The sequence below is a fragment of the Rattus norvegicus genome, chromosome 7 (genome assembly GCF_036323735.1).
Source record: "Rattus norvegicus strain BN/NHsdMcwi chromosome 7, GRCr8, whole genome shotgun sequence".
NCBI lineage: Eukaryota > Metazoa > Chordata > Mammalia > Rodentia > Muridae > Rattus > Rattus norvegicus.
Genome location: NC_086025.1, coordinates 57,527,683 through 57,671,861, shown reverse-complemented (window position 1 = coordinate 57,671,861; position 144,179 = coordinate 57,527,683). Strand labels below are relative to the sequence as shown.

The window sequence follows — 144,179 nt, the reverse complement described above, 5'->3', positions numbered from 1 at the left end:
ACAATTGGTACTCAAGTGTAACGTGCTACAAGTGATATACAAGTCTAACACATTACACTTGATATACAAGGATAACACGTTACAATTGACATACAAGTGTAGCACGCTACAATTGATATACATGCTGTCCAGAAACAAGGCATCAGGATATTGAATGTCAGGATAACATCAGCCCAGCCTGGGCAAGTCAAGGAAAGCTTTGCTAACATGATGTTTGAACCAAGACAAACAGTGCACTGAATGTTTCAGGCAGAGGGAACAGCACACACAAAGACTCTGGGGCAGAAAGGAGTTAAACACTCCATGCCTCCTTGTCTGACTAGAGAGCATAGAGCCACATCTTCCAGACACTGCTGTGTAAACAGAACACTAGAAAACAAAAGAGACCAGGGACACAAGAGGGCTGAGCAGGTAGAGTTGCTTGCCACCAAGCCTGACTACCAGAGTTCTGTCCCTGAGGTCCACCTGGTACAAGGAGAGAACCAGGGGCTGGAGAGATGGCTCAGCGGTTAAGAGCCCCGACTGCTCTTCCAGAGTCCTGAGTTCAATTCCCAGCAACCACATGGTGGCTCACAACCATCTGTAAAGAGATCCGATGCCCTCTTCTGTGTGTCTGAAGACAGCTACAGTGTACTTATATATAATAAATGAATAAATCTTTAAAAAAAAGGAGAGAACCAACTTCTACATATTGTCTTCTGACTTTGATATGAACTCCATGTGTGCCCCCCCCACACACACATACACACGCACACACACACACAAACCATAGGAAAGAGAGGGGGGGAATGAGCAAGGAAAGGAGAAAGGGAGAAGCCAACAAAGAAATTTGGATCCCAAATGACCACACTTTGGGGTGTGCTGTATAAAGACAGAATCATCTGCTTCTAGAAGAATCTCTGAATGTTCTTTTGTATACTTTGAGGAACCCTGCAGCTTCTTTCTGACCCAACCTTTCCCCTTGCTTCTATACAGAACCTAACCCAAGAAGGCCAAAGCAAATGAGGTGTTAAGAGAAGTCAAAGTCAATCTCATCCAGAAAGATCACCTGATAGTTGCAGCCTGGGCTAATTTTCCCCAAACACTTCTATCAGTGCCTACACTCACTTTTACTTAGATTTACTACTCCCAAAACAAACAGTTACCTGGAAAAAAAAAAAGAACAAAGACAGGAAGGAAGGAAGGAAGGAAGGAAGGAAAGAAAAAAGGAAGGAAGGAAAGAAAAAAGGATGGAAGGAAAGAAAAAAGGAAGGAGGGAGAAAGGTAAGAGGGTAGGGGGTAGGAGGGAGGAGGGAGAAAGGGAGGAAGAAAAGGTGGGGAAAGAAGAAACAAATCCCTCAGGACTTCCTGCACTTTGGGATTCATTCCCAAGTGCTCCAATGCCAGCCTAACTCCTATAGCTTTTGAAGGCTCAAACAACCTTATCACCCAGCATAACAAAGCACAACCCCTCTGCTCCCCACCCACTCTCCTCCCCACATCCCACCCCACCACTTATTGCCTTCAAGGTGTGTGGTCCAGAAAATCAATCCATTTAGAGGACAAAGCCCACATGTCTTCTTAGCAAGTTCACTCAGTCCCCTCTCTTATTGTTTTCCCCAGGTAATGTGAGCAACCTAAGTAGCTCTGGAAAACAGGCAGGCCTGACTGAAGTGCAGGAAATCTAACCCGTGAGGGCAGGCAGGCAGAGGAGGCCTAAAGAGGCTGAGATGAAGCCACCCTGCTTTTAAGGTGTTAGGAAACCTCCTGCTGGAGGTCTCTGGTGCACGAAAAAACTTACAAGACATAGGTCACACAGCAGAGCCATGAATTAACTAACTTTGCCCTTAGAAATCACTGTAAAACGTAATCACAGGGGTTTTCCTAATTCCAAATCCCTTAGGAAGAGTCTGAGGCCACAGTCCTCAGAGCTAGGCACAGGAATGGGGTAAATCACCTCCCTTACAGGGGACACTAAGTCCCAGGCGTTTGCACAGGGCCAGGTAGAGTTGGAATCTCACCTGTTGCTCCACACAGAACTACGGTTCTTTCCCGGGTGGCTCTTAGGGGAGGACTCAGAAGAAACGGAACTGGTTGTGCTTATTCCTCCTTTGCAAGTTTTGAAGCAATCTCATTCTTCTAACCATATGCAAACTAACTTCAGCAAACTAAACACAAGCTATAACACAGGTGTGCACACACACACACAGCTATAATAACACATGCACACTCGTGTACGCGCACACACACAGAGACATGAGAGGGAGCCACAGTTCAAGTTCTCTGTCAATTGTCTCTGTCAATAGACCTTACAGCAAGAAGAATCCAGTTGCAAGGGGATGTTCTCATTCTCCTTTGGTCCTCTTATTCTTTTCCAATGAGCCACTGTGCAGCCCGATAGCATCCCTACTTTTTAATGCCAATGGTGCAATATAGAATTTTCACAGAGGTGTAGCAAGGTTAGGAGTCATGGAACATTCTAGAATATCAGCTCCATGTTCACGGGTTTCTACAGTCACATGAAACTTCTCCCAGCCATCCTCTCTTCAAAGTAATAGCTTTGTGTAGTTTATGGCTATACCACCCTGAAGGTGCCCAACCTCCTCCAATGTCTGTCCGAAGGAGGACAAATTTCAGGTAAACAGGAGAAGCACGGGAAACCCATTCAGCCACCTTCTGAACCACGATGGTGCCCTTGAGCCTGAAGTCCGTTCCTTCCTTACGTGTTAAAATGGAAGTGTTTTCCACTGAGTGTCCTTGTCAGCCAGCCTCCTGGTAGACAGAGACTCACACATCTTTGTTCACAGTGAACAGACGTAACTCAGGCTAGACCGGGAAACTTTGCCTCTCCTCAGTAGCATCCTGTCACTTTGCCTGCACAAAGCTTTGGCACTTCTGGGGGAACACCTCTGGGTAAGACTTTCCGGATTAAAAAAAAAAATCTAGTGACACAAGGCAATCTGAATTAACAAGGAATTCAAACTCAGCAGGATAAGGAGGTGCCTGAAAACTAACGGCCTTGCTTTTGAGTGATCTTCTTCCAGGCTTTACGCTGGGGAGTATCAAACTTCCAGGACACCTAATATACAGGGAAAGGGACACTCACAAGGACCGGTCACTAGATAGGGAACAAGAGAAACCCTAGCTTTCCTGGACATGAATTTAAAGGTATAATTCAAAATGATATCTCATGAGGACACAGAAAGGACCTCTATTAATACTATCATTGTTCAAAGGAAACTTTCTTTGGCACCACAAAATTAAACTTTGTCTGTTTTTTCCCCATCTTTCCCAAAGGAGGAAACTGTAAAGGCTGCCCCTTGAAAAATAATATAATGAAATCTAATTTTATTCCCCCAATCTCTTACAAGCACTGCAGCTGGCCATGATCTATTTAGCATAACATGAAAATAATGCACTTGTACCAAACAGATTCAAAGTGCCTTAAAATAGCAAAAAGCTATTTACTTGATTGATTAAGTTAAAGTGTTTACATAAAAGTGTCTTATTTTGACATCGGTCATACAACACCACATCTGGTACTTCTAATTAAATTGTCTGAAGGAAAAAAAAAAGAAAGAAAGAGAAGACTACATTTTTTTTTTTTAATTTGGTCACAATAGAATGGCTAACGAGAAGTACAAACGTATCTGTCATGCCCAGAGCCGGGGATCTGCAGTTGTGGTATGTCCCGCTAAAATCCCCAGATTCTCAGGGCCTCCTACACGTGTTAGCAGGAACAAAGACTGAGAGACAGGCCCCACCTCTGTGAGTCAACCAGTGTTGTTTTTCTTATTTTGATTTAAACCTCTCCAAGCGCTGTGAGTAGGCTACAAAGTAATGAGAGTTAGAGCAAACTTTTCTTACGGAATTGGTGCTTGGGGTCCCAGGTAGGGCGGTTTGTTTCCTTCTGCCTTGTTTTTGCAGATTAGGATATAAACTGCAGGAACTTTAATAAGGAACGAGGGAGTGAAACCCTATTCCTCACTCAGAACAGAAGCTCATCTGTATCTTCCTGGGAGTGCAGAATTCATAACTACTTTACAAAGGGGCTGATTTAAAACACTGCCTTTTTTTTTCCTTCCAAAATTAAGATGAAATATTTTACATAAAGCAAAAGGAAGAATAAAATGGCTGGCTTGTTAAGGCATTCTTACCTCACTTTTAATATAGACAAATAGTCCCTCAAAATCATCTCTTTTATTTTTTCAAGTTAAATTATGTCCACCCCATGTGCAGATTCAATTTACCCACTAAGTACACAGCTCAGCGCCACCCCCACCCCCCCCACCTTTCTCAGAGACCCATTCATTTGCTTAAGGAGGTGGGGGAGACCCTGCTATATTTTCTTAAAGAGATTCCTAACATTTTTTCCCCTCCTCCCTTTTGCCTTAAAGACTACTCTGAGAAACGTTGTCCAGCAGTAAAAGGAAAATGGGTTCAAGCAAGCTTCAGGAAATTTGGGTAGTAAAACATAAGTTATAAAGTCTATGTTGAGGGCAAAATAAATGGGGCTCTTTTAAATGGGTTAAGTGTCAGCCACGAGAAGTAAACAACTTCCTATAGAAATCACCCATTCTCCTCCTCTCCGGGCAAATGCTGCTGCAAAAGGCTCTTAAGCAGTAAAAGGGCTACAGAGGTGCGTGATGGGCTCCACGGCTGAGCATGTGTATGGGATGCACACTTATTTACCAGGTACTACATGCGTGTGGTATGGTGTCCTATGTTCAATTTAAGGAAAATAAATGTGAAGGCAGCAACCATGAAGAGCGGAGGACATGGTTTCTCTGTTTTTGTTTCATGTTTTTCTGTAATTGCAAGGAGACTTAGGTAATGCAGTGTTTGATTTAAAAATGTTAAAATATTAACAGAAGTTTTCTACAGCAGAGTGCTCCTATCACAGCGAAGTGACTCATAAGAATGCTAAATTCAAACCAGATGGGCACAAACATTACTGGGGGGAAAAATCATATATTTGGGAGTCAGCGCGGGTCTTCATAAAAATGAAGACCTTGCCTGAGTCCCTGAAGATTGAACCTCCAGAAGCGAAAAGGAAAACAGGAGGAGAGATATTAGCAACTTCCTTTGCATTAGACAGGCCACCGTCAATTAGAAGAGCTAACATTTACAAAACTTTAGATTGCCGTTTTAATTCATAAAAGATGGCTGTGGGGGCTGGGGATTTAGCTCAGTGGTAGAGCGCTTACCTAGGAAGCGCAAGGCCCTGGGTTCGGTCCCCAGCTCCGGAAAAAAAAGGAACCAAAAAAAAAAAAAGATGGCTGTGAGGATCCAAAGACTTCAGATGCGCCTGGGACGCGGCGGCTGTTCGGCCAGAGCCCGGGATGCATTAGTTCAGCTGCACGCCACCCTAACAGTCCACAAGAATCTTCTTCCTTCCCACCATAAGTACCCCTCATTGAAGATTTGTTTCGTGTAGAAACTTCCAGCCCAGCCTTTACCCCTCTTTCAACAGACCACAGAGGAAAATTCCCATTGCAGGGTCAGAGAAGTAGTTCTTTTTTTTTTTTTTTTTCTGTATGCTCCTCCAAGATATATATATATATATATATATATATATATATATATATATATATATATATATATATATATATCCCATTGTCAGATTATCTGCAGCATGTGCAGTGTTTAAATGTGTATATATACCCTACAAGAAGAAAAATATGTGGTCTCGGAATTAATATTGTTTTTGACTTATAGGGAAATTCCAATTGTGTTTAACTTGGACTGTAGGATCCGGGAGCTTTACAGAGAGAAGAAACGACTGTATTTCGAACAGAAATGTGAATCGGGAGTTCCCTACTGTTTTGTTGCTGGAATTCCTGGACAACACGGGGGAAATGACAAGCACATAATTTAGTCTGGCAACCGTAGCACTCAGCCTGAGAGCTTGTCCGGTTCTTACTAGGGATGAGAGACCTCCCAGGGACAAGAAGGTAGGATGAGAGACCTCCCAGGGACAAGAAGGTACTTCAGGAAACGGTATTTCTAATTCAGTAGGTGGCCTCTTCTCTCTGGGTCCCAGTGAATAGATGCCCGTGTGGTGTTAGGGGGCACTGTGCTAAACTGTACTGTTTACCTTTCCGAAGAAACCCAAAACCGCAGACCTAACCATTTGTGGTCACCAGAGATCTTACGGCAGACTTTCTAAGGCGAGTTGTGTTAACTCCAGAATCCTGGCCCGAGTCCAACTAAAGTAATTACATTCTGCTCCCCTCAAACTCCCCCTGTAGTTTCCACTGAATCTGATAGTCTGGACCCTCCATCTAGCAGCCTGGCCCCCACGGTGGTGGTTAGCATTCCACAGAGAGGCAGCCAGCCTGTAAGTCCAAGCTGGAAGAAATGAGTCCTCCATCCTCACCAAGCTGCGGCAAGTTGGAATTAGCTAGTGTTCATGAAAGCCTGGGGGTGTGGGGGAGACGACCCGTTGTTTTTGAGTGTGCTCTCAATCAAAGCTTCTAGGAAGGCCACAGCCTCCTTTGCCCCACGGAGCCACCTCAGTGGAGGTTGATCGCTTTAACTAAAACAAGTACAAAAACCCTGAGAGGGCAAGGTAGAGTGCTTTGGACCTCTGACCTGGAAATACCCTCTCTGGGGCAGAGCTGTCTGGGGAGTTGAGTTGAAAAGGGACCCGGATTAAGTGGAGCAGAGCTCAGAGGCCAGAGAAATGGAGAAGGGTCTGCGAACGATGTCATATTATGATGGGATGGAGGAATTGGGAGGTTTAGCTAAAAAGAGGGGGGGAGTAGAGAGGAAGACAGGGAAGAAGAGGGATGGGGAGGGAGCAAAGAAAGAAAAAAGAAAGAAGGAAGGAAGGAAGGCTGGAGGTTAAAATAAGTATAAAGGGACAAAGGGTGGAAGCGGGAGGGAGGAAAGAACTGAAGAGTGGGGGCGGACAAAAGGGAAGGAGAGAAAGGAAACCTAGGGCAGGAGAGAGAGATAGAGGCTGGCTAGAGAAGAGAGGGGAGAAGAGGGAAAAGGAAGGAAGCTGACATTTAAAGCACAGATATCCACGGCAGAGCCAGAACCAAAGAGGAGGTAAGAAACCACAGAGACAGAGCAGAGCCCCCTTCCCAGCTTTAGTCTCACTGCCCCCATGCCTCTTAGCCACATACTCAGCTCAAAGCCTATCACCAGATGAAATTCATCCCACCGGGAGCCCACTCAAGACTTACGGGTGGCACTAACCACATCCATTCCACTGGCTGCGGATGGATATCTAATGGATTCTGAATGACATACGCCATCAACCTGTCTCTCGTATTAACCAGTACAGAAACCATTATATTTCTCAATGTATTTGACAGTGTTAAGAAAAACCTATTCAACTCTTCACCCAGGTCCTTTTCAATAGCTACTACTTACTAAGAACCTTGGATACACGTGCTGGGCATACAAAGATGACTGAGAGGGCAGGAGCTGGCAGTGCGAGCCTTTCATCCCAGTGCTCCGGGCAGAGGCAGGCAGAGTTAGAAGCTAGCGAGTTTCAGGAAGAAGACCTCTAAATACATTCAATAAAGTGTAAATCGGTTTCTTGTGATGGTTTATATATTTTTATGTGTACAATGTTTTGCCTGAACACATCTATGCATACCATGTGCATGTAGTACCCATGGAGACCAGAAGGGGGCACTAGATCCCCTGGAGCTGCAGTTAACAGATAATCTGAACAGTGGATGATAGGAATTGAAACCCCATTTCAGCGAGCACAGCAAGTTCTCCTAACTGTTGAGCCATTCCTCCAGCCCAAAATACAGGTTTTTTTTTTTCAATCCAAATGTTTTGGACCAGAGTGTTTCAGTTTTCTTTTCTTTTCTTTCTTTCTTTCTTTCTTTTTTTTTGAAACACTTGTGTATGCATCTGAGATATGTTGGGGATAGTCCCCAAGTCTAAATATAAAATTCTTTTCTTCCATATACACTTTATATGCATAGCTTGAGGGCAACTTTATGTAACATCCTAGTATCCTTGTACATGAAACAGTTTCTGTGCGTTGAACCATTCCATAGAGGGCACATCGGTGATCAGAATGTTTTAGCTTGAGGGAAATACATTTTTAAAAAAAACAGATTAGGGAACAACACAAGAATTCAATCTTTTGGTGTTTCCAATGAAAAGAAAACAGTTCCATGTGTGTGTGTTGGGGCAAGGGAGTAACAGTTTAAAGAGACTGAACATCTCCCTATGAGGACCGTCCCATTTACAATGGCATGAATGGGGTTTTGAAAAGCCAGGGTAAAAGAGGAACTAGATATTTGTGATTAAATTTCCTGTTTGTTGAATCAAACTTTGTTGATACAGTGGGATCCAAAGCCTCTTTAGAAGGAACAACAGTGTGAGAGGAAAGGAAAAAGCCGTCATGTGTGGCTAGTAGCTAGATGTGAGGACTCAGAAAAGAGATACATTTTAGCCCAAGGCTGTATGCTCAGGCGTAAATGACATCACCTGCAATATTCTGGGCAACAGAGAGAGGGCATCCTAGAGATGGGTGAGAAGACAATGGCTTTGTCAACAAGCCAATACCCTACCCAACACGAGACAGCTCTCCACAGCCCTTGGTTAAACAGCTTGGTAAGATTTGGAAATTCTTCCTTACCATGTGCACACGTGAGCATCGGACCTATACAGCCTTCGCTCCATATCCCAACCCCAAGTCAAGACCCAGAGTGACGGAAAGGGTTTGGCATTGTGTATAACACAAGCCAAACAATCTGTTTATCACAGACAGTGATCTTAGAGCGGCTCTTAAGCAGGAGCACTTTGTACAAGGGAAATTTCACGTTACACAAGATAGAGAGGAAGTGGCTTTCTTTGGGGCTGTGTTTCATTAAGATGTACATCAGCCTGAATTTGTCTCCCACTAATTAAAACGATTGTTGAGGGGTTTTTTGCTGTTGTTGTGTTTTGTTTTTTTAAGAAGCTTCAGCTTTTGGAGCATTTCGGATTTCGGATGTACTGATTATTGAATTTTCAACCTGTGTTTGAGTAAAAGAAAGTAACCCACTAAATCGTAAGATTTGGAAGAGATTTCAATCAAGCCAAATGCAGTTTGAGGGTTTTACACGTAAAGGGGCCTCCCGAAGAGCCTGGTGAACCCATGTGGTAACAGGAGAACTTAGTTTCCACAAGTTATCCTCTGACCTCCACATGCTTGCAATGGCTAGAACAGGGTCCCACCACCACACAGCTAAATAAACAAGCAAATAAATAAACAAATAAATGCTACCACCACACACATAAATAAACAAAACCATAAACAAACAGGCAAGTTCGACCACCACATATGCAAACAAACAAACAAATGCAATTTTAATAGGCCACGGTATGTGGGAGAGGGGGCGATTTCAAAAAAAGAAATGAATCCCAAGAATACAGCATTGCAACCGGAAGCCTGGAGGAGTTTCCTACAGGTGAGCATTGATAGTTCTTCAGATACGGATACAGTTGGGGACAACTAGGAGACAAAAGGAAAGTCCCGCTGGAAACAATTCTAGAGGGCCCTGAGACGTTACTGCTGAACTCGGGAAGCTACGGTTAGCTCTTCTGCCCGATCGATCGTTGGTTTCAGGAGAACAGCAATGTGTGGAGGCACAAACTGCCGGACGCAGACACAGTAAGGCTCTACTGAATGGATTGTGGAACCGAAGGCAAGAGTCTCCTGGGTCAGTGAAATGCGGTTTGATATCCTGACACTATAGCTGACGTCGTAAAATGCCACCGCATTTTCTGTGAGTGGCATGGCTCACTGTCACAGCTTTGCCTGTATCCATCTCTACTGTCACCCCAGGCTAACAGTGTGGTACCGCGGGGGTGGACAGTGGGGGGGGGGGGGTCGGGAGGGGAGGCCCGGTGCGATGGGGTGGAGGATGTTAAGGTTAAGTCACAAAGAGGCTGAACAAAGCCCTTCTTCCCAGCTTTGGCCTACAGTGTCCCTTCTGTGGAATACTGTGATACATCAAAGCAACTTCTACCTATTTATCAAGACTCAGCTCAAATCCATTGGCAGATCAAATTTATTCCATCACGAACCTCGCCAATTCCTGAAAACTGTAGCTCCCTATCTCTCCGTCCCTAGAATCTTTAGCGAAAATGCAGAAATTAATAGCTGAGAGCTGCAGCCAAGTTGAAGTGTGACGTGTTCTGAGGGGAGGGGCTCGGTTTCCGTCCTGAGGGAAGGGGCTGATCTCGGCGCATATGCTGGGTAGCTGCAAAGTGGTGGGAATGTTCCTATGCTCTTTCCTGAGTGGGAGACCCCAGGACCATTTCCTGAGGGAATGTGACAAGAAAGGAGTATAATTCACAGGCTCTTCGAGATTACCACAGCCTAAGAACGGAATGATTGCCACATGGTGAAGAATCCCGGTGTCTCCATTTAATGCTGCTCTAGAGCCTTGAAACATTCCCACTGCAGACTGTAGTTTATGCGTCCAGGAGGATACAAATTCCTCTCTGGTGAGAGTAGAGGGACACTGCCTTAGCTGTGAACACTTTACCAGTCTTGTGGTTTTATACTTCATTTCCACCCCAACCCGATGACCACACAGCCAGTTACAAGTAGAAAAAGATTAAACAGATTTTTTTAAATAAAAATCAATGAATAAAATGAACAAATTTTTCTACCTTTTAGGACTAGAGATCATAAACCATGATTTGTTCTCATGGTTTTTCAAATTACCATTTCTAATTTCCAAGGACATACACTACAGCAACCTCCTTTGGTAAGACTGCAGAGAGTTGTAAGACTGTGGTTCCCAACCTCCCTAATGCTGCAAGCCTTTAATCCAGTTCCTCATGTTGTGGTGACCCCAACCCTAAAATTATTTTCCTTGCTACTTCATAACTGTAATTCTGCTGCTGTTACAAATCGTAATGTAAATATCTGTTTTCCGATGGTCTTAGGTGACCCTGTGGAAGGGTCATTCAACCCCAAAAGCAGTTGTCACTGGCAGGTTGAAAACCACTTCTGTAAGTGCTTTATTAAGATAAGAAAGTATAGTGACACAGAGCTAGGATGTTCTCAGGGGAACAGGACCAGGAGTAAAAATAACCCAGGATTATTAAAATAAGGATGTGTCTTATCCCATCCCTCAAATATTCCCAAGATAAGCCCCCTTTATCCAGAATTGGGAGGCACTGGAAGGATCTAACATCTTTACTTTACAACAGAGAAATAAGAAAAGTAATGTTTCCGGAGCTTGGTTAGGATGTTTGAATATAAAGTATCTCCCACAGGCTTGTGCTTTAATGTCTGGTTCCAACTTGTGGCATTGCCCAGTCTTTTAAACATTGTGTCTTTTAAACATTGTATCTAGTTCTGGCCCTGTGCTCTCTGCTTCCTGTTGTAGTGGGCCAGGGTGACAGTCATCGACCACACATGGACTTCCACGTGCGATGTCTTCCTGACTGAGACCTCCCTGAAACAGTGAACCAAAATACACCTTTCGTTTTCCTCAGGGGTTTTGGTCACAGCGAAACAAAAGTAGCTAATAGAGAAATTCAATGGGTTTTGGTCACAGCGAAACAAAAGTAACTAATAGAGAAAATCAATGGGTGGCAGAGAGAAGGGATCATTGCCTCGAGAAACCAGAGCATGTGGTTCTGAGGCCATTAGCAGTGATTTGTGGGAGAAATGTGGAAGAGATTAAAGATGTGGGCTAGAGGGCCCTAAAATGCTATAAACTTAATAGTGGGTTGTGGTAACAATCTGGAAGACCAGAATGTGGTAAAAATGCCACAGTAATGACTGGGGCTCTAGCAGACGCAAGCATGGGAAACATGTCCCCAACAGTTTCTGCCATTTACCCTTCACCCTCATTCCCTTGACCTTCGCCCTCCTTCCCTTGACCTTGCTAAATCATTAAACCACATTCCTAAAGCTAGCCCCCAAAGTCTATTCCCTTATTTGGTCACATGTAGGCTGACTACCAAGGTCCAGCTATCAAAGTATTAAAGTCAGCCATCAAAAGTCCCCTCTTGGCTCACCTAATTAATGTGTCTGATTAAAATTAGCCAACTCATCCTAATATGGGGTTTCCCCTTTTACCTTCATAAACTACCATTTTCCTATGGGCCACATCTGTCTCTTCTCTCTCCTGAGGCAGTCCTCTGTGCCTCAGAGGCAAATATATCTTCCCCCTCTCCCTGTCCCCTTCCCCTTCTCCTTCACTCTCTGTCTCCTGTCTTGGCCTCTTATTCCTAGCCCTTTTCCCCATGAGGACGAATAAATCTCCTTTGTGCTGAGAACTCGAGTCTTGGTGTGTCCTGTGTCAACTTTGAGGTCCTTCACTCCTTAGATCCCAAACGGAACGACAACTCTATTCAGAATTGGGAAGGGCCTTTATGTTACGAAGAAACACACATAGAATACACACAACCAATACAGATCCATTTTTGTCCTTGCCCTAAAATATGGTTGATGCCTGACTCAAAAGTAATGGGTTAGCTTCTCTGGGAGAGGACTGTGCATTCGGGCTGTGGTGTGATCACTGCTGGTCACTTTAAACCAGATTTTCAGTAAGAATTGAGAGCAAGAGGCAGAGCATCAAGATGTAAGAAATTTGTAGTGTAGTGAGAATGTGACTGCAGACATGGTTCACGTTGCTGACTGGAGAAAGATAGCTGAAGCGGCTATCCTTATTGAAGACACTGAGCCCATGATTGTGAGGCTGCACCGTTGGCCCTGGGACAGGAAGTTCCGCCCCCAACCCCCACCCCTGACTCATTGAAGGCACTGGTGTATAAATATCCAGTCACTTAAAAGACTTTCATTCAAAAGCAAAGTGCCTATCATTAAAAAGCTAATAATCGCTGTGTTCTGTTTGATGGGGCCACTTAGCAAAATGTTTCCCCATTGTTTATCTGGGCAAATCCTCAGGGGTCACTGCAGCCATCGGCAACAGAGACTAGCTAGTTTTCCAGCTGACAAGAATACCTGTGCAGAGAGCTGGTTTTACAGGTGTCTGAATGCAAGAGGGATGGAGCTACGAGGGCTCGCAGTAAGTTTGTTTGTTGTTTGTTCAGAAAAACCAGGTCGGGCAGTGTGTAGCCAGATCAAATCCCTTGCAGTGAGCTTATGTTGGCTAGTTTTATGTCAAACGGACCCAAGCTAATGTCATTTTGGAAAAAGGAAACCTCACTTGAGAAAATGTCCCCACCAGGCCAGACTGTGGGCAAACCTGTGGAGCGTTTTCTGGACTGATGATTTGTATGTCAGTGAGTCCAGCACACAGTAGGTCAGTGAGTCCAGCACACAGTAGGCAGTGCCAGCCCTGAGCTGGTGGTCCTGGGTGCCACAGGAAAGCAGGCTGAACATGAAATGGAGAACAAGCCAAAAAAGCATATCACTCCATGGCCTCTGTATCAGCCAGAATCCTGCCCCACTTGAGTTCCTGTCCTGACGTCCCTCTGTGATGGGGCCTTCACATGGATGAGTAAGTGAAAGTAAACTTTTTCTCCCTAAGTTGCTTTTGGCCATGGTGTGTTGTGGTAAATATTAAAAAAAAAAGGAACCTTTTATCCTGCACTTGGGCCACATGGTGGCACTGAGCATTCCAGTGTGGCATCTGCCATGCTGGTCCCTAGAGTTAGTTCCCGCACCCGTGGGGCCATGTGGAACTAACTGTAATTTATCTCTCCTGGTAGCTCTCTCTCTCTACTAGCCATGAACTCTCTGGTTCCAGGTACCCAGTAAAATCAAGACTCAACAAACTTCAACCCAACAATCAGATTTATATGTTAAATTCTCAGTCCTCAATACAGCCACACAATAAACCCATAACCAATTGATAAGGATATAAACCACCCACCTAGATAAGATAAATTTACCTATAGAAATCCATCCCTTAAAATATATACATAACTACCTAGGGCCACTCAAGACCATCTGGACCTGAGTCTCTCTGTTGCCATCTTGATTCTCCTTTTCTTTCCCCTTCTCTCCCACCTTTTGTAAGCTTTGTCCCCGCCTTACTTTTTTACTGTCCAATCGTGGCCTTGATCTAACTTGTGCCAGTCCTCACCTATATATAGGCACCAACCTACAATGGTGTTTTATCACCTCAATGGAAACCCTCACTAAGACAGAGCTTCTGACTGGGCTACCCATGAAACTTGGAGAGCAAAGCCTACATGGTGGTAGAGACGTTAGGATGTTGGATGCGATGTCTGTGAAAGGTTTGGGTAGTGAGTAGAGCTGGCTCAGGAGAGATCATGTATGCTGCAGGGGAATAGCCACACAGACAGCTGTCAAGTTTACTGGAGTTCCCATCATGACACCACACGCCCCAGATACTGAGTATCGAGTTACTGGATTCAATGTTTGCTTTGGGATTTCAGCCTTGCTTGGCTCTAATCTTTTACTATCTCTTACAGCTCCTTTGGGGACAAAATGTTTACTCTCTGCCTTGTGTATTGGCAGCCTGTAACCTCATTTTGTATTTTATAGGGTCCTCACAGTTAAGAAATTGCCTTGAATCTTAGCAGAGACTTTAGACCTTAGCACAATGTTGCTACTGTCTAGAACGCAGGGAACGCCTGATGTTGGATTAAACACATTTTTTCACTGTGAGATGACCATGAACCTTTAGGGGTCAGGGGCAGAGTGTTATGGTTGAACCAGACATGGCCCCTACAGGCTTGCTTCTGAACACTTGGTTTCTGCTTGCCAGGTTACTCTGAAGGCTTTGGAGCTTTTTGGAGGTGGCGCCCAAATTACAGAAGGGAATCGCTAGGATCCAGCTTCTGGAAGATTAAACCTGCCCCTTGCTCTAGCCCTGCAGCCTTTCTCTTGCCTGCCACTGTGATAGCTGATGCCACATCCTCCCACTATTACAGTGCTGTTCCTGCTGTGTTAAGCTGAAACCTATGAAATCATGAGCCAAAATACACTTTCTCCTCACTTGTTTCTTTCACGTGTTTAGGCCATGAATGCAGAAGTAAGTAACATATAGGAACATGTTAGTTACAAGTCCATCGTCTTGAGCATGTGTTTTGCTCATGTGCTAACTATGCATTCAAAGAGGACCACTGTACAAAAAAATCAATACTTTCTAGGGCCCTTGAACAAGCAAAAGTGTTCAATGAGTAAAAAAGGAGGCAAAGATTAGAACCTATTACCAGTCGTTTACCTGACTCCAGTCTGTAAGCCTTCCTTCCCATGAACCTTGCTGAAATGTGAAAGTGGTTTCCAGCTTGTTTTATTAGGCTGAAGTATTTGTGTGTGGGTTGAGGTTTTGTGATGCCCTAATTTGCATATTAATAGTCTGATTTACATATTAATCGTCTGTGGTTTTCATCTGGGAAATAGCTCATACCCGTTAGTGTGTTCAGTCTTCCCATGGAACTTCATCAGCTAGCCTTCCCTGTCCCTTCATCTCATCTCTTCTGATGTCAGTATCTCTAAACCATTCTTCACAAATCATATCCAGGGGAAAGGGAAGGGCGCCCAGAAGGTACTGAATCAAGCTCACCTTGTCCTGTGAATTCAAAGCTTTTCCTTTGACCTATTTGACCATTCCTACAGTATGTTTTCCAGCTTAGCACGGCAGTACACTATCACCCATCGTACCTTCCAGTAGTTGTTAATGAAATTCCATTCAGAAAAGCTTTGCTGAGACTTGGGAACAATAGCTTTGTTGAGCTCACAGGAGCAATAGCAAGAAATGGAGGACTCTTTCCTGATATCTCCAAGGCAGTAGACATTGTAGCTAATGAAAAGATACAGCAATTCACCCTCTCCCCCCTAACACCCACCTATTATGGATTAGATGCTATCAAACTTGCAATTAAGCTGCATAATTGACATTTGAAGTAAACAAAGTTTAGGAGCGCTTACTACGTGAACCAGAAATATGATCCTCCCATTAAGATAATCTCTATTTAAAGGCGGGGGGGGGGGGGCGGCTGAATTTCATTGAGAAGCTCCGTGTTGCAAGTGGGAGCTACAAAAGTTCACGTAAAGTTGAAACAATGGTCAGGATTTTCCTTGCTTCCCCACAGACAAATATGTGAACACAAACATAATGCTTGCCTACCTTCATAGACTTGGCATTATGGTGTAAAACCAACCAACTGATCAAACAAACAAACAAACAAAAACTTCAAGATTTCACTGTGCCCAGCTAACACATGGAACCATTACCAGTTTCTGGCTGACTACGTTGAAAAGTCAATTAGCCCTAAATGGTATACTTGGCAATTTTTTGGTTTCAGTGAGAGACCCTGTCTCAAGGGAATAAGCTATATAGTGACAGAGGAAGACACATGATGTCCTCCTATGGCATGCAAGGATTAGCATACCAGCACATAGACCACAGATTTATTTGTCTCACACACACACACACACACACACACACACACACACACACACGCGCACACGCACATGGCGGGGGGCATGCCCCCATTAACCTACTTTCTTTAAGCTGCCTTCCAATTTCCATCACCTCTCTATGACGCCATCAGTTTATGAACACAGGGTTCAGTCGTTTGCCCATACAGAAGGGGAGGGGGAGGGGTTAGAGGGATGTTGGCCCGGAAACCGAGAAAGGGAATAACAATCGAAATATAAATAAGAAATACCCAAGTTAATAAAGATAGAGAAAAAAAAGACAAATGACTTTAGAACTCATGACTACTGTTGTTCCTTGTAGAAGACTTGGGTGTGGAGGGGCTCAAACCTTCACACAATAAATAGTGCAGCCACTTCCTCCTACTTCCAAGGCTGCTAGCTGAATGTGATTCTGTCCTGACTGCATGGGAGGTGATAGACTGTAGAGAGTGTGGATGGTTAACACGTGCGAGCACACACACACACACACACACACACAGGGAAGGGGACAAAGATCAGACACAGAGACAGAGGAGCACACATATCCGTAAACATAAAACTAAAATACCCTATAAATCAGTTGAGCTAAACATCAATGAGTCTTATGTTTAAATAGAAGGGAGGCTCAAGTGAGAGTGTTGGCCTAGCCTATGCAAGGTCCTGTTACTGTGTGACTAAACTTTTCCTGAGAAGACGCTATATATGTCCACTTGCTCCAGAAAGGGAGTCTACAACAGACCAAAGTGTGAATACCACCAAAGTCCAACCTGGTGACCAATGTGTTCTATTGGGATAACTTTAAAGGTATGGATGAGGGGTTACTTACAGGAGCAGAAACGACTCAAAGACAGCCGCTTCACCAAGGCCCACCCCAGCATGGGTGACAGCTCACCTGGGGCACACCGCACGGCTGCAGGCAGCTCAACCAATTGGAGAATGTTCCTTCCAGGAAGCTAAGCTGATTTCTGGCAGCAAGGGGCCTAGTGAACCTGGTCAGTTTTAGGGACTTCCTGAAGCTATTTTGAGTTGTTTACCTCCCTGCTTAAGGAGCTTCCAACAGGAAGTGAAATGTTTTAATCTACAAGGCAACTGTTAGACAACACCTGGAACTCGCTGAGTAATCAGTACTCGAAACAAACTTACTGAGCGCTTTAAATCTCTTCTAAAATCTTTGAACTGTGGTGATTTAATTGTAGGTACTGTTAACGGAATGACGTCACCAGCCCCACCCAGCCCTTCCCCCAGACTGAGTTCACCAGTGCAGATGGATAAAGCTATATTTTTACTCTTAGAGAAAAAAATGAAGTTTCACATCTTTCATGAAAGCCACCACAGATGACAAAGATTCACATGACTCCTGCGTGGGGGACTTCGACCTGCCCGGAGTCCACCTCCACCTCTGCCTTTGTAACGCGCATGTCTGCGCTGTGCTTGGATGAGAATGAACTCCGCAAGTCCGCTGCTCTTGCGCCACCTGCCCGTCACCTCCGGGCATTTCACGAGGATGGGCTTCAAGGAAACATATTAGTGGGTATTTGTATTACCATTTCATATACATGTAACGCAAGTTTAAAATGAATCAAAACTGCTTAACAACCTTGTAAAACTAGATTTCAAGGGGCCTCCATGAAAGAATTCCAGAAGCCCTCTGAGAAGCCCTGTGTGTAAACCAAACACGTTAAGAATGGCCCTGGATTATTGATTTCCTGTTGATTAGTTGACGCTGTCCTGAGTGGAAGTCTGTGTCTCCCAGACACTTTGGCTCTCTGGCGGGCTCCGTTACACATCGACCTTCAAAGCAACTTTTTATCAAATAAACAAAACGTTCCCCTGTGTGTTTTAAAATCATTTGTCTGCACTAAAAGAACACTATCTTCCCCCAAACTCAGTACGTTTGGCACTTAAAGTTCAAGATTGTACTAACGTAAGATGCTTGAGAGAGATAAGGCACTTACTTCATTGATAACAGTGAAGCCTGTGTCAGCCTGAGGACTGAAGCACTTTGGTGACTGACTTATCTACCGAGCCCTTTATTTTTTTTACTACTGACTACCATACCACCACACAAGAATTATGTGTATTTTGTGGGCATGATTTGATATGTAGATATGTATGTATGTGTGTATATGTATATGTGTATGTATATATATGTATCTTATATAACTTCCTGATTAAATGAGCATAATTAACACTCTCATCTTTTCATTTCTCTGTTTGAAGCCCTAAGCTCTTCCTTATAATTCTTCATAAAATATCGTGTGGCACTATAACAGTCCCAGTATGGTGCGAAACGTCAGTATTTAGTCTCTGCATTTTTATTTTAGGACCTGTCATTCATCTCCCTGTGACCACGCCTCCCACACTCTTCCCAACCTCACTATTAGACGTTCTAATTGAGCTGAGGGGCAGCATCTAATCCTGTTTCCTAGAGCCTCCTTCCTGCAAAGTTATCTCCCTGCAACAGGCCAGTCTTCCTAAGTAGGGACGTCCCCCGATGCTCACAGGGCCTCCATCACAGGAGATAATGCTCAGCTCTCTCTGCAGCTCCAGCCCGTCGCCCCTCCCAAACCACTTCCGGAGACACTTCCCCCAAACCCACTTGGAATCCAAATGGTGAAAATCTGTCCAGACACCCAGCACCAGTTCATCCAACCTGGATATTCCCAGGATTCTTCTTCCTCCCCTTGGGTATCAATTTACCTCAAAGAATGATTATTTTCTGTAAGGTCGGAGCTGGCCACTAAATATACGGACAACAAGTGATTCAAAGCCGATACCAGTGACTTAAAAAAGAGATCACTAACTCTGCCCAAGGCATCAGACTAGAAGAAATAGCCTCACAGTAAGCAAAGGGACTTGTTTGAGACGGGTCTTACATCTTAAACAGACATATCGGCAAGGAGCGTTCTTGATGGGAAGCCGGCCCCCAACTCAGGCGCCATGTGGGTGCAGCTTGAGTCTCAAGCCTTGAACGTTTCCGGTTTCCCTCCCTTTGTATCCCCCTGGGACCCTGGAGTGACTCATTGACACCCTTCTGATCACCAGGCTCTAAGTGTTTCCTTTTTGTCTCAAATACAGCTTGGCGTTTAACCTGGGTCTCTGATTCTCTTGTCTGTCCACCAGTCTTTGATTGCTCTATGCCACATCCTAAGCGTTTACCTGGTAAGGGAATATCCACAATGAGAAAGAAAGGTTGTGTTCGGACTTCCCACCCAGGCAATGGCTTTTTGATTAATGGGAGGCTCCCCGTCTGGAGGCTGCATCTACCCAGGAGTGCAGCTAATAGTCATTCTCTAGGTCTAAAGTCTTTAGTACTGGGGCTGCCATGGAATCGGAGGTAAGACTACCTTCTCACATTGAATTCTATATATTTTCCAACCTTAAATAAATGCTGTACTTCTCGTGTATACTTCTGCATAGAGATGTAAAATTTTAAACCAGAGCATGCCTGGTTTGGAGGCACGTGCCTCTGGTTCTAGCACTTTGGGACACAGAGGTAGGAAGACCACTGTAGATCTGAGACCAGCCTGTTCTACATAGGAAGCTGCAGACCAGCCTAGAGTGTGTATTCTCAAGAAAGCAAAATAAAATTTGCGCCGTCTTTTAAAGATGCACGTGCAATACATTCCGTAATGCCGGCACTCATCTTTGTACGAATGTGCTTCTCTCAGAGGATTGGGAAGTTTGACGAAACTGCGCTCCCGAGTTTTACTTAACGGAGACATGGCTAAATTGTACATGAAGAAAACGTTAGCTTCAATGAGAAATTGAAAATTCTGCCTGCAAATGGTCCTGTAAAAGTTTACAGCCCATCCTCACCATCAAAGATATTTTTTCCTAACTTTAGGGTTTGATAGTAAAAATATGGCTGCACACATCTGCGTGTTTCTAATCACAAAGCATTGAACTAAAATAAACACGCTTGTCCAAATACGGTTGCGTTTCGGTCAATGTTTTGCTTAATATTTTGAGAAGAACTTTGGGAAGATAAATTCTCACAGCCCTAGATGTTATACGGATGCTCACGGTGCCACCTATTGGCCATTTGTCAAATTACTCGACCTCGAGGTCTGGCGTGGAAAGTTTTGGTTTGGGCAGCTCCAGAGGTCCCCGTTTTTTGCCAAGAACATCCTTGTAACGCTCTGGTTTCTTTTCTAACCAGGTTACATCCAAACTGCTGTTTTGGCTGGCCAATAGGCACCTCACCTTTGAACCGGGATAGGTCCCTCGACCCAACTGTGCATTAGCAGCAACAGAGGTACATTTCCCTGCAGTTGGACACCTTCTGCTGGTCTGAACCACAGAATGCGGAAGCCAGTGGGGACCTGGTCTTTGTGAACATCTCATCTAAATACCAGTGTTCCCGGCACAGTGATGTGGACAGAGCTGTCAGGTGCTCGCGACAGAACGGTACCTCTTTACAAAGACCGCAAGGAGAAGTCCAGAAAAACGTCCACGGAGTTTTTTTGCACCAGAGACTCAAAAAGCATTAATCAATCCATGGAAGGGGCAAAGCTTTGCTTATGAAAAGCAAATCATGTTTAAAGATGTTGTAAAAAGAACACGCGCTGAGCTGGGAGAGAGAGACGGTGAAGAGGAAGGCTCTGGACCTGGTGTTTGAGAGTGGTCCTCGAGAAAGAACTTGCTAGAACGACTCTGTGAGGATGCACACATCTCCCTCAGCTGCAGTAACCCCGTGATTCATGGAGGGGAGAGAGACCCCCGCGCCTGCACTCTGCAGTGTAAAAACCTGCAGAGGGCTGGTTTCAGAGCTGCACCAGCTGTTGTTGAAGACAGGACGGAGAGACCATGGTCTATTCACACACGGGGGGCCATCCACAACTCAAGAAGTGTCCTGGAGGTCTCCGAGTGGAGACCACTTGATTGTACTTCTAAAATCTCTTTTTTATTAGAAAAAGAATCTATAGAGAAACCATTTTCCCAGAATTACATTAAATTCCAAACGGGTGTGCATATTGAAGCTAAAATCCAAACTTCTGAGAGAGAAGATGGTCTCTCTTGAACGGAATATCAACTTAGCCCCTTGGAAATACTGTGGTTATCTGGTCTTGAAGGTAAAAATGGCTACTGGGAGGCAGTGGGTACCAACCAAGACCCGTGTGCTTTTCACATCAAATCCATATCCTTAAAATGCCCAAGTGACATACAAACGCTGTAGAATCACACACTGTTCGTTCCAACAGCAAGTTTCTCCCTAGAAGTAAGAAAGTAGACATGGGTATAAGGGCCTGGGCCCTGCCAGAAATCTTAAGCAACAGGTCCTAGGGTCTACAAGACTGTTCAAGCTGTAAGGCACTTCGTGTGCAAACCTGATGACCCAAGTCTGATTCCAAGAGCTCACATACAATTGGAAAGACAGAACTTACTCTGTGAAATTGTCCTCTGACCTTTACACACATGTCCTGTCCTCCAGTCTCCCCACTCTCGTGCGTGTGCGTGTGTGTGCTCGTGCGTTCACAGGTACAACCTACATGTCTTAGTTAGGGTTGTTTTTGCTTTGATAAAACACTATGACCAACGCAAGTTGGGGAGGAAAGGGTTTATTCAGCTTACACTTCCTCAGCACTGTCCATCACTGAAGGAAGTCAGGACAGGAACTCAAACAGGGCAGGAACCTGGAGGCAGGAACCGATGCAGGGGTCTTGAAAGGGTTGCTTACTGCCCTACATCTGCTAACTTGCTCAGCCTGCCTTTTTACAGAACCCAGGGCTGCCAGCCCAGAGATGGCCCCACCCACAATGGTCTGGCTCCCCTGTCAATCACTAATTAAGAAAAAATGGCCCCCAGGTGCCTCTCAGATAACATCAGTTAACATAAAACTATCCAGGACACCACATTGTATGAAATTTTCACAGAATTAATAAGATACTATATTTTTAAAAGGCAAAAACGTTTTTAAAAGGAGAAATAATCAATTCAAATCATAAAAATAATAAAAGTTTTATTACATCATTTTACTTTAAAAAAATAAAACATGTCAGTGGTACAAAAATGATCTAGGAAAAAAAAAGTTTCTGTCCTGGGAGATGGTTGGAGACAGACTATAGATTGTCAAAATTTGTCTGAAGCCCACGAGAATCAGCTGGTAGACGAAGAATCCACCACTCAGATGAAATGGTTTATCTTTCTACCTAAGTTGTCTGAGCTATAAATGTGGCCTGTTAGGAAAAAGTTAAATCCTCAATATCAAACCCCAAACAAAGAAACACGACAGATTTTTTTGAATCACAAATTATAGAGAAGAGAACGCAAGATAAAATGTCTCTGTCTACAGGTACGCAGCGTCAGGGCGCAAACCTAGATGGTAGGATCCGTTTTCAAGCCAATACCTCAACACAACAGAGAGGTGGGTTCAGATGTGCGTCCCTTGAAGATCCTTGCCGTGTCTCTCGCGTCCTGAAGAAACCAAACTATCCTGAGTGTTGCTTTTACAGGAAGGAGCCCATCTTGTCCCACTAGAGCACCACGCTGACCCAGGAGGCCTGCTCCTCCCTTGCCAGGGATCGAATTTGTAGTGGCGGGTCACAGAATGTCTGTAGCAGAGAGAGATCCTGAGTGACTGTTGCTGGCTTTGAAGGAAGTGCCCTAGGTCCTCTGACTTTCCCGTGACCCCTCCTATTACATCCCAGGACTCTGCATCTAAACAGTGAGTCATTTTGAACTCATTGAAGAAATACAGGCAGGAAACCTGAGAGGTCAAGGAGCATCCGAAGAAGAGGGACACAGAAGAGAGGAGATGGGAATAGGAGACCGTAAGGGAGACGCACTGAAGGGGCAGAGAGAGGAAATGAAAGGTTGGAGGGAGGAAAGAAGAGCAAGAGAGAACGCAAAGACAGGAATAGGGAGGCAGACGACAGAAAATGGGAAATGGATGCCCCCAAAAGGAGGCAGGGTTGTGGCGGAGCCAAATCCTGGAGAGGTTGAGGATTGGAAATAATAAAATTATCTAGCTATACAGAAACTCAGTAGATCAAAGATGGAGAGAGGAAAAAAAAAAGCACAGGACGACTCATGTAAACTTTGGAGTGCAGATTCCAACACAGGGGCCTAGGAAAAGTAATAACTGAACAGACGTGAGGAGAAAGTGCACAGAAACAAGACAAACAGACGCTTAAGGGTGGCCTCTTGAAGTAAAATGTTCGGCCAGCAACGCTGTGCCTTAGACTGATGTCCTGCTTTGGTCTTTGTGCTGGGGGTGGACACACAGCGTCAGGAAGTGGTCTGGGTCTAGAAAGAATTCGGAAGCAGTCTCTGTTCAGCATCCTCTGATGTCATGGCTTGGCTTGAAGTGAATTCCCAGTGCAACCGACAGCTTCATAATCAAATACAAGTATTAGAATCAAAAGAGCAGCAATAACAAAACCTAATCCCTCTGGTATTCAGAGGAGAGTAAGAGCTTGAACTCTGGGGTCAGGCTGCCTGGGGTTGGGGGAATCTCTGAACCTCTGGCTGTATGACCTGGCAGAAGCGTTTCTTTCCCCCCAGCTTCTCAGTCCGTAAATTGAAACGGTGAGTATTTCCCTTGAATAGTGTTGTGAGAATTAAACCAAATAGTCTGGGTGGCGTGCTGAGCGCAGCGCCAGGGACCCAAGCATCAACAGAGTTTGTATGGTCCTTGCTGGCTTGTGGGGGCATCAGTGCCACTCAAGCTTGTTTACAATAGTGGCCTGGCTCTCTCCATTTTCCTAAGCTGCTCAATCCTGAGTTACCCTTGGATTGAGTGAAGAGAGGGTTTAGTAGGAGACTGCCTGGCATCAGGCAACTTCAAGCTTCTCTCTGAGACAGTCGGTCACTCAGTGGGGGTTTCTAACATTGCTTACCTATGTTTTTTTTTGTTTTTTTTTTAGACCTAAATATTCAGTTCCTAGTATCAGGAAGGATAAACTTAGCCCCACTAAGTGCTGTTTCTTTCTAAATGAAAATAGAACATTCAACTGCGAGTCCTCCTCCTTAGCTTACTTGTGGGAAAACCGACTTGATGCTTTTCTGATTAAAACAGCTTTGTGTCCATGTGAGTGAGGTACTGCTCCCTCTGCGACCACTCTGGTGGCTTTCATGTCACTTCAGAGTCCTCGTTTATTACAGGAAGTGAAGTGGATCAGTGGGGAGGCTGATTAGAATCCCTGTTAGAGCCAAGTGGATAGAAATCAGATTAGGGAATGTGAGTGTGTCTTTAAATCACTGCCCTTGACCAAACCAATCACACATAAGTATACTCCCTCCTTTGATTCACAGCAGTGAGTAGACAGCCAGAAAAAAGAGGTTCTCAAACAGAGAGTGGTCAGCAATAGATATTGGCATTTTGCACACAGACTTACAGGCAGACACACACACACACATAGAGAAGCAAACACAGGCACAGGCACACAGGCTCACATATACACAGGCACATTCAGGCACCTCTCTCTCTCTCACACATACACACACACACACTCACACACAGTCACCTCTGTCATATACACACACACAAACACAAGCACACATTCTCACATACACACAGACATATACACTCAAACACACTCACTTATACACAAGCATACACAGGCATCTCTCTCTCTCTCTCACACACACACACAGGTACACACTCTACTCTCTCTCACACAGGCACACATAGGCTCTCTTTCTCTCACACACACACACAGAGGCATATACAAACACAGGAGTGCACAGTTTTTCTCTCTTTTCACACACACACACAGACACACATACACACAAACACAGGCATTCACGGGCACCTCTTCTCTCTCTCTCATACACACACATACACACACACACACACACACACACACACACAGGAATGCACAGTTTTTCTCTCTTTTCACCCACACACACACACAAACACACACACAAACACAGGCATTCATGGGCACCTCTCTCTCTCTCTCTCTCTCTCTCTCTCACACACACACACACACACGTACACACACAGAGGCACACACACAGGCTCTCTCTCTTTCACAGAGAGAGACACACACACAAACCCAGGCATCCAATTGCATGCATGATTTTTTTTTCCAGGAAATGTGGTATTTTGCATCCATAAAACTTCTCCAGATGTTCTTGGGTCTGCTTTGCAATGGCAGTGAGCTATTTGTGGTGAGCTTCCTGAATGGCAGGCGCTCGGCTGGCATTTTTGCATATGTAATTTCATTTAACGTTCACAAGAAGTATGCCATACGGACACTGTTGCCTTTTTAAAGATGATAAAACTTTGGGATGGAGACTAATAATGTCAGTTATAATCGTTACATTTGTGGTATTTCCGCGTGCTAAGTGGTTTTACACATGCTACTTCATCTGATCTTTGCAATAGTTTAGCGGAGGATGTTTGTCCTCGTTTTGGGGGTGAGAAGAATATGGCTCATAATTCTGACCAGTTTGCAATAGCTACCACTTCTCCTATGCTAATTATGCACTGGGCACCGCCTCGTGGCTTTTAAATTCGACACATTGTGTTTTGCAATTATTACAGCCTCCTGGATTAAATCTTATCCTATACACTTTACAAGCAAGAAAATGAGAGCACAGTAAGGCTGGCGACCTGGCCAATGTCATTCAAATAAGGATAGACAGGCAAGATTTCACCAAAGAATTCAGTGATCGCTGTGGCAGGAACACGGAGTCTGCCTCAGACACTGAACCTACTTTCAATCCTTTTTCAAATTTTGCTTTTTTTTTTAAAGTAGTCTAAATGATATAATGACAAAACCCCCAAATCTACAAAACACTGATTAAAAAACAATTTGAAAGGGACTTCCAGCTGCTCAAATATCAACAGTGTGGCTACCCAAAGAAATAATAACAGTGCCAAGTTACAACCCATTGGATAAATGGCAATTCCTGAGTCTACACAGATGTGAAGGAATGAGAGGAGAAAGGCTGCTGTCAAGGTGAAAAAACCAGACAATAAATAAAGAAAAACGCTATTAGAGCGCCACCATTTGGCCATCTCTGGAACAACAATCAGCTCCGAAACATCAATGGAAGCCAAACCTATCGGGTGAAATTGGAATAATATTTTATAGACTCAACATACCTACAAAGTATTTATTAATAACAAGAGGGGGAAAGAATTTTATAGCGGAGAGACAAGGCAGGCACCCCCGTCTTAATTCAAGACGTTAAAGTCAGCCTTCTGGTAACAAGACAGACAAACATCGCAGGTCCGTAAGATGTATTATTATGAACACAGCACCCAAACAAGCATGCTGGATTCTAAGCGCACACTAGAGAATCCGGCGGGAAAAGCAAAAACTAAGGGACAGCTCTACAAAATTAAACGTGGAGAGAACGTTTGACATGTCAAGCTGACAGAAAGACGGAGGACCCAATCCAAAAGAAAGAGTGCAGAGACAGTTTATAAAAGAAGTACCTTGGACGGGATTTGTTGCTGGGGAACTGGCAGGGTGTGAGCAGGCTATCTGGGTGAGGTGGATGGCGCCTTTGTAGCCCTCTTACAAGTCCTCATTAAGTTTGAAATTGGGCAAATAGGAATCTGTCTTTGAATAGTCCAATCGCTTTCTTTGTGGTCTTAGGGGTGGGTGTGGGGAATGAATTTCCCAGGGTTTGCCTTTAGTGGTGGAAAAGGGAGCTACTTTAACCATTTGGTGTGGATGGTGAGTGAGATGGTAAGAGAGCTGACATTGATTAGGTGGATCAAGGAACAGGAGTTTCCTTTTTCTTTTCAACCTGCTCATCTATGACTTGGGCTTCTCCTCCTCCTCCTCCTCCTCCTCCTCCTCCTCCTCCTCCTCCTCTTCTTCTTCTCTCTCTCTCTCTCTCTCTCTCTCTCTCTCTCTCTCTCTAAGATTTATTATATATGAGTACACTGTAGCTGTCTTCACCAGAAGAAAGCATCAGATCTCGTTACAGATGTGGTTGCTGGGATTTGAACTCAGGACCTCTGGAAGAACAGACAGTGCTCTTAACCGCTGAGCCATCTCTTCTCAAGATGAACACGTAACAGTGTTAGAAACATCCCAGAAGCTTCTTCTGTGGCGCTTTCCTTGGGTAGCTTGGGAATATGCTTGGGATGGTTATCCTCAAGGTGGGGACTTTCAAACACCAGGCTCTGTAGCAGTATTCATGGGATTCGTTTGACGATCTGGTGCGTTTTCATGTAAGTGAAGGAATCTAGACCTTGGACAGTAGCTCCTTTACTCTGGTAGTTTCTGCTTCAAGTTAAGTGAAGATCACCCTGTCCTGTAGGTTTTGGTGCCATTGTTTCTGAGGTCTGAGACCTCTGGCATCAGGAAGATGGCATTCCCTCCTTAAGACGCAGGGAGAGACAAGAATGGGACCAGGGAGGGGAACTTTACAGATGGAAGATGGACAGTAAAGCTGGTTTCTGTGTCCTTTGTCCTTCCCCAAGTCTTCCCTCTCCTACTGCAGCTTCTACAGAGCACAGAACAGTTCCCCAACCAGGTAGACTATACATTCTACTCTTTGTACAACTCTGCAAGTCCTTTGCGGATTGCAGTGCATTTTAACAAGCATCAACAGACAAGACACACAGCTACTCACACCAGGGAGAAATTATATATATTTTATATATAATAATTTTATTTGTTTGTATGTATGTATGTTTGTATGTATGTATGTATGTATGTATGTATGTATGTATGTATTTTAAATCCAAAGAACTTGAAGTTAGCTGGACCAGACAAAACTTTCCTCCTATCTATGGAGGTTGTAGACTCCATTCTCCGTCAACCTTTCCTCTTCTCTTCTCAAATGTTTTCCTAGTCCTGCTGGATTCTTTTTTTTTTTTTTTTTTTTTTTGGTTCTTTTTTTCCGGAGCTGGGGACCGAACCCAGGGCCTTGCGCTTCCTAGGTAAGCGCTCTACCACTGAGCTAAATCCCCAGCCCCGTCCTGCTGGATTCTTACTGGCCCATCTCACTACATGAAGGAAGGCTGACTGATGTGCAGACTAGGCCACAGGCTGTTTCGCTGTGCACTATTAACTTCTCTGGAACATCCTCAGATTCTGGTACCTGTCTTTTGTAACCTTTGGTTTTAGTTTAATGTGTGGGTGGTGGGGGTAGGGGGTAAGACGTATATTGGAAGTGGCAGTGACTATTTTTAAAGAACAAAACAAAGTTTTTGAAAAATGTACCTGGTAATTAACGTCTCTCTGGGAGGCCATATGTTGACCCAGGTGTGGGGCATTTGTTTATAAAGACGTTTTCTGAAAGCTGGCGACACTTAGAGATAATCTCTGGAAGGCTGGTCTTGCTCACCTAAACGTAAGTTAAACCACTTGATTTCAATTAAATCAAACCATGTTGTGCTCTGTAGAAAGCACTCGCAGGTCCGAAACTGCCGAGGTTACTCAGCTCAGCCTAAGAAACGTTATCAATGGGGTGGAGAGCCCACTCCGGGTTTAAGCACACTAGCTCCTCTTGCAGAGACCCAGATTCAATTCCCAGCACCCACACATCCATCTGTACCTCCAGATGCAGGGATTCTGATGCCCTCTTCTGGCCTCTGCGGGCATTGATGCTTGTACTGCCCAGACATACATGCAGGAAGAACACCAACACAAAACATAAACAACTCTTCAAAACAAACAAACACACACACAAACAAAGGAATCATTATCAACCACTTCCAATTGAAAGGAAAAAAAGAACACCCGTGACATGTTTATCAAGGTACAAAGTATTTCTGGAAGAACACAGGAGGTTGGGAGGCTGTATTGATCGTACGTGAGAAAGCGGTCAGGGTTTGGTATGGAAGGAGGGAAACATACTTGTGATACGTATCCGAGTTTATTATGTATACTTCTGCACATTAAATAGATAGGAACTGTCTCAGCAGGTGAAGTGCCAAGATCAGAACCCAGAGGACTTGGGGTCTGATAACCAGAACCCACATCTAAACCCTGTATGGTGGTGTTTGCCGGTAGCCCCAGCTTCGAGGGAAGGAGCTCCCTCAAGCTCACTGGCCGGCCTAGCCAAATCGAGGGGTCAGGTTCAGTGGCACATCCTGTTTCAAAAAATAAAGGAGAGGAGCTGGAGAGATGGCTCAGCACTAAAGAGCACTGATTGCTCTCCCAGAGGACAAGGGTTCAATTCCCAGCACTCCCATGGCGGCTCACAACTTTGTTAACTCCAGTTCAGGCACCAGGGTACGCCACACCCTCATACGCGCATACATGCGAGCAGAACACCGATGCACATAAAAATAAAAATAAAAAAAATAAAAGAAGTTTTTAAAAAATAAAATGAGTCCCCAGCTCCGAAAAAAAAAAACCAAAAAAAAAAAAAAAATGAAAGTGGGATGTTTTCGTGGGTAAAGGTGCCTGCCGCCACATTCGGTGATCTGAGTTCAATCCCTGGGGTCCATGTGGTAAAAGGAGAGAACCTACTCCTACAAGCCATCTCTGAACTCTCTGCCCTCCACACTATGGCACATGTGATTGTAAAAATAATAAATATACATTTATTGATTTCTTGATGCAATAAATTGAGAGCAATAAAGGATTCTAGATGTCTACCTCTGGTCCACACATATCCACACCCACACACCTACACTAACAAGAACATATACCACACAAACAACACACATACACTGAAGAAACTTAAGGGGAGAAAGGAAAGGAGAAGAAAGAACTCTCCTCTAGTCCCATTTTTAGAAGTGAGTGTGCCTTGCTGACATTAGGTTGCCCACTGGACCATAAAACTTTCGATTCTAAACCATGTGCTAACTGGCAACTTACTTCAGGTCTGTGAGCCCCCCATCACCGGTCATCCCTTTTGTGCAGTGGGGATCACTAAGAGAGTCTGTGATCACCCTGGATATTAACGAGGCTAACCTGACCCTAAGAACTGCTAAAAAGTGAGTGAATGGTCAGCAGACTGTGGTTTTTCCTCTCCTACAACATTCACAGGTTGTAGACAAACCCCGGACATGCAGTGCCTTCCCATGGCAGGCAAGCAGATCTCAACCCAAGGTCTTAACTGGGGCATTGCCTGGGAACAGGGAATGAAAAGGAGGAAGAGGAGGAGAGAGAGGGGGAGGAAGAGGAGGAGGAAGAGAATGAGGAGGAGGAGAGAAAGGGCAGGGGCAGGGAACGGGGAGGGCAGCGGGAGGGGGATGAAGAGAATGAGGAGGAGAAGAAGGAGAAAGAGGAAGAGGAGGAGGAAAATGAAGAGGACAAGGAGGAAGGGGAAGAAGAAAGTTAACTGCCTTACTACTTGAAAGTGTACCATTACATTTCCCTCTTTTATGTCTTGGTGGCTAGGCTGAATATGGATGATATTTACATCATCTGCTAATACTTTGTAGGGAATTAGTTTAAGCAATTAAAATCTTCCCCTTCCCCCTACCGCCCATAAAACAGAGGGCTGTGAAAGAAAAGGCCAACTAGCTGCTTCTTCTAGTCCAAACTGAAACTTGATGCACTTTTAGTAATTGCTTCCTCAAGACCCTTTACTGCCATCTGTGGGTCACTTGCAGGTATTGCCGCACAGACTCCCTGCTGACAGCAAGCCAATAGAGAATCCCGGGAGGAGTGGGGCGGGGTGTGGGTGTGGGGAAGGGTGGGGGAGAGGGGACAGGACGGACCCGTGACCTACAGGACTGTGAGAAATGCCTCCAAGTAGGCTCCTCGGTCGGTCCAAGGGCTGACACTGCTCATGTCTGAACACCACTGATAACCGGCTGAGCCTTTCAGGTGTGTCTTTCCTGTTGTTGCCCTTCCTGCTAACTCCTGTTGCATCCCGGTCTCGAGAATGAAGGTCCCTGCAGACCGTGACAAAGATCCCTTCAGCAGTGCAGGGCCCTCCCTAGGGAAGATGGTTTTTTTTTTTTTTTTTTTTTTTTTTTTTTTTTTTTTTTTTTTGGTTCTTTTTTTCGGAGCTGGGGACCGAACCCAGGGCCTTGCGCTTCCTAGGTAAGCGCTCTACCACTGAGGGGAAGATGGTTTTTAAGGAGTGTGAATTCATCCTCTTCCCATTGCTTCTGGAGGCAGGGCCATAAATTCTGAAAGTCCCGGGCAGGCCTGGTGGAATGCATCATCTCAGACAAGCTCCGGCGATGGGAAACAGATTCAAGTAGGTGCCATCAAAAGAAGGCAACTGGTCATCGGAGACTCAGCTGAGGTTGGGGTACTGGGGTTCAGGGAGAGGAGAGGAGAAGAGAGAAGCCCTGTGGGGTTCAGGCAGTCAGGAAGCCCCTCATCATAAAGACAGAAATAAGGTTTGGCTCCATTTTTTCAGCCCACTGATTGCTTTATTTCAAATTACCCTAACTACTTAGCATGGTGAATTAAGTTGAAACCCCCACAAGTTTGAGGAGGATGCCATCTAATCTGATTAAAAGGAATATTCCTCGTCACAGGCTGGGAAGGAAATGAAAATTACTCCGAGTGCACCGCTATTGGCTAATTTGCATAGACTTGCATGTGCTCGGCATCATGCTCTTTACATTTAATGAAATAATTTCCCCTCTCTAAAGACCCTTGGAGTCTCCGCCCTTCCTATCTGTCTCCCTCTCCTCCCATCTGTCTCTTTTGGAATGTTAAAATTATTTCATGGGAAGGGTATATAAAATATGCTAATAATCTCCCCGCTGCAGGCAGGGCTGGGAGGTCCTGAAACCCCATTGCCAAGCATCCCAAATGTCCCCCTTGCCAATCTCACATAATTAAAGGTTCCCTTTACAGCCCTTAGAAGGTTCAGGTTGATTCATTTGAGGCTTCCATTGATGGAGGCAGGCGGTTTAAAAACCAACCCTTTGGCTTTCCTTCCCAAATAATGACTTCCTGACCCTAAGGAATAGCGTCTAAATCAAAATGAAAATGAAAGGGAGAGAAATCTCTGTCAAGCTCATGTCATCCCCATCAGCAGGGTCTGTGACTTTCCCCTTGCGACTGCACATGCGCTGTGACCACCTCCGAAAGGTGTTTTTGTTTTTGGTTTTTTGGTTTTTTTGGGGGGTGGGGGTTGTGCCTCCTCTGCTCTTCAAGTTTCAAAACCCCTGAACAAACATCGGCTGCTGCTGAAGGGTCGCTCTCCTTTTATCAATGGAAGCAAGAAGGCCCAAAGAGTTGAAATGATGCGTTAGTGGTCAGAGACCGGGGAAAGATAGGAAGGTTGGAATCGATCTGTGTTTTGTAGTCTCTGTGGATATTCACTCACTTTTGGTAATATTTTAGCAGATCTCATGTTTAGTTGTAATGTAGCCAACAGAGGAATTCTAGTGAATTCCCCAACAAAATTACATTAGGATCAAATGTGATCGTTATAAACACTATCCAGATGTCGGGGATGGACTGGATATAACTCTTTAAGCCCCAAATTACAGTATAATAAATGCAAGCATGGGGATCTGCCAATACATCTGAACTTCGTGTCGGAAACCAGGTCTGACCTTAATTTAACTCTATAAGGAACCATGAGTTTCCTCACTTGAAAAGTAAGCCTGCACCCAAAGAGCTCCAAGCTCTGTGGTGTCCCCGGCCTTACCACTCACTTGAAGTGGGATCGTATCAGGTTCTGGAGGCAGGCCAAATCGAATGCAAGCATTTTATTAACACATTTAGAAAAGGAAACAGAATGGCAACTAGAAATAACTATGGAGGCTATAAAACAAACTCGTGAGATGAAGGACAGCATTAAGGTGACATTTGTGCTTTGTAAAGCTCCGGGGAATTAAGATGCTACAATAAGCACACATGAAAACACGTTGCGCCTTAAACCTGAGATGCCAATGAGCACAGGCATCCAGAGAGAGAGAGAGAGAGAGAGAGAGAGAGAGAGAGAGAGAGAGAGAATATTGAGAGAGTAAAACTTCATACTCTGTCCCTGGAGAGTGTTCTTAAAATCAACAGTTGACATAAATTGATACATATGTGTTATAACTTATATCAGCAGTGAGCACGCATAATTATGATCCCCGTGGTTATAAGGGAGATACTATTTCAAATAGTCCAGTATCAAATGTATTTTAAAAATAGCAGGCAGGTTGCAGAGCTGGAAGCAATAGACTAGCCAATTTGTTAGGTCCTAAGCAAAAGCATGGGTATGGTCATATTTTGTTGGATGATGTTGGAAGAGACAGAAAATGGCATATGGATTACCAGATATGCACTGAGTTCTTTAAACCCGTGTATTCGTTCTCTGATTCTAATGTAAGATATACCAAATCGCACAATGCCACCCTTTTTTGAGGAAAATGAAAATCTACTGCCAAAGAAGTTAAATATGCCCACCTTTCAAAAATCCCGGAGTTAAATCATCAAATAGCCAAAGAGATCAGCATAAGAATGGCACCCATCGTCTTTGGACACATTGTATCACCTACCTTCTGAAACACTAATATGTGGCAGTTAAAATCAGAGCTACCCAAACGTTTGAAATCTATGGCACTGTAATCATTCACCAGGAATATTTTTTAAAGGACCAAAAGGGTCAGAACCGTTCCTAGATGGTCTGTGAACACCCTCTTTGTACCTTCCAAACCCCTACTTCCTCTCCACCTCTCATCACTTGGCAAATGACTTTGAGGCTGAAAAGGGAGAATTTCAAAGTGGGAAAGTTGACTCCAAATGGGGCCTTTAGATTACCTGACACAAGGCTTCTCAAGATATGCATAGGGGGGCAATCCAAGCATCCATCAAGGGACAGAGGGACAAACCAAAGGTGGTGGATATGTGCAGGAGAGTTTGGTGTTTGGGTAACACTTGGTGTTAAGAAGCAATGATGCCCTTCTGTGCTACCAGCAGGAGGATGGAATTTCGAAGCATGTGCTAAGTGAGGGAAGGCAGATACAGAAAGACACACACAACACACTCTGATAAGCAGATTCAGAGAGTAAGCAGATGACTTACTAATGGCTGGGGAGTGAAGGGGACAGAGTGTTAATGGGTACAGAGTTTCTCTTTTGGATGAAGAAAAAGTTGTGGAAATCCAAAGTAGTAATGACTATACAACATGGTACACACCTGATGCCACCAGCCGTCACCTTAAGTGGGAAAGTTCATTAGAAACATTTTAACACAAATATATGTGTATATGCATATATGTGTGCATGTATATGTAGGTGTGCATGCATGTATAAGTGTATAGACATATATATGTATTGAATATATGTGCTTATGTGTGTACATGCACCATATAAATATATATGTGTGTGTTTATGTGCGTATATGTAATATGCATGTATGTGTATCTCTCTATATATCTGTATGTATATTTGTGCATGCCTATATATGCATATGTATGTATATATGTGTGTATATGTATGTCTATGTGATTTGTGTATATGTGTGTGGTATATGTGTATATGCACATATATATGTGTGTATGTTTATGTTTGTGTATGCATGTATATGAGTGTATGCTCATGTGTGTATGTGTATGTATAAAGATGAAGTAGCCACTACCCTCAGTACTAGCTGTGGAGTTTGAGTCTGAGAGTTGACCTAGCGTGGATAAAGCAGGTTGACCTATAGCAGAAGACTATTCATGAGAAGAAAAGGAAGTGGGTGAGGCAGGCTAGAAACAAGCACTGAGGCCATAGTTGTTCCTTAGGAAGGGACAGCCCAGGGCCCTCCCAGTGAAAGAAATGTCTGCTCTTTCTCAGTAGGACAAGATGCAACCCTTCCCTCCTGCGGGTAATTCGTGTCAGGAACATCCTGGTAAGACAGACAAGCAAGGTCAGCTTAGATCAGTGCTGGGCACCAGCACAATTATGTATAGTCTGTCCTGGGAGTAACATCTTAGGGAAAAACCTATATCTTCTCATATGTACACATCCCAGAGCGTACGGAAGCTTAATGACATCAACTGCCACAAAACTGTCAGGCTCAAGTTCAGTCAGAGCCAAGGCCCACATCTCAGATATAAATAAATAATCATTCTTCCTCAAGGTCCATGGTTGGTGCGGGACCTTTCTTGCCGTGGATTTTGTGTCTTTAGGTCCTAGGTTCATGAACAACAGCCATCAGTAGCTTTTCCCTTCTCCATGGGCAAAGGCTAGGCAAGAGGCTGAGGAGGAAGGCCCAGTTCCAGAAAGATTCTGCCCCGTAGGACACATGCTATTTCCACTCATGTTACACTTGTCAAAGCCAGTTATGGGGCCATTGCCAAAGGAACGGGGTGGGGATGTAAAATTCAAGCACTGGCATAAAAGGAATCAGAAATCTTTGGTGGACAGCCCTAATAACTACCACACACACTACCCTCCAGAGAAGTCTCAATCATAGCACACCCCCCACATGGTACTCTGCAGATTAAAACCATTTCTTACATCTCTCCTGAGAGCCTCCTACATCAAGGTCTGTTTTACTACTTCCACTTTAAAGCCGGGGAAGCAAGCTCAAAGAAATTGACCCACTCACCCGGGGTCACATACTAGTAGTGTCAGGGCTGGGATTTGAACCCTCGTTTCCTGACACTTGATCCCACGGAGGGTTATGTCTTTGATGCCTCCAGGCAGGCGGATGGGGGCAGATGCCAGATTACAGCGGTTAGGATATCAATGGGAAAGGGAGGGAGAAAAGTAGGAAGCAGATATATTAGGAAGCTTAGATCTGATCCTGCAGCTACGGGACGTTAACTCTCAGGGCGGTGGCATGAGGAAAGGAATGTTTGACAAGGCGTGAATGACAGCACCCCAAGCGTGCCCTGATGGACACTCACGCTCCTGAAGGGGCTTCTACTTCAGCCTTTTAGGAAACCAGTTTGGCAAAAACAGATGCAAGGTGAATACACTTCTAGAACTCTCTCCCAAGAACATAAATAAAGGTTACACGTTTACAGCTGTTATCTGTGTTACAAAGAAATTAATTTAATAGCAAAAAAAAAAAAATCAAACACCAATTTAGGAGAAGAAACAGAAATGTTCAATAATAGGTGAATAAAAGGTAGTCTCAAGTCAAAATATGATGTAATTTTCAAACAACACATTGGGTGTTGAGTGTGTGTGTGTGTGTGTGTGTGTGTGTGTGTGTGTGTGTGTGCGCATGTGAAAGCCAACAGACAATCTCAAGTATTGTTCCATAGGAACCCTCCACCTTCTTTTCTTCTCTCTTTTTGAGACAGGGTTTCTCATTTTGCCTGGAGATGTGAAGCAGGCTAATCTGGGTGGCCACTGAGGCTCAGGGCATTCCACACCCCACCCTTCCCCCAGCTTTGGGCTTACAAACTTGTGCACGCCAATTTTTAAGCGCGGGTCCTGGGGACCAAATGCATGTTCTCATGTTGGCAAGGGGCTACTTTAAAGGTTGAGCTGTCTCCTTTACCCTCAAACAACCCTTCTGGAGAATTCCCTGCGGCACGGGGTCGGGGGGGTGGGGTGGAGAGGGGTGGGGATCTTCACGCCATCCTGTCAAGAATGCAGGATACAAATGTACGAAGTCTTAAGATAATTATAACAGCTAGACACATTGGCACACCTGGTGAGTGGTGAGTGGCAGGGTTACAAACCCTGGGTCGTATTCCATTTTAGACCTCTCTAAATTTTTGAGTGTTCTACAATATACATGTGTTACGTTTACAAGAAAATATACCAGAAGTTATTTAAAAAAAAAAAAACACTTGGCAAGCAAAAAGGATAAATTTTAAGAAAAAAATTATCCTTTTTATCTGGAGGCACAAGGAGAAAGAGAGAGATGGTCTCTTACTGCTGCGTAGCCTCTTTTAATTTTGTTCAAATCCAAATGTATCGCTCTGTCTGTGAGGCAAAGAGGTCCCGTGGCTTATGGGAAACGGTTTGCTGTTAATTGCAAGAGAAACTGACCGGCAAAGAAGAAAGGTTTCACCAGCAGTGGCTGCTCTTTTTACGGGAAAGAATACAATTAATTTTGACAGTAGTCACCAAGTTCTTGTTGGTATGACATTGTCATGGATTTATAGCTTAGAAAATGATTGGTCTGAAACTGTAGAGATCAGGGTCCCTGGCTTTTCCCATGAACTGTTAATATCTTGGGAAAATCAGCTTCCTTTTCCTCCTCTGTTCAAAAGCACAGGGTTAAACTAGGTGATCTCAGAAACATTTCAAGCTCTTGGTGCCATGACTACTTTAGTCCATATTAATTTTGTGTTAATGAAACCAGCCTGTAAGTGAATTTGTGTAAACTCTTTTCGTCAAGACCACCCACCGAATCCGCTACGCTGGAACGCTGTTCCCCCGCAACAACATTCTAGGTGCCGGACTGAATTAAAACAGAGCCCTTCATCTGGCATTTAGCATTTTCAAAAATGGTTTGTAAACCTGCAGGAAAATTAGCTGCGGGATTTGTGAAAAGCTTAAACAGCAGAACCCCCTTTGTTGTTTGTTTGTTTAATCCAAAGGCTGAATGGAGTCCAGTCAGAGAATACAGTTGGAGATGGCGGGTGGGAACACACCTAAAACAAACACAGTATAGATGACAGACAGCATTTGGCGCCTGCTCTCCTGATGGTGAGCGCCAGTATCTTTTTCTCTTTGGTATGTGACTGCTTTCAAACAGGCAAGCGAGGCAGCTTGAAACGGGCAGAAATCTAAATGAGAACAAAACCCGAAAGGATGGACAGGTAACACAGGTCTCACGGACAGGTCTCACCTCAATTTCCCAATAAGGAATAAAATCTATATTTAATAAACCCAGAGCCTAGTCTAAACCAGGCATCAGCAAACTTTTTTTTGTTTAAAGGCCAGAAGGTAAGTCTTGCAGTCCACAGAAAGCTTTCTGTCCTAGCTGTTCGACTGTTTTCATGGCGTCAAAATGGCCAATGATACTACATGAACAACGGAAGGGAGACCAGATGCCAATAAAACTTTATCTATAAATGCAGGCATCCAGTCTACTTGCCTGCCTTTGTAGGAATGTATGTTTTCTGTTCCTATTGCATCCGTTCAGTGTTAGGAGATGAGACAAGAAAGATAAGAAACAGTAGCTAGTGGGAAGACTGGGGTGGGAAAGGAAGGGGAGAATGGGAGGGGTGAGGTGGGGAGGTAGAGGTTTGAGCCCAGGTGAAGGGGGCAGTTCTGATGTTAAAGTTCTGTTCCTCAATTGGTTCTTGATTTGTCAGTAAAGAAGGCCGTGGACCAATTGTTAGCCTTCCAGGTACCAGGAGGAAAAGGAAACACAGGGAAGGAAGGAGGGGCTTTCTGCCATGCTTTGAGGAAAGAAGAACGCAGCAACATGTGAAGTCTCGAGGGGAGCTGGAGCCTGTAGCCTCTGCTACAGGCGAGAGGCCAAGGATGTTTGGCAGGGGCTAGGTGGGACTAGCCACTGAAGTGAGGGCAAGTGGGGAGACGGAGATAATAAATTGGCTAGGGCACGCATTTCCAGGCCGGAGATTGTAACGCCCAAAAATTGTGCCTAGAAGGCACATCGTAAAGTAACAAACTGTGTGTGTGTGTGTGTGTGTGTGTGTGTGTGTGTGTGTGTGTGTGTGTGTGTGTGTGTGTCTTTTATCCCTAAATTCAAGGGTCTTAGGATCGGGTAGCAGGGTCACCTCCCTGAAAAAGGCTGGTAGAACAAAAGGGAAGTCGGGTCGGGGCTGGTGGCACAGCCGATCCCAGAGCAAAAAGAAGTGCCTTAAAGCTACATGCCAACACCCAGGGAGGACTAGAAACACTGCAGAATGCAGTCCAGAAGACAGGAAGGCAAGGAGAAAGCAGAGGAGAGGACCGGAAGCAACTCAGAAGCCAGGAACCTAGTTCCATCCCGGTCACTAGGCCACAGGGAAACATGCTATGGGGAATTTATAAACGAAGATACTTAAAAGGAAATGTGTTGCCTTAAAGACTGTTTGACTTTCAGCTTTACACCCATATATTTTTTAAAGAAAAAAAAATCAATGTAAGGGAAACAGATTGAAGGAGAAAAGGGGAATTAAGGAGCGGTAGGGAAAGGCGAGGTGGAGCTAGAGGCTCAAGCGAGGGTAGGAGGGGCCTAGAAACAACCAAGAACCAAAACAAATCAGGAGGATAAATGAAAATCTTCACTTCCCCTAAAGCCTCGCCTTGCAACCCTTCGGTCTTACTGGGGACTTTGTGGTCAAACAAGTTAGCTAAGGTGAGACCTGAAGGTCCACAGAAGGACCAGCTAACCACTCACCCCTGGAGAATGGTCTAAGCCCGCGCGGAGCAGTTTACACTTTGTTCTTTAACGACAATGGCGGAAACTTAACCACAAGGCAGCACCTTCCTCTATGGGTCATACCTTAGTACTTCCTTTCAGTGAAGACTCAAAGAATCTCCAGTTCCAGCTCCTATTTTTAGGACAAAGTACCTCGGTTCTGGGTTCTTTAAGCGTCATAACCAGAGATGTGGGTGTGATAAGGGAGAAGAAAGGTTCAGAACCCTTGGAGAGAATTACAGTGAGCCAACCCAGGACCACGCTCTCCTTTCCCGCCGCCCGCCGCTATGTCTTACCCCATTGTCCGAGCTCTCTTTCAGAGATAATCCAGCTGCCTCCTTTCAATACATACCTGGTTTTAAGTAACACCCTCAGAAAGTTCTTCTTTATTTTTAACCCAAATCCTTTCTGCTAGAGTCAAAACCCCTTTCCTCAGAGGATGTTCGGAACAGCTGGTTTCCATTCTCCTCAGGGCAACTCTTCTTAAAGATTCATAGCCTTATAAAGCACATTCACACCACCCTCACCTAAGGCTCACGGCTTCCCTTTTAAGATATTTCCCAATAATATTCTCCCTTACATATATCAACAACCAACTGCCCAGTACTCAGGCATCCGACACACCCTGCAGACATATCTGCACCCCCGGAAAGTCACTCCAGGGAAACGGGCATGGGGAAAAGTGCCTGGTGCCTGAATTATTAAATATCCCTTCTGTGTGAAGACATTGCTAATTTGAAGTTTGGGGTGGAACAAAGAGTAAAACAGTGCCTGTATCTGAATAGGAAGAAGGTACGAGAACGACCAGCTGCTTACAGCTCTGCTCCGGATCACTGGCTCGGTTGGCTTTTTGAGAGAGCAAAGGGAGGCGTCTTAGAAACTTGACAAATCACACCCCATGTCGGACTCTCGGTGAAATTTGTAACTGTCTTCTCCCCGTCACACTTCTCAAACTCTTTCTTCTTGAAAGCACCCCCCCCCCTTCTCTGTCTCTTTTTTAAAAATCCGGAACAATACAAAGGATCTTCAGCTGACTTTTAGGAGAAAACAACATATGTTCACGAACATCTGTGCCTTACCCGAACCATTTTTTTTTTTCTTCTTTCTCATTATTGTCAAGAGAAAAGAAGTTTAGTGGAATGTTTCTCCATTGGGGCACAAGGCTGCAATACTCCCTGTTGATTACATATAAAAGACACAAAATATTAGTTTATTAAAAGCAGCTTCAACCACTGCTGTACAAAGCAGTCCTCCGATGGGACAGATTTATGGGGTAACAGCTGAAAGGTATGCAGATCACAAGATCCATGACAAATGTACTTTATTACACGGATCAGAGATTCCATATGTACTCGAAGTTACTGTACAATGATACACAACGCCCGACTAAGACCACGTCAAGATTTTGCTGATATTGAAAACTATAAAGACGCACCACGAGGGCGAGAAAGTGTTTCATAAGATAGCTTGATGCCAAATCAATCTGCTGCTTTAGGAAAAGCAAGCACGTATAAGCCTAAAATATTAGAAAGCTATGCCATTCTTTAAATTAAAATTTGAAAGTCTTTTTACCCCTTCCATTGTTCAAAGCAGATGTTTATAGCATTTTTCCATACGTTAATTTACAGCTTAGTTGAATGAATAGCAGATTTAACATTTAAAAAATTAGGGGGATTTCGGATTTTTTTTTTTTTTTTTTTTTTGTGATTTCTCACTAAAAAAGATACCAAAGCCCATAATCATGGAGGTACAAAAGACTGGAGAGAGCCAAATAAGTATAAAATATTTTAAGCGTTACTTTCTACATCGTATTTCTAGGCATGGAGGTAACTGCTCTCAGCCTGGATGTCCTGTGTTTTAAGCCTTTGGCTACATTTCAAGTGAGCAGGCCATCCAGCCTTAGAAGGCCATGCAATCCCCTGGCATCCTAGATACAGGCTCCTCTGTAGACAGAATCAGCCTGTCTGTGGTTTTCCGTTCTCCATGTGCATTGTCTCCTGAGGAGAGCATTTGTGCTTGAACTCACCCATTCCCTCCTCAAACGGCTCATTCGAAATGAGGGGCAACGACAGTCTTAACTCCTCAGTGTCGTTTGGCTGAGTCAACAATCAACATGAAGTGTTTAGCAGCATAACTATTTCTTTAATGTTGTTTTTGTTTCTGTTTTTACTATGATCGTATTTAACTGAGTCTTATTTGATACCACATTGTATTTTCCTCTGCTTTAAAGTAGGCACAGAAAAAAGAAAAGAAAAAAAGAAAAAATTTTGGCAATCAACTGCAAACAGAATGTGCATGTGTGCACATGCATGTGTATGTGTGTGTATGTCTATGTGGTATACACACAGGGGCACACACCTCTGGGTATGAGCAGAGTCCAGAGGAGGACACTGGGTGTCCGTTCCATCATCCCCTGCTTCATTCCTTTGGGATGGAGCTGTCATTGAACGTAGAGCTAGGTGGCAGTCAGCAAGCCCCAGCAATCGATCTTTGGACCTACCTCCCACACTCCTGGGATTATCACACCGGAGAGGCTTTTTAAATGGGCACAAGGGATTTGAACACAGGTCCTCATGGTTCATAGCATATGTCCTTACTTGTTAAGGACTTGTTACTATCCAGAAGAATGTAAATTTATTTTATAAATAGACCGGAGCCTGACCTGACCTTTCTGAGACCGATAAGGTCCTGTGGATGCAGGGTGGCTTTTGATGTCATGTAGGCACTTAAAAGTCTCCTGCCATCCTCAAACACATTCCGCTAAAAGTGGTATGTGTCTGCTGCAATGAGGGTTTTTATACGCTGGAAAACGCAGGGGGAAAAGGCTTGTGCCTGGCACAAGTCTGAATTGCTTTGCTAACTGTCCTCCCCAGTGATATTAGTCCACAGCTCAATGTCCCCATCACAGCTGTAGAACGAATCCATCTGGCAAGTCCTTGAAGTCTTCGGAGTCCCCTTCTGCTCTAGCCTGGGCCTGGTGCTTCATTACTCTAAGCACATCCTCCTTCACCCTCTCCTCCCACTTTCTCCTCCAGGGCATTTCGAGCAGTTCAATCATTTATAAATATTTCTCTGACTTCTAAAATTCATATCCCAGATACATGGCCATAAGATCTGAAAACATTCAGTTTCTTCACAGTCTCTTTCTCTCTTTCTCTCTCTTTCTCTCTCTCTCTCTCTCTCTCTCTCTCTCTCTCTCTCTCTCTAATATATATATATGTATATATATATATACCAGGAATAACATATATATATATATATGTATATATATATATTACTGTGCAGTGTGCTAATAGGGAGAAATGGGTGTCTGCATTGATGTGACAGCAATCACACTAAATGGGGTCAAAGCCAACATTCCAGGCCTGGCTGTCTATGCCTATAATTCTGGGACTCGGGAGGCTGAGGTGTTACTGCGTTACTGCAAGCTTGAGGCCAGCTGGCTATATGAGTATGGAACTAGCCAGGACCCTTTTCTCAAAAACAAACCAATAAACAAAAATCCTTTTGGGCTCTACCTGAGAGGTTCAGCTGATGGCCACATGGCTTCCACTTAGCTATCTGGTCACTAATAACCTTGGCCTGTTCCTGTGTTTGGACCAGTTGGCACAGTTCTGGTTCTTTTTTTTTTTTTCGGAGCTGGGGACCGAACCCAGGGCCTTGTGCTTCCTAGGTAAGCGCTCTACCACTGAGCAGTTGGCACAGTTCTAATGAAGCGTTACTTCAAGAAGTCCAGCCTGGTTTCCACCCGGAGGTTTGAGAAGGATTCTATAAATCATTTGTTACTAGTTCTTTACCTGACCCTGAGCCTGCTTCAACCCAATTCCACCACAGATTAAACCAAGTAAACAAGAAATCTACACCAAGAATGCCTTTTGTCTTGGAAAAATTTTGTGGGCTCTTGAAAGGCAGAATCACTGTTAGAATTCATGCTTCAAAACTACTGTCCTGGTTTTAGCTACATGGCTCCTGTGCCTCAGTTCCCTCAAGTGGAGATAATATTAGCAGGATAATCATAGGTTTCTGAATCAATTAGATAAGTTAATAATTTTAAATTTATATTTTTATTAGTCTTATGTACATTTAATTTTTTTTTGCTTTTTTTTAATTGGGTTGCTTTTTATTTACATTTCAAATGTTATTCCCTGGTTTCCTGTCTATAAACTCCCTATTCCATCCTCTTCCCCCTGCTTCTATGAGGGTGTTCCCCCACCCACCCACACACCCCTTCCCGCCTCCCGCCCTGACATTCCTCTATACTGGAGCATCAAGCCTTTGCAGAACCAGGGGCCTCTCCTCCCATTGGTGCCCAACAAGGTCATCCTCTGCTACATATGCAGCTGGAGCCATGGCTCTGTCCATGTGTACTCTTTGTATGGTCGTTTAGTCCTTGGGCGCTCCGGTTGGTTGGCATTGTTGTTCTTGTGGGGTTGCAAGCCCCTTCAGCTTCTTCAATCCTTTCTCTAACTCCTCTATTGGGGACCCGGTTCTCAGTTCAATGGTTGGCTGAGAGCATCTGCCTCTGTATTTGTCATGCTCTGGCAACGCCTCTCAGGAGACACCTATATCAGGCTCCTAAAGGGATCCAAAAACAGATCCATTCTGCTTCTAAAGTGTCCTAGTGTGGTTCCAAGTGACTTCCTGCTTGGCTTGGGCGCCCCCTGGTGGTTTTACATCAATTCTCTGGAAAGCATTAAAAACAAATTTGGAGAAGTTGTTTACCTAAAAGATTAAAGTGCTTCCCGTGTATTAACCTTTAAAAACGACAAAGGGCTTATCACACCCCTGAACTGATTTCGAAATTCCACTCCAGATTTTCTGCCTAGACCCCGAGACGGACAGACACATTGTGTCAGCAGCACTGTCCGGAAACTCAGACCTGAGACCCACTCAAGGCAGTCACGGATCAGAAGCTGTGAGGACACTGCACTAGAGTACAACTCAAAGCATTTCCCGTGGGGATTCTGGTAAACTGGGGCCGGGGGGTGAGTGGTGGGTGGGGTGTGTATGTGGAGGTCAGAAGTCGGCCATTTTCCTAAACTGCTCTTTCACATCACTTCAGGTCTCTCCCTGAACTCGAGCTCATTTATGTGCATAGACTGGCTGGCCAGCCTGTCACATCCCTTCTCATTAGTCACCTGGTCACTAATGGCCTTCAATGGACCCCTCCTCTCCCTAGTATGGAGGCACATGCTTAAGGGCCTACCTTTGTACATGGGTGCTGGAAATCCAAACTTGGGTTTTCACGATTGCTTAGTGAGCCTTTGCGAATGGAGCCATCTCCCAGTCTAGCTTTTAAGTTAAAACTGGAGTGACCAAATGTCACAAGAAATTTAAGTGAACAACCTAACATCACAGAGAGGCACAAAGCTTCTATTACTGGTATCAAATTGAGGTTGTGAGCTACAGGAAAAATGTAGACAGGTCCCTGCAAGTGATCTCTGCAATTTCAGAAGTCCAACAATGCTGCTAAAACTTAAAGGAAAGCCAAGGGCATAGCATTAACATAAGGCAGCGCCCACAATAGAGTAAAGGTCTGTCTGCAGCATTGTACGCACTTTATTTCATGCACACCTACTTATCTAGCTTCCCCCCAGTTATTTTTTTTAAATTTATTTAATTTACATGAGTACACCGAAGCTGTCTTCAGACACACCAGAAGAGGGCACCAGATCCCATTACAGATGGTTGTGAGCCACCATGTGGTTTCTAGGAATTGAACTCAGGACCTCTGGGTGAGCAGTCAGTGCTCTTAACCGCTGAGCCATCTCTCCAGCCCTTCCCCTCAGTTACTGACAACTACAGCAAAATGCAGAGACCTAGAATACCATCCAACTCCTCTTCATCTGTTGGACACTGGGATCAAACCCAGAGCCTGTACACTGGGGGCTAGCGTTCTATTGTTGGGCTACATGACTAGCTTTCTCTTACCGCCTTCAGAGAAACGCATTTTAAAATACTAATTTTTCCATGAACTACTGGGTAAGCTGAGGAGGGACTAGTACTCTAATTTGAAGTGTCTCTCCACAGCATTGTGAGCTCGTTTCTGTCGCATTTGGCCGCATGCAGTGTATGGACTCAGGGCCAAGTAACCTTACTCTGATACAGTTCTCTTTCCTGTGAGGCTAATTTTTTCTGAGCAGATACAGTTCTTCTGCAAAGCCCCTGGTTTTATTCAGAACAATGAAATGGTGGATCTGACTAGAATAAAGACTTAGATGGAATGCTAAATCTAAATGATTGAAATTAACAAAGTATGCAGAGGCAGATCCGACTAACACTCACTACAGTGGTGTAGTCAGACTAATTCTAGGTCTCTTCATAAACAACACTAAGTTAGCTGATACCCATGGATTTTAAGCAAGGCATCCAGAGAAACTGACTCTGAATAATGCACTTTGGGAAATGCTACACTTAATCGTTCTTTTAAACTACACAATAGCCTGAACTATAAAGGCTGGTCTTCTCAGTATCGGAAAACCTTAAAGATCTATAAAAGACAATGTCAAACTCTGAGATCTCCACACAAAATATAGTTTATTATGAATTATCAAAAATAAGCAATTCAAGTAAGCACCACTTGTAAAGTCCACCGATGTCCTTTGTAGACTTTCAGTTATTAGTGGGTGGGAAGCTTGTGCATGTGAATGAGGGGGTGACAGTGAAGGCCACAAGAGGGCACATCCCTGGGAGCTGGTTTTCAGTCACCCACCCAACAAACAGAAGTTGAGTCCTCCTGAGCCCCTTGATACCCTATTTTTTTAATATGACGATCTCAAGCTTTCTGTCCAAACTCTGTTGATATAAGTACGCTTACTCTGAGGCACTAAGTATAATGGCCATTTTGTAACATCAAATAACTAGACTCATGCTCACAAGATTGAGGTGTCTCACAATACTCCATATCAGGCAGTATCCAATCACAACTTCACGTAACCTTTTATCAAAGACATTTTATTCAAGTTCCCAAAACGAAGGAGTTATTTTGGCTTTGAATTATAGAACTAAGTTCAAACTAAAATATGAAAACAAATAGCTTCTGGATTTTTGTTTGTTTGGTTGTTTTTTTCAAGACAGGGTTTCTCTAGAGTTACTCTGTAGACCAGGCTGGCCCCGAATTCAGAGATCCACCTGCCTCCGCCCCCTGAGCGCGGGGGTTAAAGGGGTGCACCAGCACGTCTGCCTCCCTTTCCAGTCTTTAAGAGTCTACCAGGCCAGGCCCTTGGCGGCCTTTGCTTTGCTTTTCCCCCGTTTCTTTTCTCTCTTGGCCTTCAGTCTTTTTCTTTGCCTCTGGTTCATCCATACTGGGTACTGGCCATGCTGGTCTAGAAGAGTCTTTTTGTTTCTCTTAATTTCAGTTTCCATTTTCATGTCATCTAAATTAGAAACAAGAATAAAATGAGAAGCTATTAACATTCACACGTGACAACCCATGAAAGCACAGGAGTGTCAGAACCACATGGAGTCTGAAATCAAACCAAGGAAGCCACTTTTAATAGCCCTTCCCTCCTTACAGCAAAATCAGACATAAGCACCACAGGCTGCTGTGTGTTCCTAAATCTACTGTGCAGGGGCCCAGGGGAAGCAGTGTGCAGTCTCGTTCCTGGAGCTGATATCCCAGTTGGTTCTGAGCCACCTGACACAGGAGCTGGAAAATGAATTCTGCAAGAGCTCCAAGTGCTAAGTGAAAAGTGAACGTGTTCAGCCAGTAAGTAAGCGAGTCCGGTTTATAGAGAGAGGAAGTAGAAAGGCTGGGACCAAGGGATGGGCAACAACTTCCAGCCATGCAGTTTTGGTCTAAGAGTGATGCTTTGGTGTAGACATGGGACAAATACAGAAAGGGGACAGCTACGTTTCTTAGCCCAAGAAACTGTGTAGGCAGCTGCACTGGGGACGAAGAGTAACGTGCCTGAGGGGAGGAGCAGGCTCTACTGAACTGACTAAACCGGAGGATCCCTCACCTCCACTCCTATTTCACTTAGCTCCTGAAATATTGCAAGTGAGGGCGCAAACACATTCTTCAGGCAGAAAAATGAGAGAACTCTTCTCTAAGGATACTGAGAAAAAAGAAGAGGCATAGATTCTAAAAGGGATACCCAAAAAAAAAAAAAAAAAAAAAAAAAAAAAAAAGCCAGAAGTACTCCAGTTACTTCTCAAGCTTCCGTGTTGACAGACTCCTCCACTATTCAGCTCCCAGTCACTTCAGTGCCACACTTAACATCAACAACGACGAAGGACCAGGGATGTGAGAACGGATGGGCTAGACAAGCGTGAAGGGAAACAGGGTGAAAGCAAGGGGGTAGAACTCAAGAGAAAAACAGTGCAGAAATATCTGACTAAATTTCAGAAGTAAACAATACTCCTAACAAGATATAATATATACCTATTAAGAGCAGGAAGCTATTAAAGGGAATAGTCAGAGTTAAAAATGTTTCAGAGTGGAAAAATAGAACAGAATACTAAGATCCCACAAGATAAAAATTAAAAAAAAAATTAGGGGGCACAAAAGCCAAAAGGAAGGAATCCACTCAAGAGACACAAAAGATGCCCACAATCTCTAAAGAATGTTTAGAATCCACAGACGGAAACAACCAAAACTTAAAAACAGGCAGTTAAACACGGTGAAACACTTCAGACATATGAGGACAATAAAAAACAGCAGCAGCAGCAGCAGCAACAACAACAACCACCACCACCACCACCTCCAAACAACAACAACAACCACCCCTCCAACGCCCCCCAAAAAACCCTGGAAAGTAAGCCCATGTGCTGCTAGGTGGAATATAAAATGTTTTGGCTGATGCAGAAAAGAGCAAAGAATTACCATTTGACCTGCACTCCAAAGCACTGAAAATGGAGATTTACTAGATCACAGAAGCATGAAAGGGACCCAGATGCCAGCTGCAAAATGAGGCAAACACAGCAAACCAGACTGTCCTGATATGGGCTAAAGCATGAAGCTCAGTAAGCTACAAAGCATGGCTCTGAAGTCAACTGAGTCAGCAGCTGTCTGTCTCAGAGCTGGAGGGAGAGGCAGAGAAACTCCTAATGGGTGCAGCGCTTCCTCTGAGAGGGATGGAAATGCTCCTGAACCAAGGGTGATGGCTGCAAAGCGCCGTGATTGTCCTTAGAGATCACTATTGTACATACTGAGATGCCATTTAAAATGAAAATGTCGAGAAGAGTTGCAGAGCAGAGGTGGCATGTGTATGCTGAAGGGGACACAGCAAGTTCAATTGTCAAACCTCTCAGGGGCAGCAGAATCAAAGAAGACCCACAGACACCAAACAGGAGGTTTTTCTCTTTGGAAGAAAGGGATGCTAATACTTGGGGTCAAGCACTAAGAACTCTGGGGTCCTTGGCCCTCAAGACTTGAATATACTTCTATCTTAAGAGTGCCTTTTAAAAAAAATGTACATTGGTGTTTTGCCTGCATGTATGTCTGTGTGAGGGTGTCAGATCTTGGAGTTACACACAGTTGTGAGCTGTCATGTGGGTGCTGAGAATTGAACCCGGGTCCTCTGGAAGTGCAGTCAGTGTTCCTACGCACCGAGCCATCCCTCATGAGTGGCTATTATAAGTGCTTCTGGAAGAGTCCGGAGCCAGAGAGAAAGTAGAAGACTAAACATGGCCAGGAGACTGAACCAGGCCATGAGAGGAGAGAAGGGGGATTGGGGTGGGGGAGGCAAGAGAGGAACAGAAGAGGGAATAAAGGAGACCGAGAGGAGCCAAGAGCCAAGAGAACCAAGAGAGGACACATGGCTGAAATGGCAGTGTTGTGTGGGAATGAGAGGCTGGGACAGGGAAGCTTGTGAAGTGGAGATATCTGGGGGATGGAGGGGAGCCAGGGTGCCAGCATGTACTTTAGTATCTAATAAGCACCACAGTTAGGTGTTTGTCCCCAGTTTCTTTTGGACTTGACATTAGGGACAAGTAGAAATGGGTAGAAGGTAGCTTTTTAAAAAAGGATCCTAAGAGAAAAATTGACTTTTGTTTTTAAAGATCATGTAAATAAAGCACCAAGCTCACCCTTTTCATCATCCACAGCGACATCACACTGCATTTTCTCCTGGTAATGTTTGGGTACCACCACAGTGGCTATTTCTTCAACATCTTTCATTAAAGCATCGCCGTCAACTTTGAGGATACTTTTGAGTCTGTTAAGTTCCCTTGGCGCATTCTTCTTTCTCTTCTCAGCGCGCATCTTCCTTTTCCACTTACTCCGCAAGCTTTTAGCCATGCTTTGCCTGGTAGTTAACAGAAACACAAACAAAAAAAAAAAAGTTTACTACTTACACCCTCGACTCTCAAGGGAATGGTTCTCTCTCCAGAACCGGAACAGGTGGAAGAAAATCTGGGCAATGCCTTCATGCTTAGCTTATGAGAGGATCGACGCAGAGCATGCAACAATTGCATATGGAAATCTCAGGCTTCTTTAAGTCAGCGACAAGTTATAGTGCAAGCCATTCTCAAAGCTGCTTAGCAGATACAGAAAGCTAATGGAACTGCCTTAAAGTTACCTACTGCCCTCCTGCTTTTCTCCCATCTCTCAGTCCTATATCCGTCACCAAATGTTTAGTGTGAACTTTTAATAGCTTAAAACATAGCTCTCTGCCTTTTAAAGACCTCTTTAATGACTTCTCCCCTCGTGTAGTCAAGTATCTAAGTTCATCCCGCTATTCTCGGGCCTCCATCTCTCACCTTACTCTCCAGCCCCACACGCAAGCTATGCCTGCATTAAGCCCGCACAACGCCCACTTTTAGTACCGTCACATTCACCGTTCTATGTCTGGAAACCGCCCACCCCAAGGTTTGCTCTTTTCCTCAGACTCCTCTGTCAGCTTCTTACTACTAAGTACTGTTTCAACCCGAAGCTACCGTCACCCCCTGCGACTGCAGAGCTAAGCAGGTCTTAGGGCCACCGCTTTGCATACAGTCCAGGTTATGTGAACCGTGGGGTGGCTAGGTGAGTATTCCCTAGTCAATCACCTCAGCAGTCACCAGTTGTCTAAAATGACCCAAACTCCGTGTGCAGGGTAGCGGTAACCCACCCTGCGGGTCGAAATCTGCCTGAGCGCCGCGAGCCAGAGCACTGGGGGAGCCTGGCGCCGCGAGCCAGAGCACTGGGGGAGCCTGGCGCCGCGAGCCAGAGCACTGGGGGAGCCTGGCGCCGCGAGCCAGAGCACTGGGGGAGCCTGGCGCCGCGAGCCAGAGCACTGGGGGAGCCTGGCGCCGCGAGCCAGAGCACTGGGGGAGCCTGGCGCCGCCAAGAACATCCTGGTCCTCGCCCTCCCGAGCCCGGCACAGCGAGGGTGCAGCCGGGATTCACCGAGGAGGCAGTTTCCGAGCCAGCCCTCCAGATCTGAGTTCAAAGCCCACGCAACTCACCTGAGATACACGACCGCACACCACGAGTGGGACACCAACCGGAAGCTCCGACACTTCCGGCTTCCGTCCAGGGCCGGCGCACAGCATGCTGGGATTTTTGGGAGGCGTAGTCTTTGAGAGCCCGGGCGGATCTGCTCTCGTGATCCCGAGGCTTTAGTGGTCCACTACAGAGGATATTGTGTTTGGAGAAAGCAGAGCGATTTCCTGGAGTGACAAATTGTAAATCAAGCTGTCTCAAAGCCTTGGATGGGCCAAGTCTAGCCAGGAGGCCCTGCTTTGTGACAGCCTCACCGATAGAGGACATCCAAAGGATTGCTCAGCTCTGAACATCCTGGAGCCTTTTCTGAGGTTTTTGTTTGTTTGGTTGGTTTGTTTTGTTTTTTAAATTGCAGCCTAAAAATTTTCCTATTTCGGCTGAGGATCCTAGGAGGTACGCGGATGTGAGAATATATCAAATTGTACAACATAAATGTCAAGTCTACTGCATGCCAGTTATATTTCAAAGCGTCATTCAATGCAGAAAATATTTCCTTATCCCCCCAAAAATCTAAAGGGTAAAAAATAAGCTATTTCAACCAATGTTGACCTGTCCAAACTATTACATACCCAAGACAAAGCTAACCTAGGGTGACTGTAGTTACAAAAATGTTTGATTTTGCATGTGCTTCTAATATTGCACAAGCTATGGGGGATATGCAGGTCTCTTCAACATTTGTGAAAGATATGGGTGAATGGTGTCTTAGGGCCCAGATAGTACCTCATTCATTAATCTTCAATAGATCATACAAATGTTAACTATCTAGTCTTAGTGTTTTCTGCAGATCATCACATACAAGTATGTATGCACAACACATGTGTGCCTGGTACCAGAGGAGGCCAGAAGAGGCCATCTTATCCCTTGAACTGGATTTACAGTTGGTTGTGAGACACCATGGGGATGCTGGGGACCTGTTTTAGTTAGGGTTTCCATTACTGCGAAGACACCATGACCAAAGCAACTTTTATAGGGGAAAACATTTCATTGGGGCTGGCTTACAGTTTCAGAGTTCAGTCCATTATCATGGCAGGAAACATGGCAGCCTGCAGGCAGATCCGGAGAAACCCAGATCTGAAGGCAGCCAGGAGGAGGCTCTCTTCTGATCTGGGTGGATAGGAGACCTCAAATCCAACCTACACAATGACACACTTCATCTGACAAAGCCACACCTCCCAATATTGCCACTACCTATGAGCCAAGCATATTCAAATCACAGAACTGAACCCAGGTCTTCTGCAAGAGCAACTGGTGCTCTTAACCACCGAACTATGTCTCCAGCCCCCACAGGTGCTCTTAACTATGTCTCCAGCACTCAGGAGTGATCTTTAAGGATGACTTATGAAATTCCTGTTGGATTGCTTGGAGAGTTGTGTCTTCTTAAAGAAACCATGCATATAGCACAGCAAGTTCTGAAATGTTTATCACAGGCAAAACACATTTAAAAAAAAAAAAAAGGAAGCAAGCATGCAGTGGGTTTTACAAAGCAACCTTACAAATGCTCTAAACGGACAGCTTCTTGTTTTATGTACCAACGGGCTGTGGCTTTTGAACAGAAATTTGGAAAAAGAAACCAACCTATTATGGTATTAAGAAATATTCCACAATTAGGCATGACAAAGCTCTTATGAAAGCTAACCACATGAAGTTTGTGGCCATTAAATATAAACGCTATTCATTTCTATCAAATACATTTACAGCAGTGATTTTCCATTTACAAACTAGGCATTTTTAGAGGGAAACAGTGAGCTGGATCAACTACGCAGTGGTTCTGAAAGGCACCTGCTACTCTTTTAGAGAACTGGGTCAGTCTCCATGTTACAGTTGCCTGTAATTCCAGCTCCGGGTGATACAGCAACCCCTTCTGGCCTCTGCAGACACCAGGCACACACACACTCCACATACACACATGCATGCAAAGCTGATAAAAATTAATAAATAAGCCAGGCAGATGGTACATGCTTGTATTCCCAGAACATAGGAAGCTGACATAGTAAATCCTGAGTTAGAGGACCCTGCCTCAATTTATGAAAAAGAAGACATTTTAATAACTCTTGCCAGGGCCTTTAAGTCCAGGATTTGGAAATGAGAAAACAAAACAAAACAAAACAAAAACCCAGAATAGTATGAGTCTAAAGTGTAGAAGAACACAGAATGCCAATAAAGATCACAAATGCTTTTAATACTTAAGTATAATTCAAACTTTTTTCATAATAAAACTGTCTCTGAATACTGTTCAGTTACTTTTTATTAACTGCGTCCAGAAACTTCAGCAGGTGCAGGAAGAGATTGATGATATCCAAGTAGAGACTGATGGCAGCCAACACGTACTCTTCAGGTGAGAGTCTGTGCATCAGCGAGTGTGTGTCATAGATGATGAATCCACAGAAGAGGAGGGCACCTAGAGAGGCCAAGACCAGTTCCACCGTCTGACTATAAAAGAACACCTACAGGCAAAGGAGTAAGGAATACATTTATATTCAGGAGTCACGTTAGACCTACTTCAGTGACTTGTAATAACAATCTCCTGCCCGTGTGACAAGGGCACACAGCGCTGACGTATGAAGGCAGGCAAAGCTAAACTCATGTTTGCTTGTTTACAGAAGTAGGCACCTGTGGATAAGCAGTTATCTTTCAATTAAGTTCACTACTTGACTCTGAATAGTAACATTCTAAACATGAACTGTTTTAAATTGTTACCTTTTTAAGAATTAAACTTTTTATGGTATTACATCAGAAGAGGCCTTGCAGTCTGTGGGTCTCAGAGATCGACTTCAGTCTGTCAGGCTTAGAGGCAAGCACCTTTGTTCTCATCAGCCCTGTCTTCTGAGTTAAGTGAGCCACTCGGAGGTTGGCAGCCGTAAGTCAGGGCCTTTTGTGTGCACTTTCTCTTATGTGTACATTCATCTTTTTCTCAATCAGTGATAATGATTAACATAAGACTGGTTTTCACTGACATTATTCTATAATCCGATATGGAAATGCTCTAGATAATTACGACTAAGTGTCCGTCCTCTATAAGTAACACTCGGGGACTTTTAGGTGACTTGTGCTGACACAGGCAGAATTATATTCGAATTAACTGTTCTTAAACCACTCACCTTCAAGAATCCTGCCAGGCACAAAATCCATAAACAAGCAAACAGCCTGGGAAAAACAAAGGTCAATGGGTTACAATATTCCTCACTAAAACACTTCTTTAAAATTAAAACAAGATGTTTTTATTTGATGTGTAGGGGTGCTTTGTCTGCATGTGTGTATGTGTAGCATATGCCTGCACATAACTGAAGAGGTTAAAAGAGGATACCAGATTCTTTGGAAATGGAACTGGAGATGATTGAGAGCCACCACGTGGATGCTGGGAACAGAATCCAGGTCCCCTGAGAGTAGCAAATGTTTTTAACCAGTGAGCCATCTCTCCAGTCCCCCAAAACACTTTTAAGCCCATTCTTCATTATTTCTTCATATTGTTTTATGAAGAAATAACTCTAGATTTTATGCCGAAGAATAACTAAAATATAATGATTCATAAATATTTGATTAGAGCCACAGAAATGAAGTTAGAACCAAGGCTGAGCCATGAGTAAACCCAACCCTGCTCCTAATGCACACAAGCTTCAGCTGGTCCTTTAGGGGCCATGGGGGAGCGCTGACACCCTCACTCCCCTTTCACTCTGAAAGAAGAAAGTCACTAAAAGTTACAGTCCTTCTCGTGAGCGCTCCTGGAGAGAAGGGCCTGGTCCCAGCACTCGGGGACAGCTCTATATTAACTGTCATGTTAAAGACACAGATAGCAAAACAACAGCATGTCCTCACTGCTTGTAATAGTGTGTGTGTGTGTGTGTGTGTGTGTGTGTGTGTGTGTGTGCATGTGTATGTGTGTGTGTGTGTGAGTGTGTGTATGCATGTGTATGTGTGTGAATGTGTGTGCGCATGTGTGTGTGAGTGTATGTGTGTGTATCTGTGTGTGTGTGTGCATGTGTATGTGTGTGTGTGAGTGTGTGTATGCATGTGTATGTGTGTGAATGTGTGTGTGCGCATGTGTGTGTATGGGAGTGTATGTGTGAGTGTGTGTCTGTGTGTGTGTGTGTGTGTCCCAAGACTGACTTACCCTGCTCCGAATTTGCTGAAATCTCTCTTTGATTGTAGAGTATAGGCAGTCAAGCCAAGAAAGACTGCAGCAGTCAGTATAAACGCATGCAGAACCAGATGCCCATCATAGAAAGTAACTGCAAACACAAACCTATTAAAATGCACATAAACAGCCAAGACAAACAGCCTTGCCTAGGTCAACAGAAAAATTCCCTTACGTTTTGTTTTTTTTTTTAATGTTTTTGATGTATTAATTATATATACATAATGGGTTTCGCTGTAGCATCCCCACACATGTTCACAACATATTTAATCATATTCAGCCCACTCCTCTCTGGTCATCCTCTCTCTCTCTCTTCTATTTCATGCACCAATACAAACAATTAAAATTCTTCACCCAGCCTTGAATATATTGATACTGTAAAACCACATACATCATAAAATTTAAAAGCTCCAAAATAGTTATTTATACAAAATAAGTAGGTCACATATCTTATAGTTAACCAAACTGCTATAGAGGACCAGGACTGGTTCTATTAGCACTTTACAAGGGTCTCTGTAAGGTTCCTGTGGTCAAGCATGGCAGTGGCCTGGGTCTCTGGCTGTGTTCCGAGACAGTGGCAGCCATGTTAGCTGTCACCTAGACTGCTCAATTAGTTGAGCAGCCCAACCCAAGGCAACTGAACAAGAAGAACATAAAGGATGTCTGAGGTGGCTGCCATTTACCCACAGTACAGAGGACCAACAGTTAACAGCAGCAGTGGCAGAACAGGAAGAGATAAATGTACTTCTCATAAGGGGTGACTTGCAAACAGTTAATGTGGATCTCTGTGACACCCACAGTAACCCACCTGTGAACACTTAGAATTTTTATTATGGTTCACTGAATTCTTTATGTAAGACACTATTAGGGGACGTCACATAATTATAGCAGACACTTCGCCAGGAAACACATGAAATACAGAAATAGAAACGGACACACATCCTGTGTGCCATTTGGGGGAGCAGAGGGATGGAGCAACCACAACTCAGTGGGGGCAGTTCTTGGGGACTGAAGTGTGACAGAACAGACCTTGGAAGTAGGGGGGAGATCAACTCTAGTATCTCATTTTGGTCAACAGGAAATCATAAATGAATAAGCTATTCTCCATTCATTCTGTTTCCCCATTTCCTCTCAGCTTGGCTGACTTACATAAAGTATAAATATTGACTTGTGCTTATCGACAATCTTCATAAATGTCATGTTTTTAATATAACATCCCATGATGTTAAAGTTTAACCCCAAATACCTTGTTAGTTAAAAGATTTTATCCACAGTAAAACAGTAACACCTAAAGGGACTTACCAACAGTTGCCACGGTCAGGGCTTCTGACAGTGTCTAAGAAAAGAAACTCTCATTAAGGGATGCATGGAAAACGGACTCTCCCCCACACACATTCTCATGTCTAGCAGTCCAGTATGGTCCCATGGGAACGGCCTCATGTTAGCTTCAGAGGATCCTGTGACATGGGGCAGGACAGTGTGACCCCAGGGCAGTGAAAATGAATATTACATCCTCATTGTAGATCTTTAAGCTTTAACCAAATGTTTATAATAGGAAGGTTAAATAGTAGAATAACATAGAAAGTTGCATTTCCTCTTGTTATGTGTAGATGTGTGTAAACTGACAGGCAACTGCACCCTGAATTAAAGTTCCTGCAGGAGACTGTAAATACTGACACAGACGAGAACACTGTCACACTGAAACCACTGTGTCACCTTTGAAAAGTAAGTACACACATGCACATGCGCACCCTGACAGAGCTGGTTAGATTCCTGTCCTTTCTTACTTGCTGCAGAAGGACAAAAGAAAAAAAAAAAAAAAAAAAAGACGAACTCAACGATGAAAAAACAGTGCCAGGAGTTCACAGGCAACGAGAGGGAGGAAGTGTGCGTTAGGCACTTCCTTATTTGTTAAGCGGCTTTAGCTAAGCACATGATGAACGGGTCACGGAATAACAAGTGCCATCCTGCCCATGAAACCTTTGACTGAGGGTTTTCTAGTCAGAGCTCTCTGCTGGGCAAAAAGGGTCTATCCTGTGCTACAAAGAAATCAGTCTTTCTAAAAAGAGACTGCAACAGATTTGAAGATCGTGACCTTTTTTTAAGATTTATTTTTATCTTATGTGGACAAGTGTTTGCTTAAATGTATCCTATATGTAATGATGTTCGTGTGTGCATGTGGAGACCAGAAGAGGATGTCAGGTCCCCCAGAACTGAATTAGAGTTTAAAATGTGAGCCACCATGTGGGTGCTGGCAGCTGAACCCTGGTCCACTGGAAGAGTAGTCAGTGCCCTTAACCTGAGCATCACTCCAGAGCTGTTTTCAATTTATTGTTATTGTATGTGCAGAGGACATGTGTATGTGAAGGGTCTTCATGCCAGGCCACACCAGTGGAGGCCAGAGGAGTGGACAGAACTTTGTGGTTCATTCCCACTTTACATGGGTTCTAAGGATTGAACTCAGGTCATCAGACTTGTAAACATCTTTACTGACTGAGTCATCTTGCTGGCCCATGTGACCCTAGGTTTCATTGTTTGTTTGTTTGTTTGTTTGTTTGTTTACCTCCTCCTCCTCCTCCTCTCCCATTGCACAGATGAGGCAGAACTGGGATCTGATCAAGGACTGGACACGACGTATTTGTTAACATCTACACCGTGATCTGCATAAACAGATACCTTCTTTCAGGATCTGAAGGAGTGAAGCAGGGGCAGTGGGAGCTACAGCAGAAGAATAATGAGCTGTGTGGGCTGATGACAGGCCGTCGGGTTAGAGTAAGAAGGACAACAGAGCAAGGGCTGGCGTGGGACAGAGAGGTGACACAGAGAACATAGCCTACCACTCGGTTATCTGATAACATTGCGTCCAGAACCTTCCTCCAGTTCTAAGGACTGGGAGACGTGAGCTGCCCCTGCTCTTACCTGTTTGAGACAGCTGGGGCTCACATGCTCACACAAACTAAGATTTAAATGAATAAATTTAAAGCCATGAGCATCACTTCAATATGAACCACTTGCAGAGTCACAAACTCCTTTATTTGAGGCATCTGACTCACAACACTGGCTTCTTTACTCTGATCTGACAACACATACTGTATTTCCAGTGTCTTGGAGAACATTGTCAGGATACAATATTAGAGGAAACTTGTCATAGAGGAGACAAGATAATGTAAAATTACACTGAGCCTTACTAGCCTTACTCAAATTAAGACCAAGTTTCTATAGAAGTCAACTGGGGTTTTAATTTTAACAACTGTCTCAGCAAATAAATAGAACCTAACGTTAGGTTCTCCTATTTATAAATTTATAACTAGTTAAAAAACAAAAATTGGACCCTTAAGAGAACCGAGAGAAGATGTGAAAATAACCCAGAAGAATTAACCATGAGCTTGTATTCTCTAAGACAAAGGCACAATACAATCTCCTGCTCTAACCTCCAGAAAACTAGAGGCACAAAGTGTCACACAGATGACATATCTTACAGTTTTCATTTTATGTGTATACAAAAAGGCCTTGCCAAATGTCACATATGCAGAGGGTTGAGAGGCCAGGCCATTTGATTCCAGGTTGCTGTGTTTGCCACTCAATCCTAATAACAGAAGAACCACTAAAGCAGACAGTAGTTATGAGTGTCAGTAATTTCCTAATGTAGTCTAACTAAAATGTCAGGGCTGGGATGATGGCTCTGTGGGTAAAGTGTTTGCTGTGCTAGCATGAAGACGTGAGTTCAGATCCCCGGAGCCCAGGTAAAAAGCCTGGTGTGGTGAGGGATGTTTGTTCCCCGAGTGCTGGAGGGCAGAGACCGGCATCAGACTCCTGCGGCTCACCACTCAGCAGTCTAGCTGAAATGGTACATTCAGATCTGCTGAGACCCTGTCTCAGAATCAAGGTGGACAACGAAAGAGGAAGACACCCAGGGCCAGCCTCTGACCCCCACATGCTAATGCACAGACAAGCACATGTACATACAACTCGGGGTTGGAAGCCCAGGCTAAATGCTAATGGGACTGATAGCATCAAAGTACTCACAAATGCAAAAAGCAGATAGAGGTTCAGAGGATGCGTGTGTCTGTGCAGAGTCAACGCAAAGATCAAGCCCAGAGATCCGAGAGCAAACACCACAATTAAGGCAGGGCTGAAAGATATAACATTAAAAGGAGTTTCAGGCTTAAAAATAGCTGGGAATAATGTTATACAACTTAGTAAAATCTATGTATTCTCTATGTTCTTAGAACTAAAAGAAAAAATCTGGAACCATATCAAATTAAAAAAAAAACAACAACAACAACAAAAAAACCCCAAAAAACAAAAAAAGCAACTTATTAACTAACTGGAAAAGTTGCGGGGTGTGGAATGCAGAGAGGCTATAAAAGAGTGGGAGGGGCTGTAAGAGTGTGGGAGGGGCTATAAAAGAGTGGGAGGGGCTGTAAGAGTGTGGGAGGGGCTGTAAGAGTGTGGGAGGGGTTGTAAGAGTGTGGGAGGGGCTGTAAGAGTGGGGGGGCTATAAGAGGGTGGGAGGGGCTATAAGAGTGGGAGGGGCTGTAAAAGGGTGGGAGGGCTGTTAATCTTTCCTTTACTAAAGTCCTTCATGGTTTAGTAATATTTGTAATTAGCATAGTATTTTGTTAAGTAAAATATAATAAGCAAAAAATATTAAATTGGAAGGGAATTTTATACATGGCTACTCTTTTAGCGTCTTTACCACAGGGCTATAATTTAAATAACTATATCCCAGAAGAGCCAACCAATAGTTTAAGATCTCCTTCGGTAAAAGGAGAGACAATCTACTTCTTAGAAAATAGTCATTCTTCATTTTTTTCTTTCAAATAAAGAAACCATCTTATTTTTAGCCCCTTAAACACTTATGCTGAGAGGAAAATCTTTATTAAGTGACAGATCAGGTGCAGCTCCTCTAGAAACTTCCCAGTAAAATCATTCTGTCAACGAAACAAGATTACCAAACATGACCACACATTTTTCACATAACTCTATTTTGCAAGTATAGTCTTAGGCTTTGGGGAAAGGACGGTAACAAGATGGATGATATAGTTAAATATAATAAAATAATTATGATGTATACAGCAAAATATTTGTTCTTTTGAAGTTTTACTTATTTTGTTTGTATACTGTGGGGGGAGGGGCATGGGTGTTTGCGTGCCAGTGCACGTGTGGGAGTTGATTTTCTCTACCTCATGGCTTCTGCAGCTCTTTACCCTGGCATAGTCTTCCCAGGCGGAGCCACCTCAGCAGCCCGCAGTTCAAACTCTTAATTCTAGACGGTTTGACCCTATAAGACTATACACTAAGATGGGTAGAATAACGTGTTGTGAAATGTTCTCCTTCATAAAGTGAATCATGGTCGTGGGGTCAGATGACGGATGTTTATGATGGAGAAAACGCATTCCTCAGATGAAATATCTGGAAATGTCTAGAATTGTCTCCTTCTCTTACCTGTCATGGACAAAAGTACGCAAGGTTTCGAAATACAGGAACAGGGCAGAGGTCACTGTCGTTAGGAGAACTTGCAGAGACAGGATGCTGTAGACTTTCCTGAGAAAGGCTAGAAGAGAGAGAATAGTCACGTGACCATTTTTCAAAATATCTGTTCCTCGGTCAAGACCAAATTTCTTTGAAAAAATAAGGGTTTTTTGCTCTTGTCTTTGCTTTGTTTTGTTTGGTGGATGAGAGGGGCCTGAGCCATGGTTCGAGTGTGGAGGGAGGCGAAAGGACGCCAGTGTCAGAGCCTGCTTCCGCCACGTGAGTTCCTCTGCTCTGAGCCAGTTGGTAGGCTCAGCAGCAAGCACCTTTACCTAACGAGCCGTCTCACTGCCTAAAAAGTACGTTCATGGGCGTTTTTTCTTTATCCAGAATCTAAATAACAAAACCTATAACTAAACCGAGAGAGGAATAATTAAAAAATTAGAAGGGGTATCTAATCCCCCAAAGGCCATGAAGCTTAAAAAAATTAAATTAGTGACAGGTACTTCAAATATCTTCATCATAATAAAGAGAAACTATCAAATGCCTATTTGTACATAAAGCATTAAATGAGAGAAAGAGGAGGGCAGCAGTTTACAAAATGAATATGAAAAACGAAATATAGCTAGATACAATGGAAATGCTGCTTTATGATGAAACATCTGAAAAGTATAGTTCTCTGCCAATAAGTAAAGGAGCTGTCACCACGCATGTCTGTGCGCCGCATGCATGCATCGCCAGAGGAGGCCAGAAAAGGGTGCTGGACCCTCGGGGGCTGGAGTTACAGAAGGTGACATGCGGCTAGGTGAACGAACGCTGGGGATTGAACCCAGGTCCTGTGGAAGCAGCCAGTGTTGTTAACTGCAGAGACACCGCTCCAGCTCCTAACTGGAGTTTTAAGGCCATACTATGTCTCTTTTGACCCATATCTCCTTTCCCTCCTCTATTTATTTTAGCATTTTTACTTAAGGTCAGTATTGCCTGCTTTCCCGCCCAAATGACAACACTTGACAGCCGAGGACTGACTGACATGTCAACCATCTACAGCTATATCCCACCATCCAGTATAGAGCCGCCTCGAAATACAGGATATGTTCGTGCTCACTCACAGCTAAAGACTGAAAGTCAAAGCCAAGATCGTGCTCTCTCATTTATCTTTTACACAAGGTCTCTTCAGGCTGGCCTCTGACTCCTGTCTTCCTGCCTCAGTTTCCAAGATGCTGGGATTATAAGTGTGTAGGCCACATCTGGCTTAAGTTTTTAACCTACCCCAAGACTATAAGAACTATGGCCATCTAGCCCATAACTTGGCTTTGTGAATGAGGCTTTCTTGGGACTCAGGCACACTCATTCTTTGAGATAGGCTCTACAAGTGCTTTCGAACAGATGAATCTCACAAAGCTGGAAATATCTATCATCTGGCCACTCACACCCTGATCTCTCAGACTGCCAGTTCAAAAGTCTTCATAAAAGGACCGGTGAGGGTACAAAAAAGGGGTATCTTCTGTATCGTTCGCTAAACGGTCAACAAGTGATAATGTCAATCAAATTTAAAATGCATTTAACATTTATGTCTATATGAATGAAGATGATGGTTAAATAAATCATGGTAATATATATACACTATGGGAGACCACCACACTTTACAAGACTGATAAAGCTGTAAGTATAGCTATTTTCAGATGTGAGTGAACATATAAAATTATGAAGCCGATCTGTATAAAACACAAACAACCCGTGAACTGTGAGGTTGCATTCATGAGTGTACAAAATAGCAGTATCTTAATTTTCCCAAATTACACAGAGCATGCTGACAAAACAGACCAGTTTAACACACTAGTGTGCATGTTACAGGGGACTAGTTACGTAGACTAGTCCCTGCTATGAACATACTAAGGTAAACACTACACTCGGAAATTGATTCTCACATCATTTCTCTACTATAACTTCATTAGGGTTCATTGTTTTCCACTGACGAATCTTAACTAGAAGTCCAGTATTCCAAAAGTATCTTTCAGAAAATGTATACATTATAGATAGCTCCTTTGTTTATTTGCTCTCAGATGGGAGAGATCACTGGCCCCAAGGACTAAGGCCAGTGAAGTCATCATGGGGAAATGGGGTGAGAAAAGGCGTGAACAGAAAGAAGAGAGGGCCTTTGTTTATCTTTAAAGGAAGCATTTTGTGTATCCTTTTAATTACAAAGAAGCAGCTGAGAATCAGTTAATAAACACAGAGGTGGTCAGCTTAGTTATCAGCCCAGCTTCCAGGGATCTTAACTAAAATGTTCCTGAACACTCATTCATTCACACAGACATGTTTTCTCAGTGCTCGAGGTTATGATCCTTATCCATACTGTTATAGTCGGGGGGAGGGGGGGGGGAGGAAGAGGAGAGGAGAGGAGAGAAAGGAAAGAGAAAGAGAAAGAGAAAGAGAGGGAGAAAGAAAGAGAAAGAGAAAGAGAAAGAGAAAGAGAAAGAGAGGTTCTTCTAGGGACTGTGAAACCTAGCTTTGTGTCCCAGGCCAAACTACTTCTCGCCCAAATTTGAGAAGTTTCAATGTTTAAATGGCTGTTTGGCTCTTACAGCATCCTGTAATTGCAGCGACGATGTCTACCTTAAAGATCAGGGATCACAGTGGCAAAGTTTGACTCCACACTACCAGCCAGACTGTGTTTAATTTCCAGACTCTTAGGTCAAGGGTCTTTGTACAACACTACCCTGTTTTCTAGCCTCACTTCAAATAGGCACGTTTCCCACAGTGACATGGTGTGTTGCTGCCAGCACTGAGTAGCTCATCAGAAATGCCCTCGCCCCAAGAGTTCACCTCACACATGCAAAGAGTAAGCTCCGAGGGAGGGAGTCCCACTCCCTCCTTAGGTTACTTCAGTTTTCAGATGGTCCATTCTTCCCAAAAGCCCCTCCACACTTGGCATTTGGCAAGTTAGAATTTAGCTAAGCTGCCACAAAAAAAAAGTTATTTCAGGTGCTGGCCAGGTCAGTGTTTTAAGAACAACAATTGTAATCTGTGTAATTTAAATCATTCCTCAAGCCTCAGCTTGCCTCACCGAGGCCTCTCTGACAGGCTCTCCTGCGACACTCTCAGTACCAACTCTACAGTTTGATGGATGTTCACGTGTCGCTTCTGATAGTTTCCTGCTATCAGTGTCAGGTCCCTGCCACCTTCTGTCCCTGTCCTTCCCTGAGCTGATCCACTGTCTCATGTCATCGTTTCTGGGAACAGCAGGAAACTCTCAGTCCTACCCACTCTTAGTACTTGCTACATATGCCAGCTCTCTTCTAATTTCAAGCATTTCTATAAAGTGTAGCAAAGTTAACAGTGTGAAACTATGGCACAACATGCCTGATGAAGACACATTAGTTCTGAACAACAAGAACACAGCAAAGAAGGGTGCATGGCATATTAAGTACATTAGATATGACTAAGTGGGGTTCACGCCTGGGATGCTAGCATGGCTCCATACAGGAACGTCAATCAAATGGGCTATACCACATTTACAGAATGATAGATAGACATGGGAGGAAATGACGTCATGTCACTATCAACTGACACGGAAAAACCATGTGACAAAATTCCACCATGATTTATGAGCTAAGAACCAAAAGAAACTAATTCACCACAAATAAAGAGGGGGCTGGAGAGATGTTTAGAAGAGCACTGGTTGCCCCTCCAAAGGTCCTGAGTTCGATTCCCAGCAACCAAATGGTGGCTCATAACCATCTATGAAGAAATCTGGTACTGTCTTCTGGTGTGCAGGCATACATACAGGCAGAATGATATAATAATAATAATAATAATAATAATAATAATAATAATAATAATAATAGAACATACATGAAAAGGCCGCAGCTTATTTCACACTCTAAGTGCTGAGAACATGGGACCGTTGAGAAAACTATCCCCTCTCCTCATTCCTGCCCTTTTGTCCCCTTACAGGGTATCTTTTTCATTCCCTTACCCCCTGCTCAGGAACATTAAACACAAGATGGAAAGAATGTAAGAGCTAAGAAGATGGGAAGGAGAAACACTGTCTCCAAGTCATGACCCAGCTACTGCACTCATGAGCTGATAGCACTTATGGTTCCTTGAGCATGACCTGCACAAGACCAAGCCAGTCAAAATGGATATGGATGGACAGGGAAGTTTCAAAAGGAAGTGCGATTTTCTTGGAGCCTACCTTTACTATGTGAGGTGAGCTCATGGGGAGAGAGGAAATTTCTGATGAGCTACTCAGTGACACACCAAATGTCACCCTAGGGAACATACCTTTTTAAAGAGATGTTAGAAAATTACATAGTGCTGTAGAAAGAACCTTGACTCAAGGGTCTGAAAACTAAGCAGCAAGGGGCACTTGATGGCTACTGGTGGGAAGTGGGAGTCAGTTTTCTTTCTGCATGGCTGCTAGTAAGTTGCCCAGGCCTAGATAGATGCCCCATTCTCATGCAAATGTGGGTAGCACTAAGTGGATTCAGTGTATTAAAAAACAAACAAAAAGACACCAAGGTGAGAAAGGGCTGTTGGAGGGAGTGGGGCTGGACAGGATACTTTGTATGCAAGTATGGAACTGTCAAAGAATAAATTTAAAATATTGGCTAAAAAAATGAAATACTGCAATCCAAAAGCCATGATTCAAATGGATTACCAGAGAAGCTATGAGCAATTGATGACTTCTGGGGGCAGTGTGGTGGCTTGAGTAAGAATGGCCCCTATAGGCTCATATATTTAAATACTTAGTAACCAGGGAATGGTACATTCGAAAGGATTAGAAGGATGAGGAAGTGTGGCCTTTTTGGAGGAAGTGTGTCACTAGGGGTGGGCTTTGAGGTTTCAAAAGTCCAGGACAAGCCCAGAGTCTGTCTCATTCTTTGCCTACAGATCAGGGTGTAGCTCTCAGCTATGACTCTAGCTCCTGCCTGCATGCTGCCATGCTCTGCACCATGGTGGTAACGGGCTACACCTCTCAAACTATAAGCATGTTCCCAATGAAACGTTTTCTCTGTTAAGGATTGCCATGGTCATGGTGTCTCTTCACAGCAATAGAGAGTGACTAAGACAGGGAGAGCAAGTTCCCTTCAGGGATGTGGCTACCCATACTGTATGTCCTATTACTATGCTCATGGAGCAGCATGAACTGGTCTTGGTGGGTTTTAAAGGAGCACATGAAGTTCAGAGGGAAAAGCAGTGCAGGGATGAAGAGGAGCAGAAGGGCCTGGGGGGGTTAGATGTGATTAAAGCACATCCTATATGTGTACTAAATGTTCAAACATAAAGTATTATACCAAGGGAATGAAAGGACATGCTACAGATTGGGAGTATACCTGGTAAGCAAAAAAAAAAAAAAAAAAGAAAACTTATTAAAATGGTCTAAATCCAAGATAGAAAGAAAGAAAAAAAGAAAGGAAGGAAGAAAGAAGGAAAATCTGTTAAAGAAAGAAAGAACAAAAGAAAGAAGAAAAATATATTAAAATGGTCCAAATTCAAAACAATGATAGCACCGAAATTCTGGCAAGGATGAAGCAGAATTCATTCTTTGTTGTTGCTAGGAATGCAGGGCCATAGTCTAGTAGTTTCTTACAGTACAAAATGCATTCTTGTGTATGACCCAGCTATCATGCACCTTGGTATTTATCCAAATGAGTTAAAACTATGTACGCACAAAAATATCTGCACATGGGAGTTTACAAAACAGTTTTATCAAAGACTGCCCAAACATACAAGCAGCCAAGAGAAACGACATTGAGCTGAAAAAAGAAACTATGCAGGCGCAAACAGAGAGCCGGAGGATTCTTCCATAAAAAGGGCAAAGGAGCTATCTGGTCCTGGAGGACAGGGGATGAGGAATCTTAAACACACAGGGCAGCACCAAGTGAATAATATAAGTCTGAAGAGGGAAAAACACCCAACATATATGATCTCAATGATGTGGCATTCCAGAGTAGACCTGAGCAAAAGGAAGAATAAAAGTTGGACACGCTATGTGCTATGACACGGATGCACTTGAAGACATTAATAAAAACATGCCAGTCGAGAAGGCTAACGTGTATGATTTGTTTTTTACCCAGGTATTTCTAATAGTGTCATGAAGACTGAAGGAATGGTGGTTGCCAAGGAGGCAGGCAATGGTGAGTTACTTAATGGATACAGTTTCACTTTTGCTTTGAAAGATGAGAAAGTTCTGGATAGGAAATACAACAGGGCGACAAAACGCTACTGTGCTGTACGTCAAAGGTGGCTAGGGTGGCAAATTTCCTGCTATGAGTACTTTTTCATAATTAATATAATTTAAAAGCTGAGCTCACTTGTCAAAATAATTTCAAAATTCATTACAGGAATATCGGGCTAGGTAGGCACCAAGATTCTTGATGCGTCAGAACCACCTTCAAATTTTCTTTTTGTCTGGAACCGGTTTCAGCTGCTCAGACAGGCTGCATCAGGCCAGTTTCTGTGAAGTGACCAGTGGTGGACAGTGAATTCCGCTTCCTTACCCGACAACGAACAGCTCAAAATAATAACTTTGTATGGCCATGACTTTATTCACTGATCTGGGAAACTTCTCAGTCATTACACACACGTACGCCGAGTTCTGTACCCCACAGAGAGACAGTAATGACTGAGACGGTAAGGTCTCGGTTGCCAGAAGCTCTCAACCTTCCCAATGCTATGACCCCTTGATATGGATCCTCATATTGTGCTGACCCCCAGCCATACAATTACTTCCGTTGCTACTCCATAACTGTAATTTTGCTACTGCTATGAATCGTAATGTAAATATCTGGGGCGCAGATGACCTTAGACGACCCTGTGAAGGGGGGGGGGGGTCCCAGTTGCGACCCACAGGTTGAGAACCCCTGGCATAGTCGATCCGGCCCACCCATCGAAAAGGTACCTATGCACCGCTCCCTTCGTTTGGTAAACTTATTTCCTCCTTGGTCCCCCTCGCCACCCGCCACATACCCATGCGAATGTGCACGCTGGCCGACGCCACGCAGCTGCCATAGTTGAAGTCATCCTCGATGGAAGAGCGGGGATAGCGCGGGTCCGTATCAGCCATGTCGTCAGTAGCAGCTGCACCTGCCTACACTGACCACAACCGCCTTCACCCACTTCCGGGAGTGCCGCCAGACAGAACTAGCCGAGCGGCCTTGCTGGAGCGAGCGCCGAACCAGTCGATTGCTCCTATGGAAACATCCCCACTAGGAGAGGAGGAGGCTGCTTTCTAGTAGGAGACAAATTGCTCTCTCCAAAGTCATTGCAAGGGAAATTTTTCTCAAAAAGTTCCTCTCGATCTCTAGAGAGCACCTCCCAGAATGAGTGCTACAAAGATTCTAGTATCAATCCAACAACCTCTCATTAATACATTTCAATACTCGGTCCAGGAATGAACTTTTGAGCAATTATTTATAAGCAATATTTAGGCCTACATTTATTGACCATTTCTTTTAAAACAAACCCACACTTTCTTCTTTCTTTCTTTCTTTCTTTCTTTCTTTCTTTCTTTCTTTCTTAAGTTAAATAATGCTTCATCTTAAAAGACCATTAGGAATCCCCTCCAGGGGCATGATACAGGTTTTCAAGAAATCAACGTTTGCATATTGAGAGGGCAAAGTTTTCATGGTGGTGTAGGGGACAGGTGCCAAAGAAAGAGGCTGGACAGATGAATAAGGCCAGACCACTGAATGCTAAACATAGAATTCACAACCAAAGCTGAAGGAAAAATGACAGAGAAGGTGATCACAATGCAGTGTTTCTGTCATGACATGCTGCTGTTACACTGCAAACATGGGGTGTATACTCACCAAAGAAATATTCCAGGACACCTATAATTTTATTTATCTTTATTTTCTTGAAGGGTTTCAATATGTATCTAGCTGGCCTGAGACTCATTATGTAGACCAGGCTGGCCTTGAACTCATAGAGATCCACCTGCCTCTGTCTCCTGAGTGTTGGGATTAAAGGTGAACCAACTGACCCACTTGCAATTATTTCTGAGTTTACTTTGACTCACCTGTACTCTCCAATATTAACCAAAGCCCTCCAAAGACCCGGCAAGTGGGATTCAAAATAATTAAAGAATTGTCTATTCTAAAACTAAAAACATAATATTTTCAGGAACCCTTTTTCAGATATGTTCCACAATAACAAGAATGAAAAATGCTTAGCTTTTATTACTTTTAAACATGTTGTTACTCACGTCAATAAAGCTGCAAGAATAGTATTTATTATAGAAGGCAAACTGGAGATGAACTGGGAACCTACCTTTTTATTACCTAAAGAATTACCAATATCTCATTCAGAAAAAAAATAATTCTAGCTAGATCGTGCCCCCAATGTGAAAGACAAAATATTAAAACCTAAAGTTATGTAAAATAATCTCGTTATAATTTCAAGAAAAGCAAAGATTTCCAAAAAAGGATAAAATGTTATTTAATCTAAGAAGATTGGCACACTATATAAAATTGGGACCACCTAGTAAGTAAATTTCATTGTGAAAGAGTGAAGAGCAAACTATGGAATGAAAATGTTTTTAATTTACACATCTATATGACAAGTTCCCATTCCATACCATATAAACAATGATCATAAGTCCAGACCCATCCTCTAAAGCAAGCTGCTAATAGAAAATGGACAAGAGACAGAACCAGGTAACGCTGTATGCACAGAATGAAGCCAAAGAAGGAATAAACATAGGGGAAATGCCTACTGTACTAATGACCAGGAGAAAAATGTAGCTAAATACCACAAGGAAACATCTCTAAACATTCATCAAGTGGCTAAAGCTGAGAGACTGAGACCGTCAGGTGCTGAGGAGACCCAAATGGAAGGTATTTATGACCAGCAGGAAGTGCCAGGCACTGCCTAGGACACTGCAGAGATCACGTACCCAGAAGGACCCCGTGCTTGCTTTAATGCTCACTTGGTGCCATTCTGGAATGCACACTAGTGTTGCCTGCCTCAAGCTTGTGAAAGGACAATGAAACAGGGGAAAAACACATACAACCACGACTTCCACCTCTGCCAAAGGTTGCATTTTGGCATTCAGGATGTCTGATGTGCAGAGAGTCCAGTTGTACCTATAACGCCACAGAGTTAAGCTAGACTCAAACCAAAGGAAAAACGGGAGGAAGGCAGCAGGCCTAGAAGCCAGGCTCTCTTTGCCAGACTACACTTATTCTGAATGTAGAAAGAAAGAAACAATGTTCTAAAAACTGTGCACCACCAACATATTTTATTACATCCTTTCTGCTCCGCTGGTGTTCCTTTTTGGTTTTAGCAAAGGATTCACACAGAACTGGAAGGCATGGAAAGAAAGGGGAAGATAGACAGCTGTGGCTCCTCTTCCTTTCAGCTCCATCAAACCAATCAAGTGAGAATGGAGAGAATTTACCAATACTCAGGCGATAACCCTGCCAGGCGACCATCAAGTCGCATGCCTGTAACAGGCAGCTCAAAGGGGCAGGCCAGGGTCATTGCCAACATGAAGTCCTAGCCTACCATAAAGCCCCTAGCTCTCTTCTTGAGAAAAGCACCATAGTTTTGTGCACCAGTAGGCGGCTTCAGTTCTTGTCTATAAAAAGCAGGTAACATTGATACTTCTGCCGAGCCCTCCTGCGGTTGTGACTGTGACATAATAAAGAATGCACTTCCCCCTCTTGGCTGGAATTTCTGGGATGGCCGGATTGCCTTTCGTCTTATACTACAGTTGACTCTGCTTCCAAAGGGGATATGTGGTGAGTCCTTAGGCAGTTTGAAGAAACAGGCATGACACTCGTGCCTGAATAAGAACATGACTAACATATTGGAACTATCAACCACACCCTCCTGCTATTTAGCCCCATCACATGTTCTAAAATGGAATCCTGGAACTAATTCCTAGGGAAAACACGTGAGGGATGACCTCACGGACCTCCCCTGAGTCTTGTGACTCATTCTAATGAATCAGAGGACTTGAAGAATGTGAGGGTTAGTTGACTATCAAGTTGATAGGTGATAGTATCACCTGGAACCAGAATCCCGAACTGTCTGACAGGAAGCGAGATGAGCGCTGGCACAGGTCTTACTTCATTGCTCTCTGCTCTTTGTTTTAAAAAAAAATAATTTTATGTGTGTGGGTGTTTTGCCTACAGATATGTCTGTGTACCAGGTACATGCCTGGTGCGTGTAGAAGCCAAGAGGCCTTCCAATATCCTGGAAGTGGAACTATGGCTGTTTGCCATCGTGTGATTGCTGGGAATCAAACCTGGGTCCCCTGGAACAGCGAGCAGCCAGTGCTCTTCACCACTGAGCCAGCTCTGCAGCCCTGGTCTCTCTCTACTCATGACCGGAATGTAGTGGAACTGGCTGCTTCAAGTCCCTACCACCTTTACTCCTCCGGAATGGTGGACTGTGGCCCGGAATCGTGAGCTTAAATAAACCCTTTCTTTCCCAAATTGCTTTCATCCGGATGTTTTAATCCAGAAACAGGAAATAAAACTGAGACAGAGGGAGTCCTACTACCTGCACCCAAGCATATAATTGATGTCCTAGATTCCTTTGTGTTTAAAACTGGGCCACTTGAGAAAACTACCGAGGTTTATCTAGCTCACAGCTTTGGAATCTGAAGACCAAAGATCGAAGATGGAGCAGCCACATCTGGCCAGCCTCAGAACGAGCTTCCTAGCTGTGTCGTGCCGTGGCTGACAGCATTCCAGGGCGAGAAGTTACCTGACTGCATCAAACAGCTCGCATGGAAGAGAGCGTAAAGCAAGAGAGGAGGCAAGCAAGGAGCCCAGGGAGCCAAGCCCTTCTTATTACAGCCCGCTCCCTTTGTAGGATTAAGTTCTACTAGCTCATTACAACATCCTTCTTCTGGCTTCGCCTTTCAGCTGACACCAACAGGTAGGATAAGGACAGATGCTGTCCAGAGGATGTTAGTACCAAAGCTGTGCGTGACATGGGTGGCGCTGAGTAGGGTAAAGTGGCCCTACTGAGAGTAGGGTAAGAGAACAGGATGGTGAGACACTACTGAACTTGGTGAGGAAGAAAAACACAGAACCAAAGACATTTTGTTTTGAAAGATGAAGAATCAGTGTGGTATTTAGATGTTGATCGAGGGGAGCCGGTAAAGTGAAACAGAATTAAAATCTTTGAGACAAACAATAATGGCTGCCCACATTCCCTTCAGTTACAGGGGAAGGGCTGGGATTCAGAGTGCTTTTAAAAGATGAGGCTTATCTAGTGGTCTAGATGGCTCACCTCTAGAGATGAGAAACGTGTTTATTATGGTTTGGACAGGAAGCAATGAAAGTCCATGTTTGAGCACATGGTTGCCAGCTGGTAGTAGTGTTGAGAGGTAAGCAGCTCACACAGCTCACACTGACACTGACTCCACCGATTACATCATTGGAGGCGTGTCCCCAATCTCTTTCTCCTTGCCTCATGCTACATTAGATCTGGTGATGCAAACATTTTGAGTGTTGCTGTTATTATTACGGAGAGGATTTTAAACATCCTCTGACGGCCCATACACTAAAGCTTGGTTGCCAGCCTACATACATTGCTGGTAGGTGATTAAACCTAGTGGATCTAGGGGGACTTAGTGGAAAGAAATCAGATCTCTTGAAGGGAATTTTGGCACCCTGGCCCTGCCCGGCTTCCCCCACCTCTCTCTCTTTTCCTGATACCATGAACCACAAACTCCAACCATGGAGCTTCGCTGTTTGGTTATGAACCAAACAACCTTTGAATCTGTTCTGTGGGGCATTTTGTCAGAAAGCTAACACAATCACACATGGCGATTTCCTATGCAGACATAGGTCTCAGATTGTTTTCTCAGCTCTAGAAAGTCAAAAAGTAACCTACGCCAATCTTCTCTTCCCGCTAATGCTTAGCATAGTGGCACAGGGGTCCTTTTAGGCGTGTAGTCTGATAAAACCATAGTCGTTAGGACGAAGAGACTTCAGAAATTTCGTTCAAACAGTTCTAGTTTACGAGCTTTTACAGTTTTTACGGGAATTCACACAGTGGGTATTGAACGCCCAGGCACCATTGCTGCTGATAGCCAGGGGGCGCTATTCCAAAGAGGGAGATCTGGGGTTTCAAACAGCCGCTGGATTTTCAAGTGGTTGGTTACCACTCCATTTTCCCACCTCCTTTGAAGAACCTCTTCGTCTACTGACGAAACATCCATACGGTTCCCGCGGTGGGTCGTTACAGCGTAAACGGTAGAGTATTTCAGGACACCAGTCAATGTTTCTTAAACTTCGTGTTGCAAGTTCGCTGAAGCACTGGGAGGAAGGAAAAGGAGACTGCAGTAAAACCAAGTGGCACTGTGGCAGAGGTTGCCCTCTGTAGCAAGGACGAGCAGGGTTTTTTTTGCCCTGGTTTGGCCTGTTCGTTGTGGTTTTCTTTTACGTCCATTCTCCCCCCAGTGTGTTCACGTTTTCTTCCGTTTAAATTTACTTGGCAAAAAAACCGTGTTTCTCGGCGAGTACGTATTTCTTTCCTGACCGGACAAAGAAAACTTTAAAAGATGTACCGAAACCCTCTCTGATCCAGTCGTGGCCAGGAGGCCGCCCATCCCAGGGCAGCAGAGGGGTGGCGGCTTTCCCGGATTCCAGCCGCTGCCCCCGCCCTCATTTTCTTGGCTGGTCTCCTGGGTCACGTCCCAAGGCGAGGACTGACAGAACGGTTCATAACAAGAGGACAGGGGAACGGTGCGCTAGAGGCCGGGGCAGCCCAGGTCTCGCAGGGGCATCCCTGGGGAGAGGCTCCCTGCGTCACGTGGGACCCGCCCTGCGACTGCCCGGGCGTGGAGTGTTGCAAGCTCCGGGCAGCCGTCGTGGAGCTGAATTTCCGCGGTTGTGAAAGGAGGTGGCAGCGGCGACGTCTCTGCTTCTCAGCGTGGGGTCCGGGGCTCCGCGATGGCCGGCCCGTGCGGGGCCCGTGGTACGCTGTCGCCACACTCGCTGCTCTTCGACCTGCCGCCCGCGCTGCTGGGCGAGCTGTGCACGATCCTGGATAGCTGCGATGGTCCGCTGGGCTGGCGGGGCCTGGGTGAGTGCAACTCAGACCTGTTTGTCCTCTCCCGCGAGGGACTCAGCTAACCCAGGGACCCACCACTCACTTCCCTTCCCTCTTGACACTGGCGTACTGCCGTATCAAGTTAGGAGACTAGGAAAGTCAGATGTCAAGAAAGCATCCCATGCTGATAAGAGATTCTATCTCCACTCGGTTTGCAGTGTGCACATAAATATGCAAATATTACCGTAGGTAAGGGATGCCTACTGGCTCTACAACCTCTACCCCAGATGTTTTTTTAATATTAAAGCCTTTTTTTTTTTTTTTTAAGAATTAGAGGTGCTGCTCAGTTGCTAGAGTGCTTACCTATGGATGTATGAAGTTGCATGTTCGATTCCCTAGCTGGGAATAAAACAGACCGTGGTAATGCCAGCCATTGAGAGGTAAAAGTAGGAGGGTCAGATATTCAAGGTCATCCTCTCCTTGTAGAGAGTTCTAAGCTGACTTGGGCAAGATGAGACCCCTATCTCAAACAAAAACAAAAACAAAAACCCAAAACCAAACAAACAAACAAACCCCCAGCAAACTTTATTTATTCATGTTCGAACTTTCAGATATCTATTCTTTGGCGTTTTAGTGTGTGTCCCACATTCCTGTGGCATCTAAAGGGCAACTTGCAGAAATCAGTTCTCTGCTTCCACCACAGGATCCTGGGACAGAACTCAGGTTGTCAGGCATGCTTAATGCACTTCGGTGTTTCCACTAAGTCTCCAACAATCTACAAGGGAACTATTACTGTTTGCTATGGATGTGATCCCCACTTCTCTTTATTATACATATCTTGCTAATTTGCCAAATCGACTGCAGTGAAATTATAAAGAAAGCCTCTTTATATTAATTTAGAAAGTTATCTTTAAAAATGCACTTTATGCAGATTTGGTAAACTGAGCAGCTACATAATTGTAAAGTGGTGACAAGCCAACAAAAAAGCTCAGGCCAAAGTCTTTGCTTTGTTAGATGTAAGTGTTCTCTTTGGGATTAGATGACCACTCATGTTGTCACAGTAAATGTTAATTGAAAGTAAACATGAGTATTATTAAGCTTTTTTATCTGAAGTCGTGATTTTTTTTTCTCCTTTGTGGTTGATAAACAATATGCCTACAATTTCTGAAACTGTAACCGTTATGTAGAAATGGTTTGGGGAATGGGCTAAGAGTTATTGTTCAGTAGTAGACTGCTTTCTTCAAACCAGAAAGTCCTTGGCTCCATTCCTGGCATGGAAACAATGTATTCAGTGAACATCTCAGAAAAGGATTCTGAACTCTGGTTTTAGGAAGACAAAGCTATTTGCAGCCTACATCTGAGAGATCAGATCCTCCTTGCCCCCCAATCAGATTTTTCCCTATTTGAGCTAGATCATGGCACAGTGAGTATTTGTGTCTAGAGACTTACTAAGATTACTGCATTTTCAAAAACGAAATAGTTTGGTCCAATGCTCAAGTGCGGATGGGGCCAGATTATGTCATAGATGAATGAAACCAGTTGGTGGGGATCATGACTATGGAAGAGCGTGTGTCCTATTTAAAGGGAGCCATCAGCTCTCAGGCCCTGGTCTCTGCTGCTTTTCAGGAAGTCCAGCTCCGTTAACTGGCTTCTTTTCTCTCCCCTCCCATCTTTCTCTATAGCACTAAACTACAAATAGTTAAGCCTCATAACCCCCTCCACTCACTTGTGAGTCAGATGCTGAAATCATCCCCAGCGATCCTACAGATGAGGACACTGGGTTACACATTGTTTCAGAAACTTGCAGTTCATACCGTTGGAAGTGGCAGACTGGGTCTTGAGCTGAGGAAGTCTGTATCCAAGGCTCAGACTCTTAACCACAAGCCACACTGCACACCTTCCCTAACTGCTATAGGCTTTCCTGGTGCATCTCACAGGTCCCTAAGACTGTAGCATTCTGGCTTAAAAAAAAAACAAAAAAACAACCCAATTCAGTGTGCTGTTTATACTCACAGCTCGATTTTGCCCTTGAGGAAATAAATGAAGATAATCTACAGAAGCACAAGGGATATCTAGGTGGTCTGTGCAGCGAGGTACATTTAGCCAAAACTTAAGGTGGGGAGATATTAAATGTGGGAGATAAAAAGGGAGGCTTTCGGTTATGTCTGGTGGCAGGCTGTTAGCACCAGAAAGGTAGCAGGCAGCATAACTCGCAGAGTTGGCTCTCTCCAATTGGAGTAAAAATCTAGACAGGTATGGGTTCCCAATCACATTTTGGCAGTATAGGGCAGACGGCCGCAGACTTCCTGGACTCCCTGTCACACGTAGTCTTGGGACACTTACTGGATATAGCAGGTTGGTTCCTTAGGCTTGAATTGATGCATGGTGCAGACCAAAACTCTATCTCTATGGAGTATGGATAGTGTGTCTTTGGGTACTGATTCTCCTGGGGCTGGCACAATGTTTACTCCTGATGTAGGTGTAACTGCCTGTGCAAGGGAGTGGTGCTCTGAGCACCTCACACGCCTCGTTCCCCTGTTGGTATGATGAGGAGAGAAAAAGAGGAGGTGCTGGAAGGGGACGTTAGGTCTGTGAGACCACAGGGAAGAAAGTTGGAGAAATGAACCATGAAGCTGTGCTGAGATCAGAAGGAGTTGCTGATCAAATTTTTATATGGGAGGCTCTGAGTTTGACTCCCTAGTACATGTGCATGAAAAGTTGTGTGCGTGACACACATACACACACACACTCAAGTGGATGCACGTGTGCATACACGTGGGTGTGCAGTCCTTTTATGCACAAAACAAGCAAGAGTCTGAAGACATACAGGACCCCGGATTTCAAATGGAAAACAATTATAATAGTGATGGGGACACTGTCCCAGGCTGATCATGATTTCTGATGATGGTGATTACATGATTGGGCTTCATTAGCAAAGACAGTTCAGACACAGGCCAGTCGCATAGCTGCCTCTGTGGTGGGTTAAGTGTGTGTGGGATCAAGTAGCCTGGTTACTCACGTGCTAGAATCACCCACGCAAGACTTTGAACACACGGATGCTTAGGTCTTTTTCTTGGAGCAGCTGATTCATAAGTGTGGGCGGGAAGTCTAACACATTGCAGAGACCAGATTGTTAAGTATTGTTAGTAAAGTTAGTATAATTTCGAGGTGATATCTGGTTGATGGTGATGACTGCTTGCTTTGTAGTCAAAATGACGTCATAACAGACATACAGAGCCTCTGGTGAGCATCCATTTACTACATTACCATAGACTGCTAGTTAAAGTAAATGGAGACAAAACCTCTCCACACCTAAGATACACTGGGAGAACTCATGTTGCTACTATGTTATAGATTCTATGCAAGACTGTATCCAATTTTCTTTCTCTTTTAAAATGAAATAAGGAGCAGGAGAGATGTCTCAGTGGTTGAGAGTGTGTACTGCTCTTCCGGAGGACCTGGGTTCTGTCAGAGGGCTCACAACCACTAGTAAGGACCAGAAGTCCCCTGCCTCTGTCCCCCACGACCCACCCCAGTACCTGTGCTCGCATGTACGTACCCCACAATGTGTACACATAATTAACATTATAAAAAACTTTAAAAGTAAATAATAAATCATGCAAAATAGCCATTTAAAAATAAATAGCATTTGAATAAATAAACCGTGCATTTGAATATCTAATAAAGGTATTCAATAAGAACATCGATACTCACAGCTACTATTTTGAGGTATTCGCTGTTGCCTGGCCCTGTATTAAGTACATAGACTGTCTCATATACCTACTGTAAAAATGTAGACCCCATTCCCATTTTATTGACAGGAAAAAATGGACTGCTGAGTTTATGTGATTTGCCTTGAGGTACTTTAGCAACTGGCAGAGTAAGACTCTGGTGAGATAGTCACTCTCCTGGACTCACCTTTTCTTCTCCTTTTATTTTCAAATGGTTTTACCTTTTAAAACAGCTTTATGCTTGTGGTAAGAGCACCAAAGGCGATAAAGAGTTCCCGTGTATCCTCTGCACAGAAGATACCAGAGCTTTACCATGAAATCTGGACCCAGAATCTCCTATCATTAGTGCCTCACACAAGCGTGGTGTGTGTGTTACAATCCAGACATATTCGACTGAAGTCCGTATTCTGTTCACACCCCTTCCTTTTTTCCCAGACTCCCCTCTCTCTTTTGGATTCCATCCCAGTCCCCACAATGAGTTACCATGTCCCATTTCGTACCACATGCTTTCCGGCTCCTTTGGATGACCTTGACACTTTTGAAATGTGCTTAGTGCTTGTCATAGTCAGGGTTTCTATTCCTGCACAAACATCATGACCATGAAGCAAGTTGGGGAGGAAAGGGCTTATCCAGCTTATACTTTCACATTGCTGTTCATCACCAAAGGAAGTCAGGACAGGAACTCACACAGGGCAGGAACCTGGAGAAGGAGCTGATGCAGAGGTCATGGAGGGATGTTACTCACTGGCTTGCTTCTCCTGGCTTGCTCAGCTTGCTCTCTTATAGAAGCCAGGACCTCCAGTCAAGGGATGACACCACCCACAATGGGCTGGGCCCTCCCTCCTAGATCACTAATTGAGAAAATGCTTTACAGCTGGATCAGCATTTCCTCAAGGGAGGCTCCAGGTTGTGTCAAGATGACACACAGAACCAGCCAGTACATTGCTCTTTGATTGAGATTTATCTGATGCCTTTCTCACTATTACAGTGGGGTTATGATTATGGGGGGGATATAAATCACAGAGCTAAAGGACCATTTTCACCACAGCTTAACGACGGTCCATACTTCTGATGTGAATTATCTCTGTTGACATTTGCCATGACGAAGGCAGTGTTTGTTGGGTGCCCGCATTATAAAAGTTCTCTTTCTTCTCCTCTTTCCACATTGCCTTCTTCAGAAGGAGGCGCTGTGTGTATCCTCCGCTTCAGGTGCAGCCAAGCTTCCCCTTCTGAAGACAGAATAAAGCCTGACTTACCTCAGTGTCATTTCTTCCATTTGACAAAGTTTTCATTAGATCTTGCTTCCTCTTTTTATTGGTTATTTTATTTATTTACATTTCAAATGTTGCCCCTCTTTCTGGTTTCCCCTCTGCAACCCCCCAGTCCCATCCCCCTCCCACTGCTTCTGTGAGAGTGCTCCCCACCCATCCACCCCCTCCTGCCTCCCCGCCCTAGCATTCCCCTACACTGGGTCATCGAGCCTCCACAGGACCAAGGTCCTCTCTTCCCACTGATGCCAGATAAGGCCATCCTCTTCTACATATGCAGCTGGAGCCATGGGGCCCTCCATGTGTACTCTTTGGTTGGTAGCTTAGTCCTTGGAAGCTCTTGTGGGGAGGTATGGTTGGTAGATGTTCTTCCTATAGGGTTGCAATCCCCTTCAGCTCCTTCAATCCTTCCCCTAACTCCTCCACTGGAGACCCTGGGCTCAGTCTGGTGGTTGGTTGTGAGCATCTGCATCTGTATTGGTCATGCTCTGGCAGAGCCTCTCGGGGAACAGCCATACCAGGCTCCTGTCAGCACGCACTTCTATTTTACTTCAACTCTGAGCTATCAGCCCATTTGTCTCTTCTCCCTCAAAAGGGCCACACATAGTCCACTGGCTTATCCTCTCTTGAGACTTCTCTGTTCTGCCTTTCACCTCTCACTGGTCCGGTTGACACTCCTCCTTAGCACGGAAGAATGCAGTGCTCTTTTCCTTCCCTGGCTTCATACTCATTGACACAACGCACTGTCCTTTCCCCACAGAGTTCTCCGTATCTCTAGAACCTCATTCGTGGGGTGCTTCTTCCCCTCCCCTTGTTACCGATGATTCTCTGTCTCTTATGGGGCCTCTGGGCTTAATCCGTGGCCCACTCTCTGCTAAAGTCTATTCAGATGTCACCAACCCCCAACTATCTTGCCTAGGTCTTTATTAAATGTCAGCTCCACCCTTTTGTTCACCTACTTGACGGATGTCTTCAAATTAACACTCAAAACAATGTCTCTCCTCCACTCCCCAAAGCATTCCCATTTGAATGAATAGCAACCCTGTCTTTCATTTATTTAGGCCAAAAGATTAATATTTTGTAGCTTCTCGGTTTCCCCTCCACATACACACAAGCCACATCCTGTCTCTAAGCAACTGATAGGTTGGTCTTTGCCTTTTTGATGTATCTAATAATATGACCATTTACCACAGCCGCCGTCACCCAAACTGACGTCAGAATTTTACCTGGATCGGGTGGCTACTGGGTCAGATTCCTTTAACCTTTTCAAATCCCTTTTCAAAACAGCAGTCAGTGGGCTTTTTACACTAACTAATGCTACTTCATTCATAACCCTGCGGTAGCCATCTCACCTTGACTAAGCGTGCAGCTCTCACCCACTTAAATCCTCTCCCTCCTCTTTCATCGATGTTGACTCTCTGTTTCTTGAACATACCAGACCTTTGTCCTGCAGACAACCTTGAGACATCCCTCTTCACCTACTCTGTGCTTCCGTTTACCCTGGCTGCTTCTTGGACACCCAATCTTTGCCGTGCTGGCGCACGCCTTTGATTCCAACACTCCAGAGGCAGAGGCGAGAGGCTCTCTGTGAGTTTGAGGCTAGTCTGGTCTACAGAGCGAGTTCCAGGACATTCAGGGCTCCCCAGAGAAACCCCGTAAACTCGCGCCTCCCTCTTGCTCCCTTTCTCTCGTTTTACTGTCGTCTCTTCCGCGTCTTGCTTCACATCACGTTTGATCTTGTTCATTCTCCATCTAGAAATGTGCTTCCTATCAATGGTTGTTCTTGACTGTCAACCTGATCAGATTGGGAAGCACCTAGGGGACCAGTAGATCCTCTGGGACTGTCTGCGAGTGTTTCCAGAGAGCGTTAACTATGAGAGGGGACTCTCACTGTGTAAACAGTACCATTCCACAACCTGGGTGGGCCTGGATGGAAGAAAGGGCTGGGGACTAGTGCATACATTACCTCTCATTCTTCTTTTAGGCAGCCCTAACCTGAGATGCCGGGCTCCACCACACCCTACCCTCGTGGTTCTTATCCTACCTAATGCCGTGACCCTTTAATACAGTTCTTTATGTTGCAGTGAGCCCCAACCATAAAATTATTTTCTTTGCTCCTTCATGGCTGTGATTTTACTACTGTTATGAACCATAATGTGTTTTCCTATGGTCTTGAGCGACAGAACCCTAAAGGGGTCGCGACCCACAGGTTGAGAAACACTGCCCTCCTGAGCTAGCCTGAAACCTCTGAGCCTGTGAACCATAACTGTTTCCTCTCCTTAGGTTATTTTGCTCAGGTGCTTTGTCATGACATCACGAAGTCTGAGAGACACACCCCAGGCAAGGCAACTGTTTGGTTTTTTTTTTTTTTTTCTGTTTGTATTTTTAATTTGTCTTTAATAACATGTAACACTACAGCTGGAACAGAGCAAATAATGACTCAGCGGATCATTTAAACGTCTAAAATCTTTACTAGGTAAAATGTTCAACAAAGACGGTGCTAGAATGGCACTGCCACCTGCTCACGAAGATGTTCCAAGTCAGTTTAGAGCAAACTTACAGAAACGCGGTAAGGAGGACCAGCACGGTAAAGAGGTGTGGGAGAGAAGTACTGGTCATTTTGTATGGGACCGTGCTCTGTAGACCAGGCTGACCTCAATCTCAGTGATCTTCCTGCTTCCGCCCAGTGGTTGCTGAGATTAAAGGTGTGCGCCACGTCGCCCAGCCGAAGTTACCAAGACTCTAAATTTCAGGCTGATGTGCTGTCGCCCAAGGTGGCTTCTGCTCTTAGCACCCAAGGGCTACTACCTTCAAGGCCTCCTGTAGGTCTAGCAAAACCTACAGATGGAGGGACGTTAGTGATGGTGACAGTTACTCAGGCACAAAATAGAGAGTACAGCTGTGCTTACGTGTAGACGAGGACCATTTCTTACATAATTGATACCCTCGTGTTAACACTGTCTGGTATGAGAAATGTGTAGGTAACTCACGCGTTGGAATTCTGTTTTTATTGTTTGGGGATTTAAAAACACTCTTTTTCCTCCAGGTCTTACCGTTCCTGCTGTTGCTGACACCAAACCCATTTCTTTGTGTCTTTTGTAAAAAACCTGAAAAAAAGCCTCTTTGTTTTCCCATTAGGTTACCTAAAAGCAAACAGCAGACTCCTATCTTAACTTCCTAGGGTTTTGGCACATGGTTGCATGCAAATACAGATTGCAAACTTGGGCGTGTTGCGTTATTCTAAAAACCCCCCTCCGGAGACATATTTGCATATGGAGACATGATTTCTGTAACTGAATTCCCCAGTGGTTAGCACTATCTAGACAATTCTGCCTGCTCAAAACAGCCTGCAGCGACCTCTGAGCACCTAGGGATACTCTTGTAGTAATTGTCTTCTCCAGGTAAATGGATTTCTGAGCTTCTCAGGGCATCTTTTTGATTTATATTGTGCCAAGGTGCCTTTCTGTAAGATTTGCCTTCTGCATGAGTCAGGGTTCTCTAGAGTCACAGAACTTGAGGAATGTCTCTACAGATTAAGTGAAATTACCAGAATGATTTACAGTCTGCAGTCCAGCTAACCCAACAACGGGCAGCTGTGAAGGGGAAGGCCAAGAATCTAGTCACTAACTGCTCAGTCCCACGAGACTAGGTGTTTCCGCTGGCCTTCTGTACAAGCTGGAATCCTGAAGGAGTCGGTTCCAGCAGATGTGCTAGCAAGGCAAAGAAAAAGGCAGGCAGAGAAGGAAGCCTCTTTTCCCATTGTCCTACTGTAGGCTCCAGCGGAAGGTGTGGCCCAGATTAAAGGTGTGACCACCACTCCAGGACCTAAGCTGTTCTTGGAACTTGCTCTGTCTCAGCTGGCCTTGAACTCATTGATCTGCTGTCTCTGTCTCCTGGGATTAAAGGTTTGTACCACCTTGCCTGGACCTAAGCTTTTCATGGGCACTAGCCTTCAAAATCCGGATCAAAAGCCTTCCAGATCCTCGAGGTTGGGAGGATCACAAGTGTGCCTTCTGTGTCTGGGTTCTAGTTCATTTCAGATACAGTTGACAACTGGGGACAGCCATCACACCTTCCAAAACAATGGTGTTCAACAGCTACAGCTCATTTTTCTTCCTTTCTATTTTTAATTTAGAACGCTCTTTAACAACACAGTTAAGCACTGGGAACTTTCCTCTTTGATTTATGAAGCAATAAAGTCCTGTGTTCTGGAAGGGAGAAGGAAGGAAGCAATGGGGGAAAGTAAGAGTGCGGAAGGTAGCTAACTTACCAAGAACTTGCATCCCTGTTGCCACAAATTGGAGTTATTGTTTTATAGAATTGGATTTAAATGAATTATACATTTTATGGCTGCGGATAATTAGTCTTTGTTTAGCAGTGTTTCAATTCAAAATTCATCATCTTTAGGGGAAAAGCTATTAAGGTTGCACCATGAATCACCCGTAAGAGAAAGAGAAAACATTTAATTTCTAGTCCTGGAAGCCATCCACGCAGGCAGGCAGCTAGGCAGTATTGATTCTAGCAGTGTTGCCAGTCTCTTACCAAGAACTAAGGAATGAGCTTCCTGCCTAATCTAACTTTCCTTACACCCTGCCCAGCTCAGTGTTCCATAGCTGAACGGCCAGCTCACCTGATGCCTGTTCACTCCCACCCCAGCCGAGTCTCAGACTCAGAAACATACTTTAAGGGAGGGCTGCCTGGCAGTGGTAGTTTCTCTGGCAAAGGGCAGGAGGGGAGAGCCCGGGGTCACGCCCTGCTGCCCTTTTAAAACGGAAATCCAGCAGTTAAAAAAAAAAAAAAGAAAAAGAAAAAAGAGGAAGGGAAATGAGGAATGGAACTTAGGAAAGCTGACGTCTTTGGGCCTTGGAAAGTTAACCGGTTCCCTTAATTCCTCTAAGTTGTGCCTTGCTCTTGTGGGAACCGTGAGCCATAAAATGATGCTGAAGCTACCGACTCTCTGACTTTCCAGATGTTTGAGGTCGGCCTTGGTGGGAGAAAGTCTCAAATTCTTGTGCCTGTACTCAGGGTTCCTGTCATTTGGCAAATGTGAACTGAACATGGGTACTGGGCGTGGGACATGCTAAGGTAACGAAAACTTCCCTGGGCTGTTTCTCTCGGAACCCAAGTTGTAAGTGTTCCCTTCTTTCTACTGGATGGCACTTCCTCCTTCGTGAACGTTGTGAGTTTCCATCCCACAGACCCTTTCTCCTTCCCTCAGTCTGAGTAAACCTTGCCCAGCTGCCCCTGCTTCGTGGCTGGCTGAAGTCTAGCCTTCCCCGAGTCCTTCTCTGACTGCAGTGGCTCAAGGAAGGGTCTTCCGTCTCTGCCCCCATGAAATTATGCTCTTAGGCCGGATCCCAGATATGTAAAGTCCAAGGGAACCAACCTTATTTATTTAAAAAAGCAAAACCTATCCTGAGTTATAGAAAGAATATTGTTGGGGCTGGAGAGATGGCTCGGTGGTTAAGAGCACTAACTCCTCTTCCAGAGGTCCTGAGTTCAAATCCCAGCAACCACGTGGTGGCTCGCAACCATCTGTAATGAGATCTGATGCCCTCTTCTGGTGTGTCTGAAGACAGCGACAGTGAACTCACATAAATAAATCTTTAAAAAAAAAAAAAAGAAAGAATATTGCTAATTTGTGTGATGCATTATGCCCAATACTAATAGTATTAATTAAAATAGTAATAATTAGAAAATTAACTTTCTAGTAGAAGAGAGTGGCTTCCTTGGATGAATAAAAATCCCAGACACTGGAAACACATTCCTTGGAGTATTACCCTTGAGAACAGGACATTTTCTAAAGACTAGAAGTGGTTGGCTTTGGGTTTTGTTTTGTTTTTTGCCCTGTCCAGTGTTAGGTTCTTATGCCAGGATCTTGAGCATGGAAATTGCTCTGCCACTGACCAACTTCAAAAGACGGAGGGGATTTTGAAGTCAGTGCTCATCACAGGCTTAAAAGCAGACAGAGAAAGTACAGCCACATTGTGTAAACATTTTAGTGAGGTAGCCTGAAAAGATGTTTACACACAAGTAGCTTGAAACTATTCGTAGTCCGTGACTCATTGAAGTTGCCCTGTGTGCTAATGGCAGAGCCACCAACAGACACTCATGTTCCAGTGTGGATCCAAGGGTACACAGTCATGCGCTGCTTTGATGGGAGACTATTGTCCCTGGAAGTCGGGGACAGTGTGTAGAGTTTACAGTTGATTTGTCGTGCTTTCCAATGGAAATATCCCAGGTCCGCGTATGCTGGCTAATACTTCCTTAAAAATGAACCCCTATTTAGAGATATTAATTGCTTTAAACTGAGTCAGGGTTCCTGAAACTCCCTGTGTAGAGATCCATCCCTGGTGTCCCCATCTTTATTTAGGGACCTGTTTCCTTGTTCCATTCCTACTTGGCGCCTACAGTTGCTTAAGAGATTGCACAAGTGAAGTCAAGAACAAGTGTTTAAATGACAATAATTCGCTCTTAAAGGCTCTTCAAGATAGCTACATAAACTACTGAGGAAAAATATACGTTAACCAAAAGGACAGGTACGTTTGATGTAGGAGAAAGGATGGCGGCCCCCTCTATGTAAACATCGGGGCCTCTTAGCTGCAAAGGCATCTCCTGCAGGAGGACCTAATTGAGGACTACCTGAGAGACCAAAGATTGATGATGCAGAAAATGCCAGCCAATCAGAAATGGCGGTGTAGAAGAGGCGCTTTCTCGAAACCGATGGGGTGCGGGTGGAAAGTACAAAAGGAGCGTCTGCGTTTCTCACTTGCTCCATGAGTCTGTGTCGTTGATTCTGAGCCACCTTACCTCTAACCCCCAAGGGCAGATAGGGTGGGCAGTGAGTAGTCCAGGGCACAGTCAACAGTTTGAGAAAGAGACAAATCACCCATCAGTTTCCTATGTAAGATAGCATTGTATTTGCTTATGAAATACACAGTCCTCTTGCGTGCTTTGCAGTTGTTTGTAGATTTTTAATAATACGGAGGTCAACACACATAAGTAAATAGTTGCATTGTATTATTCAGGGAAAGTAGTAAGAACACAGCTGAGCATGTTTAATGCTGACTTTTGTTGTAGAGGTAGGGATCAAATCCAGGGCTCTGCAAAGCAGGCAGACGCAGACACTACCCCTGGCTTATATCCCCAGCCCCTGGTATAATTAATTTTTTATATGAGAATTTCACAATGCGAATAATAACATGTCTTCTTTAAATGAAATCTCTCCCAATATCCTCCCTTCCAGTTTCTCCCCTATCCTCCCTGCTCCGATTCCCTCCAAACTTCATGTGATCTTTTTTTCTAAACTCGATGAGTTCCCTTATTGAGGCCCGAGTGTAGTTTGGTGAAGAACCATCTACTGGTGGCTTTTCCGGGCCGTGCGCATGCTTCCCAGCATCCATCAGCCTCCCGGACCTCCTGAGCTAGACTTTGCGAGTTCCTTCCCTATCCATGTTGGGATTTGGTCTGGCTTGACCTTGTACAAGTCTTGTGAGTGCAGTTACAGCCACTCTGGATTCCTATGTTGTTGTATCTGGAAAATAGTGTTTCACTATAGCTTTTTTTTTTAAAGATTTATTTATTTATTTATTTTATGTATCAGGCACACCAGAAGAGGGCATCGGATCCCATTACAGGTGGTTGTGAGCCACCATGTGGTTGCTGGGAATTGAACTCAGAGACCTCTAGAAGAGTAGTCAGTGCTCTTAACCACTGAGCCAGCTCTTCAGAGCATGTCTCATTGTGGTTATCCTCTAAGTCTGGCTCTTACAATCTTTCCACCCCTCCTTCTGTGAAGATCCCTGAACTTTGGGAGGGAAGGATGTGATATAAATGTCACACCTAGGGCCAATCAATTTCATAGTCTCCATTCTCTGCGTGTTGAGCAGTTGAGTGTCTCTGTGTTGTTAACAAGCATCTACTGGAAGAATAGGCTTCTGTGATAGGGGTCGAGAGATTCATTAATCTATAGGAATAAAAAATAAGCGCTCACAAGAACATTTATTATAATGTTTATTTAGCAGAATTATTTAGCAGTAGGTTCTTTCCTAGGGTCGATAGCTTGCCCAGCCATGGGGATCTTGGTTCTGAATGGCACCAGGCATGAATTCTGACTTGTGGAGTGAACCTTAATCCAGTCAGAAGGTGGTTATTTACTCCTCTACCATTCTCGTTACTCTTGAACCCGTGGCATATATCTTGTCAGCCCACACTTGTTACTGTAGGTCAAAGAGTTCCAGGTGGGAAACTGTTGATTTCTAGCCCACTAGCTGTAGGGCATCTTCCAGCACTATGAAAGCTAGCCAGTAGGAGTGAAGCCTCCAGATAACCACCAGCTTGAGTTTTCATTGCTCTACGACTCCAGTATGTGATGTATCAGCAATACAGAGTCTTGCTTTGAACTTCTTGACATCATTTTTGAAAATATTTTTATATGTACCTAGCTGAATTCCTGGGTACAGGGCTCACAGATAAGAAGAGCCAACTCTATATTAAAATAGTGTTACTGCCTCTTGCCAAGAGTTTTGCCTTAAAGACCCTTTCTCCTTCTGTAATGGTCATACATCTAAAACATATATTTGATATCTGTAGTTCTGGCTTCTTTGTAAGACACCAGCCCTTAAAAATCACAAGGAATGCAAACGTTTTTTGTTTTTTACTTCTTTTTTCTTTTTTTCAGAGCTGGGGACTGAACCCAGGGCCTTGTGCTTGCTAGGCAAGCGCTCTACCACTGAGCTAAATCCCCAACCTTGCAAACATTTTTGAGACCTGAAAGAAGAAAGGAAAAGACATTTCAACTCAGTGATGTCAGCTATTGCAGTGCATATATATTGGGTTGTATATATTTTTCCTTACAGACTGTTCATGCCTCCAAGTTAAATGTCTCACTTACCTGCCCACTTAATATGTCATCACAGAAGCTGACACTATCTTTCACTCTATTTCAAAACAAGCCATCACTTCAATGACAAGAAGATTCAAGGTGCAACTTTGTGTGTATCAGTTAGGATAGACTAAGTTGCTCTGCGGTAACAAGCACCACTGAAACCTCAGTGGCTTAACACAGCTTTATCAACTACCAAAAGGAGCCCTTGAAGGTCCAGTGTATCTGTACTCCATGTGCTGAACCAGCATGCCAAGTTGTGTCAATCCTGAGTCACCCCAAGTTGGCATGTGTTTGCACTGTACTATGACTGGAATAAAATCTTGGTAAATTGTACCCTGGATCTTCAGCATCTTGGTAGAAATGATATTTGGGCATTCATAACCATACTAGGTAGTGAAATTCAGTCTTCAACAATGGCATACGTAGAGAATTGAGAATTTATTGGTGAGTAGTGAGAAGGTATCTGCAAAGTCAGTTTTGGCTGAACAGGGAGGAGTTGTGGTTTTATAATCTCTCTCTCTCTCTCTCAGCTTTATGATTTAACTGGGAATATTAGCAAGGCTATAACATACAAGTAAACTGTGTATGCTGGCAAAGTCTCATTGAAATGGAAATGTGGGGGCAGAGGATACCACATTAAATCAGAAACCCCTGTCCTTTTAATATTATTTCAAACACTATAAACAGAAAAGCAACTCCCTAAAAACTGAACAGCCTCGAAACTGATTTTAAACAGAAGAAGGCGTCATGCAGTTTACTGTTGTCAGCCTGAGTCCCTGTCAGCCTGGTAAAGAACAGCATCTTTCAGTGCTGTTGCTGCTGGAGGGTTTATTCCATATCTGAGTGTGGCAGAAGGCAATCGTGCTGAGTTCTAATAACCAGTCATGGTATCAAGATGCCCCTGATTATTCTCAGGTGCTAACTGGCCTATGTATAGGACCCTAATTTTATAGTCTTTCTCGGAGGAAAAGGTGTGATGGGGCGGTATCATGACCGTCTGCTATCCCCAAATACACCACTTAATGTTAGAACGCAGCAGGGACTGAGCTAACCTGGGCTATTACCACAAGGACAAGTAAGTTTTCCCTTCTGTCGGTTGCCTTCTCTCTTCTTTCTTTTCACTTTACAGTGCACTTAACAATTTGCAGTTGTGCAGTGAGACAGCACAAACTTTCATTTGGTAAATCTTGTTAACCCTGGCACCATAAAATTGGACAGAACTTTGGTACCACTTTTAGGGGATTTACACAAGACCTTATGTGAGTCATATGTGCCATTTAGTGCAGTGAAATGCGTAGATTTCCACTGACATGTTTTCCTGGCCCTACCCAGATCTCAGCTTTCAGTTATCCAAATGGTCAACGCCAAGACCGTATAGAACAAATATTTAAACAACCATCGCATAGATATAAATTTAATGTATTACAAATGAGTAATAACCACAAAGAAGAGGTGAGGAAAAAGAATTAACCTAAGTAGTTGGTAAACAACACCTTAAATGGATGTTTTGCAGCCCAGGGGAGCAAGACCTATTGTACTTCAGTTTAGTTCCCGTATTTCTCACAAGGGTGTCTCATATATTCAGAAAGTACGTGATGGTTACAGTAAGGCCAATTACATAGAAATATTGTCAGTAACAGGAGCAGAGTTTCTTGCTATTCAAGAATAAAGTTACGAACAAAGGAACAACACACAACCTGTGGTATTATTGCCAAACCAGGGGTACCAGAATAGACACTTATTTTGTAATGTGCATGCACGCAGGCTGAGAACCTAGACAACGGATCAGTGCACATGAAAGTATTCGCCAGCTATATTTGCTTCTGGGGTCTGTTAGCGACAAAGCTCGAGTCCTATCTAATAATGAGACCTTAGCTTTGGAACACCATTTCTGGTAGAGAAAGTACAGTTGTTTGAGCAAGTGGTTAATTGCAGCCTTGCAGAAGGGAGAAACAAACAAATGAGAACATTGCGTAGAGCCGGAAAATGAGGAAGTGCTGAAACCTATGGACCTTGCCAGAAGACAGGGGCCCACTCAGATGGACAGAGCGAAACAGCTGCGGCAACACCATATGATATTATTAGAGTGTTACCCTTTAGAATAAAATGTCCCTAAGACCATAGCGATACACAGTAAGAGTTGAGTGAATAAGACTGCACACTGTTACAAAAATATTATTAATGGATACAGATGGAAAAGATCATTATTAAGCAAATGTATTGTAGTAGTACTTGTGATAGACAAGACCCACTGAGCAGCTCAAAAGAAAATCTAAGCAGTGTCTATGATGGAGACATCATAGTTAAAAGGTTAACTTGTAATAGAGAGACCTTGCAGGCAACACTGTAGCAATGGACTGCAGTAAGCTCGTAGGGTGATTGAACACTCTGACCACAGCCCTGGACCTTGTAAACGGAAGATACACTGTCATCCACTGGCCTGAAAGGCAAACAGCGGGTGAGCAGAGCAGACTCAGAAGTGAAGAAACACAATGCAGAAACTCTAGAACGGGAGAGGAAACAGCTCCACTAGTGAGACAGCAGGGGGGGACTAGAGCCCAGATTAAGTTCAATTGTTACTAATTCTCACAAGTTTGTCCTGAGCAGTCCTGTGGATACAGGTGGCAAGGCAGGAGTATACAATACATTAGGTCCAAATAAAAGGTTACAATTCAAATGACATAAAAATATACAAGGTGACAAGACAAATCCTAAGTATTTGAATAAAGGTAATCTATTCTTGTCCTCTTTCTGTTGTGATTACCACAGCGGAGCGACTTTCAAACAGCTGGCTGGATGTTCGTCATATTGAAAAATATGTACACCAAGGTAAAAGTGGAACAAGAGAATTGCTGTGGTCCTGGGCGCAGAAAAACAAGACCATTGGCGACCTTTTACAGGTTCTCCACGAGATGGGGCATCAACGAGCTATCCATCTAATCATGAACTATGGTGAGCATGTTTTCATATCCATCCTATGGGGACTTATCACCTTGAAACAGGAGTGCCCTTCCCACAGACTTTGACCTTGCTGTCTGTCAGTGACCTGTCGCTTGTGAGAGTGACACTCTCTTCCTTCAATCCTTAACAATATGGTACATTCCTTTCTAAATTTTTGGTTTTGTTTTTGAGGCTGACCTGGAACTTGCTATGTAGACCCCGTTGGCCTTGAACTCACAGACGTCTGCCTGATTCTCCGTCCTACCTCCCACCCTCTCTCCTGAGTGCTGGGATTAAAGCCATGTCTCACTCCCCTAGCAGCTATAGGACTTAAAGTTAGAAGTTCGTTCAGCAACTAAAACCATCAGCATTTTGTCTAAAGCTCAGAATAAGAACTGAAATATTTAAATAAATGCATATAATGTTATTTTTATTTTATTATAATATTAAAAGCTAGCAACAACATTGGATCTCCCAGTTATAGACAATAAAATAATTAGGTTTTCTCTGAATTAACTGATCCCTCCAGAATAACATTGTGATTCTCTTTTTTAGGCAAAGTCATTTAATTATGCCTTACTTACATGCCATTCACTCAAGTTTGTCCTGTCTGTTTCTTTTTGTTCATGTTGCAGTCACACTGCAGCACAAGTATGCCAGTCAGAGGATAGTTTCTAGGAGTTGGCTCTTTTTCTTCTGCTGTACTCCATAGTCCAGGATAGCTAGTATGTGAGCCTATAGGAGGATGAGTCGTAATTATGTCTTTACCTCCATTTACCCTCATATAATCTTGTGCATCTGCTCAGTTTCAGGGCCTTCCTAAAATATCTGAGTTGTTTACCTCTTTCATCTTCCTATTGTTGTTGTTTTGTTTTGTTCTTTCAAGGTAGGGAGTCATACACTTTGTTTTTCAAGATACAGTTTCTCTCACTGGTCTGGAGCTCAGCTATCAGGCAAGGTTGAAGGGCTAGCAAACACCAGGGATCTGCCTGTCTACCTCCTTTTTAGGCTCTATCCATGCCTACATTGCCGGGTTGCTTATTTCTTGTTTGTTTTGGTTTTATTTTCATCATATGGGTTCTAGAGATCAAGTTTAGATCCTCACACTGCATAGAAAGCACCTTACTAGCTGTGTGATCTCCCAAGTCAGTATTTTCTTGTTGAGCTTTTAAACATCCTTGATAACACAGCTTTGATATACAGCTTTCTATGGTCTTCTCAAAGGATCCATTTTAGAGTTATCACGTTCTGACAATGAAATGTTACCTTTTTTCAATAACAAAAGGATAATAAATTTTAATGCTTTTGTAGCTTGCGGACTTGAAATGTTGTATGTGGCAATAGCTGGTTCAGGGTGTGTGTCGTCTCTTTATCTAGTCTGGCTAGAACTTTGCAATAATTAGCAGACATGGTATGACCGAGCAGCCCTTCCCTGTTCTTGACTTTAAGGGGGAAACATTTTGTCTTTTACCATGAAGCATGACCTTGACTAGGTTTTTTTCTTTCATGGACACTTTATATCAGATTGAGGAAACTCTATTTCTAGAGTACTGGGTACTGGATTTCCACTTATTTTTCAAACTCTTGAGCTGAACATGTGCTTTTGTATCCTTGCTACATTACTTTCAGTTTTAAGCAAATTGTGTGTTTCTATGATAGATCCCACCCAGTTGTGACATGTGATGCTTTGCATATTTGTAGATTTGGTTTGCTGGTCTTTTGTTGAGGATTTTTGCATCTATACTTGTATGGGTTAATGTCTGTAACTTTCTGTGATTGCCACTGGTATCAAAATAAAACTGGTCCCACTGAATGATCCAGGAGTTGTTCTGTCCTCTTCTGCATTTAAAGAGTCTGTACGGGGTCGGTGTGTGTGCTGTCCGCGCGTGGCTGTTAAAATTAACCAATGCAGTCATCTGGGCCAGAGCTTTTCTCTGTGGGATGTTGAAAAACACTAATCCCTTTTTAACTTATTATATGTCCATTCAGACTACCCTTTGAGTTAATTTTAGTAGATAGAACCCTAGGAATCTGTTTTTTTAATCTGAGCTATCTAATTTTGTGTGTATTTTATTTTCTTGATGTCATAATATTCCTTTATAACAACGATTCAGTAAAACCATGAAATCAGTAGAGATCACTCTTCCTTTGTTCTTTTTTTTCCATTTTTTCTTAAAGATTTATTTATTTAATGTATGTGAGTGAGTACACTTCAGACACACCAGAAGAGGACATCAGATTTTTTTTAAAGATTTATTCATTTATTATATATAAGTACACTGTAGCTGTCTTCAGACACACCAGAAGAGGGCATCAGATCTCTGTACAGATGGTTGTGAGCCACCATGTGGTTGCTGGGATTTGAACTCATGACCTCTGGAAGAGCAGTAGGGTGCTCTTAACCGCTGAGCCATCTCTCCAGCCCGCAGTCAGTGCTCTTAACTATTGAGCCAGCTCTCCAGCCCTCTTCTTTTGTTCCTAATTTTAATAATAGGACTCTCTCTCCTTTCTTTCCTTCTTCCTTTCCTTCCTCTCTTTCTCCCTCGTCCCTTTCCCCTCCCCACCTTCCTGTCTTCCCTCCTTTCCTCTCTCCCTTCTTCCTTTCCGTTCTCATCCTATCCAAACTATTGCCAGTTTTGTTGATCTTTTCAGAGCCCTCCTTGCCTTCCTATGAATCGTCCTTGCTGAAAATCCCTGTTTTCCACTCAGACCTGAATTCCTTCCGTTTGTGTTTATTTACTTTGTCATTTTAAAAAATAAGTCCCTTAGAATGAAAACATGTTACTGGTTTGAGATATTTCTCCATCTTAAGGTAGAACTCCACAGTTACAATTTTCCCTCTCAACCCTGCTCTGTTTTTAGCTACCTTAAGTTTTGGCTATTTTTAAAAATTATTGGTTCATTGCAAAATATTTCCTCCTCTTCTCTCTGCCATTGTCTTTACTTCACCAGTCGTGACTTTTAGACTCATCGATCATGACTTTTTTTTTAATGTTCCTGTTTCTATGAGCTTTTCCAAGTTTCTCTTCACAGCTGATTTCTACTTTAATTTAACATAGGTCAGAAAATGTACATTGTATAATTCAAGCCTTCTAAGTATATTGAGGCTCGTTTTATCATCCAATTTGTGGTCTGTTTTGGAGAACGTGGTGTCCTCTGGAGGAGGACATGTTGAGCTTTGTGTTTGGAAAGGAAGTTCTATAGAATCAAATAGATTCTTATCAAATTGGCTGATAAGATTTGAACAATATTTGAGGGTTTTTGAAAGGTTAATTGATGGTGTTCTGTTGCTAGTTTTGTAAACAAATAATTTGATAAACCCTTGAAAATAAGAGTAACTAGACCATAAAAACCAAAATGTTCTTAAGGTTGAATCAGAGTGTTAGCCAGAACAGCAAAGACAAAAGCATTTTTATTCTTTTGTGAGATGCTACACAGAGCATCACAGTTCTGACAGAATTCTACAACGTAAAAGTATAGCTTATATTGGGGAAGAGTGTGAGTATTGGCGATTGATTGGGCGCACGTGTGTGTGTGTGTGTGTGTGTGTGTGTGTGTGTGTGTGTGTGTTTGCATACACATAATAATCTCTGATACTTTATTGTAAAAAGAGTAAAAAAGTAACAAAACAAGAACAAAAACATAATAAGCCAACCCAGGGACTGTAATCTCGTAACCTAAGCATTTAAATGTCTGTGGGATCTGTGCAGTGAAAGCGTTATTAAGTGAATACAGGCGTGACTGGGTACTTCACCATTAGAAAACACTTCACAGGTGTGAACTTACCTATTCCAGTTGAATGAATCTATTCCAGTTAAAGGAGGATAAACCTTAGACGTGGGCATTACCAGTGCAATTATTTGTTTTCATGGCCTCAAGGCAAATGAACCTTTGGGACATAAACGTTTCTACACCCAGCTCCCTTTGCTTCTCTTTCAGGAGTAAACTGGACTCCTCCAGTGCAGACTCATCACGAGCTTCGATTTCCCAACTTACCACCTAACTCGAAGCCTGTGTGCAGAGAAAGTGACCCCGGACCTCTGGTGCAAATACTAGCATAAAGAGTGAAATTATGTGGTGGGAAAGGCTGGACATACAGGCGGTGTCTGCAAACTAGAAATGCCTTGCCTGTCGCTTTGCCATGTATTTAGTTGCAGTCTGCAAATACTTGAGGAGTTAGGGTTTCCGCTTCCAGGCTCCACCAGAGCTGAGGGACATAGAACTACTAAGATGTTGGGGGCTTCCACTCTCTTCTCAAGTTAGCTTGCCATTTCCCTTTTCCCGTTGATGTTTTATGGAATTGCCAGTTTTTAATCACAACAGATCACCAGGGACCACCGTTTGGAAAGCATTACAATCCACTTAAAACTGGCAGTGATGACATTGGCACTTTGCTGGTCCCATGGGCGTGGAATCCATGTTTGTAAGGAAACGATTGAGCACAGTGAGACAGCTCAGCTTTACTCTAGCTCTTTTCCTCTCTGTTGCATTGCAGAGTCTCACCGGTAGCTGTCAGTTTCTGTTGAGGCTCTGCTCTTTCTAGGCTTCTAAAATGGAGTTACTTAATATCTATTTCTTCTTTCAGGAGCTAGCCAATGTCACAGTGGATAATGTTCTTGTTCCTGAACATAATGAAAGAGGTAAGAAAAAAAGGGAAAAAATTAAAAAAAAAAAGCAGTTACATAACAATTAATTAAACCACACTTTCATACATGAGTTTTCAGGGGGGAATAATGAATAACTATACTGTTTCTATTCCAATTTAATGTAACATTTTCACAGGTATGAAATGATATTTCAAAATTTGATGAACACTTACAGTTGTGGTAGATGGCATCTTGTAATATAAGGAGCCATTGGCTGAAGTTGTCTTTATAAAACACAATGCTTGAGCATTAATTAAAGGAAAATAAGAATGAGTTTGCTTCAGGGAACCTCTGAAACAGAAGAAGAGGAGGAGAAAGAAGAGGAGGATGAAGGGTGGGGAGGAGAAAGGGTGGGGGAGGGGAGGGGGGAGGATGAAGGATAGAGGAGGAGGAAGAGGAAGAGGAAGGGTGGGGGAGGATGAAGGGTGGGGGAGGAGGAAGATGAGAACACAACACCACTATCACCACCATCGTCACCATCCATTGGCACTAATGGGAGAAGCTTCACACACAGGGACTTTGCTACAAAGTCTGCAGGGTTTGTTTGCCATAAGAAGACACCGAAAAATCTGTCTTGAGTTTTACATAGCCTCAGAAATTTTCACAGACGCACAGACCTTTTGAGGTGATTATAAGGGAAGGCTGAGGGTCACTATGAAAACCATTTGTATTTTCGATTAGCTTCCGTGCTTTCTTAATAGGAAAAGTGATTCAGTTCCACCTGGGAGTCGTTCTGATAAAATTCAAAATTTACTTAAGGCCAGTTGCCTAATCATTTGCCCCAAGCTAGCAGATTCTCTGGTTCCGGGAGAGTTAGGACATCAGGCGAGGTTTGAAGTCTTCAGCCCTGATCTCTAAATGAAACCGCAAATGTCTTTAAAGGATGTTTGTACAGACATAGTTAAAATTAAGCTCTGCCTCACCTACGGGTTTTTATCTTTTGTTTTTATCTCTTGTAGTTCTGGGGGTAGAACTTCAAGGGGTGCTCAGCCAGCTCTCGGCAGCCCCATCCTGGCTCTAGGCCATCTTCTCAAACTTGCATCTGGTTATCTTTCACTATCGCCACCCAGCCTCCACTCTGGGTTATCTGGCCAAAGGTGAAGTGTCTTCATTTACGCTGAGGGAATCAGCTAGGTGGTCAGAGGATTTGGCTCCACAAAAGCTTCTGTATCAGCCATGCTGCTGTTCACGTATCTAAGAAACCCCATGCTGTATTGAAGGACGAGGGTCAGAGCCACAGAAATACACAGAGGACACATGGTGGGCCTCACCGTGGGCTCCTGGGCTTTCTCTCAGGCCTTCTACTCTATCATGCGTTCAGTACATATGCCCATCTTGTAACAGTGACAATGACTCTTAGAAGAGAAGAGATGGCTCATTGTCTGTTTTTTTCCTCCCAAGGAGTAGTACTGCATAAGACCCCTATCAGCTTCCAAAGTATCCTAGAAGGAACCAAACATTTCCACAAAGACTTCCTAATTGGAGAAGGGGAGATATTTGAAGTATACAGAGTGGAGATTAGAAACCAAACATACGCCGTTAAATTATTTAAACAGGTATGGAAAGACTCACTATCATGAACATCCATTCCTCTTGGTTACTACTGTTTCATACTAAAAGGTGCCACTTTTTAAAAATCAACATTGATAGGAGAAATATTTGAAAATTGCATTTCACAAGTGAAAATGAGATACAAGGCCTTGGGATGGGGGGTGGGGCTAAGAAGTGACCCAGACATGACTGCCTGTCTTAAAGGGATGTGGTGGGTAAGATCAAAATCTCTCCCCTACTTAGATATACTGCATGAGAAAGACTTTTCTAAAAGCCATTCACAGCCCCAGGAACATTTATAGAGATCAGCTAGACCTGGTGGTGGTGGTACATGCCCTTAATCTCCACCCTAGGGAGACGGAGGGAGGCATATCTCTGTGAGTTCAAAGCCAGCCTGGTCTACAAATAAATGTCTAGGCAAGCTAAGACTATGCAGTGTGACCTTTTCAAACAAAACAAAACACCAAGAAGAGCAGAATGTGCATACCTACTTAGTACCAGTAGTGTCTGCTCTCGGCATAAACTCACAGTCCTGCTCCAGGCGAGACCTCACGGCCATGCTACAGGTGAGCATGATGACCTTTCATCAGAGCTCAGGGAGGTGAGGAGGAGGAAGAGGCTTCTAGTAGGACCCAGTTAGTCTTTCATCACGATGACAGATACCTGGGAGAATTAACCTGAAGCAGGAAGGGCTTGTTTTAGCTACAGTCGGAGGGGTTGAGTCCATGATCAGTTGGTGACACCATGCTCTGGGTTGTGGTGAGACAGAACATTGTAGCAGAACTCGGCGGAGTCCAGCTACTCAGCCCATGATGGCCAAGAAACAGGGAGGGCATGACCAGGGCATATTCGTCTAGAGTTCAGCCCAAGTGCTTTAACCTACTTTTAAAAACATATTTATATACATGTACATATATATATATGTGTGTGTGTATCTATTTGTATATCTATCTATGCATATATATAGAGAAAATGTAGTTATTTGTATGCTTATGTGTGTGTATGTGTGTATACATATGTGTGTACATGATATGTGTGTACATGTATGAGTGTGTAATGTGTGTGTATATCTGTGTGTACAATGTGTATGTGATATGCGTGTGTGTATGTGCATATGTGAAGTGTGTGATGTGTATATATGTTGAGTGTGTGTGTATGATGTAAGTGTGATGTGATGTGTGTGTGTGTGTGTGTGTGTGTGTGTGTCTGTGTGTCCTAGAGCTGGAGCAACAGGCAGTTATCTATCTCCCAATAGATAGGGACATTGGAAACTGAGATCGGGTTCTCCACAAGAGCACTATATGTGCTCCTATCTGCTGCCGTATCTCTGCAGCTCTCACTCTCCTCCCCAGTAACGTGCCCATAGTGTGACACATAGGGGATTAGTGCACACACAACGTATGGGCCCTCAGAATCTAAGTCTTTCTCAAATGGCCCATTTATGAACATTGGTGCATCGGGAACCAAGACTCCAACACACCACCTTTATAGGGGATACTTGGTACCTAAATTATCCTGAAGCAACAAGCACCAGTGGGAGAGCAGACGGTGAGAGGCAGTTGAGCCAGAAGCTAAGCAGGGTCGGGCCTGGTTAGTACTTGGATGGGAAACCGCCTGGGAATATGGGGTGCAGTAGGGTTAAAAAAAAAGAAGCAAGAAAACTAGACTCAAGAGTCTGATGCACGAAAGAAGTGTCCTTTATTTTCACATCATTAGTCAGCAACTGAGAACTGCTTATTAATCTCCTGTGGAGTGGACCTACTTCTGTTCTCAGGATTAAACGACTGAGACAGAAGTACTTTAACAGGGGCTTGTGCAAAAGGCCCCAGGAGCATGTGTAGCCTCTCTGCACCCAAAGGAGGGGGTGATCCAGAACCCAGAAGAGTACTTAGCACACAGCACCCTCTCAATAAGCATTCCCCAGGAGCAAATTCAAAAGTGGATGAAAGGAGCTGACTTTTCCTCCAGATTGAGGTGGGGAGTAGGATTTTGGTAAAGGAACAGTAAAGGAACGGAAGTCCACCTGCTGGGAAAACAGAGGCAGAACTCGACTTGTGGGTAGCAGTTCATTTGGTGGCATGGCAGGGTGGGAAGGAAACACAAACAAAAATATAGAAAAGATGAGCCTGTGCCTGATGAAGCAGGGGAGTGAACGTTTTTGGATCTCTGTTTAAAATAGAGCTTTGGTTAGAGGGTAGACGGTGGACTAGAGGCTAGCAGGAGGCTTGCTGAAAGGCTGGGAGAAGAAAGTCGAGATGGAGGTTTTTCTCTGGGGTGAACACTATCAAGAAAACAGAACTTAACCTGGTACTCCCAGCCATGCTCTGATGGACTGACTCACCCTGGAAACCCTCTGTCCATTTCAGGAGGAGGACGGGGCAGCATAGCAGCTGCTGGGCATGGTGCCAGGAATGAGGGTTTGTGAAGTGTCTTCAGGTGCCAGACATCGATATTAAAAACTTCTGAGAATATAATATAGTTATATTATATTATATAGTTATATCGTTCCCCCTTCCCTTTCCTCTCTTCAAACCCTCCCCTGTGCCCCCATTTTCAAATACATGATGCTTTTCTTTAATTGTTATATATGTATATATAAGTATATATATATACACATATATATGTATATATTACAAATATACATAAATATGTTATGGCATATACTATCTATAAAATATCACATGTCTATAAAACATAAACATGCATTATAAAATATATAAACCCTAAGTTCATAGTTACAACCCGTTTAGTCTGTATAATGTCTGACCATTTGGTACTGGATAGCCAACTGACGTACCTTTTCCTATTTCCCCAACTCTCAGCTCCTTTGGTTGCCTGTGGTTCTGTTAGGTTGAGGCCTCCTCGTTCCCTCTCATGCACATCTATCGTTCTCTTCTTCGTTCAGCTCGTGTCTAGCAGTCACGTTGGCGTGACTCTGTGGGTGTACCTTCTGACATTTCTAGGAGACGCAATCTCACAGAGAACTCCCTGATGCTCTGGCTCCTACAATATTTTCACCTCCTCTTCCGCCATGTCCCCTGAGCACTAATTGTTCCGTAGATGTATCTAGTGGGACTGGGCCCTGCATTTTGATGGCCTGTGTTCTTCTGTAATGGTCTCCAGCTGTTGGGAAAAGAAGTGTCCTTGGGGAGGGGTGAGGACAACACTTACCTGTGACTGTAAGGACGGATATTTAGAATGTAGTCAGGGATTATACTGCTTTGGGAAAGTGGTGGTTGTAGGTTCTCCCATAAGATCTACGACTCTACTTGTCCTGAGTACTTGGCTAGGTTTCTATTACCAGCCATGATTTCCCCTTCAACAGGTCTTAAGTTCAATTGGAGAGTTCTTGGTTACCCCCAAGGCATGGGTGTCACTACTACACCCTTGGGTTATCATGGGACTCTAGTCATTGTTGGGAACTGTTACTTGGGCTAAGGCAAAGTCACCGGGGAAGGAGAGAAGGAAACAATAGAATGGACCCAACCTAGTAACTGGTGGGCGGGGTTGGGAAAATACAGACAAGACGGAGTCTAAAGTGATTCCTGCTTATAGGTTATGTCACAGAGACCTTTATGTGATAAGTGAATCCTTCATGTCCTTAAGTTGACTTTTGTGTCAGTAATCTCATATAGACCCACTGAGATCAACTCTCTACTAAAGAAACTTGAACTGTAAAACATCCATTGTAAAACGAGACGTTAGAATATTGGTCCTTGACCAATTGGAGCCGGTTGGCTTTTTTTCTTTTTATTAGTTTTTTAACTGTCAATGGGTCACCGGCCCCACTGAGATACTGTTCAATGGGTGAACAGTAAAGCCGCCTCTCCCCAGGGTCTCTCCAGTCTTCTCTCTACAGGTGCTACCAAATGTGCACCCTTCTGGGAATTTTTACAGATGACTTTGGAGTGGCGAGCTCTCGCCTCCAGGTCTCCTTCTCTCCTTCTGTTGACTGCATCCTCCCCTCTAAGCCTGGCTTCAGTGACCAGACTCAGCTACAGAGTCTTTGTCTTACTTCATTGTACTGTTTTCTTTATCTGCTTTTCCCACCAGGGCAACTGATGTTCTCTTGAGAGCTTTTCTTTCTTCATACATCCCAGAGACTGCTTTGAGTGAATTAGTTGAGTGGTCTAGGGGAAAACCATATAGGTTCTTTTGAAGAATTGAGCTGTACCTGGTCCTACCCTATAGTATAGCTCCCTCTTAAGAGGGCAAGTGGAACTGCAGGGGTTTCTGCCTTTCTTTGCCTTTCTTTTCTCCTCCCCTCTCCTTCCCTCCCCTCCTCTCCCCTATCCTCCTCTCCCTTTTCCTTTCTTCCCTTCTTTTCTTTCCCTTTTCTCCACTCCATCCGCCCCCTTCTCCCCCAACTCACACAGGCAGACGAAAGTTGTGATCATGCAAATTTAGGAAAACCCCTTAATGAAGTAACTAAATACCTCTCTAAAGGAATGCAGTTGGAAACATTGGAACAATGCCTTTAATTCCATTTCCCAAAGATCCGGATGTGCAGAAGACCAGCCATTGGGCTTCACTCACCTGGACATCATCTGACAGCTGCTGGTTTGGGTTGGGCAGGTCTGGGTGGCACCCACAGGAAGCCCAGTCAGTGTTCCTCAGCAGCTGGCAACCCAGAGCGAGTCTTTCACTCATAAACCACGTTCAAGTGCAAGGTTTGCGGAGACACAGACAAGAGTCTCTTTCTTTACCAGATTTAAAGCAAAACAAAACACCTGCCAAACTGACAGAAAAAGGGTTAGAAACAAAACAGCCAGTGCCAGGGAGGGAGGGGTCTCTTCTTCCCGGAGAAAGACTTGCAAGATATAGGCAAAGAAGTAGTTCTGGGAAATGATCACTGAGCTAAGCTTTTTATTTTTAATTCAATTTGGACAGTGGTGCCCAAAATTCCCCTTGGGTTTGGATGATGATAGAGGACTGACATTCATTTTCTAACATGTCGCAAATGAGGACCTTATAGCTAGGGCCTCATAGCATCTTAATTTAACAGTTTCACAGTAAGAGCAAGAGATCCAAGATCCAGTGATACAGCATCGAATGCACCTAGGATGTGTCAGCTACTGCGAAATGCTCAGTACAACTTCATCGAGGTTGTTAATTTATTCAATCTGTGTGTGTCAAGATCTTGGCTAGATTTTTTATTATTATTATTATTATTATTATTATTATTATTATTAATTTTTAGACAGGGTCTTACTGTGTAGACACCCCCAGGCTGGCCTCAAACTCACAGAAACACACTTGCCTCCTGAAAGGAAGGTGAGATTAAAGGCCTGAGTCATTTGTCTAGATTTGGATCTTTATAATAAGTGATGTGTTTATAAAAAGATGAAGAGAGGGGGATATGCTCTATGGAGGTGTGGTGAGGTATGGGGAAGGGGGTGCCTCTGGAAGTCCATGCTGAGACATCCCTTCTCCTGAGGGACCAGCTACATGACAGGAGAGTGTAGGATAGAGTTTATTCAGAGCATGCAGAAGGGAGTTAAGGGGGTAGTAGGGGCAGAGAAAGGCAGAGGAGAGAGAGAGAGAGAGAGAGAGAGAGAGAGAGAGAGAGAGAGAGAGAGAGAGAGAGAGAGAGGAAGAAGGAGGGGGAGGAGGAGGAAGGGGAGGAGGAGGGGAGAGAAGTAGAGCCCAGCCATGAGTAAGGGGGAGAGAGGGGGGAGGGGAATGGGGGGAGGAAAGAGCAAGAGAGGAGCAAGAGAGCGAGGAGGGGCAAACAGCCCCTTTCATATCATCAGGCCTACCTGGCTGTTGCCATGTAACCGTGGGTCAGAGCATAAACAGAATGCTAACACTTAAGCAGTTACAACTTCCTTTGCATAGTAGGTACACACACATCTTTTCAAAATTGTTGCAAAAACAAATTTGGATGGACATATGCAAATGAGCCAACCCATGGATACTAAAACAGTGGGCGTTTGCGAAGAACATAGGCAGCCTAGCATTTTTTTGTTTTTGTTTTGTTTTGTTTTGTTTTTTCCCTGGGACATCACTGAGTAGTTTCTATCACTGTGGAATTTTCTGTGAATGCACAGTGTTTTTGAATTTCTGTAAGTGTGAAATTGGTGAGTTTGTCTACGGCATTCTCAACATGGCAGACTTCAGGAACACTCAACTCAGAAGTAATGGTTATAAGTCTTGTTTGGGAGTTTAAGACATTTTTGAAAATCTGATGACTGCTAAGGACTCCTGTGGGGTAGAATGGGGTTACTGAGAGCGGGGCTCAACTCTACACCAAAAAGGGAAACTTGTCCTAGAGAAAGATCCTCAGAAGTAGACAGTCATCTCTTAAATTGTTTCTTTTTTTCTTTCTTGTGTGACATTTAGGAGAAAACAATGCAGCTTAAGAAGCACTGGAAGAGGTTTTTGTCGGAACTGGAAGTTTTACTCCTGTGAGTGTATTTCATTCAGCTTCGGGTCTTACAGCACGGGATCCGGCTCGGCTAGCATTTAATTAGTGTGGCTTGGCTATTAGAACATCGGATACAGTTTTGGCATCTGCTTTGGTGTACTCCTTAAAATGCATTTTAAAATGTATTTTGAAACTGAATGGAATCATGGAACGGGGCCCTTCCAAGATTCACTTGGACGTATTGAAACAAGAAATTGCCACAGGAAGTTAGGTGAAATCCTGTGTGACTAACATGGTCGAATGGTAATTCTTAGTACCACAACCCTTCCTCTTCCTCAGACATGTCTCAGTTGAGACTCTGTTTCATCAGAGTGGTTCTCTTCAGAACGAGAGTTTTAGACAAAGATATCAAGGGCCTTTGATGTGCATAGATCTTCCTGGGAATCTATTCATGATGCTGGAGATCCTGGGAGACAAATTTAGATGGCTTCAGTCTTATATAAATTCGTAAGTTCAGCTGTGCAGCCTCCCTCATTGAAGGACTCTGCGAAGCTCATCACCCTTCACAAATAGGACATTACGGGTGGAGAGAGAAGTAGGGAGAGCAGACATTGTTGCATCCCATCCCTCTCATAGCCAGTACCAGAGACTAGAATATTAGACAGTCATATTAATAGCCAATTAAATGCTCAATCCAGAAATGGTAATAATAGATTTTTTTCTGCATTCAAGCTTTACTTGTTTAGGAAGGTAAGATTCAGAAACTTCAAAATCTGAAATGCACAAAAGGGTAAACTTCGTGCTTTCTCCCACTACCTAGCCGATTTTTTCTAAAGGCAAGCGTACTGCTAGCTTTTAACATATATTCTTGGAGGAGTGTTATGAGTGTGCAAGAGCACGTTGGGTTCTTGGGAGTGTGCTTGGCAGTTCCGGCAGGAGAGCGCAGCCATTCATGTACAGAAGCTATTCATATTGGCTGAAGACCCGTGCTCCCTCATTCAGGGACGCAGAGCTGTGCAGGGGAAGGGGACACCCACCTAGCCAGCCAGATCAGCTGAACTAACCCTGGCGATCAACAGAGTAACGGACGTCCCAGCCAGATCATCCTCACACCCATGTTTTGGTTTCTTATTTTTCTTCTTTCACACAACAGGTAGCATAGCGCACAGGTCGCCCTGATGCTCACTGCCAGTCTGGTCTGTGCGTCCCTGTACCTGCCTTCCGCTGAGAGGCTTAAATCAATAATAATCTTCCTGACTCGGGACTGTAGTAACAGCTATGCTATCTTTAAGAAAGAAATCGTTGTGAAGGCTGGTGTTGAAAGCATTTTGTTTTAGGACCTGTATGGTGTCAGATCTTTTATTTAAGTTTGTGATGTGTCAATCAAGTCAGTTTTTACATGTGGAGTAAGACAAATCCAGGTTCCTTCTTTCCCTGTCCCTTTCTGAAGTATCAGTCTTTGAAGAGATGTTTCTTTCCCAGTATGTATTTCTCTGCTCCTGGTCAGGGTTTTAGTTGAGGATGTACTTAGGGATTCGGTTGTTTTGGGACCATCTGTTCTGCGGCACTGACCAGCGGGGCTGCTTTCTGCCAATGCACACGGATTTGATTACCACAGCCTTGAGATGTTGCTTTGAGTCAGGGTCCTGCTTTCTCACATTACGGTTGACTGAGTCTTTCATGACTTCACCCCAGTTTGAAGATTTCTATTGTGGTGAAAATACATTGTTGCAATTTTAGTAGATTTAACAAAGAATCTGTGGCTGACTCTGGGCAGTTTGAACAATTTGGCGGTGGTAATTATTGCAATGCATGATGTCATATGCATCTTTTCAGTTGTGTCTCTAATTCTCTTACCCGTGTAGTTTTAAGCGTGTAGATCATTTATCTCTGTGGTTAAAGTTGTTCCTTGGTATTTTATTCTTTCTGATGCCTTGGTAACAGAGTAATTTTCACCATTCCTACTTCAAGTAGCTCATTGTGAATGTAGAGAAAGAACATTGATCTCATGTCGATTGTATTGGAAGAAATTAGTGAATTTGTCAGTTCTAACCTTCCTTCCTTCCTTCCTTCCTTCCTTCCTTCCTTCCTTTCTTTCTTTCTTTCTTTCTTTCTTTCTTTCTTTCTTTCTTTCTTTCTTTCTTTCTTTCTTTCTTTCTCTCTGGTGGAGTCTTTCAGGTTTTTCCGGTGTGAGAGTTTCCCTTTCTCCCTTTCATCTTGGATACCTTCCTTTTTCTTGTCTAGCTAGGATTTATACTGAGTATGGGCCGCACATCTTGTTCCCACTCCTTAAGGAAAATGTCCCTGTCATGATGAGTTGTGACATTAGCTACTAGTTCACTGTGCCAAGCATTCATTACATTGAGGTACTTAGTTTCCATAATTCATTGAGAGTTTTGTCTTGAAGGGCGTTGGATCTTTATCTGTTGAGATGATCACATGACTCTTTAACTTCACTTTGATAATGTGGTACATTGTTGGTCATTTTTTGTTGTGCGTGTTGTGCCATTTTTGAATCCTAATGATAATTGTACTTTATCAGGGCATATGACCTTATAAGAATAACATTTTACCTCTTTGAGATTTCATACACTGTCTTCTGGTAGTATTTACTTTCCTTTCCCCATTCCTTCCAGACTCACCCTCTGTCTACCTTTACCTCCCATCCCACCCAGTTTTGAATACCTTTCTTTAATCCATTAGAACTCTTAGTTTGGCTGGTTTGTTTGTTTTTCAGGACAGGGTTTCTCTATGTAGCACTGGCTATCCTAAAACTTGCTCTGTACACCAGAGAGATGTTCCTGGCTCTGACTCTGGATGGCTGGGATTAGAGGTGTGTGTCACCACTGCCAAGCTAGAACTGTTAGAACTGTGTGTGTGTGTGTGTGTGTGTGTGTGTGTGTGTGTGTGTGTGTGTGTCTTTCAGGATGCTTCTACAGTAGTAGATTTCCATATGACATTTTTGGACAAGCCTTCTGTATTAGGTCTCTTTCCAAATGGTCCCTCCATCCTGCCCTCCTATCCTTCATCCAAATGTAACCCTTCCTTCTCCATTATTCCATGTTAGCCCTTTATACCATTGGATTCTATCTGCTCTTTCTGGCCTCCACCCCTTAGCCTTTTACTAAATTTCCGACATCTTTGGATATCCCAAACGGAATACGAATATCTGAAGATTCAAAGCTAACATCCAGAAATGGGGGAGAACGTTGACATTTGTCTTTCTGTGTCTTGCTTACTTCACCCAGCATGGCTGGGTTGAATTCCATCCATTGTCCTAAAAAGTTCACAGCTTCATCTTTCTTAATATTTGAATAATATTCTGTTGCTAATGTACTGCATTTTTATTACCCATTTATTAGATGATGGACATCTAGGTCGATTCCATTTCCTAGGTATTGTGAGTAGAATTGCAGTGAACATGGATCTGAACGTACACATCTGATGACTCTGTTGAATTCCCTTTGGGTACGATGCGAGTGATAAGCTGTGTCACGTGGTAGCTCTAGTCTCGGTTTTTTGGAGAGACCTCAGACTGAGTTCCAATATAGCTGTCCTTGTTTATAGGCCTGCAAGCAAAGCCTGAGCACTCTCCTTCCCCCACATGCCCACCAGACCTTCTGACTAGAATGAGATGTAATTTTGTTGTTGTTGTTGTTGTTGTTGTTTTTAAAGATTTGTTTATTTCATGTACATAAGTACACTGTAGCTGTCTTTAGGTACGCCAGAAAAGGGCATCAGATTTCATTACAGATGGTCGTGAGCCACCATGTGGTTGCTGGGACTTGAACTCAGGACCTTTGGAGGAACAGTCAGTGCTCTTAACTGCTAGCCATTGCTCTAGCCTGTGACATATAATTTCAAAGTTGTTTTAACCTGCATTTCTCTGATGGCTGGGGGTGTTGAACAATCTTAAGGTACTTTCTAGCTATTTGTATTTCTTTTTTTGATAGATTTCTCTGCTTCATTCTGTAACATCTTTAAACTATGTTTGTTTTCTTAGAGTTTAGGGTTTTGATTTTTTTTTTTTAGTTCCTTATATTCTAGATATAAATTCAATGTCATATGTATAGCTGGCAAATATTTTCTCTCGTTCTGTAGGACCGTGCATAAATTTTTATAAGAACTAGAGCAAAAACTTGCCTAGGTTTTTTTCAAAATGTTTCAGTATTCTTCCTGTGATTGTATCAACTGTACATGTGTACATAAGAGAGAATATTTGTGCTTGCAGGAAGTTTGCTATAAAAGAAGCAAATAATGCACCTGTATAAGTAGAACATTTTTTAAGCTTCATTGATTTTAATGTTTTCAAACATGCCCCAAACATAGTACACATTCAGAATATTAAACTGAACTTGAAAGAACAACATAAACCCCCATTTGTCTCCATTTAAGGACCAGGCCTGATTTTGAAAAGAAAGCCATAAGATGCCAACTCCAGGAACAAACCATAAACAAGGCCATAAAACTCCTCCCAAAGAACAGCCTGGGGATAACCACAATAAAATGGGGAACTAGCTTTCCTCAGGATGGGCGGTCTGCTGTGGGCAGCCCTATCCCATCCTACAATTAAACGTTCATGACAGAAATGCAGACCACTGACCACCTGGGACCCCCTAGCACCCGCCAGTGAAACTTTAGATTACCCAATCCTTCCAGAATTTACACTGTTCCGTACAAGAACGCCTGTGTGCCTTTGTCTGGGGTCGCCATTTCAAAGAATGGTTGACCCCTGCATGCTGATTGTTTCTGCAGAATAAAGGCTCTTTGTCTTTGCATACTGAGTCTGAGGTCTTCCTTCAGCCATTTTCAGACCCTTACAAACTCACAGTGTTGACAGATTTCACTTTTTATGGTTACCAGCAGTGGTAGTGCTTTAGTTCCTGCCTTGACCTGACACCTGATAAGAAGGACTGGAGGGGCTGATGGTTTGTTTTGGCTCACAGTTTGAGAGGACAGTGCACCATTCAGCACATCATCACCAGAAGTTACTGTGGGAGAATGGCATGGTGCCTGGCCTCACTGAGTCCAATCAGGAAGCGCAGAGAGATGGGTCCTTGTGCTCAGCCTACCTGGTCCTTTTCATTCATTTTGGGACCTGAGTCCACTGGATGCTGCAGCCCTCGTGCTGTGCTTTACTAAAGCTAGACAATGAAGAGTAACCACCAAGGGACTCTGGCCAGCACACACGGCTCTGACCCGCCTTGCCCTGTTCCCTCTGCCTTGCTAAAAACCACTAGGTTAGATTCCTAAGGTTAGCCACCCAGATCTATTTCCTCATTTGCCCACTTCCTCCTCTTATGACTGACTATTAAGGTCCAGCTATCAAACGCTCCCTTGGGGCTGCCCTAATTACCCTGTCCAATCAAAATTAAATGCCTGATCCTAACATGAGGTTTTTCCTTTTACCCTTATGAACCGTCTCATTTGCCTATGGGCCAGTCTGTCTTCTTTCTATTCAGGAACAGTCCTTCCCACCGCAACCCCCAGACAAATACCCCTGCCCCCTCTCCCTGTTCCTTTCCCCTTCTCCCTCATCCTCTGTCTCTTATTCCCTGCCTTCTGTGCCTCTGGGACAAATAAATCTCCTTTGTGCTGAGAATCTCGCTCTTGGGTTTTCTTGAGCCAACACTAGCCCCTTCCACTATCATGCCTGGACTATACTGATCTTCATATAAACATGGTATCTAAGGAATAGAGTTTATTTGTTGGTTAATACATGATTAGGACAGGAGCCTAACATGCATCTAGTACACTAATGTAGAAATCTGAAATTTAAAATCAGTTTCCAGCTTTTGTAGATGAAGATACTATTGTGTGGGTTGTCGATGACAATCCAAGCTTGGTAAAGGCATGACTGTCCCTTGCCTGCCTGTAGCCAGGGCTTAACCCAGCACCTGATGTGGTAATGCCCCACTGATGGGTGGATGAAGACAGCCTTCCCTAGTCCCGTGTTTTCGTGATTTTCCTTGCATTGCAGACTTAATCAGATGGGTTTCTGTTGCATAACCATTATTTGCTTAACAAATAAAGATATGACATTTTTTATATCAGCGAAAATAAGTGAATATTGAATTGTGGTTTTTATATGAATTTTTTTGTATGACGTTCTTAGTATCCCAAGGCTTAAGAAATCGATACTTCCTTACATTTTATTGCCTTGTATTTTAATATATTATATTGATTTACATGCTGGCAGTTGATTAAAACCGGTGGAACTAGTACTTGCCTGAACTCCCAAGGAAATGACTTGTCTCTTGGTCAAACTTAGTTACTGTCTCTTGGCCAAACTTAGTTACACTAGAACTGTTCCCCACCCCTCCTGATCAAGCCTCTTGTCCGTCTTCTATTTAAGTGGAGAATCTGATGGTTTAAAACTTTCTGTTTCAAGGTTCAATCACCCCCACATACTAGAGCTGGCTGCATATTTCACAGAGATGGAGAAACTTTGTCTGGTTTATCCCTATATGAGCAATGGGACACTTTTCGACAGATTACAGTGCACAGTAAGTCGCGGGTACCAGTCCCTCAGGTCCTTTGGCCCACTAAAGCCCAGGATGAAGGAGGGCTGTTGACACTCGAGGGAGCTGAGGGGCAAGATCTGAGCATGCGCATGACTGGGGGGCGGGGATATTCAGGAATGGTTCCCGGGGAAGTGAAGGGCCTCCCAGGAGACTGATGTCTTACCCTTAGAAGGTTCCCTGAACACACGAGTTCCTGGGTTCTGTGTAATTTAACAATATGTGTAGTGAGTTTATATCAGCTATTCTCAGCTTCCTTGGCATGTGGTATTCAAGTGGGTACAGGGTTGGAGAATCAAACCCAGTGTCTTATGCATGCTCAGAAAGGATTTTACTGCTGAGCCGTACTCTCAGCCCATTGGCCACAGTCTGATTAAACTAAAGTTAAAAATTGTTGGGTATTTCCCTAGAGCAGTGGTTCTCAACCTTACTAATGCTTTGACCCTTTAATACAGTTCCTCATGTTGCAGTCTTCCCCCAACCATAAAATTATTTTCGTTGCCACTTCATAACTGTAATTTCGCTGTTATAAATTGTAATGTAAATATCTGATATATGTTATATTTGATACGTGAATCCTATGGAGTTTGGAGCCTGCAGGTTGAGAATCACTGTCCTTGAGCTGTAGAGGAAGACCCATTTGGAATTAAAAACAGATTGTAGCAAACTGAAACGTTGATTTGCCTCTTCTTCCACCACTCCATCTACAGCTGTGGCTGTTGTGTTTTATAAAAAGATAGAGAAGAGAAGCCAGGGATATGTTTAGTGGGGGTGTGTGGTATGGTGTCGGGGAAAGGGGCACCTCTGCAGGTCCATGCTGAGGCATCCCTTCCCCCTGAGGTACCAGCCACAGATGGTATAGTATGGAATAGAGTTTATTTAGGGCATGGGGAGGGGAGTTGAGGGAGTAGTAGAGACTGAAAAGGAGAGGGGGGAGGGGAGGACGAGGAGGACGAGGAGGAGGAGGAGAGGCTGGCCATGAGCAGGTAGATGGGGGAGAAAGAGGGGGGAAGGGTAAGGGGCAAGAACAAGATAAGAGAGCAAGAGAGAAAGGAGGGGGTAGCCCCTTTATAGTGAGTCAGGAACACCTGGCTGTTGCCAGGTAACTGTGGGGTGGTGCACACCTGGCTGTTGCTAGGTTACTGTGGGGCAGAGCCTAGACTAAATGCCAACAGTGGCTTTGGAACCATGTGCCCACATAGTGACTATATAGGTAATTTGCACTAAGAAAATACAACTAAGTCAACCTGTCTGTTTTTTAGAATGGCACAACCCCACTTTCCTGGCACGTTCGAATCAGTGTGTTGATAGGAATAGCCAAAGCCATCCAGTGCTTGCACAACACCCGGCCGTGTGCCGTCATCTGTGGCAACATTTCCAGGTAAATGATCTGAGAGCCTTAGGTTCCACCTAAACCCCTGTCAGCACCACAGGTGAGTGTTCTTCCCACCAGTCCTCTTCCTGGGTACTTAAGAGGGCAATAAAACCTCTCACCAAAGTACTACAATTCTGCGTTCACTAGATTTCTAGAAACCATATTTATATCTCCAAGGGGTGACAAATATTACCTCTATGAGCTACTAATGAATTTTGTGTATTGTATTAATCATACTGAATAGCCAGATGTGCATCTGAACCTATATTGGCCTCTCCACCCGAACTCTTAAGCTCATGTGTGTGTGTGTGTGTGTGTGTGTGTGTGTGTGTGTTTAAAGATTTATTTATTTACTTTATGTATGCGAGTACACTGTAGCTGCCTTCAGACACACCAGAAGAGGGCATCAGTTCTCATTTCAGATGGTTGTGAGCCACCATGTGGTTGCTGGGAATTGAACTCAGGACCTCTGGAAGAACAGTCAGTGCTCTTAACCAATGAGCCATCTCTCCAGCCCTCTTAAGTTTAACAAAAGGATACACAACTTATATGGGGATTCCCAGAGAACGACAGCAGTGAATTAAAGTTTTTGGTCCTTGACTCACTGGAGTCTTACTTGTTACAAAGAGGCTGCCTCCTTCTGCCCTCTGAGCCTCTCCTTGTCTGTCTGTCAGAAGCCAATATTGACCCAACATTGTTATATCTAAGACATAAGAAAACTAGAAGCAGTATTTTCTATCTTTTGTCCCTAATTAAACATGCATGTGTGCACACCTGGACACACAAACACTCTCTCTCTCTCTCTCTCTCTCTCTCTCTCTCTCTCTCTCTCTGAGTGGACCCCTGCAGCAAAATCCCCTGATGATCTTCTCCTTGTGTCCTTATGTTGAACTCAGAAGGCCTAGCCTCACCTTTACTGAACACCAGGGGTAGCTGTTTGCAGGCTGCTGCCTCTTCCAGAGCACTTCCTAGTATCATGAAGGCTTTTAGTACATTGTTAACAAGAGCTGAAGAGGAGTGGATGGCTCACTTTTTCTGGAGAAATGAACATTAAAGAAAAAAAGATTTCTCCTTAGTCCTGGGGCAGTTGGGAGAAGAGCACAGAGATGCCTATTCCTCCTGTAGTGTGGAGCTATGACAGTCGTGGACCCTCAGAGGATCTGCATACACAGGACTGTGATGGTCCCAGGGGTTAAGGGAATCACCGCTAAGGTCCATTCCACATGGTTGAGAAGCCATCCCTGCCCAACATCATCTCCCTTCCATCCAGATCACGATCACTAGTGAATACAGAAGGTCATGATCACCAATGAATACAGAAGGTCATGATCACTAATGAATACAGAAGGTCATGATCACTAATGAATACAGAAGGTCATGATCACTAATGAATACAGAAGGTCATGATCACTAATGAATACAGAAGGTCATGATCACCAATGAATACAGAAGGTCATGATCACCAATGAATACAGAAGGTCATGATCACCAATGAATACAGAAGGTCATGATCACCAATGAATACAGAAGGTCATGATCACCAATAAATACAGAAGGTCATGATCACCAATAAATACAGAAGGTCATGATCACTAATGAATACAGAAGGTCATGACCACTAATGAATACAGAAGGTCATGATCACTAATGAATACAGAAGGTCATGATCACTAATGAATACAGTAGCTATTTTACTTTACTTTATTTGCTTTACCGAGGGAGAGTGGTGTAGGATTCTTGCTCGTGCCTTCTTCCTCTGGCTTAAACTGAGCACTAGTTTATTTTAAATCTCACATGGTAAGACATTAATATTTGGTTCCGTTTGTGTGGTTCAGTTCATCAGTTACCTTTCTTGAAAGCAGCGTTTGCAGAACAGACAGGAGGGAATTTCGAGACAGGAGAGAGAAAAACAAATGCAGCCATAAACTGGAGCAAAGGAAGCATCAGGCTGGGGAAGGCAACAGATGCAGGCCCGCCCACTTCCTGAGGCTTCTTTGAGGTAACACTAGGTGAGGTGACTAGGATGTGCCTATCTGGCACTTCCTCTTCCGTCCTGTGAGACAGTTCGGACAATTTAATGAGACTCTGTGTCAGAATAAAGTAAAAAGAAGGCCAAAGAGATAACTCAGGCATGGAGTACTTTCCTGGCATGTGTGAGGCTGTGCGCGCAATTTCTAGTTCAGATAAAGATAAAAGGAACCAAATATACGTTTAAAGAAAAAGAGGGAGGAGAGGTTGTCAGGATACTAGTGGCTTGAACGGATGTCGTGGAAAAGCTTCTAAAGCTTTGGTGGCTTTTCAAAGACACACACACACACACACACACACACACACACACACACACACACACACACACACTAGGCCAGAGCATGTCAGTACGTGCGATGTGCCCCGTCCTGGAGCAGAGCTATAACCTGAGGGCAGCGTCTCCTTGTTCCCTGCTCAGTTCCTGCTGGGGACTCAGTCGTAGGTGTGAGGCGTTTCCAACTGACCACCCACACTAGGGAGCGAGGGCCTGCTTGGGAGCAGGGCAGCAATGATGGGAATGCAGAGCACAGGTACAGAGGAAGAGTCAGCCGAGGGAGTTCTGAAAGAGGAGATTCCGGTGTGTTTCTTTGAAACCATTCTCTTGTGTTCTTTTAGCTCCTAGTTCAGGGTTCCCTGCCCTTCAAGTCAGGAAGACCCGAGGAACCAGAACTTCCTTTTAAACTGCCAGGGGACCGCCCGGCTTTTCTAAGCCTCTCAGTCTTTGTTTCTTAAAAAGGCTAAATAATAGACCAATAACTTCATTTCTTAAGGTTAAATGTCTCCGTGCTGAGGAGAGCACACACTCGGCAAATGCTACCCAGTGAGTATTTTTGCTCATCTCTCACTCCTCCACACACTTCCTTGGACAGCTCGTATGTCAAGCTCCGCCTTTAAACGAGTCGCAGGTGTGTGTGCTGGTGGAACGCTTTGGGGGGCAAATTCTTTTTTGATCAAAATCTGTTGTGTGCAAAGTTTAATGGAGACCACGGTGGGTCAAACACAGAAAATATGTCACACTAACCTATACTCAGTGTGTGGCTTGGCTGAGTTAGAGTTGCAAGGCAAGTCCTAGTGGAAGTGTGGTTTTTTTGGTTGCTGTAGTTGTTTGTTTGTTTGGACACAGACTGATTGAATGTAGCAGGGAGAACATCCTGGTGGAGGTAGTAGATTTATTCAAGGGGGTCAAAGCAAAGAACTGCCACACACATAAAAGAAACAAAGGAAGGGAGGAAAGAAAAAAGAAGGTTGGCTTATTACCTAGAAAACAGATGGAGTTTGGAAATAAGATACATTGAGGTGACAGGGACAGAGAATGCAATGGTCAGGGGTTGGTGGGGCTTGAGAGGTTACTAGGTTGGAGAACTAGGTTTGATAAGTAAACTCAGGCTCATTTTGAGGACAGGTGGGAATAGATTCTGTAGTCTCAGTGTTTCCAAGGCAATAGCCCAGGTACTTACCTCCCTACGCTAAATTTAAAACTGTTTAATAGGGGCTGGGGATTTAGCTCAGTGGTAGAGCGCTTACCTAGGAAGCGCAAGGCCCTGGGTTCGATCCCCAGCTCCGAAAAAAAGAACCAAAAAAAAAAAAAAAAAACTGTTTAATAGCCCAGCTAGACAGAATCCCAGTGATAAACATGCAGAAGCTGATAACAAAGCGAATCAGAGAGCAGAGTATGGAGAGGGTAACCCTTGAGCTGGAAATACAGCGAATCGCTCATTTACTTTATAGTTGGGGGAAGGGCTCGTGATTGTTCCCTGTCTGGCTGTTATGGTTTGGATCTTACGTGATTCTGAGAGAACCTAGCATGGTGGCTCATCCTAGCACTTGCGAGCCTAAGCAGGAACATTGTGTGTTTGAGGCCAGTACGTATTGCCAGACTGTCTCGATGAGCCAGCTTCTGAATAATGACACAGAGACTTTATTTATTTATGGATCCTAGGCCTTATAGCTTAGGCGTGTTCCCAGCTAGCTCCTATAACTAATAACCCATTTATTCTAATCTATGTCTGCCAAGTGGCCCGTTACATCTCCCTCAGTCCCTGCAAATGTTCCTCCCTCTGTGTCTGGCCGGCGAATTGCGGTTGCCTGATTCTTTCCCAGAGTTCCTATCTCTACCCGGAAGTCCCGCCTTTCCGTTCCTGCTATATGATAGGCTATCTGCTCTTTATTGAACCAATCAGAAGGTGATGGAGAAGAACGGTTATAAAACACGGAGACAGGGGACTTTTTATAAAAATAAGGATACCAAAGTCCCTCAACTCTCTGCTGGTACAGAAATTAACATTTAAATAATACAAAGACAACCTTTATACAGCAAACAAGATTATCCCAACAGGTATGAGATGTCGAATGAGATCTTCCCCTCCCCCCAAAGAAATAGCTCTCAAGGGCTCCTACATTGAAGGTGTGACAGTCTCTACAGTGGTCCTATTAGTGGAGTTGGGACATTTAGGAAATGGACTCTGGTATAGGAAGTCGGGTCATTGGGAGCATCTCCTTGAAGGGATATTAGGACCCTGGACCTTGTTGCTGGTCTTTGCTTCTCAGCCAACACGGGGAGGATAGACCTCTTCTGCTTTCATACAATGATGTATGTTCCTGCCACAGGCCCAAAGTAATGGGACCAACCAACCATGGACTGAGACCGTGAGTCAGAATAAATCTTTTGCTCTTTTTAAATTTTCTCTTGGGTGTTTTGTGAACGGGAAACGTTGACTACCATGACGGATTTTCCAGGGTCTGGAGATTCTAATGCAGCCCGTCCATAGACTGCACTTGCCACCTCCACAGCCCGCAGAATAATGATCTGCAGGAGGCAAGAAGGAAGTTCAGTTCTACATGACCAAATAGCCGGTGTTGATTCAAGCTCCAGGAGTCTGACCTGGAGTAGTTTATTTTAGGCATCTCTAAGCAAGGCGCAATTTGATGAAAACGTTCCTCATGATAATTAACTCAATCTTGTGTGTGCAATAAAACATACATAAATCTCCTTGAGGCACAATGTAGGCTAACTAAAGATCGGACATGACTACATCGAAACACTTTGCAAAGTACATGTCATATGCATTAAGATGAGTTCTATAGACAGACTGAAAAGCAAGCTTACAATGGGGGTCTGGGGGGAGGGTCTGGTGTGGTCTCTGGCCACACAGATAGTGCAAAGGCCACCAGGTTATTAACCACATCAGCTCCCAGCCTTCTGGATGGATAACAGGTTATGTATTCCTTCCTTTGAAGGAACAACCCTGTGTGTTTAACATTCTAGGTTGCACTAGTTCTGATCTGTGAACATAAGGGTCTCCATGCCTCCTACATGCACACACACACACACACACACACACACACACAAACACATAAACACACATATGCATATACATGCACATGTATACTCACATATACACACATACATACATACAAACGCATACACATATACACACATACCTACACATACACGTACAAATACACACATATACATACACATACACACATAAAAATGCACACATATATACACACATGCATACATACACACAGACATACACACATACATACATACAAACACACATATATACACATACACATACATACAAATACACACACACACACACACACACACACACACACAAACACAAACACACGTCTAAAACAGAAGTCCCAGGGCTGTGGTTGTTTACTTAGGAATCATGCTTTCACGTGGTTTCCTCACTGTCCCTGCGTGCTCCAGCACAAACCAAGTCCCTTCAGAGCCTCAGCCCTTCCGTTGAGCTGCCAGCAAAAATATTCATTAGTGCCAACTTCAGCCACAGGCATCTCCCTCTTACTTAGTGATATGCACACCTTATCCAGGAGTTAGAATAAGAACACCAAACATCTGTCAGACGGTAACAGCATCTGTCTATAGAAGTCCAGGCCAAATGTGACTTGGCTGATGGAGGTTGCCTTTCATCCCTAAAGAGACCCCTTCCCTTCACTCAAAATTAGACCATTGCTCTTAGGAGGGCCCTGAGTCACTGACTCTCTTGTGTCTGCCATGCAGTTTGAAAAGTCTTAATTAGGAAAGACAGCTCCTAGCAAGGGAACCATATGTGTTCTTGACAATTGGCTCAAAGATCTATGTTGAACGGTATCATTTTCCATGAGAAACTCAACTGTGTCTTTGCCAGAGGAGTGAAAAATGGACAATCTTTTTTTACTTTTCTGTAGTGAACTGCAGACTAGTGGACCACAGGCTTTATCAGAGACCAGTCTACATTAATTAATACTGGTAGTGCAGAGCAACCTGACACAGAAGTGAGATTAGTTAGGAAAAGAAAAGCTAAACCCGAGTACTGTGTAGCACACAATTGTAAAATTATAGAACTGTATATTTATTTTTTTTAAATACAAAAATTGAAGCCCACCAATTGTCAACAAGGCTTCATTGCTGTGGTTGATTTTTGTGATGGCTATAATTCACTTCCATTTTGTCTTTAAGAACCACGCTTTAAGTTAAGACTGAGAAAGATAAATGTGTTATGCTTTCTCTCCTGGGTTAAATCTATATTTTAAAAAGACACTAACATGGAAGGAAGACTTTTAGGAAGTAAACATGGGTGATGGAGGGGCTGGTAACTCAGGCAGTTGAATTGGATCATGTACGTCCAGGAAAATTTTGTAATGAGATCTGATCTTTCGTACACGTAATGCATTCTAAATAAAAACAAATACCCTGACTTCAAAAAGTTGCAGAATTGTGTTATACTCTAAAAGTAAAAATCAGATTTATGCTGGGTGTGGCAGTGCATGCCTTTAGTCTTAGGAACTATGAGGCAGGAAAACCTATCTCTGGGAGTGCAAGCTCAGGGTGGCTTTACCTTGGGCCAGGCCAGCTAAGGTTCCACAGTGAGAACCAGTCTCCAGTATAAATCAATCAATCAATCAATCAATCAATAAATTAGTTAATTAAATTAGGACAAAACCCCCAACACTCTGTCATTCTTTCTCTCTCAAACCAACTGACACAAAGAAATTCCATTGCCTCTGATTGGCTCTATGATTAAAAGGCTCAATATCTTGCATCTTTATGACTTTTAAAGATAAAGACAGAACTGGGAAGTCTAGACAAGTCATAAAGGTCTGAGTAAATTATACATATATGTAAAAGATAATTGGATTATATATAATCAATACCATTATATATGATCATATATTATATGTGATTATATCATATGTATTATAATATATAATATGACACATATGTTATATATGTCCACCATCATTATATTATACACTATAATAGATATGATTATACCTATTTAGAGATTATATACTGATGATTTTAAATTTCTAAGGTCAAAGTTCAATGCTATCAAGCCTCCTCTTCTAAGATCTACAGCATTCTCCTATGTTACTTATCTGCCCTTGGTAAAAGTTAAAGTACGGATTTAAAAGAACAAATATATACACCTAACCAGAATTCATTTAAGAGCATTTGGTTTTTGCCCATGCTTTATATAAATATTACACAGAAATTAAAAGTGCCAGACTGGTGTAATTGACCTCCTGGCTGTTCAATAACTATTCTTGGAGGCCTGTAATACAGATAGAGGGATTAAAAGAGAAAATACTTTGCCCTTTGAGGTCAATGAAGTCCCAGCAGACTGTGGATCATCTTTCAAAAAATGTCCTGTCTTCCACTTCTGAGTCATTTGTCTTCTTGTTCATGTAGGTCATGGAGACAAAGGTCATTTTTTTCTCCTTGTAATCAACAGATTTTAATTTTCTGTTCATATAGCTGAGTGAAAGTTTTTTTTCAGTTAATTGTTGTAAATCAAAACAGCATCCAACATGGAAATAGGAGGTTAAATTTTTGTCCTGGCTCTGCTGTTTAAGCATTTTTCAAAGAATCAGTCCGAGAAGCAGTGTGCTAGAGCAGCCCTAACAAATCATTGCTGCTGATGGCGAATGGGATGCTTTATCTCAGGCTCTGTCTTGATTAGTAATGACTCCCCAAGTACTGAGGGGAGAAAGAGAATCTTGTCTGAGTGCTTTTGGAACTCGATTAATGATGTCTGTAGGTAATATGGGAGGACGCTGAGCAACATTCGGGTCATGTATTTACCATTCCCACGCTCAGTAATCTAAAACCACTTGAGGGTTCCAAACCCCCTAGAGGAAATGATTATACAAATAGCTGTTTGGTACCTGCTATAGGCTTACCACTATGCTTGTGCAGACAACACCAGGTGGGCTCCACTAAGTACCGAATCACATATTGTAGGTGTCCAATAGTAACTTACACGCAGGAGGCGTGGGCTGGAAAGATATCTCAGCAGTTAAGAGCACTGGCTGCTCTTCTGGAGGCCTTGAGTTCAATTCCCAGCAACCACACATGGTAGCTGATGTCCATCTGTAATGGGATCACACACCCTCTTTTGGTGTGTCTGAAGTGTACTCATATACTCAAAAACAGCAGGAGGCATGCTGGGCTTCAGAGAGGTTCAGCAGAGAGCTTCACGGCAGCAGTGATTCCTGTGGCACATAGAGAATTTGGGGAGGAGGAGGAAGAAGAAGAGGAAGAGGAGGAAGAGGAAGAAGAGGAGGAAGAGGAGGAGGAGGCCTTCTGAGTGGAGCCACACAGAGGTCACCAGAGACAGTCATATGCAGCTTGTCCTATGGCATTGGTAAATACTTATCCGTGAAGGATGATGGCTAGATTGCAGGTGGATTGTGGAGTTCAGTTTCAGATGTCATACAAACTCCTACAGAAACACTTGTTAGTCCTTCATTAACCCTGAGTGTCGGTGTGATCATTATCATTTGTAGTTGAAATGAATTTCTAGGAGAAGAGCTAAGGCTTAGAAAAGCTGGCCACTTGCCGGTCACATGACTCACCTGTCACATGACTTGCCTGTCACATGACCACAGGTGGGAAAGGAAGGTGCCCTTCCATGCCTCTGTATTCCCAACAACCATGCTTACTGGGGAATTTACACGCCTGGGCTTACCAGGGGTGAGTTGGCTTCATCAACAGACCCAGGGATTGAAGAAGAGAAAAGCACCAAGCGTACACATTAAGATATTGATGTCAGACTCTTGTGGAGAGTGACAAGGTCTAGAGATCCACCCTGTCGGTCTGGTTTGTCCTAGCAGAGAGAGATTTCTCTTTCTAAGGAGGAAAATGTCTGGCTTGCAGCTGAGGAACACCCACAGGAGGAAGCAAAGCCCGCATTTAGCCTGGCGGTTCATTTAGCCCAGAAATATCTTAGTAATTTAAACTCTTTAAGAGGATGTTATACAAACAAAACTCACTACCAGATGGTGGGAGTTGAGAAGGAGAGGATCCAAAGAGAGAATCCAGAGTGCAGTCTGCAGCCTTGGCAGAAGACTCACATTTATCTTTAGGAAATGAAGATGTCTTCCAATTACAGGATCTCATTAAAGCATCTGATAGCACTAGGCCTGGCGTGTTCACATTTGCAGATAAATTTAAATTGAAAGGCATTTGAAGCATTTCTCATCCCAGACATTCGTTCCTGCCAATGGCTCCAAATCAGGAAGTTAACCTTCGTGTTTCTGATAGGTCCTGTGTACTCATGTCCTAGGCTGGTCTGGCCATTGGTGTTAGAGGAGGGAAGCAGGAAGCTGCAACAGGGATGCCTGAAGAATGGAAACTAACCAGAGACACAAAATTAGAGTGCAGGGAGAAAGCACACACAGCATTTCTTATGTGCTGGTCTCTAAGTATGGAGGGAGGCTGGTAGGGTGGATAGACAGTTGCAGGTTGGTCCATCGGCCCCAATGACACTCTTCCTTGGAGACTCCGCCTCTTTCTGCCTTTATCCCAGGCCTCTTGGGCAAGTCAGCTGACAGCTGCAGACTTGTGAAGGCTGTGAGTCAGTTTCATGTTTAATACGGTATCTAGGTCTACAGGCGATGAAACAGCTGGACGGATTGATTCTTTAATCTTCCCCTTCATCATTTTAAAACAGCCATCTTTGTGTTCGAGGAGCATCTTAGATATAAATGACTTTCCTCAGATTCTCCTCATGTCTTCCTAGTTCCTTCCTCTTTTATGATCTCTGAATATGTTTATTGTTTTTCTGAAGGGGAGCTAAAACAATTAGATATCACACAAATCCAAAGTTCTCCTAATAATTCTCATTGCCAGCATCTTCTTTAAGTGCTGTGGTGATCTGAATGAGAGATGCCCCCTGTCGTTTTGGGTGTTTGGTCACCCGGTTCCCAGTTAGTGAGGCTGTTTGCAGAGGTTTTTGCTGGAGGAAACTATATGTCACTGGGGATGGGCATTAGACTATATAGCTTCTCCCTACTTCTGGTTTGCTTTCTCTGATTTGTGTTTGTGGTTGAGATGTCATCTCCCAGCTTCCTGCTCCTGCCTCTCTGCCTACTAGAATCTACCATGATAGATAGGCCTCTCTCTGATGATGGCCTCTTATCCCTCTGGAATTTTAGTCCTAAATAAATTCTTCGTTAAGTTGCTTATGGTCACAGTGTTTTGTCAAAATAACATGAAAGTGACTAATACAAGCACTGGCACTCATTAATTTCTATATGCAGATATGTAAATGCAGGTGCAAGAAATACCTCGAGCTTCTTCCTCCCTGTTGTCTGAAATCATCCAGAAATATCACTTTGTCGGCGCCAGCACCGACACGGTACCGAGAATCTACCGAGAATTGGGCGAAAGCCTGTGGGATGAAAGAAGCACACACACACAGGTTATTCGTGTCAAGCCAGAAGAGGAAGAGAGCTTCTGGTTTCTTTATTGACCAAACTATATATCCAAAGAACACCACTTAGCAGGTATCTGTCAAGCACAGTGGGGAACCCTGGCTGAGACTTCGGTAACAAAGGACCGACTATGTGGCCTGAATAAATTAGGGAAATAACCAGGAAGGCCAGCCTAATTCTGACTCAGGTGAGAAGTACCTGGCCAGACTGTTCCCAGTTGGGGACAAAAGGCTTCCACATGCAAGGGCAGGGCTCAGCAGGGGTCAAACCTTGTTGGGGACCCAGAAGGGTCTTGTTCAGGCTGACAACATTCTGTGAATGTAAACTTCTTGTGCCACACGGTGACAAAGCAACCAGGCCCAAATCCAATACAGCTCCCACATCACTTTAGTTAAGTTTGTCTCTGAAAATCATTTGGAACTCCACTGATTGCTTGAAATGAATTAATCTCCTTGGGTGTGAGGTTCCCAGGACCGCCCTGTAATCCTGTTTCATTGTTCTTCAGATAGGGTCCCTGCACACTTCCTGAGACATTCAAATGCATTTCTTGCATTTCTTGGCGTTTGGAGATCGAGTAATAAATGGACTAGACAGTGGCCAGTCCACGTCATTCAATGCACATTTTGAGGTCTTCGTTATAATTCAGCCAGCATCATCTTATCTAGCAAGCGTCATCAGATTTTTGTACCGACGTGGAAATTGGGGCCCTGTGGAAACTGAGTTTGGTTGAGGCCTAATGTTGCACATTTAACAGAACAGTACTGGGCCTTGGCCTGGATGTTGAGACTCACACACCTGTAAGGCACAGACCAGCTTTTGTTCTTTTTCTGAGACCTGGACAAGTTCAGTGGGACACAGAGAGCCCCTCAATGCAATGGGGGAAACAGCTTTGGGCTTGGACCATTCTTAGGGTGGAAGCCATAAGTGCTCTTGTGCAGAGTTGAGAGAATGTATTACTTCCCCAGAAACCTGTGAGTCTGGGGAAACTGGATCTTGCCACATCTGAGGGCAGGCAGGCCATCTGGAGAGGGGGTCTTGGTATTGTAACTGTCCTGACATGGACAGCATGTGCCATTTGTCCAAGGACTTTTCAAGGAAAGAGTAACTTCGCTTTGGGGGCCAAGGAATTTCACAAAAATCATGCAACACACCTGTCTGGGAGAGTCCTGGGGACCTGGGGGTGGAGCATGGATGCAGAATGGCTGTCTGAGTGGGGATAGAAGAGAGAGAGAGAGAGAGAGAGAGAGAGAGAGAGAGAGAGAGAGAGAGAGAGAGAACAGGCTGCGGGGGTGGGCTTAATAAGAAGTAAGCATAGGGGGAAAAACACAACATTGTCCTGTTGGTCTTTAGGGATGACGGGGCTATAGACACTGAGTTGTTGAAAGTGGAGATCTACCGGCTGGTTTTGTGTGTCAATTTGACACAAGCTGGAGTTATCATAGAAAAAGGAGCCTCAGTTGAGAAAATGCCTCCATGAGACTCAACTGTAAGGCATTTTCTCAATTAGTGATCAAGGGAGGAGGGCCCAGCCCATTGTGGGTGGTGCCATCCCTGGGCCGGTCAGTCTTGGGTTCTATAAGAGAGCAAGCTGAGCAAGCCAGGGGAAGCAAGCCAGTGAGTAACATCCCTCCATGGCCTCTGCATCAGCTCTTGCTTCCTGACCTGCTTGAGTTCCAGTCCTGACTTCCTTTGGTGATGAACAGCAATGTGGAAGTGTAAGCTGAATAAACCCTTTCCTCCCCAGCTTGCTTCTTGGTCATGATGTTTGTGCAGGAATAGAGACCCCGACTAAGACAGGAGAGAAACCTGGCTCCAGAATTTGAGCAGTTCTTAGTTGATAACACTTTGGCTTTTGGATGTTTAGAGACACAGTTGTGTCTGCCAACTGGGTTGAGTTCTTACCTTTCCTGAGGCAACCCCCAGGCAATTGACTGATGCTCAAATAAGTCCCTCTAAATGCATGTTATGTCTTTGAAGGAGGTTTTATAAGGCCAAACCGTTTCTATTAAATCAGGAGTTAGCCACGAGCAGAGAAAGCTATTCTCACTATCAAGTAGTATTGCCCCATGTCCCCAGTCAGAGATCCTTTTATTTAAAGAATTATAAGTCCCGTTGGCCTCTCTGTTATAGCAAATACCTTTAGAGTCAGGATAGGGAATGGGGTAGAAACATGAGACGCCAGCGTGGGCCAAAGCTGCCCACCGTCTGCCTCTGAATCAGCCAGAAGCAAGCCCTGCTTTTGCCTCCTGTTGTTGTGACTTCACCTGTCTCTTCATTTTGTCAGTCCCTTCTCATGCTGCAGAACAAACTACTCTGTTGCCCCACGTGGTAGCCGGAGGCACTTTATAATTGAAGATTCTCTTAGGTTGAAGCAGGGGACAGGGGAAAGCATTAGACAAGTTTTCACAAGTCCCGCTTTCCTAAAGCTGAGCATTTCTCTTTCTCACCTCCCTCTAACCTTTATTTAGAACCCAATAAATCACGCCGCACACTGAGGCCTGCTGGCGAGAACGGGCCTCTTCTCCAGACGTCGGTATTCAGTGTGTAAGGGCAGTGTCTTCAGACCATCCTGTCTGACCCATGCCCCCTCGCTGACCCCTCAGCGGGTGTCCTGGGTAACACCCAGCTCACCTCCACCTCTGCTCTCACAGTCATGTGACTCACCACTCACGTGACAACCTTGCTGTCAGCTCCTCAAGTAGATGGCTTGGATTATGGGTTTCGTTATTATTGCTGTCCCTCTCCACCTCTGCACCCTCCCTTCCTATATTAAAAAAAAAAAAAAAGCCTTCAGGGATTCCTATGTGGCGTTTAGATTTGGCTCTGACATTTTCAAGTGCCTAACGTATTAATCAGAATACCACGCCTTCTGGAGAACGGGGGTGAAGGAGGAAGACATTGAAGATGTGGCGGTCAGCCAGGTGGCGATGTCACACGCCTTTAACCCCAGCACTTGGGAGGCAGAGACAGGTGAATTTCTGAATTTGATGCTAACCCGGTTCAGGGCTATTCAGCTAAACCACAAAACCAAAACAACAACAACAACAACAACAACAACAACAACAACAACAACAACAACTACCACCACACCTGGCATTTAGAGTTTTGCCATCTTCCTCTGTGTGGAGATGACACAGGAGCACACAGGAGTGCCTCCCAGAGTAGTAAAAACTGGGGTGGGGGTGGGGGAGTAACCCATGATGTCACTGAATAGAAGAGTTCACTAGGCACTTCTGAGAGTTTCTTTTATATTGTTTTGGAACAAGGAACTGGACAGAGAAACATGGATAGCAGCATAAACTGTGTGTAAGACAAAGTTATGCTTCTAAGGGAGGAAGCCGGCTGGGACAGGGCAAAGGGACAGTGGCTCCAACAACCTGCCATGGGGAGTTGGGATTTTTATGGCATGTGGAATGGGCTTCTTGGGCATGGTGTGCTGCTACATGTAGTTCTACATACAACTTCATGTGTTGCATGTCCCTTCAGCATCTTAAATCTCCACTTAGAGGTGTGCCTTTTAGTATTATAATGAGCCAGAGGACACCTTCAGACACCAAGTGTCTGTGTATGTGCCTGTGCCACAGGGTAGGGGATTTGTACCATTCCCTTTTGCTTCTGGCTTCTTTCCTAGCTGAATTTTGCAGCCTTTCCCCCAAGGCATTCCGGACCTCACCCTCAGCTCTATCCTGTCTCATGTGAGTGATGCTGTGAGGGTCACAGATGCCTCTGCCCATTTCATCTCATGACTCAGCTGACAAACTCCCACGTTCATATGGACACCATGAACAATGCAAGTCTTATAAAGGACAGCATTTAATTGGGGCTGGCTTACAGGTTCAGAGGTTCAGTCCATTATCATCAAGGCAGGAACATGGCAGCACCCAGGCAGTCATGGTGCAGGAGGAGCTGAGAGTTTTACATCTTCCTCTGAAGGCTGCTAGAAGACTGGCTTTCAGGAAGCTAGGACAAGACCCACACCCACAGTGACAAACCTACTCCAATAAGCCACACCTACTCCAAGAGGGTCACATCCTCTAATAGTGCCACTCCCTGGGCTATTAGAGGTAAATATGCAAACCATTATAAGGTAGGATCTGACTTTTTCCTGTCAGGGATCTTCAGAGGAAGGGCAGGATGCTCAACACTGAGTCTGACTGCGACAATGAAAGAATGGGTGGGGAACAGCAGAGAGTTGGGCCATGGGAGACACAAGCTGCCTCTAGCAGCAGCTAGGAACACAAGAAAAGGCAGGCAGGGAGAAAGTTAAGGACTGTGATCACTGATACAAACCTTGGGCACACAGCCCCTGGCTTATTCCCTCTCAGAGGAAAAGATCACACAGAGCAAACAGGGTAAACAGAGTAAAGTCGACTCTTTGCACTTTACTGTTTTCCTTTTTTCCACTCTGTGGAGGGAAGAACCAGGGGTTAAAACATGGGTTTTTTTTAAAGATTTATTTATTTATTACATATAAGTACACTGTAGCTGTCTTCAGAAACACCAGAAGAGGGCATCAGATCTCATTACAGATGGTTGTGAGCCACCATGTGGTTGCTGGGATTTGAACTCAGGACCTCTGGAAGAGCAGTCAGTGCTCTTAACTGCTGAGCCATCTCTCCAGCCCCCTTAGAACATGTTTATACTCTTAAAGGAAATTAGGGCGTCAGTTCAGTTCATCTGTTGTCAACTTGGTCCTAGCCAAAGCCTGGATTGAGAGACCCTGGTTATGAACATGGAACCAATGTTCTCAAATCCATTATGAATCCCACCGTAGCCTTGAAGCCATGTTTTTCCCTGGAGGATCACAATTCACCCTGCCTGTTCATGTTCTGGTCCTGGGACAGCAGAGACCTTTGGGACATTTGTAGGATTTGGTGTTTGTTCAGGCTTACGGACTTCTTACCCAGGGGCTGTTACTGCATTTGATAACAGCACATAGTACAACCAAGTCTATGCCTTGACACTTGGATAAGAAGCTGAGGGGAAAACGTTTCAGCAGCAGAACATGGACAAGCTCTGAAAAGCCTTAAGCAAAACTGAAACAAAAGGTCACTTGCTCACGGCCCCCAACCACTTCAACAGCCTCTGCCTGCTCTCTGATGACTGATTCACAGTCTCTGTGCTTGCTACCATGTGCCCAGACAGCCCAGGCAGCCAATGGACTTCACATCCCATGAGCCCTCATAGATTCTGGAGTTCTCCTGGCCTCAAATGCAAGAACTGATGCAAATGACAGAACTGAAGGGCCCAGAAAAGGAAAGGGACTCTGTCGTGTGGAATGCACGTCCCTCAGGGCTTCTCCTCCCCTGTAGGTCTATGATAGACTTTTGAGGCAAAAAGCAAACCAATATTTGCTCTCATCTAAGATGTGACGTGATTAGTTTTAATGTGACAGTTCCCTAAATGAATTCTATGAACTCTGCCTTTACTTCTGCAGTAGTTCACACCCCAAGTGAGTCTCAAAAACTAAAATGGAACTCACAGAGATAGAACCCTGAGGTGGGACTGGCATTAAAGCAGGGTAGTGGTTCTCAACCTGTGGGTCACGACCCCTTTTGGCGTCACATATCAGAAATCCTGCCCATCATATATTTAGATTAGAATTGACAACAGAAGCAAAATTATAGTTGTGAAGTAGCAATTAAAAGAATTTTATAGTCGGGAGTCACCACAACACAAGGAAATGAATTAAATGGTCCCAGCGTTAGGAAGGTTGAGAGCGACCCAAATAGGGGCTATCAAAGACTAGGCAAGTCGTTCTAGGGTAGCAGTTCTAGTAAGCCTAGCATCCCATAACACATCTCTCTGCAGATAACAAATTCTATTACTGACTAGCTGCTTAAAACTGAGCTCATGGTGTCCTTAAGAGTACAAGCAAGGCGCCGTGGTTTACCTAAGTTAGTTTGTCCTGTTGGCATAGCACCCACACATGTTTCAGAGTCTGAAATACCCACTGTTCCTGGCTCAGATCTTTCTTTTGAGGCTTCCTTTAAACTTGTGCTGGAAGAGAAACGTTTAGAATGCACGCTCGCCCGTGGGCATTTATGTTTGGCTTCATCTTACGTTGTTCCGAATCACTCATCCACGTTGTATCTCAGCCTCTGTCATGCTTTGCCCTGTCTGTCTTTGACCACACTTTTAGTGCAAACATACTCTTGGATGACCAGTTCCAACCCAAACTAACCGATTTTGCCGCGGCGCACTTCCGACCCCACCTAGAGCAGCAGAGTTCTACCATAAATATGACCGGCAGCGGCAGGAAGCATCTGTGGTACATGCCGGAAGAATACATCAGACAGGGAAGACTCACCATTAAAACGGACGTCTACAGCTTTGGAATCGTGAGTGTCCCTACCGACGAGCCACGGATGAGAATTCAATGCTGCGAGGGTTCTAATCCCAACAGCAGTCCCCTCAACCTTTCACAGCGGTCCCCTAAGACCATGTTAGATATTTACATTACGATTCAAGACAGTAGCAAAATTGGAGTTACGAAGTAGCGACAAAGATAATTCTATGGCTGGCGGTCACCGCTGTATTAGAGGGTCACAGCATTAGGCAAGCAGAGGACCACTGGCTTAGAGGAAAAATTTTAAGAGTTTTAACTTTTATACCTATTGGTTTTCTGTTACTTATTATCCGACACATTAATTTTTGCATAATTCATGAAGTAGTAAAGTACAAGTGTATTAATTAGAACGGAATCCATTGTTACACACATTAAATAGCTTAAGCTAATTTTGCATTCATTCTCAGCCTCTGTGGCTGACTTGATGTATGTTCCTTACAGGTGATCATGGAAGTTCTAACGGGCTGCAAAGTGGTGCTGGATGATCCAAAACATGTTCAGCTGGTAAGAACTGCTCTCTTGCCATCACCCGTTTGCCAGTTAGTTTCTCGACAGAGTCCGGGAAACAACTTTGTTCTTTCCTCTTCCTAGAGGGACCTCCTCATGGAACTGGTGGAGAAGAGAGGCCTAGACTCCTGCCTCTCGTTCTTGGACAGGAAGATACCGCCCTGTCCTCGGAACTTCTCTGCCAAGCTCTTCTCTCTGGCGGGCCAGTGTGTGGCAACTCGGGCCAAGTTAAGACCCACGATGGACGAAGTAAGATATATGAGGTTTTATTGACAAAAAAAAAAAGTGCCATGGAAAATCTGAGTCTGATAAATTGTGCGTCCAAGTGAATTCTTAATTAGTGAGACCAATTCAGCTTCCCACAGAGAATTCTAGACTAATAGATAACCTTTCTAGCGTAAAACAAACAAACGCCCCACACTCCTGCTACCTTTGTAGAAGTCATTACTAGGTAGAACCAGATCGTTATAAAGTATCAAATATGGGGCCAGCAAAGTAGCTTAGCAGGTAAAGGCATGTTTGCTGTGCAAGCCTGGTGACCTGAGTTTGACCCCTGGAACTCATGCAAAGAACGAGTTGTCCTCTGACCTTCCTGTGAACTCGCCAGAATGCTCCCACTTCCATTCATAATAGATTTCTTTAAAAAAAAAAAATCTAATGAAAAGTAGTTTGAAAGGGGCATTTTACTTAGCTATCTGACCCCTTAAAAAGAACACATCTGTCTTCATTGTTTTAAAATGTATTCTTCATCATCATAGATGTAATCTGTTCATTTATAAGCAAATATCGTATTTTGGGTGCTGGGGTTACATAGCAGTCAAGATAAGGCTGAGCATGCTCAAGCGTGAGCGTTCTCAAGCTTGCAATGCAAAGAATCACATTCAGTATGTCAGCAGACATGATATCTTGGTCCAGTAGGCAGCATGATGGCAGTCAGAATCCCAGGATGATCGTAAGGGTAGAGTCTTGACAGAGTTGGGTCTCAGTCTGTGGCAACCAGAGGATCCTTGCTGAAGGTGACAACAGCTTAGCTGTGATCTGGGGGACGGGTTAGATGTAGGCAGCAGTAAGGATGGGAGGACATCCTCAGAAGAGGCAATCAGCACTCCTGAGGGCTGACTCAGCGGTCACTAGCCCTAGCTGTAAGACCTCCAGCATTCCAGCGTCATGGAGGTGAGATGAGTAAAAGGAACAGACATAAAAAAAAAACTACAGGAGCTTCCAGGGGAGAGGGGCCGTTCATTCTCTGCTTGGAGTTGTGTTTTATCCTAAGTCTATTGGAGAGCTGTGGGAGCATCCTAAACAAGGAGTTGGTATAATCCCAGTGTTGGAACACTGGGTGTCAGGAAAGCACATAGGAGGCCTGTCAGGATCTCAGGGTAGAATCCTGTTCCATCGAGGATCCATCAGCTGTGTTGTAGAAGGACAAAGCTGGGATCCGGGAGGTTGAGGGTGCAGCATCAAAGCTTCCCTTCCTCTGTAGTCGTGTGGATCTTCTCTTGGTCCACAGCTTTAACTATAAAATCAGAATGATGCTATTGTGGACATGAAATGATGTGGAATTCATGAGAAGACTTCATTAATGCTCAAGCCATCTGTATTTTTATAGAGGGAGAGGGAGGGAAACCAAGAATAAGAATGAAGATCTTAGGGGTTGGGGATTTAGCTCAGTGGTAGAGCGCTTGCCTAGGAAGCGCAAGGCCCTGGGTTCGGTCCCCAGCTCCGAAAAAAAAAAAAAAAAAAGAATGAAGATCTTAGACTATATAGAATGCATTCTAGAGAATGTAGGATAAGAATGAAAATATATCAGGTCATCATTGGTTTTTAATCTGGCTGCATGTTCAAATATTCTGTGAAGCTGTTTAAATACTCCCATTCCTCCTCCTCCTTCTCCTCCCTCCTCCTCCCACCTCCTTCTTCCTCCTTCTTTTCTCTCCTCCTTCCTCTTCATTACCCCTTCTCCTTTTTTTTCTTTTTCTTCTTCTTCCTCCTCCTCAGCCTCTTCTTCTTTTTTAAAAATGACAGTCTCTTGGTTGAGGAAGAGAACTGTATTTTTAAGAAGCTCCTTCTCCAATCCTGGCATTTGATACCCAGAGGCCAGATCACCCTTAATGTATTCCATGAGGACCCTCTACTTTCTATGGTTGAAAGTGCACCCAGACCCATCTGACACCATAGAGAGAGGTGGTGGCCAGTTCATGGGTGAAGTCAGGTGTCTTGATAGTCTATAGTTTCTTTTATGCCTTCCTCCAAATCCCTTGATCTGGCCCTTGGAATAAAGAGGATCTCCAATATCTAATATCCTTTCTAATTCATAATTCTATGATTGCTCTTATTTTGTGATTTTTAAATTTGACTTAATTTACTTATTAGGAAAATGAGAGGATATTCTCTATGAGGTAGAGAGGAAAATGTAAATGGGGCTGTCACTGAAGCTTCCCTGAAGTGTTTGTGTGCTTCCTTGCCAATCAGGTCCTGAACACTCTGGAGAGCACACAGCCTAGCTTGTATTTTGCAGAAGACCCTCCCACTTCCTTGAAGTCCTTCAGGTGTCCTTCTCCTCTGTTCTTGGATAATGTTCCAAGTATTCCAGTAGAAGATGATGAAAACCAGAATAACTATCCAGTACCTCCCAAGGAAGCTTTGAGGACAGATAGAGTGACACAGAAAACCCCCTTTGAATGCAGCCAGTCTGAGGTCACCTTTCTGGGCTTGGATCGAAACAAAGGGAACAGGGGAAGTGAAGCTGCTTGCAACATGCCCAGTTCTTCTTGTGAGGAATGCTGGTGCCCAGAGCTTGCGGAAGCATCCCAGGACTTAAGGCCTACTGTGATCAGTTTGGGGTCTTCTTGGGAAGTACCAGGCTATTCTTATGGGAGCAAGCCAATGGAGAAGAGGTGTTCCTCTGGACTCTTTTGCAGTGAGCACGAACAGTCCAAAAGGCAGTGAATTCACCAGAAGATAAAGCACATATCGCTAAAGGCACCTGAGCAAACAGCGTTACATCACCGTGGAAAGACAGGGGGTCTGAGCTCTGTGAGTAAGGCCAAGGGACCAACGGGTGGAGAATTTGAATAGTGCAGATTAGCAGCAAGGAAGTTTGTTTCTTCTCCAAACAGAATGTCAAGAGATGTTTTATTCGGGTGACGTCTCTCAGTCAAATCCAAGCTAAACTGGAGTCGATCTGAGTTATCCAAGATTTTGGGTTCTGACTGTCGAAACCTATCAAAGAGTGGCAGGAACCTTAAGTCGCTCTGTCATCATCTGAGTGAGACCTTTGTGTAGGCGACCAGAGAACCACCCACATTCCAGAACCAGGTTCTCCCCAAGCCCTCTCCAAGTAAACAGCCAGTCGTTTACCGACAGCCAAATGTGATACAGTGCCATTCTTCCTCTGCGCATGCGCCATGCCCTTTATAAAACCGAGGTCTTCAGCCCCACCCTCTTTCTGTTCCATCCTCGCTCAAAGGCAGCCTTTGGGCCTACTGGGAGGCCACCTCAATAAATCTCCCACATGAGGTCTATTGCATGGTGTGACTTAGCATCACTTGGTCCTCAGATCGTTTCCACAAAAGCTAAGGAATAAACAACAACAAAAACTCACCATCGTTGCCACCAGCACTCAGTCAGTCTTTCTACTAGGGATTGGATGGTCTATTGGCTTCCCACAGTCACAGGAAACGTTGCTCACATGGAAAGGTGTAGGAAATGTCTAATTTGTAAGTGGTGACAGGAGCCTTTTGAAAGAATTGTGATTTTAAGTTGCTTCTCTTTTGTTGATCGCTGGTTAACCCGTCAATCTGGAAGTGAGCCAAGTCACCCTTGCTACGGCATGTTCTGTGTGGAGAGGGAATTCCAGTCCAAAGTCTGCATTTCTGTACTTACATTCTTAGAAGAGTTACCCGCGTTATGCCAATTGTTATAAAAACTATATTTAAAAAAACACAGCGTTGTTGTTGTTTTATTCAGTCAGAAACCCACTACATCCTCAGTAGAATGTTCGAGATTTTAATCAAGTCCTTTTGTGCCCTGGGAAAAGATGTGGTCATAAGAGGTCGGATCACTTTGCAGTCGGCCCTGTTCTGTGCTCCACTGTAGGTTCTGTGAAGGAGCTCTCCTGCAGGGAGCCTCTCTCCCCTCAGCTGCTCCTCCTCACTGGAAGACTCGCAGCATAAATGATCTCTCAGAAGTTTCTGTGTATTTGTTTTGTGTTCATCGCTTCCTGAATTATATCAGAATGGTTCAGGTCACCTGATTTACTGGATTACGAAACCTCGGCTTTCATTTGCTGCCGTTGTGACAAATGACCACAAAGCTAGCGGTGTGATGCAATCGTCTTCTACAACGTTCCAGCTCTGAAGGCTCGAGTGCTCCCCTCAGAGGTTCCAGGGAAGAATCTTTGCCTTGTCTCTTCCGCCTTTCCTCCTGGACTGCTCAGTCTGTAGACTCTTCCAGCACCATCAGAGCAGACAGAGCATATCTCCAGGCTGCACGCTCCCCCCTCCTCTTCCCTCCGGCTCCTCCCCACCTTGTTTCCAAGATCTTCCTCTTCTCCTTTCTCTTATTCCTGATACACTGCTTCTTTCAACCTAGTGATCGCATTGGGTCCATTCAAAGAGCTGATGACGTTTTCCTTTTATCAAGATCCTTAAATTACCATGACTGCCTGTTAGTATCAGAGACCAGCTTTGCAGGTGGCTGCAGATCCCCTCCGAATCCAGCGATGATGGTGACATCACCCATAGGCGACAGGGACCTGTGCATCTGTTGCCATGGCAATCACCATGCATTCCCAGCATCCATTTGGTTTACCTCCCACCTTTACCTGCAAATTGTTACGTCACAGCCTAAATAAAAGGCAGACCCTTCCTGACCTTTGCCCCTTCTTCTTTTCTTTCTTTTCCTCCTTTGTCCCTGTCGCCCCCTTTTGTCCCCGCCTCCCACAATAAACCTCTCTCACGTGTAACTGCATTGGCCTGGTGTGGTCTGTCCAGACTTGAGCCGATATTCTATCACAACACTCCCCAAACCTCCTTTTCTATTGGGATATGAAATATTTACAGGTTTCTGGCTGGGGAGGGGGGCATGGACTTCTTTGGAGGCCATTACTCCATCACACTTCCTGTGTGTTAGGGGCTACCTCTTCAGGATTTAGCATGAGAGACTCGGCAGAGCTGATGTTTTCTCATGAATTATGTTCCATGGAGCTGTATCTACAAGTCTACATAATAAAGATCCAACATAGCAAATATTGCCAACTAAGTTAGCCAAGTTTTTATGGTCAAGGATAGAAATACCATTTCCAGTGGGTTTATAGAGTCTGTCCTTCAGAGGAAATCACCATGCTTTCTTTTTGCCTTGGGAGAGGCAGGATGCATGGGATAATCAGAGACGTTTGGAGTCGAGGTTGAAGAACAGCTTGGAGAAGGAAGTCACTGGAAATCAGAAGCAGGAGAGGAAAACAAAGAAGTTAAAAAACATGGAGCTCCTGTTCTCTGAAGAGGCAGGCAGTGTGGTTAAAACACAAGAAGCTTCAGTCTGATTGACAAGCCTAAGGCAGACCTCAGGAAAACAAGTGGAAGAGTTCGTTCTCACAGGCCAATGGGAACATATCTGGGTGCCCAGATTGCTCAACACCATTTTTCCAACTGGCTTGCAAAGTGTGTGTGTGTGTGTGTGTGTGTGTGTGTGTGTAAAAACATCACTTGTGCCTGGTGGCACAAGTCTGCAATCTGAGCCATCAGGGGACTGAGGCAGGGGGACCACAAAGTTCAAGGATAGCCTGGGCTACAAAGCAAAAAGAAAGCTAGGATTACAGCTCAGTGGTGGAACACTCACCCAGCATGTGCAAGACCCTGTGTTCAACCCCCATTACTCTCCACTTCCTCACAAGAAGCATCAAAAGTCTTCAGCATGTGACTTGTTTATTACAAGCCATTCTGAGATTGATTGAGCTTACCTCAGAGATACAGCTTGGAGGCAGAACAACTCACGATAGACCATTAAGAATTGTCTATGTTTCTGATTGGTGGTAACACAAACCTTTACTCCTGGTACTCAGGAGGCAGAGACAGGCAGATCACTTGAGGTTGAGGCCAGCCTGGTGTATAAAGTGAGTTCCCCAACATCCAGGGCTACACAGAGAAACCCTATCTCGAAAAACAAAAACCAATAAAACTGTAATAAAATAAGAATTGACTATGTCATTAAAGTGACTCCCAATGGCTTATTTCTATGCCCACAGAGAGGTGCACCACTCAGTCCTTCTCAATGAGATTTCGTTTGCAGTTGGTGGCAGTTGACAAAGAGATCCACAACTGGTCAACCTGTAGAGGACAGGAGGCTGCAGAATGTCCTGCCTTAAATGGGACATTAATATCAGAGCCCTCCTCCTGAGGCTCAGGAATCATGGGGGTTTAGGGGAAGATGAAGTTGTAAGGGCTAGAGGTAGTGTTGACCGACTACAGGGAAACAGTAGATCCTGCACACCACAGCACAGCTGTACATACAAACTCATGGCCATGGTCACAGCGCACTTAAGACATGGCCATGGTCACAGCACACTTAAGAACTTCAAAAGTTCAAGTCAGACAAAATCCCAGCATGGAGGGGCTGTGGTCATGAAGTCCATCCCTAACTGAAGAAATGGTGGTGAAAAAGAATCTCTGGGAGAGAAGCATCCATTTCTTTAAGGATGTGACTGGCCAACCAAGCTCGAGGGCAGTCCTCACGCCAAAAATATTTGAGCAGCACAAATTGAACTCAATGGATCAAGAAAGGGAGGCTTGGGGGAGAGAGAGGACACACTCAGTTGTGTGGGTAGGGAAATTGAGGCTGGGTCTGAGAGGAGTCAGGATAAGAGGTAATACTTTCAAAATACTAATTTTGAAATAATAATTTCAAAGATATAGAAATACTTTCTATGAACTTTACAAAAACTAATAAAACAATATCCTGAGAAAGAATTGACTGTGTCAAGCTGCTTTTAATGTCTCACCTAGCAGTGGAGTTCCTGAATAGATTCATGGCCCATCTCCTGGATATTTTCAGAGACAAAAAGTCAGCAACTTGAAATATGGGAAAAATGGCAGCAGACATTGAGCATTTTTTGTGACTAAGTGGTGGTTGATTTAGACAGAACCTTTTACAGATCTCTTCTGCTTTCAGGTCTACTCTTCAAAGGGTTACTTATAGCTGAGTAAAAAGATCTTTGGGGAGATCCATTTTCCAACACAGAGTACCCATTCCTCTGCTTGTTCTCCACTATCTGTTCTTAGTGGACATACAGATTTTAACCGCTGAATTTAGTAGACTCTGGGCTGAAGTTATCAATGAGGGGCGGGGGGCAGCTTGCAAGAGTGAAGAGAAGCTGGGAGGAAGTACTGTGTGCAGCAGGTAGAGATGGGGTGTGGAACAGTGCTGATGGGGCCAGTGGTGCATTAATTATAAAGGGAAATGCGAGCTAATCCCCAGGGAAAGGTAACCACATATAAGGAGTCCTGACTGGAGGGGCTGCTTCGTGGACATAAATAAGTTACATAGTGTGTAAATGCAATCAAAACAGCTGCTAGCCAAAAGAGACATTGTTTCTAGTTGTACAGAGTATAACGCAGACACAGATTATGCTGTTTCTGTAGCAAATGAATGTACCAAAGTTACTTTGTATTTCTTAGAAGGGAAAAGCCCGTGATACCAACTGCACCATCAAGGCAAAGGTCCTTGAGAGAGGAGTTAGGGAAATGCAATCCAGAAACGCCATGTAAATGGAACCAGATCCAAATGGCACACTGATGCACAGAATAAATAAATAAATAGTCTCTGGTTACCTCACTACTGGTGATAATTTCCTGTCATTCTGCAAGTGGACAGCTAATTATTTAGTAGGACTGCCAGCTTGTCAGACGCTGAATCTTGTCTTATTTCTCTTTTAAGATTTAAAAAAAAAAGAGTCATACTAACTTTAGGCTAGGGTAAGTATTAATCTCTGACCTTTTACCGTTTCTATTTTACATAGCCTTCAGAAAAATATAAGATTGCAGCAGGGTGTGGGTAAGAAGCCAATATGCCTGTTTATATCAATTCCCGGCTGACAGGGCTAAGGATTTGATGGAGACAGGAGGCAGAGCAATCGCTGACATTTTCATCATGCATTTGTCTAGCACTTGGAAGACAGGAAAATAATTTATGTGTTTACTCACAGCCTATACTGGCTGTTAAAATGCATTTACCTAATGAAAAAAATAACCGCTGAATTTTAGAAGAGCTCGCTGGCACTGCCCCATCTTTCTCTCTACCTCCCATTCTGGCACTATCATTTGGGTGTCAGTAATCATTCAAATGAGCTGAGCAGTGCCATTCATTGTTCCTCAGGGAAAAGTCTCATTGAGGACCCACAATCCCTTTCGAGTCCCTCCTATTCTAAGTTTTCCTTTGCCTGAATTGAGGTTTGCACCTGTCTGGATTAGTGCCTGGCCTTTCAAGGAAAGAGTACACCTGCTCAGTATTTCAAACAGGAAATTAAGATTAGAAATTAGTTATTAAAGTGGTAAAATAGCTAGAATGGGAAAGAATCAGGATATGAACTTAGCTGGAGATTATCGACACCTATAGAGATTATCGACACCTATAGCCATTTCCATTTTTAGGGATGAAAGGAAACACGCCGACCTAAGAGCTGGGGGCTGCTGTGTTGCTGACCGCCAACTGCTGATGCTTCTGGACGTTTCTGCTGAGGAGGAAGAAAGAACTGCCCGCTCTTTCTGCCCCTACTGTCACTGTTAGGGCTCAGTTAGAAGCAGAAAAAAAAAAAAAAGACCTCTTCATCTCTTCCATGGTCTTAAGGAGAAGCCAGCTGTCAAGTTCATGGAGGAAATAGAATTCTTCCCTAAAGTACAAAAGAAAGCAGGGACAGGAAATGAGCAGAAGTGATCAGAGTCAAAGTGTCATGTCCTGACCCCTGGGAAAAGACCATAGACAATTCAATTATAATTAAGGGATTTATTGATTAGCTGCTAGCAGGATGACAGTCTTAAAGCTGAATCTCAGATATGTTGTGAAGGAAGGAGTGGGGAAGGGCTTTTTAAAGGCAAAAAGCACAAGAAGACCTTCACTATCTATGAAAGCAAGTAAAAACTGGTCTGTCCCATCATGTTAGTGGCCAAGGAGACCCCAAATAACTCTTAGGTGTCTGTATAAGCAAGTTACAGAAGCACACACACACAAAAAGCAGTTAGTCATATTGTAGCAAGCAGATGGTCACGTTGTACATTTCAGGGTGGGGATCATTGGGTCAGGTTACTGGGAACTTATCTTCCAGGGACTGGAGTCAGAGACAAATGGCTGATGGGTACCAAGATGGCTACCTAGCATAAACTGGTGCTCCTTTAGCCATCACGTTCCCCACTGGCTCTAGATCACATGAAACAAATATCGATGAACATTTATGTGCATAGACTGTGTCTTAGGGTTTTATTGCTGTGAAGAGACAGCATGACCCTGACAACTTATAAAGGAAAACATCCAATTGGGTTGGCTTACAGTTCAGAGGTTCAGTCCTTTATCCTCATGGAGGAAGCGTGGTGCCATTTGGGCAGACATGGTGCCGGAGAAGGAGCTGAGAGTTCTACATCTTGATCTGAAGGTAGCAGGAAGTGAACTGAGACGTACTTCCTCCCAACAATGCCATGCTTCCCAATAGTGCCTCTCCCTACCAGCCTAGGGGAGCCACTTACATTCAGACTGCTGCAGGCTGGAGTCCAGAAGTAATTCTAATGCCAGTAAAGGAAGGAACATGCTGGCAAGAGTGTGGGCAAGTGGGAGAAGAGCAAGAGCTTCCTCGTCCATGTCCTTTGCATAGGCTGCCAGCAGAAGGTGTGGCCTGGCTATACGGGGCGTGTCTTCCCACCTAGAATGAACCAATCAAGAAAAGCCCTCACAGATATACACAATAGCTTGGGTTTTGGCTAATTCCTGATGTAACAAAGTTGACAACCAAGAACGGCCATCACATGGCCCAACAGACAACTGTAACCTGTTAATTATTCATCTGTGCGTGTCCACCATGTATTTAAATGTACAGTGAAGAAATAAAGTTTCATAGATGTGAGAAACAAAGTTGTAAAAACAAGGTTTTGAGAAATACATCTGGTGGTCAGGATGCCTATGACAAACTTGTGACCTTTCTGAGAGACACATCTGACGTCAGGATGCCCAGTGATATGATAAAGTTTTGGTGATCAAGATTCTGACTAAGCTAATTAAGCAATAACAACTGTTCTCGGAAAGACCCCCTCGGAAAGTTCCCGAGAACAACCACAAGATATCATCCTGACCCTGCCCAGCCACCCAGTTCACTCCCTTCCCCCAGGGGACGTGCCAACTTAGCCCTTTCCCAGTGATTCTCCAAGGCCAGGTGTAGGGCTGGATGAGGAAAGTGACGAATTGAGCCAAGAACAGCCCCTTGAGCAGGCCAGCCAATACCTGACCAGATCCTTTGTCCTGTGTACCACCAACGAGAATGGGCCAGCTAACCCTGTTACTGACGTCTGCCCTCTATAACGAATAAAAGTTGTGTGCTTTTTGGGTTTGGGGTTGCCTCTCCCTGCGTGGATGAGCAACCCCACGTACGTGGATTAAAAGCCTTATACCCTCATGCTATTGCAGCTGTCACTTTGTCAATCTGTGCTCTGTGGGTGGCTCTCCTGAGGTAAGGCCACTATGGGGTCTTACAACAACAGGAGTGGTAACAGTATTATGCAAACATTCTTTGAATGAGGAAGAAACTGGCGTTCTCTTAAAACAGGTGACAGGGGACTGGAGAGAGGGCTCAGTGGACAAAACCTTTGCAAGCCTGAAGACTGGAGTGTTGGTAAGTACCCGTAAAAATGCTGGGAACCCATGCTAATCTCTCTATATCCAACTGGAAGGCGGACTGGAGGACTCTAGGTAAGCACATCAAATCAGGGACATGGGGGTTCAGCAAAAGAACTGCCTTAGTACATAAAGAGAGCGTCAAGAGAGACACCCCATATCAAACTCTGATCTCAATATACATGTATAATGTACATACACCCATGTATGAGTGTGGGACTGTGAAAGGCGTCCTGGTTTCTGATTGAGCTAAGGCTAGAAAACCTGGTGACCATGAAGGGATGGTAGGCATTTTGCCTGACTCCCGGGAAACCAGGCCCCCATCACTAGCCACAGCCCTCCATAGATTTGTGGCCACCAGTCACCTACGGGCAACGCCCCAAGCCCCTCCACAGGTAGAGGACATGACCACAGGTCATGTAGGCTCAAGACAGATCTTAGCCAATAACCTTTCCTTCCCAGACACTCCTCCCTGCAAAAGGTATTTAATCTCAGGCCCACCCTGAGAAGTGGGGTACAGTTTTACTCATCTGCCTTCCACCACGACAATAAATGTCTTAAAGCCAAGGGACTGTCTCTTTTCATCGGGATCCACCATGGGGAGCCACAGAGAAGGCCTTCGCCTACAGAACCACCTTCTAATCTCCCATAGAAGGCCTCCCTGAACTCCCAGCCGTGGTGGCCACCGAGCCCAAGCCAAACGAAGCCTGCCACCATCAAACCACCTTGTGGAACCAGCCAGACCTTTCCCTCTTTTCTCCCTCAGCCCCAGACTAGGTCCAGCCCATGGGTCCTCAGTCCGTTCTCAGCTCTTCCACAGCATCCCAGCAGTGCCTGGGTGCCCAAGAGCCTGAGAACCAGATGGCCCTGGCCTTCTTGCAGGCCTGGGAACCCCTGAGCCAGCTCTGGCTGTCCCTCACCTCAGACTACACTTCCCTACCCCCAGAGCAGTGTCCTGGGGCTGCCCTATGGTCTGGCGACTGCACGGGGTAAGTGAGGTCAACTTCCTACGTCCTGCCTCCCCGAGTGGCCATGCCCTGTGGCGGAGCAGACATGGGACCCACATAAACCTATATATGTATGCACACATATACATGCACATATACTGTACACACACACACACACACACACACACACATACACACACACACACCACACGCAATGTACATATACCCGTGTATGAAAACACACATAAATGAAACATACTGTGTGTGTTAACATAAATTCTCATTAGTCATAATTTCTACCTTTAGATGGCGTTAATTTTTCTTTCATGTTTGTTACATCCCTCACCCCCCCGCCCAAATTTCCTAAGAGTAAGGATCATCATCAGCGTGCATTTCTTCTGTATGGAAGGGGAAAGAAACAGACGCTTCAGATTAATTTATGCCAGTAAGGACAAGGCGAACCAGAGGGAAGCATGCACGGCTGGCTGCTATCGCTGGAGAACATCAGTACATTATCATCGGCTGAAATTTCTGCCTTCAACCTGCTTCTGTCATCAGCCCTTCATGCTCCTTTTGGCTCTCAGCCTCCGAATCAGTATCATGATAGTCGGCGCTCTACAGAGCAGCAGAACCAATGGAGTCTCTACAGATAAATGAGAGGAATGGCGTTGAGGAGCTGGCTTCCATGATGAGGAAAGCTAAGCAGCCCCCTCATTGGCCATCTGCAAAGTGAGAAGCGGGCAGTCTAGTGGAGTAACTCAGCCTGTGCTCCGAGAACAGGTAAGACACTCGTCCCGGACTCAGAAGGACTGAGAAGCAGAAGTACTCCACCCGAACCCGAAGGCAGGAGAGATGGCGGGTCGCCCCGCTCTGAGGAGACAGCCACTTGCTCCTCCTCTTCCTTTACTTCTGTTCTATCTGGCCACCAACGTGATGGCCATCTGTACTTGTGAGGGGAATTGCCTTTTCTCAGTGTCCTCGTTCGACTTCGGCGTCTTGTAGAAACTTCCTCGCAAGCATGGCTAGAGGGCTTGCCAGCCATCACTGTCTAGCCCACGCAAGATTATCCTTCACAGTTATTTCACGTTCTTCCTCTGTCGGCGCACCAAACTTTCTTTCTGGAAGGTCTGAGCCCTACGTGGGGTGCCACAATGTTTTATTACTTTAAGTCTCAGTTCCTTTTCTATGGCTGTGACAAAATGCCTCGGAGGGAGGAGGTGTGGCTTTGCTGGAGGAGGTATGTGACTAGGGGGTAGGCTTGGAGGTCTCAGAAGCTCAAACCAGTTCACTTCCTGCTGCCTGAGGAGGGATGTAGACCTCTCAGCTCCTTCTCCAGCACCATGACTGACTGCACGCTGCCATGCTTTCTGACGTGAGAGTAATGGACTCATCCTCTGAACCTGTAAGCCAGCCCCAATTAAGTATTTATATTCTTTATAAGCGCTCTATGGTCAGAGTCGGCAATAGGAGCCCCAAGTAAGACATCAACCAACATCCCCTGACCCAAAAATGATCCGAGGAAATTCCCCTAAACATTTTGTGATTATATTTATACTTAAATTCTTGCTGTTCTCATTGATCTGTTCAAAGCTATTCTGTCACTATCCCCTGTTCACAAGTATTAATGCATAGGTTTAACTACTTCAACTCCATAGACTAGCATATTTTCACTTCAGTGCTCAAACTTGTTTAATGACAAGAGATGGAAAGGGGCTGAGTCAACCCCTTCCTCCCGCTCCTCCTCTTCTTCCTCTATGTGTCTGTGTGTGCACACGTGAATGCACGAAGTACATCAAAGTGGCAAAGTGTGAAAGAGGCCCGAAGGTGTCGTCAGGATGCCACCCTTGCTTTTGAAATAGGATCTCTTATGAACCTGGAGTTTGCCGTTTGGGCTAGGCCTGTTGGGCTGTGGGTCCTCAAGGTCCACCTTGCTCCACTCTCCAGCATTAGAGTTCTAGACGGGCGCTGTCTTGTTGAGCTTTCATGTATGTCACAGAGAGTTCACACAGGTTCTCCCGTCCACACAGCAAGCCCTTTACCTGCCGAACCCTTTTCCCAGTTAACACTGTCTAACTTGGTCTTCATTATGCTTCCCAAGTTGGATGGACCTAATAATTATCCAACCAGACTAGGTTTTCGCTGCTTCAACTGTTATCTACTGACTACTCTCCCCGCCCCACCACCACAGGATTAAAAGCGTGCACATATCTTAACACACTATTGCTATTTCTATGAATCGATTCCATGGGGAGAATTATGAACGTGGGTTAGTAGCCGGAAAGAAAACGAGGGCTGCATTGTTTATATTAGCAAACAGTTAAAGAGAAGTTACATTTTTAGCAACAAGAAATCCGTTAAATATGTTATAATTAAATGTAACCTTTGATACACTATATGAGATTGGTTAGCCCTCATTGTTAAATGTTAAAGGGAAAGCCACTAAACCTTGTGTAAAATCGGTGTCTACTTTTTGCAAAAGAAAGTGTATGAATATGTCACAGAGGAAGACCAGAGGACAATGTAAACATCTCGGAGAAAGTGGCTTAGACATCCTCTCTTTTCCTCATCTGTTCTCTCTACGGTCCAGATAACTGACACGTATTCTACTTAAAATGACTGCCGTTATTAGAATGATATAAAATCAACTCTCATGGTCTTACTAAAGGGATTTGATGAGGCAGTGAGGACCATATCCCCACGTATCTCAGAATGTTTCATCTTAAGTCCCCGTGTAAGAAACCTCATTCTGTTGCCTCTCTGCTTAACACATCAGTTCCTGTAGGGACAGTCCATGGCTGTAGCTCTTTTCATTTGTCCATTGCTGGTCTTTCTAGCCATAAAAATGCAGACAAGGCCTTTTGGTTGTTGTTCTCTGGGAGAGATGATTATAAGATATTGAAGGTAATATCCCCCCCAAGCAAGTATTCAGGAAATTAGGCCTAATTTGTTACAACACTTGCCTGGGACATGATAAACCATCATGCCTGGCTCAGTGTGGGAGAGCAGGCTGTGTCCCAGCACTAGAGGATGCACCTTGCACAGCCGACCAGCCACAGATACAGTGAACCCACCATGAATACAGACATAAATGGTGGCTTGATTAGACACAGTTCTCAAGAGAAGGAAGGAGGAGCTGCTTGGACGGAAGGGAGCATTCTGTTTACATACTTGTTCTCCTGTTCTCTGCATAGCTTCTCTTCCCTCCGTTACCTGGGTGACCTCCTTCCTGGATATGTCCGTTCTGCTAGTAAAGCATTCATGCAGACATTCTTTACTGCGATCCTACACACTGCCACAGTAATGACAAAGTCTGACCTTTCCTCAGGGACAGCGCCTGGCTTCTGTTTGAAGTCTGTCCAGGGTAAAGCTGTGCTCTCCCGGGAACAGACCTTCAGAGGTCTGGAAAGAGGCTACAGTTCCCTCTGCCTTTTATACAATTGATCTCCTGCCCAGGTCTGACTTCACCCTCCCTTTCACACAGGCCCTGGTGCATAGGTGCCTCGTGATTGTGGTTTGCTACCCTGAAGCTGCCATCTTGAAACGCTCACCAGTTCTTACAGGTCAAACGCCACCCCACACTTCAGCACGCACATGCACAAAGTCATGGTTTAGCCCAACTCGTCCCTACCAGTTCAGGACACTGTGGCTATTCTTACAGATATTGTGTTTAAAGGGGTGGTCATAGTTTAGTGGGGTTTTTTGGGGGGGAGGGATAGACTGTAATTGTAAAAGAAGGGATCTAGAATCTTCTGATCCACAGTCAGACGATGTAGGATACGTTCTTCTAGCTGGGCTGCCTTGTCTGGCCTCAGTGGGAGAGGATGAACCTGGCCCTACAGAGACCTGATGTATGGGGGTTGGGAGAATACCCAGGGGCGACCTCCACCACCTCAGAGGAGAAGGGGAGGAGGGAATAGGAGAAGGAACTGTAAATGAATTCCAAAAAGAAATCCAGACACACAGCTAGCTAAGGGAAAACACAGACACAGACACA

At 44.2% G+C, this 144,179-nt stretch overlaps 3 protein-coding genes across 13 annotated transcripts; 1 reads left to right on the top strand and 2 right to left on the bottom strand.

The window, feature by feature from the left end:
* Positions 1-45,937: 45,937 nt before the first annotated feature.
* Llph (LLP homolog, long-term synaptic facilitation factor) lies at positions 45,938-50,937 on the bottom strand. Of its 2 annotated transcripts, XM_006241425.4 has the most exons (3): positions 50,806-50,937; positions 49,447-49,664; positions 45,938-46,793 (listed from the first exon to the last, which is right to left on the bottom strand). In XM_006241425.4, exons 2-3 carry the CDS (start codon positions 49,655-49,657, stop codon positions 46,624-46,626), a joined length of 381 nt encoding a protein of 126 aa, XP_006241487.1. In that variant the 5' UTR covers positions 49,658-49,664; positions 50,806-50,937; the 3' UTR covers positions 45,938-46,623. The 2 variants fall into 2 exon arrangements, with proteins under 2 accessions (XP_006241487.1, NP_001127936.1); NM_001134464.2 differs by lacking the exon at positions 50,806-50,937 and having other exon boundaries at positions 49,447-49,667.
* Positions 50,938-53,000: 2,063 nt separating this feature from the next.
* On the bottom strand, positions 53,001-67,587 carry Tmbim4 (transmembrane BAX inhibitor motif containing 4). The gene is made up of 7 exons (NM_199116.3): positions 67,425-67,587; positions 60,423-60,531; positions 59,001-59,106; positions 56,277-56,310; positions 54,951-55,068; positions 53,941-53,986; positions 53,001-53,286 (listed from the first exon to the last, which is right to left on the bottom strand). The coding sequence occupies exons 1-7, from the start codon at positions 67,519-67,521 to the stop codon at positions 53,080-53,082; spliced, it is 717 nt and encodes a 238-aa protein (NP_954547.1). The 5' UTR covers positions 67,522-67,587; the 3' UTR covers positions 53,001-53,079.
* Positions 67,588-71,695: 4,108 nt separating this feature from the next.
* Irak3 (interleukin-1 receptor-associated kinase 3) lies at positions 71,696-133,340 on the top strand. Of its 10 annotated transcripts, none has more exons than NM_001108101.1 (12): positions 73,231-73,502; positions 90,125-90,307; positions 94,235-94,338; positions 94,881-94,935; positions 96,343-96,497; positions 102,835-102,899; positions 109,251-109,365; positions 110,643-110,761; positions 127,656-127,854; positions 128,304-128,366; positions 128,454-128,618; positions 130,842-132,318. In NM_001108101.1, exons 1-12 carry the CDS (start codon positions 73,370-73,372, stop codon positions 131,316-131,318), a joined length of 1,833 nt encoding a protein of 610 aa, NP_001101571.1. In that variant the 5' UTR covers positions 73,231-73,369; the 3' UTR covers positions 131,319-132,318. The 10 variants fall into 10 exon arrangements, 9 of the variants coding, with proteins under 9 accessions (XP_038935064.1, XP_063119570.1, NP_001101571.1 ...); XM_017594854.3 differs by lacking the exon at positions 73,231-73,502 and adding an exon at positions 78,740-81,869 and having other exon boundaries at positions 130,842-133,340; XR_005486627.2 differs by lacking the exon at positions 130,842-132,318 and having other exon boundaries at positions 71,696-73,502; positions 127,733-127,854; positions 128,454-128,531.
* Positions 133,341-144,179: the final 10,839 nt, after the last annotated feature.

Excerpts from the sequence above, each read along its gene's own strand:
- Llph (XM_006241425.4), bottom strand. The coding sequence starts at position 49,657 with ATGGCTAAAAGCTTGCGGAGTAAGTGGAAAAGGAAGATGCGCGCTGAG. Across the intron at positions 46,794-49,446 it reads CGCTGTGGATGATGAAAAGG|ATGACATGAAAATGGAAACT; the intron begins GTGAGCTTGGTG and ends TTTCTAATTTAG.
- Tmbim4 (NM_199116.3), bottom strand. The coding sequence starts at position 67,521 with ATGGCTGATACGGACCCGCGCTATCCCCGCTCTTCCATCGAGGATGAC. Across the intron at positions 60,532-67,424 it reads CAGCGTGCACATTCGCATGG|CCTTTCTCAGGAAAGTCTAC; the intron begins GTATGTGGCGGG and ends TCTCTCTTCTAG. Across the intron at positions 53,987-54,950 it reads TTCAGCAAATTCGGAGCAGG|GCTGTTTGCTTGTTTATGGA; the intron begins GTAAGTCAGTCT and ends TGTTTTTCCCAG.
- Irak3 (NM_001108101.1), top strand. The coding sequence starts at position 73,370 with ATGGCCGGCCCGTGCGGGGCCCGTGGTACGCTGTCGCCACACTCGCTG. Across the intron at positions 94,339-94,880 it reads AAAGTGACCCCGGACCTCTG|GAGCTAGCCAATGTCACAGT; the intron begins GTGCAAATACTA and ends TTCTTCTTTCAG. Across the intron at positions 94,936-96,342 it reads TCCTGAACATAATGAAAGAG|GAGTAGTACTGCATAAGACC; the intron begins GTAAGAAAAAAA and ends TTTCCTCCCAAG.